The 144,179-nt window shown below is 46.0% G+C and overlaps 1 protein-coding gene across 3 annotated transcripts; it reads left to right on the top strand.

Moving 5' to 3' along the window:
• Positions 1 to 71,183: 71,183 nt before the first annotated feature.
• On the top strand, positions 71,184 to 142,399 carry ZDBF2 (zinc finger DBF-type containing 2). Of its 3 annotated transcripts, none has more exons than XM_077275746.1 (7): positions 71,184 to 71,378; positions 90,724 to 90,824; positions 92,117 to 92,168; positions 94,748 to 94,799; positions 124,763 to 124,868; positions 127,994 to 128,121; positions 139,374 to 142,399. In XM_077275746.1, exons 3-7 carry the CDS (start codon positions 92,117 to 92,119, stop codon positions 141,982 to 141,984), a joined length of 2,949 nt encoding a protein of 982 aa, XP_077131861.1. In that variant the 5' UTR covers positions 71,184 to 71,378; positions 90,724 to 90,824; the 3' UTR covers positions 141,985 to 142,399. The 3 variants fall into 3 exon arrangements, with proteins under 3 accessions (XP_077131861.1, XP_077131860.1, XP_077131862.1); XM_077275747.1 differs by having other exon boundaries at positions 71,297 to 71,343; XM_077275745.1 differs by lacking the exon at positions 90,724 to 90,824 and having other exon boundaries at positions 71,229 to 71,378.
• Positions 142,400 to 144,179: the final 1,780 nt, after the last annotated feature.

The following is a 144,179-nucleotide window of genomic DNA, read 5'->3' as shown; positions in this document are numbered from 1 at the left end:
CAACTTAGCTGGGAGTAGTCTAGTAGCAGGAACATGCACAGAAAGGCTTCTGATTACATTGTTGACCGGCATGAAACTGACAGAGGAGCAAGGTTATATAGCGACTCCCACATCCTGATAGGAGCAGGTGAACAGAGGGGATGATGCACACAAGTACAATTCCACAAGTGGCCACCGGGGGAGCCCAGAATCCAATTTCACAACAGTACCCCCCCCTCAAGGAGGGGGCACCGAACCCTCACCAGAACCACCAGGGCGATCAGGATGAGCCCTATGAAAGGCACGGACAAGATCGGAGGCATGAACATCAGAGGCAGTGACCCAAGAATTATCCTCCTGACCGTATCCCTTCCATTTGACCAGATACTGGAGTTTCCGTCTGGAAACACGAGAGTCCAAGATCTTTTCCACAACGTACTCCAACTCACCCTCAACCAACACCGGAGCAGGAGGCTCAACGGAAGGCACAGCCGGTACCTCATACCTGCGCAACAATGACCGATGAAAAACATTATGAATCGAAAAGGATGCAGGGAGGTCCAAACGGAAGGACACAGGGTTAAGAATCTCCAATATCTTGTACGGGCCGATGAACCGAGGCTTAAACTTAGGAGAAGAAACCCTCATAGGGACAAAACGAGAAGACAACCACACCAAGTCCCCAACACAAAGCCGAGGACCAACACGACGACGGCGGTTGGCAAAAAGCTGAGTCTTCTCCTGGGACAACTTCAAATTGTCCACCACCTGCCCCCAAATCTGATGCAACCTCTCCACCACAGCATCCACTCCAGGACAATCCGAAGATTCCACTTGACCGGAGGAAAATCGAGGATGAAACCCCGAATTACAGAAAAACGGGGACACCAAGGTGGCAGAGCTGGCCCGATTATTGAGGGCAAACTCCGCTAAAGGCAAAAAAGCAACCCAATCATCCTGATCCGCAGACACAAAACACCTCAAATATGTCTCCAAGGTCTGATTAGTCCGCTCGGTCTGGCCATTAGTCTGAGGATGGAAAGCAGACGAAAAAGACAAATCTATGCACATCCTAGCACAGAATGCCCGCCAAAATCTAGACACGAATTGGGTCCCTCTGTCAGAAACGATATTCTCCGGAATACCATGCAAACGAACAACATTTTGAAAAAACAGAGGAACCAACTCGGAAGAAGAAGGCAACTTAGGCAAGGGAACCAGATGGACCATCTTAGAGAAACGGTCACACACCACCCAGATGACAGACATCTTATGAGAAACAGGCAGATCCGAAATAAAATCCATCGAGATGTGCGTCCAAGGCCTCTTCGGGATAGGCAAGGGTAACAACAATCCACTAGCCCGAGAACAACAAGGCTTGGCCCGAGCACAAACGTCACAAGACTGCACAAAGCCTCGCACATCTCGTGACAGGGAAGGCCACCAGAAGGACCTTGCCACCAAATCCCTGGTACCAAAGATTCCAGGATGACCTGCCAACGCAGAAGAATGAACCTCAGAGATGACTCTACTGGTCCAATCATCAGGAACAAACAGTCTACCAGGTGGGCAACGATCAGGTCTATCCGCCTGAAACTCCTGCAAGGCCCGCCGCAGGTCTGGAGAAACGGCAGACAATATCACTCCATCTTTAAGGATACCTGTGGGCTCAGAATTACCAGGGGAGTCAGGCTCAAAACTCCTAGAAAGGGCATCCGCCTTAACATTCTTAGAACCCGGTAGGTAAGACACCACAAAATTAAACCGAGAGAAAAACAACGACCAGCGCGCCTGTCTAGGATTCAGGCGCCTGGCAGACTCAAGGTAAATTAAATTTTTGTGGTCAGTCAATACCACCACCTGATGTCTGGCCCCCTCAAGCCAGTGACGCCACTCCTCAAAAGCCCACTTCATGGCCAAAAGCTCCCGATTCCCAATATCATAATTCCGCTCGGCGGGCGAAAATTTACGGGAAAAAAAAGCACAAGGTCTCATCACGGAGCAGTCGGAACTTCTCTGCGACAACACCGCCCCAGCTCCGATTTCAGAAGCGTCGACCTCAACCTGAAAAGGAAGAGCAACATCAGGCTGACGCAACACTGGGGCGGAAGAAAAGCGGCGCTTGAGCTCCCGAAAGGCCTCCACAGCATCAGGGGACCAATCAGCAACATCAGCACCCTTCTTAGTCAAATCAGTCAATGGTTTTACAACATCAGAAAAACCAGCAATAAATCGACGATAAAAGTTAGCAAAGCCCAAAAATTTCTGAAGACTCTTAAGAGAAGAGGGTTGCGTCCAATCACCAATAGCCTGAACCTTGACAGGATCCATCTCGATGGAAGAGGGGGAAAAAATGTATCCCAAGAAGGAAATCTTTTGAACCCCAAAAACACACTTAGAACCCTTCACACACAAGGAATTAGACCGCAAAACCTGAAAAACCCTCCTGACCTGCTGGACATGAGAGTCCCAGTCATCCGAAAAAATCAGAATATCATCCAGATACACAATCATAAATTTGTCCAAATAATCGCGGAAAATGTCATGCATAAAGGACTGGAAGACTGAAGGGGCATTTGAAAGACCAAAAGGCATCACCAAATACTCAAAATGGCCCTCGGGCGTATTAAATGCGGTTTTCCACTCATCCCCCTGCTTGATTCGCACCAAATTATACGCCCCACGGAGATCAATCTTAGAGAACCACTTGGCCCCCTTTATACGAGCAAACAAATCAGTAAGCAGTGGTAACGGATATTGATATTTAACCGTGATTTTATTAAAAAGTCGATAATCAATACACGGCCTCAAAGAGCCGTCTTTCTTAGACACAAAGAAAAAACCGGCTCCTAAGGCAGATGACGAAGGACGAATATGTCCCTTTTCCAAGGACTCCTTTATATATTCTCGCATAGCCGCGTGTTCAGGCACAGACAGATTAAATAAACGACCCTTAGGGTATTTACTACCCGGGATCAAGTCTATGGCACAATCGCACTCCCGGTGCGGAGGTAGTGAACCAACCTTGGGTTCTTCAAAAACGTCACGAAAGTCAGACAAGAATTCAGGAATCTCAGAGGGAATAGATGATGAAATGGAAACCAAAGGTACGTCCCCATGAGTTCCTTTACATCCCCAGCTTAACACAGACATAGCTCTCCAGTCGAGGACTGGGTTATGAGATTGCAGCCATGGCAATCCCAGCACCAAAACATCATGTAGATTATACAGCACCAGAAAGCGAATAACCTCCTGGTGATCCGGATTAACACGCATAGTCACTTGTGTCCAGTATTGTGGTTTATTACTAGCCAATGGGGTGGAGTCAATCCCTTTCAGAGGTATCGGAGCCTCCAATGGCTCCAAATCATACCCACAGCGTTTGGCAAAGGACCAATCCATAAGACTCAAAGCAGCGCCAGAGTCGACATAGGCGTCCGCGGTAATAGATGACAAAGAACAAATCAGGGTCACAGATAGAATAAACTTAGACTGTAAAGTGCTAATTGAAACAGACTTGTCAGGCTTCTTAGTACGCTTAAAGCATGCTGATATAACATGAGTTGAATCACCACAATAGAAGCACAACCCATTTTTTCGTCTAAAATTCTGCCGCTCGCTTCTGGACAGAATTCTATCACATTGCATATTTTCTGGCGTTTTCTCAGTAGACACCGCCAAATGGTGCACAGGTTTGCGCTCCCGCAGACGCCTATCGATCTGAATAGCCATCGTCATGGACTCATTCAGACTCGCAGGCACAGGGAACCCCACCATAACATCCTTAATGGCATCAGAGAGACCTTCTCTGAAAATCGCCGCCAGGGCGCACTCATTCCACTGAGTAAGCACAGACCATTTGCGGAATTTTTGGCAGTATATTTCAGCTTCATCTTGCCCCTGAGACAAGGACATCAAGGCCTTTTCCGCCTGAAGCTCTAAATGAGGTTCCTCATAAAGCAACCCCAAGGCCAGAAAAAACGCATCCACATTGAGCAACGCAGGATCCCCTGGTGCCAATGCAAAAGCCCAGTCTTGAGGGTCGCCCCGGAGCAAGGAAATTACAATCCTGACCTGCTGTGCAGGGTCTCCGGCAGAGCGAGACTTCAGGGACAAAAACAATTTGCAATTATTTTTAAAATTTTGAAAGTGAGATCTATTCCCCGAGAAGAATTCAGGCAAAGGAATTCTAGGCTCAGACATAGGTGCATGAACAACAAAATCTTGCAAATTTTGTACCTTTGTGGCGAGATTATTCAAACCTGTAGCTACACTCTGAAGATCCATTTGAAACAGGTGAACACAGAGCCATTCAAGGATAAGAAGGAGAGAAAGAGAGGAAGGCTGCAGTATAGGCAGACTAGCAAGTGATTCAATTAAGAGCACACTCAGAACTAGAGGGGAAAAAAAAAAAAAAAAATTGTAGCAGACTTCTTTTTTCTCTCCTTTCTCAGCCAGTAATTTAACCCTTTTTTATGGCCGGTCAAACTGTCATGATTCTCAATGGCGAGAGAACATAGCCCAGCATATATGAGAACTAGTTCTTGGAAGATGGAAACTATACTGACCATGAACTAAACCTGCCGCACAACTAGAAGTGGCCGGGTAGCATGCCTACGTTCTTTTATCCCTAGATGCCCAGCGCCAGCCGGAGAACTACCTAATCCTAGCAGAGGAAAAGACAGTCCTGGCTCACCTCTAGAGAAATTTTCCCAAAAGGCAGACAGAGGCCCCCACATATATTGGCGGTGATTTTAGATGAAATGACAAACGTAGTATGAAAATAGGTTTAGCAAAAATCGAGGTCCGCTTACTAGATAGCAAGAAGACAGAAAGGGCACTTTCATGGTCAGCAGAAAACCCTATCAAAACACCATCCAGAAATTACTTTAAGACTCTAGCATTAACTCATAACACCAGAGTGGCAATTTCCGCTCACAAGAGCTTTCCAGACACAGTAACGAAACAGCAGCTGTGAACAGGAACAAAATGCAAAAACACACAAGGACAAAAGTCCAACTTAGCTGGGAGTAGTCTAGTAGCAGGAACATGCACAGAAAGGCTTCTGATTACATTGTTGACCGGCATGAAACTGACAGAGGAGCAAGGTTATATAGCGACTCCCACATCCTGATAGGAGCAGGTGAACAGAGGGGATGATGCACACAAGTACAATTCCACAAGTGGCCACCGGGGGAGCCCAGAATCCAATTTCACAACAGGCACCTGTTTAAACTTGTTATCAGTATAAAAAGACACCTGTGCACACCCTCAAACAGTCTGACTCCAAACTCCACTATGGTGAAGACCAAAGAGCTGTCAAAGGACACCAGAAACAAAATTGTAGCCCTGCACCAGGCTGGGAAGACTGAATCTGCAATAGCCAACCAGCTTGGAGTGAAGAAATCAACAGTGGGAGCAATAATTAGAAAATGGAAGACATTCAAGACCACTGATAATCTCCCTCGATCTGGGGCTCCACGCAAAATCCCACCCCGTGGGGTCAGAATGATCACAAGAACGGTGAGAAAAAATCCCAGAACCACGCGGGGGGACCTAGTGAATGAACTGCAGAGAGCTGGGACCAATGTAACAAGGCCTACCATAAGTAACACACTACGCCACCATGGACTCAGATCCTGCAGTGCCAGACGTGTCCCACTGCTTAAGCCAGTACATGTCCGGGACCGTCTGAAGTTTGCTAGAGAGCATTTGTATGATCCAGAGGAGTTTTGGGAGAATGTCCTATGGTCTGATGAAACCAAACTGGAACTGTTTGGTAGAAACACAACTTGTCGTGTTTGGAGGAAAAAGAATACTGAGTTGCATCCATCAAACACCATACCTACTGTAAAGCATGGTGGTGGAAACATCATGCTTTGGGGCTGTTTCTCTGCAAAGGGGCCAGGACGACTGATCCGGGTACATGAAAGAATGAATGGGGCCATGTATCGTGAGATTTTGAGTGCAAACCTCCTTCCATCAGCAAGGGCATTGAAGATGAAACGTGGCTGGGTCTTTCAACATGACAATGATCCAAAGCACACCGCCAGGGCAACGAAGGAGTGGCTTCGTAAGAAGCATTTCAAGGTCCTGGAGTGGCCTAGCCAGTCTCCAGATCTCAACCCTATAGAAAACCTTTGGAGGGAGTTGAAAGTCCGTGTTGCCAAGCGAAAAGCCAAAAACATCACTGCTCTAGAGGAGATCTGCATGGAGGAATGGGCCAACATACCAACAACAGTGTGTGGCAACCTTGTGAAGACTTACAGAAAATGTTTGACCTCTGTCATTGCCAACAAAGGATATATTACAAAGTATTGAGATGAAATTTTGTTTCTGACCAAATACTTATTTTCCACCATAATATGCAAATAAAATGATAAAAAAAACAGACAATGTGATTTTCTGGATTTTTTTTTCTCAGTTTGTCTCCCATAGTTGAGGTCTACCTATGATGTAAATTACAGACGCCTCTCATCTTTTTAAGTGGTGGAACTTGCACTATTGCTGACTGACTAAATACTTTTTTGCCCCACTGTATGTGCAGGTTTTTGTTTGGAAATTTCTTGTTTCGTTTGAAATGGCGTGAAAGAGATCTTAGGAGCACAGTGGCTTTTGAGGTTCCTGTGTGGTATGTGTGGGTTTACAAATTTTTAGTGAAGTATGAACTGTGTGATGTGGATGTGAGATTGTTAGAAAAGAAGAAAGCTGTATATAAGATGATTGAGTGTAGAGAGATGGAATGTGACATTATTGTAGGATGAGCCCATAGGCTGTCCTTGCCAGATTTTAAAATAGTAAGAGGGGATGATGTGCAAAAAGTATGGAAGAAGGTACGTGTGAATGGTATGACAAATAGGCAGAGTGAGATTGTATGGCAGTCATTGCATGGGGTATTGCCGGTGAGGGAGTTTCTCAAAAATCGGGGTTTAGTGAGGAGTGAGAGGTGTCCGAGGAGTGGATGTGGTGGGAGTGAGAGTGTGGTGCATTTGTTTTGGAGTTGTCAGTATGCTAGAAGTGTGATTGCAGGACTGGGTCGTTTGTGTAAGGAGCTGCGTGAGGTGAATCTGTTGTCTTTTGAGCTTTTTATGTTTGGATTGGGTATGTGTGGGGAAAAGGAGAGAATATTGTGGTTGATGATGGCATGTACACTCACTGGCCACTTTATTAGGTACACCTGTCCAACTTCTTGTTAACACTTAATTTCTAATCAGCCAATCACATGGCGGCAACTCAGTGCATTTAGGCATGTAGACATGGTCAAGACAATCTCCTGCAGTTCAAACCGAGCATTAGTATGGGGAAGAAAGGTGATTTGAGTGCCTTTGAACGTGGCATGGTTGTTGGTGCCAGAAGGGCTGGTCTGAGTATTTCAGAAACTGCTGATCTACTGGGATTTTCACGCACAACCATCTCTAGGGTTTACAGAGAATGGTCCGAAAAAGAAAAAAAATCCAGTGAGCGGCAGTTCTGTGGGCGGAAATGCCTTGTTGATGCCAGAGGTCAGAGGAGAATGGGCAGACTGGTTCGAGCTGATAGAAAGGCAACAGTGACTCAAATCGCCACCCGTTACAACCAAGGTAGGCCTAAGAGCATATCTGAACGCACAGTGCGTCGAACTTTGAGGCAGATGGGCTACAGCAGCAGAAGACCACACCGGGTACCACTCCTTTCAGCTAAGAACAGGAAACTGAGGCTACAATTTGTACAAGCTCATCGAAATTGGACAGTAGAAGATTGGAAAAACGTTGCTTGGTCTGATGAGTCTCGATTTCTGCTGCGACATTCGGATGGTAGGGTCAGAATTTGGCGTAAACAACATGAAAGCATGGATCCATCCTGCCTTGTATGGAGCATCTTTGGGATGTGCAGCCGACAAATCTGCGGCAACTGTGTGATGCCATCATGTCAATATGGACCAAAATCTCTGAGGAATGCTTCCAGCACCTTGTTGAATCTATGCCACGAAGAATTGAGGCAGTTCTGAAGGCAAAAGGGGGTCCAACCCGTTACTAGCATGGTGTACCTAATAAAGTGGCCGGTGAGTGTATAAAAGAGGTTTTGTGGGATGTGAGGAATGTGTATGTGTTTAAAAGGAAGGATATTGAGGTTAAAAACTGTATAAAAATTATTTTGGGAAAATTGTATTTTTGCTTTGTGTGTGATCAGAGGAGGAGAGGGGAGATGGATGCAGAGGGAATTTGGAAGACTAAAAAGTGGAAACATTTTGTTAATGTACCTTGAAGTGTTTTTTTGGTTGTTAATAAAAAAAATTTCTTGTGTTTTCCAAGGATGATGGGAATAGCGGTTGCACTGAGTATGTGGCACGCTGTTTTGGGAGATGAGTTCCTTATAGTTTCGGTTACCTGACTGTGGAACTTCCCATCTGAGGAAAAAAAAAAAAAAAGCTGTCTGTGGACGGATACCATGTTTTGGCATAGGTGGTTTTCCTTTATTGGATGCTGACCTTCCCGTGGTTGTTCCTTCCCGGTGAAAGACCTGGCTATTCATTGCTTGCGTTGAGAAACACGTGATGGTGTCTCCGCGGCTTTTTTACATGCATTTGCATATTTCCCTTTAGGGATGGGGGCAGTGTTCTGGATCACTGCGTTGAGAAACACGTGATGGTGTCTCCGCGGTGTTGGATGTTTTGATCTCCCCGAGGTCATTCACCCTTATGTTTATAGTCTTTTCACCAGGCACTGCTCCTAATAGTAATCATAATACCCTTGACCCTAGACCTCAAAGGGGAATGGGTCGCACTCCATTAAACGAGTATAACATACCAATCCTTTTACAGGATCAAGAAGTGCCACAGAAACAATTTAAATACAATAAAACAATTTCTTTATTAGAATCTACCACCAGGAGGAAGCAACAGCGAAACGTGCGTAGGGGTCCGGAGGTCTGGTTAAACACGTGGCAGTGGATTCAAGGGTGGGACTATAGCTTCAGGTAATATGAAGATGGTCTGACTGTGTATTTTTACATTTGATGCTTAGAGGGAATAAGGGTGTCTGTTTAATGAGAGATAATTTTAATCTCAGCATTTACTGCAAATTGGTGGCCGAATCTTGGCTTGTTTAGTTTCCTTTCCCTGCATTTAATATGGTGATTCACCAAGAGTCTGACCTTCAATACCTATGTCCTTGTAAACGTAATGATTGTTTAAGAAATTAAAAAGTATATTCCACTTTGCCCACCAACCTCCTGGTGTTTTGGTTTGAGGCACCAATTTTACTATATGTTTGTTATATGTCAATTTGTGGTAGATTCTAATAAAGAAATTGTTTTATTGTATTTAAATTGTTTCTGTGGCACTTCTTGATCCTGTAAAAGGATTGGTATGTTATACTGCTCCTAATAGCCAGTTTCCTACTCCACACTGATGAGGGGCAAATACCCCGAAACAGCTGTCTGTGGATGGATACCATGCTTTGGAATAGGTGGTTTTCGTTTATTGGATGCTGACCTTCCCGTGGTTGTTCCTTCCCGGTGAAAGACCTGGCTATTCATTGCTTGCGTTGAGAAACACGTGATGGTGTCTCAACAGCTTTTCTACATGCATATACACAAAATAGTTATGACGTAACATTTCCCACATGTCTACTTTATATCCGCACAATTTTGGAACCAAAATTTTTTTTCATTAGGAAGTTATAAGGGTTAAAATTTAACCAGTGATTTCTAATTTTTACAACAAAATTTACAAAACCATTTTTTTAGGGACCACCTCACATTTGAAGTTACTTTGAGGGGTCTATATGGCAGAAAATATCAAAAGTTACACCATTCTAAAAACTGCACCCCTCATGGTACGCAAAACCACATTCAAGAAGTTTATTAACCCTTCAGGTGTTTCACAGGAGCAGAAGCAACGTGGAAGGAAAAAACAAACATTTTACTTTTTAGTCACAAAAATTCTTTCAGCAACAATTTTTTTTATTTTCCCAAGGCTAAAAAGTGAATATGGAACTCAAAAGTTGTTGTCCAATTTGTCCTGAGTACGCTGATACCCCATATGTGGGGGGGACCACTGTTTGGGCGCACAGTAGGGCTCAGAAGGAAAGAAGTGCCGTTTGATATTTTGAAGCTAAAATTGGCTGGAATTGAGATCAGACGCCATGGCGCGTTTGGCGAGCCCCTGATGTGCCTAAACAGTGGAAGCCCCGCACAAGAGACCCTATTTTGGAATCTTGACCCCCTAAGGAACTTGTCTAGATGTGTGTTGAGCATTTTGATCCCCCAAGTGCTTCACAGATGTTTATAACGCCCGGGCGTGAAAATAAACAAATCATACTTTTTCAACAAACATGATAGTTTAGTCCCCAATTTTTTATTTTCCCAAGGGTAACAGGAGAAATTGGACCCCAAAATTTGTTGTGCAATTTGTCCTGAGTACGCTGATACCCCATATGTGGGAGAAAACTACTGTTTGGTCACACTTCGGGGCTCAGAAGGGAAGTAGTAATGTTTTGGAATGCAAACTTTGATGGAATGGTCTGCTGGTATTATGCTCCGTTTGCAGATCCCCTGATGTGCCTAAAGAGTAGAAACCCCTCACAAGTGACCCCATTTTGGAAACTTGACCCCCTAAGGAACTTATCTAGGTGTGTGGTGAGAATTGTGAACCCCAAAGTGCTTCACTAAAGTTTATAATCACCAGGCACGAAAATAAAAAATCCTATTTTTTCCCACAAAAATTATCTTTTAGTCCCCAATTTTTTATTTCCCAAGGGTAACAGGATAAATTGGACCCCAAAAAGTTGTTGTCCAAATTGTCGTGAGTACGCAGATACCCCATATGTAGGAAAAAACTGTTTGGGCACACGTCGGGACTTGGAAGGGAAGCAGTGACGTTTTGGAATGCAGACTTTGATGGAATGGTATGCAGGCGTCATGTTCCATTTGCAGAGCCTCTGATGTGCCTAAACAGTAAAAAAAAAACACAAGTGACATCATTTTGGAACCTAGACCCCCAAGGAACTTATCTAGATGTGCCCCCTCTTTGGAACTAATCTACTGTTTCCTGTAAAGTAACTTAGTAGTGCATGGAGGCGTGGTACAATTTGAAGCAATCCTTCATACACAGGCCAGGTTTGTCGGGGCAGGTGTCGCATTGATAAGTGGTGTCCTTGCACATTCCTCTTTTGTAACACACTCGGCACCTTTTTTGCAGCTTACCTTTTCTTCCAGTTGGCGGGACCACCCCTGGAAAATGCTGACCTGGTACGATACGAGCACCTTCAGTTCCGGAAGTACTGGGGTTTACTCCTTCCTGAGTGCCAAATATCAGGGCCTTAACCACTACCTCCTGGAGCTGAAGGTACAACATATCGGTATGGCGTGCACATGGTGACAGAAGGAAAGCGTTGAGCATTGCCATTTGTATGATGTACACGGACAGCTTTTTGTACCACACCTTGGCCTTTCTCAAAGCACTGTACATTTGGAGGAGTTGATCGGAGAGATCAACGCTCCCCATGTTTATGTTGTACCCCAGTACACAGTCCGGTTTGCGGACCTGTGTATACGTAGGTACCTCGTACAGTGCTCTTGGCACTGCCATCACCCGTGTATGGTGGTCAAGAGAACGACATCCCTCTTGTCCTTGTACTTGACCACCAGCAGGTGGTCACTACATTGGGCTCTGCTCTCAACTTTTCTGAGCATCTACCCAAGTAGCGTTTTCAGGAGACCTCTCTGATTTTTGCGGTACTTCGCGCAGAGAGGGATTTGAAGAGTGGGATGCTGGAATAAAACTTATCGGTGTAAAGGTGATAACGTTTATCCAGCAGTGAGTGCACCAAATCCCACACAATTTTCCCACTCACTCCCAGGACAGGGGGACTCTCAGGGGGTTCAATCCAGGTGTCCACTTCGTATACTGTAAACTGTAGGTGTACCCTGAGGTACTCTCACACAGCTTATAGAGTTTGATTCTGTACCTAACCCTCTTGCTGGGCAGGTACTGATGGAATCTGAACCTTCCCTTAAATTGAACCAAGGACTCATCCACACAGATGTCCCTTTGGGGCACGTACACTTCAGCAAACTTTTTGTTGAAGTGTTCGATGACCACCCGAACTTTGAACAGACGGTCAAAGTTGGGGTCATCTCGTGCGGGACACTGTGCATTATCGGAATAATGCAGGAATTTATGGATGGCCTGAAAACGCGTCCGAGCCATGATCATTTGGAACACTGGAGTGTTGTATAAAATATCAACACTCCAATATTGCCGAATTTCTGGCTTCTTCAAGATCCTCATATGAAGGACCAGGCCCCATTTCAACTGCGTCTACAGGAGACCAGTTAGAAAATGATGAACCGGGCTTTTGCGCCAAAAATTGCAGAGTGTACAAATTAGTTTGCTCCACCCTGAGGTTAATAAAGTCCTCAGAGAAAAAGACTTTGAAAAAGTTAATTCCTGTGAGGCCGGTTGTGTCAAACTTGATCCCTGATTCTTCCACAAAATCAGGAATCAGTGGCTCGTAATTTTCGGGGGGCGAGGTCCATACGGGGTCTGAAGAGGGGCGTGCTGGTTCATCTTCAGGAGTGGGCGCTGCCTCATCTTCTGTCCTGTGACGTCTGTGTGGCGGTTCCGCAGGACCCGAGGAGGTAGATGATGAGGAAGAGAATGAAGAATCCGAAAAGCAAAGAAATGTGGGATCCTCTCCCTCGCTATCAGTGTCGGAGGCAATGAAAGAATATGACTCCTCCAATGAATAGCGCGGTTGGGACGAACGTGACGGGCGGGATATTTTTTGTCTGAATATGGTGCTTGGGTGTACTGTATTTATAACTGTATGTGTGTGTGTAGGGGGGATAGTGATTGGTGCAAACTTGTCTGAAAAAGAAAAAGATTGAAAGAAAAAAAGCAAATAGGGAGAAAACAATGCCTGTGAAAAGAAAAGTCGAAAACAGGAGGCCCTAGCTCTGATAAGTGAATCGCGTCACTTATCAAAGTTCGGCGGCTGCTGGGTGCGCGCACGGGGATGTGAAAAAAAAAAGAAAACTGCAGGCACGAGAGCTCTGATAAGTGAACCGCGTCACTTATCAAAGTTCGGCGGTTGTTGGGTGTGCGCACGGGGATGTGAAAAAAACCCCGGCAGGTACGAGTTAGGCACGGCTGGTGGGTGTGCGCACGGGGATGTGAAAAAAAAGAAAGCAGCAGTCACGAGTAGGGTTGAGCGAAACGGGTCGGCAATTTTCAGAAGTCGCCGACTTTTGGCAAAGTCGGGTTTCATGAAACCCAACCCGACCCCTGTGTGGGGTCGGCCATGAAGTCGGCGATCTTCTGAATCTGGAATCGGAATTCCGATACCGATTCCCGATATGTTTAAGATATCGGGAATTGGTATCGGAATTCAGATTTAAGTGTAAAATAAAGAATTAAAATAAAAAATATCGCTATACTTACCATCTGACGGGCCCTGGTACTAACCGGGAACCTTCCTTCCTTAGAATCAGCCTTCCAGGACCTCGCGGTGATGTCGCGGTGACGTCGCGGCTTGTGATTGGTCGCGCGGCCGCCCATGTGACCGCTCGCACGACCAATCACAAGCCGCGACGTCACCGTGACGTCACCGAAGGTCCTGGAAGGGCTGATTCTTAGGAAGGAAGGCTGCCGGAACGAAGCCGAGGGTGAGTATATTCCTATTAGGTATATACTCACCCTCGGACACGCCCTGCTTCTTTCCGGCAGCCTTCCTTCCTAAGAATCAGCCCTTCCAGGACCTTCGGTGACGTCACGGTGACGTCGCGGCTTGTGATTGGTCGCGCGAGCGGTCACATGGGCGGCCGCGTGACCAATCACAAGCCGCGACGTCACCGCGACGTCACCGCGAGGTCCTGGAAGGCTGATTCTAAGGAAGGAAGGTTCCCGGTTAGTACCAGGGCCCGTCAGATGGTAAGTATAGCGATATTTTTTATTTTAATTCTTTATTTTACACTTAAATATGGATCCCAGGGCCTGAAGGAGAGTTTCCGCTCCTTCAGACCCTTGGAACCATTGGAAACCCAATGCACTGCATTGGGTTTCGTGTTTCGGCCGACCCCGACCCCGACTTTTTTATACGATCGGCCGATTTCACTCGACCCGACTTTTGAAAAAGTCGGGTTTCGTGAAACCCGACCCGATCCTATAAAAGTAAAGGCCGCTCAACCCTAGTCACGAGTTAGGCACGGCTGCTGGGTGTGCGCACAGGGATGTGAAAAAAAAGGAAACGGCAGGCACGAGTTAGGCGCGGCTGCTGGGTGTGCGCACGGGGGGTGAAAAAGAACTGAGCACGAGTGTTGATCGGTGGACTGCGTCACCAATCTACGCTTGGCGGCGCAAAGGGGGGTGAAAAAGAAAAGCGAGCATAAGTTTTGATCAGTTAACTGCGTCACCAATCAACGCTCGGCAGATGCTAAATGTGGACACGGAGGCGGCGCAAAGTGGGTGTGGAGGGGAAAAGGGAAGGGGGTAGGGGTGAAGAGAGATCAGGCCAGGATCGGGGATCAACACTTACAGTTGTAGTCTCTCTTCTTTGTCTTCTTTCTTTAACAAGAATTGTGGTGTCACAGGCTACTGTGGCACCACAAGTCCCAGCACAGGAGGGGATCTGGCAGCATGACCGCTCTGCAGGAATCCTCAACTAGTGTGAGGATTCCTGCAGAAGTCAGACAGGTCAGAGACAGGTGAGACAGGTCACAGAGTGGTCATACTGCTGCTGTGACCTGTCATTGGTGGGATCGATGTGATCATCAATCCCACCAATTAGAGGTGGCCCTGGTGATGACGCTGTTGCTCGGATCTCACAGCTCCAATCCTAGGCAGGTCACTAGCAGGTCACCATTGGGGCACAGCGCGGTCACACTGCTGCTGTGCCCTGTGCCCTGTGATCACATTGAACGCGCCAATCAGAAGCTGCAGGCCGTGCAGGGCCTGTCCTAGGCTCTGGCCTAGGATCAGAGCTATTACAGCACCGATCCAGGAAGGTACCGACGGCACAGCGCGGTAACACCGCTGCTGTGCACTGCGATTGGCGCGATCAATGTGATCGTCGATCGCACCAATCCGAAGGGTTTTGGCCGATGCCTGGCATTACCAGGCACCGGCCTAGGATCGAGTACAGTGAGCCTGGGACCTCACTGTTTCAGCCAGTCTGATTGGCTGAAACAATGAGAAAGGCTGCGATTGGCTGTTCAAAATTGAACAGCCAATCATAGCGATCGGGAGGCCGGGGACGTGGAGACAGGCCTTGGGATGCCGACACCATCTTCCTCCAGGTAAGATGGCGTCGGAATTTTAATGTGATCACTGCGACTTAAGTCGCAGTGTCACATTAAAGGGTATGACATACTATTCCGTCGATGGTCATACGGGCCTAGGTCACCTCGATGGGATAGTACATTGGATGTCAGAAAGGGGTTAATATTTTGTTGCACAACCTTTTGAAGCAATCATTGAAATCAAAAATTCCTGTAACTGTCAATGAGACTTCTGCACCTCTCAACAGGTATTTTGGCCAACTCCTCAAGAGCAAACTGCTCCAGTTGTCTCATGTTTGAAGGTTGCCTTTTCCAGACAGCATGTTTCAGCTCTTTCCAAAGATTCTCAATAGGATTTAGGTCAGGGCTCATGGAAGGCAACTTCAGAATAGTCCAATGTTTTCCTCTTAGCCATTCTTGGGTGTTTTTAGCTGTGTGTTTTGGGTCATTATGCTGTTGCAAGACCCATGACTTGTGACTGATATCAAGCTTTCTGACACTGGGCAGCACATTTCTCTCTAGAATCCCTTGATAGTCTTGACATTTCATTGTAGCCTGCACAGATTCTAGACACCATGTGCCAGATGCAGCAAAGCAGCCCCTGAACATAACAGAGCCATGTTTCACATTAGGGACAGTGTTCTTTTCTTGATATGCTTCATTTTTCCATCTGTGAACATAGAGCTGATGTGCCTTGCCAAAAAGTTCCATTTTTGTCTGATCTGTCCATAGCACATTCTTCCAGAAGCTTTGTGGCTTGTCAACATGTAGTTTGGAAAATTCCAGTCTGGCTTTTTTTATGATTTTTTTCAACAATGGTGTGCTCCTTGGTCGTCTCCCATGAAGTTCACTTTGGCTCATACAATGCCGGATGGTGCGATCTGATGTTCCTTGAGCTTGAAGTTCACCTTTAATCTGTTTAGAAGTTTTCTGGGCTCTTTTGTTACCATTTGCATTATCCATCTCTTTGATTTGTCATCAATTTTCCTCCTGTGGCCTAGTCTAGGGAGGTTGGCTTAAGTTCCATGGATCTTACATTTCTGAATAATATGTTTAACTGTAGTCACAGGAACACCAAGCTTCTTGGAGATGGTCTTATAACTTTTACCTTTTAACATGTTTGTCTACAATTTTCTTTCTAATCTCCTGAGACAACTCTTTCCTTCGCTTCTACTGGTCCATGTTGAGTGTGATACACATCATGTCAACAAACATCACAGTGAGTATCTGTAGCCCTATATACAGGCCCACTCACTGATTCCAAGATTGTAGACACCTGTGATGCTAGTTAGGGTACCGTCACACATTGAAATTTTCATCGCTGCGACGGCACGATTCGTGACGTCGCAGCGTCGTATAATCATCGCTCCAGCGTCGTAGACTGCGGTCACACGTTGCAATCACGGCGCTGGAGCGATGCCGAAGTCCCCGGGTAACCAGGGTAAACATCGGGTAACTAAGCGCAGGGCCGCGCTTAGTAACCCGATGTTTACCCTGGTTACCAGCGTAAACGTAAAAAAACAAACAGTACATACTCACCCGTCGGTGTCCTTCAGGTCCCTTGCCGTCTGCTTCCTGCTCTGAGTGCAGCCGTACAGTGAGAGCAGAGCGCAGCACCGCTGTGATCTGCTCTCACTTTCCGGCCGGCACTCAGAGCAGGAAGCAGACGGCAAGGGACCTGAAGGACACCGACGGGTGAGTATGTACGGTTTGTTTTTTTACGTTTACGCTTGTAACCAGGGTAAACATCGGGTTACTAAGCGCGGCCCTGCACTTAGTTACCCGATGTTTACCCTGGTTACAAGCGAAGACATCGCTGGATAGCTGTCACACACAACGATCCAGCGATGTCAGCGGGTGATCAAGCGACGAAAGAAAGTTCCAAACGATCTGCTACGACGTACGATTCTCAGCAGGGTGTCTGATCGCAGTAGCGTGTCAGACACAGCGATATCGTAACGATATCGCTAGAACGTCACGAATCGTAACGTCGTAGCGATGGAAATTTCAATGTGTGACGGTACCCTTAGGGGACACACCTTGAATTCACATGTCCCTTTTGTCACTTTATTTTCAGGAGTACCATCATTTCTGTCCAGGCCTATTTCATGAGTTTTATTGTTTTAAAATTCTGTGGAAGCATGGTTGAAAAGCAATGTCTGACTTCCAATTGTTCATTTTCATAGATCTTTTATTTATTATTACTTTTGTCAAATTCAAGTTATTTCTGTGACCATTGTGGGTTTTTCTGTCTTTAAATGAGGGGTACCAACAATTTTGACCACGTGTGTATATAACTTAAAATTGTAATGATATATTGTGGTTTTGCAATGTGTCATAAAAAAGTAGGCTGTCCGTTATTTCTCAAAATTCTTTTTATTAGGGGATTTTTACAGTATAGGAGATAATGGGTCAGGAAAGCAATGAAGGAAAGGAAGGCAAAGGAAAAGAGGAAAGGGGTTAGGGAGGAAGATGAGAGAAGGAAGATGAAGAGAAATGAAAATCATCTTAACATAGTTGCACCACAACAATTAACATACCAAGTGCAAAAACAACATAAAATAAAATTATAAATTAAAAGTATTCTTGCAAAGTAATAAGACTTCATATAAAGAGGCTTTTCTTGCATGGAGAAAAAATTGTGTTCCAAGAGGACAATTTGGAATTGTATTTAGGTAAAGAGTTATTCCTTAACATTAACGACATTTCAAAGGAGTTATGAGAGAACGTAATATCAATTATGTCAGAAAAAGAGGGAATATCCATTGATTTCCACTTTGATGCAATGCAAGTTTCTATGACAGAAAAAATATGTAAAAAAACTTGTCTAATTTTTTGAGGGAGGTCATCAGCTTCCAGAAAAAGGAGAGCCAATTGGGGAGAAATTTTTACGGGAGACTCATTTATATTATTCAGTAGTACAGACACATCTTCCCTAAGTATCGAAAGTTTGGGACATTCCCAGAATATGTGAAGAAGATTGCCTCTTTGACCACAATTCCTCCAGCATAAATCGGATTGATCCGGAAATGCGTTTTTAAGTCCAGCAGGAGTGAAGAACTGCGGCGCCCCAGGGTCCTGGTCGTCACAGTGGTATTGCTTTCCTCTCGGGGAGAGTGATGCTAAGTTTGGAGGCAAAGAAGGATAACTGCATCCATGCAACACATTTCACACTCCAGACCACCAGGGGGAGCTTTTGCTCCTATTTATTAGGTCACTCCCACACATATAGATAACTGGTAGTCGGTAGGGAAAGTCAGTTCAGTTCCTAGCAGAGCTCCAGACAGGAGTTCTGCAGAGAGTTCCAGACCAGAGCCTGAGGAGGACAGAGGGTCAAAGGAGCTGTGCATGCCCTCAGAGATGCAGCTCCCAGAAAGAGACATTGAAAGGCAGAACTTTATTGCAGCGAGCGTGAAGGAAGTCGAAGCAAAGCAGAGGATACCAGAAGGGGACCAGCCACGCTTAAGCTGTCTCCTTCTGAGGCGCAAAATCCCGGTAGCCGGAACACCGAGGGAGTAAGGCCCTCTACACCTTATTTCAGAGACCAGCAGGCCAGCTAATTGCAGGTTACCTGTCCGCACCTACACCCAGGAGGCACGGTGACACCTACAGAGCCGGGTTATCTAAGAGACCCTATAAACAGGCTCAAGTCACCAGTAATACAGGTATTGTCCTATCCTATATGGGGGACAGAGAGAACGAAAAACCACATCTGTGAGACCCTTATGTGAAGCAATAGGCAGTAAGGGACTACACCACCACAGCGCAAGGGAAGGCTACTGATTTCCACCTGGTCAAGTGAACTCTGTGCTTGCCTCCAAACCGGCCGGACTCTGCCTGCCCTCTGATCTGGTGCCCTGGACTGTGGATGCTGAAGTCTTCAGTAAAGGTAAAAAGACTGCAACCTTGTGTCCTCGTTCTTCACTGCGCCTCTCATCATACCACCATCTATACACCGGGAAGCCCTGGGGACATACTTCACCTGTGGGTAGGTATACCATCTAGCTGCCATAACATCACTCCAGCGGACCCCCTTAAAGCAGCGTCGGTCACCCTGACTGAATACCACAGGTGGCGTCATGAACATTAACTCTATCCCTTTAAAGACCTTTCCCTTTTACACGGACATCCCAGGGCCACGGACCTGGTCAGCCACCGCGACATCCCCCGTGAACTGCAGGACCCGGTACCGAGCACCCCCTTGCCCTGACGGGGCGATCCAGAACCACCTAGATAAAATTTTAAAATAATTTTCATGTAGGTTTCCGCTAATAGAAGATTTGCACCGTAGTCCCACCGCTTTTCCCATTTATGTAGGAGGAAATGATTATTTAGATCTTTTTCCCATTTCCACATATAATTCAGTTTTTCAAAAGAGACATCAAAGTTAAAAATTGAATATTGTTCATATTCCATACTGAGTTTTTGATAGGATTCTCTAAAAGAGTAACAATTTCTCTTGAAACGGTAAAAGGTAAAGAGAATTTATTTGTAATATACTACCTTTACTCTAGACAATGATAGAATTCTTCGTCAGGAAGATTGTATAAGGTTTTTAATGACTGAAAGTTTATAATCAAGTCTAATCTGTTTGTTATTTCTCTACAAGTTGTCCAGAAAAAAAATTAAAATCAAGTTGTCAACCTTGCTAATGTATGGCTAGTAATTTTCCATTAAACATATATATGAGAATATGAAATTATTATCGCATTGTGTGATCTGTGTACTGTATATTCAGCTGTGTACGTGAAGGGGCTAAGAGAGACTCCGAATCACTCAAGGGGTCCCTGTAGTGCGGCACGGGTGGGTGAGACTGTTCTTAGACTTCATCACCTGCATGGATTCTCAGCCATGTCATGTGGGAGGTAAAGCTAGCTAGTGGAAGTGTCAGGTGAAAGATGCTCTGAACTTTGAAGGCCTACCCACGGTACTTGGACCACCTTACCTGCATACGACACTAATGAAGTATTAAAATAAATTACTAAGCTAATGAGAGTATTTGTACAGAATCCCACATTTTCATGTCAAAAGTGGTGAATGTACATCTAATATATAATTGCCTAGAATACTACTTCCTGCAATTTGTGCCAACTTCCGTGGCTTTGTCCGGAGCTAATGTCCGGAGATAAGTGACGTCACCAGTGTCCTACACCCAGGCAGAGCACAGTGGCCCCAGGCAGAGCACAGGGGCCCCAGGCAGAGCACAGGGGCCCCAGGCAGAGCACAGGGGCCCCAGGCAGCATATGGGGCCCCAGGCAGAGCACAGGGGCCCCAGGCAGCATATGGGGCCCCAGGCAGAGCACAGTGGCCCCAGGCAGAGCACACACCAAATCGGAGGCCGAGAGGCCCCGCCAACCAAATCGGAGGCCGAGGAGCCCCGCCCACCAAATCGAAGGCCGAGCGGCCCCGCCCACCAAAGCGGAGGCCGAGGGGCCCGGCCCCGCCCACCAAAGCGGAGGCCGAGGGGCCCCGACCACCACATCGGAGGCCGAGGGGCCCCGCCCACCAAATCGGAGGCCGAGGGGCCCCGCCCACCAAATCGGAGGCCGAGTGTCCCCGCCCACCAAATCGGAGGCCGAGGGTCCCCGCCCAGAAAAATCGGAGGCCGAGGGGCCCCGCCCACCAAATCGGAGGCCGAGTGTCCCCGCCCACCAAATCGGAGGCCGAGGGTCCCCGCCCAGAAAAATCGGAGGCCGAGGGGCCCCGCCCACCAAATCGGAGGCCGAGGGTCCCCGCCCACCAAATCGGAGGCCGAGGGTCCCCGCCCTCCAAATCGGAGGCCGAGGGGCCCCGCCCACCAAATCGGAGGCCGAGGGGCCCCGCCCACCAAATCGGAGGCCGAGGGTCCCCGCCCACCAAATCGGAGGCCGAGGGTCCCCGCCCACCAAATCGGAGGCCAAGGGTCCCCGCCCACCAAATCGGAGGCCGAGGGTCCACACCATCCAAATCGGAGGCCAAGGGGCCCCGCCCACCAAATCGGAGGCCGAGGGGCCCCACCCACCAAATCGGAGGCCGAGGGTCCCCGCCCACCAAATCGGAGGCCGAGGGTCCCCGCCCACCAAATCGGAGGCCGAGGGTCCCCGCCCACCAAATCGGAGGCCGAGGGGCCCCACCCACCAAATCGGAGGCCGAGGGTCCCCGCCCACCAAATCGGAGGCCGAGGGTCCCCGCCCACCAAATCGGAGGCCGAGGGTCCCCGCCCACCAAATCGGAGGCCGAGGGTCCCCGCCCACCAAATTGGAGGCCGAGGGGCCCCACCAACCAAATCGAAGGTCGAGGGGCTCCGCCCCTGAAAGCGGAGGCCGAGGGTCCCCGCACACCAAATCGGAGGCAGAGGGACCCCGCCCACCAAATCGGAGGCCGAGGGGCCCCGCCCACCAAAGCGGAGGCCGAGGGTCCCCGACCACCAAATCGGAGGCCGAGGGTCCCTGCCCACCAAATCGGAGGCCGAGGGGCCCCGCCCACCAAATCGAAGGCCGAGGGGCCCCGCCCACCAAATCGAAGGCCGAGGGGCCCCGCCCACCAAAGCTGAGGCCGAGGGTCCCCGCCCACCAAATCGAAGGCCGAGGGGCCCGGCCCCGCCCACCACATCGGAGGCCGAGGGGCCCCGCCCACCACATCGGAGGCCGAGGGGCCCCGCCCACCAAATCGGAGGCCGAGGGGCCCCGCCCACCAAATCGGAGGCCGAGGGGCCCCGCCCACCAAATCGGAGGCCGAGGGGCCCCGCCCACCAAATCGGAGGCCGAGGGGCCCCGCCCACCAAATCGGAGGCCGAGGGGCCCCGCCCACCAAATCGGAGGCCGAGGGGCCCCGCCCACCAAATCGGAGGCCGAGGGGCCCCGCCCACCAAATCGGAGGCCGAGGGGCCCCGCCCACCAAATCGGAGGCCGAGGGTCCCCGCCCACCAAATCGGAGGCCGAGGGTCCCCGCCCACCAAATCGGAGGCCGAGGGTCCCCGCCCACCAAATCGGAGGCCGAGGGTCCCCGCCCACCAAATCGGAGGCCGAGGGTCCCCGCCCACCAAATCGGAGGCCGAGGGTCCCCGCCCACCAAATCGGAGGCCGAGGGTCCCCGCCCACCAAATCGGAGGCCGAGGGTCCCCGCCCACGAAATCGGAGGTCGAGGGTCCCCGCCCACCAAATCGGAGGCCGAGGGTCCCCGCCCACCAAATCGGAGGCCGGTCCCCGCCCACCAAATCGGAGGCCGAGGGTCCCCACCCACCAAATCGGAGGACGAGGGGCCCCACCAACCAAATCAGAGGCCGAGGAGCCCCGCCCACCAAAAGTAAGTGCGGCCCCAAAAGTAAGTGCGCCCCCGGGTGCAAAAGTAAGTGCGCCCCCGGGTGCAAAAGTAAGTGCGCCCCCGGGTGCAAAAGTGCGCCTCCGGGTGCAAAAGTAAGTGCGCCCCCGGGTGCAAAAGTAAGCGCGCCCCCGGCCCCGGGTGCAAAAGTAAAAGCGCCCCCCAGTCCCGTGTGTGTAAAGTGCTGCTGTAAAGCTGGTAGCGCTGTTCAAGCACCATGTATTTCCTTCAGGAAATGCCCATCTAATATATAATTGCCTAGAATACTACTTCCTGCAATTTGTGCCAACTTCCGTGGCGTTGTCCGGAGCTAATGTCCGGAGATAATGTCCGGAGCTAATGTCCGGAGATAAGTGAGGTCACCAGTGTCCTACACCCAGGCAGAGCACAGGGGCCCCAGGCAGCATATGGGGCCCCAGGCAGAGCACAGTGGCCCCAGGCAGAGCACAGGGGCCCCAGGCAGCATATGGGGCCCCAGGCAGAGCACAGTGGTCCCAGGCAGAGCACAGGGGCCCCAGGCAGCATATGGGGCCCCAGGCAGAGCACAGTGGCCCCAGGCAGAGCACAGGGGCCCCAGGCAGCATATGGGGCCCCAGGCAGAGCACAGGGGCCCCAGGCAGCATATGGGGCCCCAGGCAGAGCACAGGGGCCCCAGGCAGCATATGGGGCCCCAGGCAGAGCACAGTGGCCCCAGGCAGAGCACAGGGGCCCCAGGCAGCATATGGGGCCCCAGGCAGAGCACAGTGGTCCCAGGCAGAGCACAGGGGCCCCAGGCAGAGCACAGTGGCCCCAGGCAGAGCACAGGGGCCCCAGGCAGCATATGGGGCCCCAGGCAGAGCACAGGGGCCCCAGGCAGCATATGGGGCCCCAGGCAGAGCACAGTGGCCCCAGGCAGAGCACAGGGGCCCCAGGCAGAGCACAGTGGCCCCAGGCAGAGCACAGGGGCCCCAGGCAGAACATGGGGCCCCAGGCAGAGCACAGGGGCCCCAGGCAGAGCACAGGGGCCCCAGGCAGCATATGGGGCCCCAGGCAGAGCACAGGGGCCCCAGGCAGCATATGGGGCCGCAGGCAGAGCACAGGGGCCCCAGGCAGAACATGGGGCCCCAGGCAGAGCACAGGGGCCCCAGGCAGAACATGGGGCCCCAGGCAGAGCACAGGGGCCCCAGGCAGAGCACAGGGGCCCCAGGCAGCATATGGGGCCCCAGGCAGAGCACAGGGGCCCCAGGCAGCATATGGGGCCCCAGGCAGAGCACAGTGGTCCCAGGCAGAGCACAGGGGCCCCAGGCAGCTTATGGGGCCCCAGGCAGAGCACAGTGGCCCCAGGCAGAACATGGGGCCCCAGGCAGAGCACAGTGGCCCCAGGCAGAGCACAGGGGCCCCAGGCAGAACATGGGGCCCCAGGCAGAGCACGGGCCCCAGGCAGAGCACAGGGGCCCCAGGCAGCATATGGGGCCCCATGCAGAGCACAGGGGCCCCAGGCAGCATATGGGGCCCCAGGCAGAGCACAGTGGCCCCAGGCAGAGCACAGGGGCCCCAGGCAGCATATGGGGCCCCAGGCAGAGCACAGTGGTCCCAGGCAGAGCACAGGGGCCCCAGGCAGCCTATGGGGCCCCAGGCAGAGCACAGTGGCCCCAGGCAGAGCACAGGGGCCCCAGGCAGAACATGGGGCCCCAGGCAGAGCACAGGGGCCCCAGGCAGCATATGGGGCCCCAGGCAGAGCACAGGGGCCCCAGGCAGCATATGGGGCCCCAGGCAGAGCACAGTGGCCCCAGGCAGAGCACAGGGGCCCCAGGCAGCATATGGGGCCCCAGGCAGAGCACAGTGGTCCCAGGCAGAGCACAGGGGCCCCAGGCAGCCTATGGGGCCCCAGGCAGAGCACAGTGGCCCCAGGCAGAACATGGGGCCCCAGGCAGAGCACAGGGGCCCCAGGCAGAGCACAGGGGCCCCAGGCAGCATATGGGGCCCCAGGCAGAGCACAGTGGTCCCAGGTAGAGCACAGGGGCCCCAGGCAGCCTATGGGGCCCCAGGCAGAGCACAGGGGCCCCAGGCAGCCTATGGGGCCCCAGGCAGAGCACAGTGGCCCCAGGCAGAGCACAGGGGCCCCAGGCAGCATGGGGCCCCAGGCAGAGCACAGTGGTCCCAGGCAGAGCACAGGGGCCCCAGGCAGCTTATGGGGCCCCAGGCAGAGCACAGTGGCCCCAGGCAGAACATGGGGCCCCAGGCAGAGCACAGTGGCCCCAGGCAGAGCACAGGGGCCCCAGGCAGAACATGGGGCCCCAGGCAGAGCACAGGGGCCCCAGGCAGCATATGGGGCCCCAGGCAGAGCACAGTGGCCCCAGGCAGAGCACAGGGGCCCCAGGCAGCCTATGGGGCCCCAGGCAGAGCACAGTGGCCCCAGGCAGAGCACAGGGGCCCCAGGCAGAACATGGGGCCCCAGGCAGAGCACAGGGGCCCCAGGCAGAGCACAGGGGCCCCAGGCAGCATATGGGGCCCCAGGCAGAGCACAGTGGCCCCAGGCAGAGCACAGGGGCCCCAGGCAGCATATGGGGCCCCAGGCAGAGCACAGTGGTCCCAGGCAGAGCACAGGGGCCCCAGGCAGCCTATGGGGCCCCAGGCAGAGCACAGTGGCCCCAGGCAGCATATGGGGCCCCAGGCAGAGCACAGGGGCCCCAGGCAGAGCACAGGGGCCCCAGGCAGCATATGGGGCCCCAGGCAGAGCACAGGGGCCCCAGGCAGCATATGGGGCCCCAGGCAGAGCACAGTGGCCCCAGGCAGAGCACAGGGGCCCCAGGCAGCATATGGGGCCCCAGGCAGAGCACAGTGGTCCCAGGCAGAGCACAGGGGCCCCAGGCAGCCTATGGGGCCCCAGGCAGAGCACAGTGGCCCCAGGCAGAACATGGGGCCCCAGGCAGAGCACAGGGGCCCCAGGCAGAGCACAGGGGCCCCAGGCAGCATATGGGGCCCCAGGCAGAGCACAGGGGCCCCAGGCAGCATATGGGGCCCCAGGCAGAGCACAGTGGCCCCAGGCAGAGCACAGGGGCCCCAGGCAGCATATGGGGCCCCAGGCAGAGCACAGTGGTCCCAGGCAGAGCACAGGGGCCCCAGGCAGCCTATGGGGCCCCAGGCAGAGCACAGTGGCCCCAGGCAGAACATGGGGCCCCAGGCAGAGCACAGGGGCCCCAGGCAGAGCACAGGGGCCCCAGGCAGCATATGGGGCCCCAGGCAGAGCACAGGGGCCCCAGGCAGCATATGGGGCCCCAGGCAGAGCACAGTGGCCCCAGGCAGAGCACAGGGGCCCCAGGCAGCATATGGAGCCCCAGGCAGAGCACAGGCAGAGCACAGGGGGCCCAGGCAGCATATGGGGCCCCAGGCAGAGCACAGGGGCCCCAGGCAGCATATGGGGCCCCAGGCAGAGCACAGTGGCCCCAGGCAGAGCACAGGGGCCCCAGGCAGAACATGGGGCCCCAGGCAGAGCACAGGGCCCCAGGCAGAGCACAGGGGCCCCAGGCAGCATATGGGGCCCCAGGCAGAGCACAGTGGCCCCAGGCAGAGCACAGGGGCCCCAGGCAGCATATGGGGCCCCAGGCAGAGCACAGTGGTCCCAGGCAGAGCACAGGGGCCCCATGCAGCCTATGGGGCCCCAGGCAGAGCACAGTGGCCCCAGGCAGAACATGGGGCCCCAGGCAGAGCACAGGGGCCCCAGGCAGAGCACAGGGGCCCCAGGCAGCATATGGGGCCCCAGGCAGAGCACAGTGGTCCCAGGTAGAGCACAGGGGCCCCAGGCAGCCTATGGGGCCCCAGGCAGAGCACAGGGGCCCCAGGCAGCATATGGGGCTCCAGGCAGAGCACAGGGGCCCCAGGCAGCATATAGGTCCCCAGGCAGAGCACAGTGGCCCCAGGCAGAGCACAGGGGCCCCAGGCAGAACATGGGGCCCCAGGCAGAGCACAGGGGCCCCAGGCAGAGCACAGGGGCCCCAGGCAGCATATGGGGCCCCAGGCAGAGCACAGGGGCCCCAGGCAGCATATGGGGCCCCAGGCAGAGCACAGCGATATTTTGGACCACTGTGCGGTGTTTCAGACCCCCTGTGTGATGTCTGGGGCCCTGTTCTTAAGTATATTAAAGATTAAAGTAACGTATATTAAAGTATATTATAGATCAAATTTGACACGTTTATGAGCACCATTGAGTGACATACTCAAGAATGACATAATTTTTCAACATTTCTTGGTTTCAAACTGTAAACACTCAGAGTTTTTTTTACTTCAACCAGAAAACCTTAACGGTTCATAAAAAACTTGACTGTTCAGGATATGATAAAAGTCATAGTATTCTGAATCTTTAACTTATAAAGATACCTTTACATGGGGTGATTATTGGTTCCAGAGAGGCTTTCGGCCGATAATCGTACACATGGCTGGTGACAGGACAATACAATATAAACGTTCAAAGGTAAACACTGATAACATTAAAATCTAATATATAATTGCCTAGAATACTACTTCCGGCAATTTGTGCCAACTTCCGTGGCTTTGTCCGGAGATAATGTCCGGAGATAAGTGACGTCACCAGCGTCCTACACCCGCTCAGGGTGGACAAAGATATATGCCTTCGTGGTGCGCGGCACTTTTCTGATTGGTTGCCGCCTGCCGCGAGCGACCAATCAGAAATGTGCCGTACTGTCAAGAATTGTCAAGAGCTGGTGAGTGCAGCCATTTTTTGTTCTTTCTTACTATTATTTATTAATTGTATTATTCTTACATTTGAATAAATAAAGTATATATGGATTCTAGACTCCCGATTCTTTAGAATCGGGCTGCCATCTAGTAGATTATATAAAAAGATAAGCAATATGTATACAGTATATAGTGGGCCAATTTTAATGTTTTTTTTTTTAGTCCTTGGTGTACATGGTGTGCCATCAGTGTATTGGCTACGCCTGTGCTGGGAATGAATGACTCATTTTAACAAAATATAGGAACCCGCAGGACTTCCAGAATCACTGAGCAGCCTTTTACTGGATGTCAAGAAACTTCACATAGCTAACACATGAAAGCTGTTTATGTGGCAGTCGCCACTGACAGACAGACTATAACTTCCACAGTCTGCATCCTAAATTACAGGTTGTGACTCCACATTATGAGTTCAGCATTGTATAAACATTCTCGTTAATGTCTTTCTACCCCAAGCCCTAATAGCACATTACCACTCCTCTACACTACATCCTATTACAGCACATTGATAACCTGGACATAAGAGCTGTATCTGCGCCATCATTTGCTGCAATGGATGGGACAGAGATAATGCTGGTTACTAATATCTAAAAGGTTTTGCTTTTAATCTTTTTGCCCTCCACAGGTCCAGGGCTTCCTCTTTGCTACTGTACCCCCGCTACTACCTGTTTGGGCCAATCATCATGTGCGCTGTAGTTGGTACATTACCATTAGCAACAAAGAGCACTGGACCGGAGAATGATTTTATTATTTTCCCCAGTTTGTGCTAGTAGGCATAAAAAATTTGAAAGAAAATTCTTTTATCCACCTTAGATACCAAAGTTAACAGCAACTGGCAACTGCAACACTTAGGTAGTTTTAAAAATGGAGGTCACCTTAAAGGTAAGGTACCGCGTTTGTAGATCATTAATAAATCACTGTAATGTAGCATAACATGCTGCTATAACCAAGTTTTAAATGCATGTGAAACAGATTTCGTGTGTTATATGTGTTTAAAGAAGGAACTGGGGGCTGACATCTTGGTTTCACAGCAGTTCACAACACTAACAGTGTCATTTTATGGCACCCCATGGACATAGGAGATAATAGACCAGCGCTGACCCTATCTATAACATTGGAGAGGTGTTAGCAGTGAGCTGGGCACGCCTCTGTGGGCTGCACAACTCACTGCTGTAGGTGTGACTAGCAGCCATTTTATTATAGCCCAGTGCTCTCTGCCCAGCTCCACTTACTCTCTATCACAGGAGCTCCATTCACTCCATTAAGCTGCATTCACAGCCTGCAGAGAGAGGTGACACCTGACACCTGTCTCAGCCATACAATGTATCTCTCCCCTCCCTCCACAATGCCTGGCCATTCACTGCAGACCTGGAGCTCCTTCTTATCTTACTGAGGGATGAGTCACAGACAGCTCTGCACAGACAATGCTGCTCCATACACACCACATAAACTAACTGTGCTTCTGATGCAGTAACTGCTGGTGATAGCAGATCACAGGTCAGTCACACACAAAATGGCTGTGCCCTGTGATGCTGCTCTTCATTCTGCCCCAGGGATATTAGACTAACCAAAAGGGGAGGGAAATGCTGATGTCAGCAGTTACTGCCCCAATTTTCCAGCTAACAGTAAAGCTGGTAAGTCTTACTATAGCTGCTTGAGGTCTAAAACGGAAAATGCTCCCCCTAGTGGTCAATATATATATTTGTAAGAAAATATATAATATTTTTCATATAGAAATGTTTGCAAACAGTGCAAACATTGCCTTAGTACATTTTATTTACTATTTTAAGCTTAATTTCACAAAAAAACAAACTACAAGAAAACTGGTGGCACCTTCCCTTTAAGGGGAACCTGTCACCAACAAAAACACTATTAACCTGTAGATATTTGCAGGTTAATAGCATTAATAACCTGCCCAGTGCCTGCACATAGTTGAACGCTGCAGGGAGAAAATGAACTTTATTCTTCCCAGCAGCATTTGGTTTCATTTATGGGTGCGGCATCGGCTCAGTCACCGCTCTGAGACAACAGCAGTGGCGGCTGTAACCGCACCACCGGCTCTGACTGACACTGGCACTGCCTCACAGAGAGGTGACTGAACCTGAGCCAGAGCCACCCCCATGACTAAAGCCGAATGCTTCTGAGGAAAACATAATTAATTTTCTCCCTGCAGTGTTCGGTAAAATACAGGCATCGGGCAGGTTAGTCATTCTATTAACCTGCAGATTAAGTCCATAACTGCAGGTGAATAGCGGTTTTGCTGGTGACAGCAAACCCCTTCACGACATGTGCCATATATATACGGTGCTGTGGGAGCTGCGTTCCCGCAAAGCGATGCTATTTCCGATCATCACGGTAACCGAGTAAAGATGGCTGCTGTCTCTGACAGCAGGCCATCCATGATCGTCGCCCAGGGGGGCTGTACTGTCCCTCTCGCATCAGCATTCGCTGTGATTAGGTGGTCAGAATTGAATAGTCAATCACAGTGATGTCACAATAAAGTAAAAAACAAAAAAGACATGCTGTGACTGGTGCTGTCTGAGACAGCACCAATCACAGCAGTCGCAATGGATGGGGTGATCGCGATGTCATCTTGTCTGATTAACCCCTTTGGCGCTGATTGGCTGGACAATAGCCTCTGACCAAAGGGGTTAATCTAAAATAGTGATCACCACTCTGCACGCCATCTTTACCTTAGAGTTAGGCTGCCGTCACACTAGCAGTATTTGGTCAGTATTTTACATCGGTATTTGTAAGCCAAAACCAGGAGTGGGTGATAAATGCAGAAGTGGTGCATATGTTTCTATTATACTTTTCCTCTAATTGTTCCACTCCTGGTTTTGGCTTACAAATACTGATGTAAAATACTGACCAAATACTGCCTGTGTTACGGCAGCCTTAGAGTGCAGAGTGGTTGTTTACCCACTTGAGAGAGAAAGAGACTATCATTGGTGGCCAGTTTGATCATCCTGTGATCTGTCTCCTGTGCTGTACATACCTCCCAACCATTCCGGATCCAGCGGGACTGTCCCGATTTTGACAGTCAGCCCCGCGATCCCGGGCGGGACATTAGTTGTCCCGCACTGGTTGGGAGGTGTGTACATCACCCGGCAGATCCGTATCACGTGCCTAGGGCGGGGACAATGCAGGGGTCAGCACCTGAGCAAGGTTTGTTGTTTTTTTTTTTCTTTTTTATAAAAGCTGGGTCACCTCCAGACCAACCCCGGCCGCCCGCCCGGCCTCCTCCCACCCACCCTCCTTGAAGACGATACTCACCCTGCTCCAGCGATGCCTGGTCTCGGCTTCTGCAGTGCTCCTGAATGAGCGGTGACGTTGTACCGCTCATTAAGGTCATGAATATGCACATATTCATGACCGCTCACGCAGGAAGAAGGTGCTGCGCTGGGAGTTGGAACAGATCGAGAGGGATGTCGGCGCGGCTGCGTGGTGAGGAACAGGTAAGTATGAGGGACGGAGGGACGGGGGGACAGGGTAGGGGGGATGAAGGAGGACGGTAAGCCGCGCCATTCAAGATGGGAGCGGGGGGTGGGGTGATGAGCCATGCATACAGGGGGGGAAATATGAGTCATGCATACAGGGGGGGGAATATGAGCCATGCATACAGGGGGAGGGGGAATATGAGCCATGCATACAGGGGGGGAAATATGAGCCATGCATACAGGGGGAGGGGGAATATGAGCCATGCATACAGGAGGGGGGTGAATATGAGCCATGCATACAGGAGGGGGAAATATGAGCCATGCATACAGGGGGGGGGAATATGAGCCATGCATACGGGGGGGATATGACCCATGCATACAGGAGGGGGAAATATGAGCCATGCATACGGGGGGGGGAAATATGAGCCATGCATACAGGAGGGGGGAATATGAGCCATGCATACGGGGGGATATGACCCATGCATACAGGAGGGGGAAATATGAGCCATGCATACGAGGGGGGGAATATGAGCCATGCATACAGGGGGGGAAATATGAGTCATGCATACAGGGGGGGGGGGATATGAGCCATGCATACAGGGGGAGGGGGAATATGAGCCATGCATACAGGGGGGGGGAAATATGAGCCATGCATACAGGAGGGGGGTGAATATGAGCCATGCATACAGGAGGGGGAAATATGAGCCATGCATACAGGAGGGGGGGAATATGAGCCATGCATACGGGGGGGGATATGACCCATGCATACAGGAGGGGGAATATGAGCCATGCATACAGGAGGGGGAAATAAGAGCTATGCATACAGGGGGAGGGGGAATATGAGCCATGCATACAGGGGGGAATATGAGCCATGCATACAGGAGGGGGGTCATTATACAGTATTAAGCATCATGTGGGATCGTTATACAGTATGGAGAACTGTGTGGCCATTATACAGTATGGAGCATCATGTGTGGCCATTATACACTATGGAGCATCATGTGTGGCCATTATACAGTATTGAGCATCATGTGTGGCCATTATACAGTATGGAGAACTGTGTGTGGCCATTATACAGTATGGAGCATCATGTGGAGCCATTATACAGTAAGGAGCATCATGTGTGGCCATTATACAGTATGGAGCATCATGTGTGGCCATTATACAGTACGAAGCATCATGTGGGGCTATTATACAGTATGGAGCATAATGTGGCCAATGGCCATTATACAGTATGGAGCGTCATGTGTGGCCATTATACAGTATGGAGCATCATGTGGCCATTATACAGTATGGAGCATCATGTGTGGCCATTATACAGTATGCAGCATCATGTGGGCCCATTATACTGTATGGAGCATCACGTGGGGCCAGTACACTGTACTCAGCATCATTTGGGGCCATTATACAGTATGGAGCGTCATGTGTGGCCATTATACTGTATGGAGCGTCATGTGTGGCCATTATACAGTATGGAGCGTCATGTGTGGCCATTTTTTTTTTTGTTTATAATTATTGTTTACGAAACATTGTGATCAGAAATGCTAAATGGGTGTGGTTGGGGCGTGACTAGTTGTGAAATGGGTGTGGTCAGAGGTGTGGCCTAAAATTTGCCACGGCGCACGCAGCGTGCAGCTTACTTTGTCCCTCTTTCCCTTCCTCGAAAGTTGGGAGGTATGGCTGTATGCTGTAAGCTGTGATCACAAATGCAACAGCAGTTCCCAAATTCCTGTTCCAGTCCTCCCTTTCACCTCTCCCCCCACTCCCTTTTGTATTTTTGTGCACTTTTCTTGCATTTTTTTGTATGCGTGGCGTCCTGCGCTGAACATTCGTGCTCTGATTAGTATTGCTGCTGATCAGAGTCAGCGCTAAGACACTTTTCCTTTTTTTAGGCAGTTATAGTAGCCGATGTCGCAGTGTAAGTGACAATGATTATTTTATTTATTTATTTTTTTTAAATATTAGTAGCTATTACAGTGTAGCTTTAGAAGTAGAGTATTAGAGTAGCGGACGTTGCAGTGTTAGGGACGTCTGAATATTGTACAGATTAATTCTATAGGAAGGGAGGTAGCGTTTTTCTTTTGAAAATTTGTTCTACTGAATCCCCTGCTCTTTCTGCCCAGGAGGTGGCAACTGCTGTAGTTTAAGTGGGCTTTTAAGCCCACCGGAAGGGGTATTTTCTCCAAAGTGTAGGCTAGGGATATCCATCTTGCTATAGTGGGCTTAGAAGCTTTTTCCCCCTCTATTCCTGCCCCCGAACTGAATAAATAGATTGGTATCCTGTCTCCCATGTGGTCTCTAGGTAAAGAATGACAGCCTGCCTTACATCCAAAGAATTGAAGAGGTGCTCTTTTTGGTTGTTAGGGTGCTTATAAAAAGAGGGCAAGACTACTTCCTGATTCATGTTCTGGGTAGATACCACCTTGGGTAAGAATGCTGGATCAAACCTAAGGATTATTGTGTCCTCCAGGATCTGTAGGTACAGATCCTATACCGACAAGGCCTGTATCTTCCCGACTCTCTTGACGGAGGTAATGGCTACTAGAAATGCCGTTTTAAATGACATTCTGGAAATGCTTGTCACCTACGTGTTTGTAGGGGTGTTTGTGAGTCGCCCGTCAGGGCCGTGGGGTACTCGGTACCTGGTCCGGTACTTAAAGGGACGTGTCACAGCAGCGGTTACCCGGTCCGTGGCCCTGGGCGCCCATGTTAAAGGAAAGGTCTTTAAAGGGGTTTTTTAAATAAAGTTTGTGACGCCACCTGTGGTATTCAGTCAGGGGTGACCGACGCTGCTTAAAGGGGTCCTCTGGGGTGATGTTATGGCAGCCGGATGGTATAACTTCCCACAGGTGAAGTAGGTCCCCAGTTCTCACGGTGAATAGATGGAGGATGGTGAGTGCTGCAGTGAAGAATGAAGGACACAGTTGTACAGTCTTTTTACCTGGTTTACTGATGGTAGCAGGTAGCCACAGGCCAGGGCACCATATCACAGGGCAGGCAGGGTTTGGCCAGCTAGGAAGCGAGTTCAGAGTCCAGCTTTATCAGGTGGAGTTAAAAGCCTTCCTTCTAGCGCTTGTTGTAGTCCCTTACTACCTATGGTTTCTCAGCAAGGTCATCTCAGTTATCTCTGTCCTTTAGGGAAGTGGGACACAAACCTGTTGTGAATTCCGTTCTCGAACTCCCTCCTGTGGTCATGAATGGTACTTCGGCGAGTTCTGTCCGTGGACTCCCTCTGGTGGCTGTGAGTGGAACTGCTGGTTCTGAGGTTGCTCCCTCAGCTGCCCTCGTTTGCGGCTAGGCTGGCTTCTCTATTTAACTCCACTCAGATCTTTACTCCATGCCAGCTGTCAATGTATTAGTACTGGTTCAGATCTCTCTCGGATCTTTCTGATTACCTGTCTACTCCAGCAAAAGCTAAGTCCCTGCTAGTTCATTTGTTGTTCATTTTGTACTGAATATGTTTCTTAGTGCTTGCTAAGTTCTAGTCCAGCTTGCTAACATGATATTGCCTTGCTAGCTGGAAGCTCTGGGTTGCAGAGTGGCACCTCCGCACCGTGAGTCGGTGCGGGGGTCTTTTTGCACACTCTGCGTGGCTTTTTGTAGTTTTTTGTGCTGACCGCATAGATTCCTTCCCTATCCTCAGTCTATCTAGTAAGTCTGGCCTCCTTTGCTGAAACCTGTTTCATCCCTGTGTTTGTGACTTTCCTCTTAACTCACAGTTAATATATGGGGGGGGCTGCCTTTACCTTTGGGGAAATTTCTCTGAGGCAAGGTAAGGCTTATTTTCCTATCTTTAGGGGTAGTTAGCTCTTAGGCTGTGAAGAGGCATCTAGGGAGAGTTAGGTACGCTCCACAGCTATTTCTAGTGTGTGTGTTAGGATTAGGATTTGCGGTCAGCAGAGTTCCCACTTCCCAGAGCTTGTCCTGTCTTCTAGTTTAACCATCAGGTCATTCCAGGTGCACCTAACCACCAGGTCCATAACAGTACAGCTGGCCTACAAAGTGTTAATGCATCTCAATAGAGGGATAAGAGAAGTTCTGAGACCATTTTTTTTTCTCTGCAGTGTGTTTTGTCTTTCTTTTCCCCTTAACCTCTGGGTGGTTCAGGACTCAGGTGTAGATATGGACATTCAAGGTCTGTCCTCTTGTGTTGATCACCTCACTGCGAGGGTACAAAACATTCAAGATTATGTAGTTCAGAATCCTATGTTAGAGCCTAGAATTCCAATTCCTGATTTGTTTTTTGGAGATAGATCTAAATTTCTGAATTTCAAAAATAATTGTAAACTGTTTTTTGCTTTGAAACCCCGCTCCTCTGGTGACCCCATTCAGCAAGTAAAAATCATTATTTCTTTGTTACGTGGCGACCCACAAGACTGGGCATTCTCCCTTGCACCAGGAGATCCTGCATTGCTAAATGTAGATGCGTTTTTTCTGGCGCTTGGATTGCTTTATGACGAACCTAACTCTGTGGATCAGGCAGAGAAAATCCTGCTGGCTTTGTGTCAAGGTCAGGATGAAGCGGAGGTATATTGCCAGAAGTTTAGAAAGTGGTCTGTGCTTACTCAATGGAATGAGTGTGCCCTTGTAGCAATTTTCAGAAAAGGTCTTTCTGAAACCCTTAAGGATGTTATGGTGGGGTTTCCCACGCCTGCTGGTCTGAATGAGTCAATGTCCTTGGCCATTCAGATCGAGCGGCGCTTGCGTGAACGCAAGGTTGTGCGCCATTTGGCGGTGTCCTCTGAGCAGAGGCCTGAGCCTATGCAATGTGATAGGACTTTGACCAGAGCTGAACGGCAAGAACACAGACGTCAGAATGGGCTGTGTTTTTACTGTGGTGACTCCACTCATGCTATCTCTGATTGTCCTAAGCGCTCCAAGCGGTTCGCTAGGTCTGTCACCATTGGTACTGTACAGCCTAAATTTCTTTTGTCCGTTACTCTGATTTGTTCTTTGTCGTCCTACTCTGTTATGGCATTTGTGGACTCAGGCGCTGCCCTGAATTTGATGGACTTGGAGTTTGCAAGGCGCTGTGGTTTTTTCTTGGAGCCCTTGCAGTATCCTATTCCATTAAGGGGAATTGATGCTACTACGCCTTTGGCCAAGAATAAACCTCAGTACTGGACTCAGTTGACCATGTGCATGGCTCCTGCACATCAGGAAGATGTTCTCTTTTTGGTGTTGCATAATTTGCATGATGTGGTCGTGTTGGGTTTGCCATGGCTACAGGTCCATAATCCAGTATTGGATTGGAAATCAATGTCTGTGTCCAGTTGGGGTTGTCAAGGGGTACATGGTGACGTTCCGTTGTTGTCAATTTCTCCTTCTACTCCTTCTGAAGTCCCTGAGTTTTTGTCGGATTACCGAGATGTATTTGATGAGCCCAAATCCAGTGCCCTACCTCCTCATAGGGATTGTGATTGTGCTATTAATTTGATTCCTGGTAGTAAATTTCCTAAGGGACGGCTTTTCAATTTATCTGTGCCGGAACACGCCGCTATGCGGAGTTATATAAATGAGTCCTTGGAGAAAGGGCATATTCGCCCGTCGTCGTCACCATTGGGAGCAGGGTTCTTTTTTGTGGCCAAGAAGGATGGTTCTCTGAGACCTTGTGTAGATTACCGCCTTCTCAATAAAATCACGGTCAAATTTCAGTACCCTTTGCCTCTACTGACTGATTTGTTTGCTCGGATTAAGGGGGCTAGTTGGTTCACCAAGATAGATCTTCGAGGGGCGTATAATCTCGTGCGTATTAAACAAGGCGATGAATGGAAAACAGCATTTAATACGCCCGAGGGCCATTTTGAGTACCTGGTGATGCCATTCGGGCTTTCTAATGCTCCATCTGTGTTTCAGTCCTTTATGCATGACATCTTCCGAAAGTATTTGGATAGATTCATTATTGTATATTTGGATGATATTTTGGTCTTTTCGGATGATTGGGAGTCTCATGTGAAGCAGGTCAGAATGGTGTTCCAGGTTCTTCGTGCTAATTCTTTGTTTGTGAAGAGGTCTAAATGTCTCTTCGGAGTTCAGAAGGTTTCCTTTTTGGGCTTCATTTTTTCCCCTTCTACTATCGAGATGGATCCTGTTAAAGTTCAGGCCATTTATGATTGGACTCAGCCTACATCTGTGAAGAGCCTTCAGAAATTCCTGGGCTTTGCTAATTTTTACCTTTTACCGTCGCTTCATCGCTAATTTTTCTAGTGTTGTTAAACCATTGACTGATTTGACCAAGAAAGGTGCTGATGTGGTGAATTGGTCCTCTGCGGCCGTTGAGGCTTTTCGGGAGTTGAAACGTCGTTTCTCTTCGGCCCCTGTGTTGTGTCAGCCAGATGTTTCGCTCCCTTTTCAGGTCGAGGTTGATGCTTCTGAGATTGGAGCAGGGGCTGTTTTGTCTCAAAGATCTTCTGATGGCTCTGTGATGAAGCCATGTGCTTTCTTTTCTAGAAAGTTTTCGCCTGCTGAGCGTAATTATGATGTTGGCAATCGGGAGTTGTTGGCTATGAAGTGGGCGTTCGAGGAGTGGCGACATTGGCTCGAGGGAGCCAAGCATCGCGTAGTGGTCTTAACTGATCACAAGAATCTGACTTATCTCGAGTCTGCTAAGCGGTTGAATCCTAGACAGGCTCGATGGTCGCTGTTTTTCTCCCGTTTCAATTTTGTGGTTTCATACCTTCCGGGTTCTAAGAATGTGAAGGCCGATGCCCTTTCAAGGAGTTTTGTGCCTGATTCCCCGGGAGTTCCTGAGCCGGCTGGTATTCTCAAAGAGGGGGTAATTCTGTCTGCCATCTCACCTGACTTGCGGCGGGCGCTGCAGGAGTTTCAGGCTGATAGACCTGACCGTTGTCCAGCAGAGAAACTGTTTGTCCCTGATAGATGGACTAGTAGAGTTATCTCTGAGGTTCATTGTTCGGTGTTGGCTGGTCATCCTGGGATTTTTGGTACCAGAGATTTGGTGGCTAGGTCCTTTTGGTGGCCTTCCTTGTCACGGAATGTGCGTTCTTTTGTGCAGTCCTGTGGGACTTGTGCTTGGGCCAAGTCCTGCTGTTCTCGTGCCAGTGGGCTACTTTTGCCCTTGCCAGTCCCGAAAAGGCCTTGGACGCATGTTTCCATGGATTTTATTTCAGATCTCCCTGTCTCTCAAAGGATGTCGGTCATCTGGGTGGTTTGTGATCGCTTCTCTAAGATGGTCCATTTGGTACCTTTGCCTAAATTACCTTCCTCCTCTGATTTGGTTCCACTATTTTTCCAGCATGTGGTTCGTTTGCATGGCATTCCGGAGAACATCGTGTCGGACAGAGGTTCCCAGTTTGTTTCAAGGTTTTGGCGGTCCTCTTGTGCTAAGATGGGCATTGATTTGTCTTTCTCTTCGGCTTTCCATCCTCAGACAAATGGCCAAACCGAATGAACTAATTAGACTTTGGAGACCTATCTGAGATGCTTTGTTTCTGCTGATCAGGATGATTGGGTGACCTTCTTGCCATTGGCTGAGTTCGCCCTTAATAATCGGGCCAGTTCGGCTACTTTGGTTTCGCCTTTTTTTTGTAATTCTGGTTTTCATCCTCGTTTTTCTTCAGGATAGGTTGAGCCTTCGGACTGTCCTGGTGTGGATTCTGTGGTGGACAGGTTGCAGCAAATTTGGACTCATGTAGTGGACAATTTGACATTGTCCCAGGAGAAGGCTCAACGTTTCGCCAACCGCCGTCGCTGTGTTGGTCCCCGACTTCGCGTTGGGGATTTGGTTTGGTTGTCGTCTCGTCATGTCCCTATGAAGGTTTCTTCTCCTAAGTTTAAGCCTCGTTTCATTGGTCCTTATAAGATTTCTGAAATTCTCAATCCTGTGTCGTTTCGCTTGGCCCTTCCAGCTTCTTTTGCCATCCATAATGTGTTCCATAGGTCTTTGTTGCGGAGATATGTGGCGCCTATGGTTCCCTCCGTTGACCCTCCTGCTCCGGTGTTGGTCGAGGGGGAGTTGGAGTATGTGGTGGAGAAGATTTTAGATTCTCGTATTTCGAGACGGAAACTTCAGTACCTGGTCAAATGGAAGGGCTATGGTCAGGAGGATAATTCCTGGGTTTTTGCCTCCGATGTCCATGCGGCCGAGTTGGTTCGTGCCTTTCATTTGGCTCGTCCTGATCGGCCTGGGGGCTCTGGTGAGGGTTCGGTGACCCCTCCTCAAGGGGGGTACTGTTGTGAATTCCGTTCTCGAACTCCCTCCTGTGGTCATGAATGGTACTTCGGCGAGTTCTGTCCGTGGACTCCATCTGGTGGCTGTCAGTGGAACTGCTGGTTCTGAGGTTGCTCCCTCAGCTGCCCTCGTTTGCAGCTAGGCTGGCTTCTCTATTTAACTCCACTCAGATCTTTACTCCATGCCAGCTGTCAATGTATTAGTACTGGTTCAGATCTCTCTCGGATCTTTCTGATTACCTGTCTACTCCAGCAAAAGCTAAGTCCCTGCTAGTTCATTTGTTGTTCATTTTGTACTGAATATGTTTCTTAGTGCTTGCTAAGTTCTAGTCCAGCTTGCTAACATGATATTGCCTTGCTAGCTGGAAGCTCTTGGTTGCAGAGTGGCACCTCCGCACCGTGAGTCGGTGCGGGGGTCTTTTTGCACACTCTGCGTGGCTTTTTGTAGTTTTTTGTGCTGACCGCATAGATTCCTTCCCTATCCTCAGTCTATCTAGTAAGTCTGGCCTCCTTTGCTGAAACCTGTTTCATCCCTGTGTTTGTGACTTTCCTCTTAACTCACAGTTAATATATGGGGGGGGGCTGCCTTTACCTTTGGGGAAATTTCTCTGAGGCAAGGTAAGGTTTATTTTCCTATCTTTAGGGGTAGTTAGCTCTTAGGCTGTGAAGAGGCGTCTAGGGAGAGTTAGGTACGCTCCACAGCTATTTCTAGTGTGTGTGTTAGGATTAGGATTTGCAGTCAGCAGAGTTACCACTTCCCAGAGCTTGTCCTGTCTTCTAGTTTAACCATCAGGTCATTCCAGGTGCACCTAACCACCAGGTCCATAACACAAACCTGTATGACCGGTGACTCGAGCATTTTTACAGGGTCTCTATCACGACCCGGGCTCTATGTGTCACTGTGTCTCCTGGGCATTAGGGCGAACAGGTGATGTATAATCCAGCTGCCCTGCAAGTTTCTGCTATGTGTCTTAGAGTCCCACAAAAGCCTCAGTCTTCTGGTTACCGGTATCTGCGCTCAATCAGGTAGGTAGCCCTCTCGCAGCCATTCTCCCTTGTTGTCACTCTCCTGTCCTTCGCTCTCTGGCACTTTAGCTAAAGGCTGTTCTTCCTTCTGTATCTTGCTATCTAGGAGCTACAGCACCTCTGGTTGTGCGGCCCCTCACCCGTCCTTCTGCCTCAGTCTGCTTCAGTCTGCTGTCTGGCACCAACTGTCTAAATCTTCCTAACTGCCTAGCAACTGCCCAGCCACTAACTCCTCCTCCTGACCAAAAAGAGAGTGTTGAGGGAAGAACTGAAGTGACCCTTCACGGTTGACACAGTGATTTTCAAATTGATCCACAGTGCGTTGCCGGCAACTGAAAATGACCAGACGGAGACATGTGTCTGTTTGGGAGGATCGAGGAGATCTCTGGCCCCTGTTTATTGTGTATCACTTTTCATAATCATAGAAGTTATACTTCAACCAATCAGCATAAGAAGACGCTCACAGTTCTTAACCTACAAGAATGCCGGAACAGTCTGTACGTCAAAGTCTCGTAGACCAATACACCCTCAGTCTCATGTCCTGTCCAGGTTGAAACAATCAAGGTCTCATAACAGCTGTGAACTTTACCTAGTAACAAAATTTATCTCAAAAGAGCAAGATAGTCGAAAAGCACAAAATGTAGCCTGCTTTATTTTTGAGTTTAACCTTTCACATTGCCCCCTAGGTAAATTTTGTTAACTAATATGCAGCATCAGAGGTACTATCCCGAGCTATAAGCTCGAGGGGGAACGGTCTTCACATGACTGGTGCCATGTTACCAGCCATGGCTGTTGCGGCGCACCTGTCCCCTCGTATGCTACAATTTACGGATAACTATTTTTGATGACGGTGGAGGAGGTCTTTTGAAGGTAGCCATGCGCTTGGCTTCAACATCTTCATCAGGTAACTTTGTGAAATCGGTGTAGAAAAGAGCAGGGGCGGCAATGCTTTTGGTATCATCATTAGTTGTCCTAGTGCAGAATTTCCTAATACATACAGAATACACCAAAGAACAAGTTTTAGTATTACATACATGACAAGGATAAAGGCAACGATGTGTAACAAACTTTGCAAGATTCCAGCTATCCAGCCCCCAAATCCCTTAAACCAATTGGCTGGATTAAGAAAGGAGAAGGTGTTTGCCCACCAACTGTCCTTATTACGGTCATTGTCTTTATCATATTGATCTCTGAGTTTTTGAATGTCTTCTAACTTTAACTTCATAATGCTATTGGGATCTATATAATGACAGCAAGCAGGTCCAATAACCTGACAAATACCACCCTGTGCTGCTGTTAAGTAGTCCAGTACTACAGTATATTGATTAGTGACTATGATAAGTTGGTTTTGGACAGCAACAGTAGTATTAACCCAAATTTGATCATCTAGATAGTCTGTGGCCCTAACCAATTTATCCCACATTTGTGTAATCATAGGGTAAATGAAAATAAAACTGACAATTTTATTGGCTATACCCATCTGTACTACCAATATTTCATGATATTGTACAAACTTATTATTCAAGGATGTTGGGGAATTTAGGCTGTCCCATGCGATTACCAATGTTATTATATGGAAATACAAAAAAACAAAACATTATGTCCCCTTATTTGCTACTAGTCTGTTTGAACAGCTTGCGGTGCGATGCGTGGATCCACATCGGCCTTCCTTCCAGCTTTACTGACGTAGGAGTGATAAGGAGGACTTGGTATGGACCGTCATACAAGGGTTCTAGTCTGTGTTTTCTGACATGCCTTTTCACAACCACAAAATCACCAGGCTTCAAGTTGTGACAAGTGTCGGTTTCTGCTGAATCTGGAAGGGAAGAAAAAAACTAATACATGGGTGTTAGCAAGATTTTTACTAAGTTGAATATCATGTTGAACAGCACGGTCAGTTTCCTCTGATAACTGCTGAGGCTGGAAATTTGTAACTGGGGGCCTAGCACCAAACAATATCTCATATGGGGACAGGCCATGTTTTGCAATAGGGGTAGTACGAATGTGATACAGTACAATGGGTAGGAGCTCTGGCCATAGAGCCGTAGTCTCCTGCATCATTTTGGTCAATTGTCCCTTCAGTGTGCCGTTCAGCCTCTCAACTTTCCCACTAAATTGTGGATGGTATGGAGTATGGAGGGCTACAGTGGATCCAAGCATTGTCAGAACCTCCTGATACACATGAGAAGAAAAGGCCGGGCCTTGGTCACTTTCAACAACTTCTGTGACACCATATCTGCATATGACTTCCATCATCAGTTTCTTTGCTGTGGTTTTTGCAGTCATGTTGGTAACGGGGAATGCTTCTGGCCAACTGGAGAACATGTCGACAACCACCAGACAATATTCATACCTTCCAGACCTAGGCAATGTGATGTGGTCCACCTGGAGTCTTTGGAAAGGATAGTTGGGCTTAACAAGGTGCTTCAGGGGTACACGTTGAAGTTGACAGGGATTGCAGGTCTGACAGATATTACATGCACGGTTGAGAACTGTCAGGACTGTAGAAATACTTGGAGCCCAGTAGAATTTTTGTACCAGGGCTAGGGCCTGTTTTTTTTCCTCGATGTGTGGGCTCATGTGCCCACGTGGCAATAGCAGGGTACATCCGCTTAGGAAGACACACAAGTTGGTCCTTCTTCCAGAGACCATTGTCCATATGTGCTCCATCAGCCTTCCACTGCTTCACTTCTTCCTCTGCATCCTCACATTTTCTGCATCGTCATTCAGCGGTCTCACGGGGTTCGGCAGAAAACCTCAGTCTGGCGCAGATCATCAGGTTCCTGTAGAGTCAGTGTTTCTTGTAACTGTTTACGCTGACAGCGTGTGGTCTGCAAAGGCGTTACCAACAGTCTGTGGACTGTTCCTAGGACCGTGCGCCTTAACTTTGATAATGGCCACCAGAGTAAGTAATTTGATTGAGTCCATGAGGGTTTTAACAGCTTCAGCATTCTTCACTGGAGTCCCGGTAGTAGTAATAAACCCTCGATTGGCCCATAACGGTCGAGTATACTCCAGGATGCCCAAGGCAGGGGCGGAAGCAATAAGCCGCTTTAATTCAGAGAAGGCACGATAAAGGCTTTCCATACAAACAGGTGATCTTTCCTTATAGTTCATTATACCGTCTTTCAGGGCATTGTAGAGAGGTTGCATTATGCGGGATGCGTCCGGTATCCACTGACGACAATAGGTACATGGTGCAAGAAAACGCTGGAGTTCAGCATCATCTTTCGGAAAATGAAGGGAGCTGACAGCTATTTTTCTTTCTTCTGTGAGGTGTCTGACACCCTGAAGGAGACAGTGACCCAAAAATATCACTTGACCAAGGCAGAACTGAAGTTTCGAGGCCGAAACCCGACAGTTCAGATGTGTCAGATACTTGAGGCTAACAGTGGCAGCTATGGCTTCCTGCTCTGTTCGTGCTCACAACAAAAGATCATCCACATACTGAAGCAGCGTGACATGGGGGGTGATCTAACTGCCAGGGTAAAAGACACTCGCCCATATTTTTTTGCAAACTGATTGGGACTGTTTTGGGCCCCTTGTGGCATAACTGTCCACGTCAATTGTCGTCCCTGATAAGTGAATGCAAACAGAAACTGGCAATGTGGTTGTAATGGAATGCTGAAGAAGGCATTGTCAAAGTCAATAACTGTGAACCAAACAGCATCCTGAGGTATCTGGGACAAAAGAGTATGTGGATTAGGCACCACCGGAGTTTCCAGAACAGTAGCTGCATTAACTGCCCGTAGATCTTGTACCAGCCGGTACACAGGGGGTTGGCCAGGTGGGGTCTTTTTCTTAAAGGGAAACAAGGGCGTGTTACATGGGGAAACACAGGGTACTAGGGCACCATTATCGAGTAACGTTTGTATTTGCCCCTTGAGGCCCCGCTCCTGATCATGTTTCAAAGGGGTACTGATGGAGTTTGGGAAAAGGGTCATCAGGTTTGAGAAATAATAATAATAATTATTATTATTATTAGAAACACTTTAACTGGTTCTACAGGCATTTTCACTATATCAGCTGGCCCTTTTGACCAGAGTTTGGGTGGTATCTCTGAGAGATATGGGGTGAGTCACTGATCCTCAGGCATTATTGGGGGTGGATATGGGCCTTTCAGGGCCATCATAACTGTGGGAAGGGCGTGTAGGATACAGATCATTGTGTTCATCTGCATAGGGGTTATATAATGTAAGGACCATCTGACCATCATCTTGGAACTGTATTCTGGAGTGGAACTGTGATAATAAATCTGCCCCCAGTAAATTTACCGGACATGTGGGAGAGATTAGGAACTGGGCCGTAACCTCAGGGAAAGGTGCCACAGGGATGGCTTTTGTAAGAGTATATTTATTGGGTCTGCCATCTACTCCAATTAAAACAAGCTCTTGGTCTGAGAATTGATATGGCGGGGCTGGGGAGGGGTATTCCCAGACATAGGGTTAAAAGGGATATTGGGGTATGGGACTGGATTTGTGTATGGTGGGGAGGGCGGGAGCTAGAGTCTACTGCTGCCAGGCCACTGTCAGAGTATGTGCACACGTTGCAGATTTCCTGCAGAACTGCAGCTTTTTTTTCAGGGCAGAAACGCTGCAGATCTGCAAGTGATTTACAGTACAATGTAAATCAATGGCAAAAAAAAATGCTGTGCTGACAGCAGATTCAAAAAAGGACCATGTCACTTCTTTGTGCAGATCTGCTGCGTTTCTGCACACATTCCATAATAGAAATCTGCAGGGGTAAAAAAAGGAAGAAATCTGCACAAAAATCTGCAACGTGTGCACATAGCCATAAGGAACAAGCTGTGTCCTTGTAGCTGGGGTGGGGGTTGAGGTTGGAGCAGGAATCGCTGCGGCTACTGGTTTAACCTTTAATTTCCCTGCTGATGCAGAGCGGGCTAAGTTCTTCTGAAAACTTTTTTACTATTTTCAATGCATCATCTGGAGTGGAAGTCTCGATATCAGGTCTAACTGACATTATTGCCTCTTTCAATTCAGATTTTAGGCCGGACATTAAAGCTGCCACAAAAATGTGTGAATGGGCTTTATTTTACAATGAGAATCCCAGATCTTTAAATACTACCATAAGACGCCCATAAAACTTCTTGGCAGTCCAGGATATATTGGTGTCTTGGGGTTAAGGGGCATAGGGCTTACAGTCAGGAGATGAGGCTTAATTTCCTGGGGAGGAACTATATCATCTAACATGGAGCCCCCCTGTCCCAAATCATAATTTTTAACTGTTTGTCTCTCTGGCACATTACCCTCAAACACTTTCTCAATTCCTTCCAGCAAAACAAAACATCCAGCCACATTCTCAGTCTTTGTCATAGAAGTAGACAGCTTTCATTTTTCAACGTAACGATAACAGAAACAATCAGAGCTCACTTCCTCTGTTGATCCTCAATTTGCTATATATCAATCACTCAACTTGAAGCAGGTAAATCTTTTACCAATCTTTCAATCACACTGATAACCAAACAATCACTTACAAGTTTCTTTCTAAAACTAGGCACCATACTTCACTTTCAACTTCAACTTACAATATTTCTTTCTACTTCAATACAGTACTGTTGCTTTAAACAAAACACAGATCTTCCAGCGCGTGTTACACCAAGGACAGAATATACAGAGAATCTTGAGCGCAGCTATGTGCCCCCTCCCATCCAAGACTTGAGCGGAGATAAGAACTCACAGCATTCCTCAACACAGAAAGGAGAAAGCAATCGCGCAGCTGTTTGATTCACCCCTCCTATCAGGTATTTAGAAATTTCACACAGAAACAGAATGCAGCAGTTCTCAGACATAATTAACTTCTACAAAACCTTCATCACACAAATTCTTCTTTTTCTTCCACGGAAACTGATTCTCCTTTAGAGCTAAATATCCTTACTTTAGTTGTGCACAGTACTAGAGCGGCCGTATAGTCTGTTCCACCGGGTCTACCTGTCCCCCACTGGGACAACCCAAAAAACGCGGTACTGAGTGAAAGGAGGAGGGCGTCTCAGACTAACCCTCCGGACACCTCTGGACATATATGTATATATCTATATATTCCTAAGTTACGCATTCTACCCATCTTCGATCACTTCACCACGCCTGATTCTAACAGTGATCAGGATTTCAGGATATTTTGTGCTGTGAATTCTGTCTTGGGCTCCCTCCGGTGGTTATAAGTGGTAGCGCTGCTGTCTGTCCTTCACAACAGTTATCAGGTGTGTCCACTCTGGACTGGGCTATTTAGTCTGGCTTCACCCTTTAGTCAGTGCCAGTTGTCCATTGTTTCTGGAGGATTCACATCCCTTCATGGTTTCTCCTGCTTTCTGGTCTTTTCACCAAGATAAGTTCTGCCTGTTTTGCAGCCCACATTTTGCGGGCCTCATTGTTCAGTGCATTTCATGTTTTTTCTTGTCCAGCTTAATCTGTGTAAGGATTTATGCAGTCAAGCTGGAATCTCTGGAGAGGCAGATATACCCTCCATGTCTTTAGTCAGATGTGGAGTTTTTTGTATTTTCTGTGGTGGATATTTCCTAGTATTTTAATACTGACCGCATAGTTCTCTGTCCTATCTTTCCTATTTAGCTAGATTGGCCTCCTTTGCTAAATCCTGTTTTCAGCCTGTGTATGTTTTTTCCTCTCCTCTCACAGTCAATATTTGTGGGGGGCTGCCTATCCTTTGGGAATTTTCTCTGAGGCGAGATAGTTTTCCCTTTTCTATCTATAGGGTTAATTAGTCCTCCGGCTGTGTCGAGGTGTCTAGGATCAGTAGGTACATCCCACGGCTATTTCTAGTTGCGGTGTTAAGTTCAGGGTCCGCGGTCAGTACAGATACTGTTGTGATCCGCTTTTTGGCTCCCCTGGTGGTGGCTGGTGGTACTGGAGACTTGTGTGTGCTTTTCTGCCTCAGCTCACCTGCTTCCATCAGTTTTGGGAGTTCCCTATTTAGCCTTGCTCTCCAGTCACTTCCTTGCCGGTCATCATTGTAACCTGAGTCTTTCAGTTGCATGTTCCTGCTACTAGTCTGCTGATCAGCTAAGTGGACTCTTGTCCTTATTGTTTTGTTTTTCTTGTCCAGTTTACAGTTTTGTCATTTCCTGTTACTGGAAGCTCTTGTGGACTGAAATTGCCACTCCTGTGTCATGAGTTGACACAGGAGTCTTAAAGTAATTTCAGGATGGGTTTTTTGAAAGGGTTTTTCAGCTGACCGTGAAGTCCTCTTTTGTATCCTTCCTCTATCTAGTAAGTGGACCTCGCTTTGCTAAATCTACCTTCATACTGTGTATGTCTTTTCCTCTGAACTCACCGTTAATATACGTGGGGGCCACTATCATCTTTGGGGAATTTCTCTAGAGGTAAGCCAGGTCTGTTCCTTCCTCTTCCAGGCGTAGTTAGTTCTCCGGCTGGCGCATGGCATCTAGGCAGCCGTAGGAATGCTTCCTGGCTACTGTTAGTTGTGTGGTAGATTTAGGTCACGGTCAGCTTGAGTTTCCATCACCCGAGAGCTAGTCTGTTATTTTTGTGTTTCTGATGTTCCCATGCCATTGGGGAATCATGACAGTATGACCGGCCACTGTTAAAGTAATTGGCAGAAGAAAGGAGAGTAAAAGAAGTCTGTAGATTTTTTTTTTTTTTTTTCTCCTCTCATGTTTGCTACTTAGTTGGCTCAGTTGTATTTCTGCTCTATTTACAGCCTTGCCTTTCTCTCCTTCTAATCCTTGAATGGCTCTGATCTCTCCGGTTTAAGGATGGACCCTCAGAGTTTGGCTGCAGGTTTAAATAATCTTGCTACGAAGGTTCAGAATTTACAAGATTATGTTATACGTACTCCTATTTCTGAACCTAAGATTCCTACACCAGAGGTATTTTCCGGAGATAGATCTCGATTTCTGAATTTCAAATGTAATTGTAAATTATTCCTTTCTCTCAGACCTCACTCCTCTGGAGATCCTGTTCAGCAGGTTAAAATTGTGATTTCGTTACTGCGAGGTGACCCTCAAAATTGGGCATTTTCATTGACACCAGGGGATCCTGCGTTGCTCAATGTGGATGCGTTTTTTCTGGCTTTAGGGTTGCTGTATGAGGAACCTAATTTGGAGATTCAAGCTGAAAAAGCTTTAATAGCCCTGTCTCAAGGGCAAGATGAAGCTGAGATATACTGCCAAAAATTTCGTAAATGGTCTGTGCTTACTCAGTGGAATGAGTGTGCCCTAGCGGCAAATTTCAGAGAGGGCCTTTCTGATGCCGTTAAGGATGTCATGGTGGGGTTTCCTACGCCCACAGGTCTGAATGAGTCCATGACAATGGCGATTCAGATTGATCGGCGTTTGCGGGAGCGCAAACCCGTGCACCATTTGGCGGTATCTTCTGAAGGGACGCCAGAGAAAATGCAATGTGACAGAATTCTGTCAAGAAGCGAGCGGCAGAATTATAGGCGCAAAAATGGCTTGTGCTTCTACTGTGGTGATTCCGCGCATGTTATATCAGCATGCTCTAAACGTACTAGGAAGGTTGACAAGTCTGTTTCTATTGGCACTTTACAGTCTAAATTTCTTCTGTCTGTAACTCTGATTTGTTCATTATCAGTTATTACCGTGGATGCCTATGTGGACTCTGGCGCCGCTCTGAGTCTCATGGATTGGTCCTTCGCCAGGCGCTGTGGGTTTGATTTGGAGCCTCTGGAAGTTCCTATACCTCTGAAGGGTATTGATTCTACACCTCTGGCTTGTAATAGACCACAGTTCTGGACGCAAGTGACTATGCGTATGACTCCAGACCATCAGGAGATGATTCGCTTCCTCGTGTTGTATAATTTACATGATGTTTTAGTGCTTGGATTACCATGGTTACAATCTCATAACCCAGTACTGGACTGGAAAACTATGTCTGTGTTAAGCTGGGGATGTCGGGGGGCTCATGGGGACATACCTTTGGTTCCTATCTCGTCATCTATTCCCTCTGAGATTCCTGCATTTTTGTCGGATTTTGGGGATATTTTTGAAGAGCCTAAAATTGGTTCTCTCCCTCCCCACAGAGAGTGTGATTGCGCCATAGATCTGATTCCAGGCAGTAAATTTCCAAAGGTTCGTTTGTTTAACCTATCTGTACCTGAGCATGCTGCCATGCGAGAATATGTTAAGGAGTCCCTGGAAAAGGGACATATTCGTCCTTCTTCATCACCTTTAGGAGCTGGGTTTTTCTTTGTCTCTAAAAAGGATGGCTCGCTGAGGCCTTGTATTGATTATCGACTCCTGAATAAAATTACTGTCAAATATCAGTATCCGTTGCCGCTGCTTACTGATTTGTTTGCTCGCATAAGGGGGGCTAAGTGGTTCTCCAAGATTGATCTCCGTGGGGCGTATAATTTGGTGCGAATTAAGCAAGGGGATGAGTGGAAAACCGCATTTAATACGCCTGAGGGCCACTTTGAGTATTTAGTAATGCCTTTCATAGGGCTCATCCAGGTCGCCCTGGCGGTTCTTGTGAGGGTTCGGTGCCCCCTCCTTAAGGGGGGGGTACTGTTGTGATCCGCTTTTTGACTCCCCTGGTGGTGGCTGGTGGTACTGGAGACTTGTGTGTGCTTTTCTGCCTCAGCTCACCTGCTTCCATCAGTTTTGGGAGTTCCCTATTTAGCCTTGCTCTCCAGTCACTTCCTTGCCGGTCATCATTGTAACCTGAGTCTTTCAGTTGCATGTTCCTGCTACTAGTCTGCTGATCAGCTAAGTGGACTCTTGTCCTTATTGTTTTGTTTTTCTTGTCCAGTTTACAGTTTTGTCATTTCCTGTTACTGGAAGCTCTTGTGGACTGAAATTGCCACTCCTGTGTCATGAGTTGACACAGGAGTCTTAAAGTAATTTCAGGATGGGTTTTTTTGAAAGGGTTTTTCAGCTGACCGTGAAGTCCTCTTTTGTATCCTTCCTCTATCTAGTAAGTGGACCTCGCTTTGCTAAATCTACCTTCATACTGTGTATGTCTTTTCCTCTGAACTCACCGTTAATATACGTGGGGGCCACTATCATCTTTGGGGAATTTCTCTAGAGGTAAGCCAGGTCTGTTCCTTCCTCTTCCAGGCGTAGTTAGTTCTCCGGCTGGCGCATGGCATCTAGGCAGCCGTAGGAATGCTTCCTGGCTACTGTTAGTTGTGTGGTAGATTTAGGTCACGGTCAGCTTGAGTTTCCATCACCCGAGAGCTAGTCTGTTATTTTTGTGTTTCTGATGTTCCCATGCCATTGGGGAATCATGACAGTATGACCGGCCACTGTTAAAGTAATTGGCAGAAGAAAGGAGAGTAAAAGAAGTCTGTAGATTTTTTTTTTTTTTTTTTCTCCTCTCATGTTTGCTACTTAGTTGGCTCAGTTGTATTTCTGCTCTATTTACAGCCTTGCCTTTCTCTCCTTCTAATCCTTGAATGGCTCTGATCTCTCCGGTTTAAGGATGGACCCTCAGAGTTTGGCTGCAGGTTTAAATAATCTTGCTACGAAGGTTCAGAATTTACAAGATTATGTTATACGTACTCCTATTTCTGAACCTAAGATTCCTACACCAGAGGTATTTTCCGGAGATAGATCTCGATTTCTGAATTTCAAATGTAATTGTAAATTATTCCTTTCTCTCAGACCTCACTCCTCTGGAGATCCTGTTCAGCAGGTTAAAATTGTGATTTCGTTACTGCGAGGTGACCCTCAAAATTGGGCATTTTCATTGACACCAGGGGATCCTGCGTTGCTCAATGTGGATGCGTTTTTTCTGGCTTTAGGGTTGCTGTATGAGGAACCTAATTTGGAGATTCAAGCTGAAAAAGCTTTAATAGCCCTGTCTCAAGGGCAAGATGAAGCTGAGATATACTGCCAAAAATTTCGTAAATGGTCTGTGCTTACTCAGTGGAATGAGTGTGCCCTAGCGGCAAATTTCAGAGAGGGCCTTTCTGATGCCGTTAAGGATGTCATGGTGGGGTTTCCTACGCCCACAGGTCTGAATGAGTCCATGACAATGGCGATTCAGATTGATCGGCGTTTGCGGGAGCGCAAACCCGTGCACCATTTGGCGGTATCTTCTGAAGGGACGCCAGAGAAAATGCAATGTGACAGAATTCTGTCAAGAAGCGAGCGGCAGAATTATAGGCGCAAAAATGGCTTGTGCTTCTACTGTGGTGATTCCGCGCATGTTATATCAGCATGCTCTAAACGTACTAGGAAGGTTGACAAGTCTGTTTCTATTGGCACTTTACAGTCTAAATTTCTTCTGTCTGTAACTCTGATTTGTTCATTATCAGTTATTACCGTGGATGCCTATGTGGACTCTGGCGCCGCTCTGAGTCTCATGGATTGGTCCTTCGCCAGGCGCTGTGGGTTTGATTTGGAGCCTCTGGAAGTTCCTATACCTCTGAAGGGTATTGATTCTACACCTCTGGCTTGTAATAGACCACAGTTCTGGACGCAAGTGACTATGCGTATGACTCCAGACCATCAGGAGATGATTCGCTTCCTCGTGTTGTATAATTTACATGATGTTTTAGTGCTTGGATTACCATGGTTACAATCTCATAACCCAGTACTGGACTGGAAAACTATGTCTGTGTTAAGCTGGGGATGTCGGGGGGCTCATGGGGACATACCTTTGGTTCCTATCTCGTCATCTATTCCCTCTGAGATTCCTGCATTTTTGTCGGATTTTGGGGATATTTTTGAAGAGCCTAAAATTGGTTCTCTCCCTCCCCACAGAGAGTGTGATTGCGCCATAGATCTGATTCCAGGCAGTAAATTTCCAAAGGGTCGTTTGTTTAACCTATCTGTACCTGAGCATGCTGCCATGCGAGAATATGTTAAGGAGTCCCTGGAAAAGGGACATATTCGTCCTTCTTCATCACCTTTAGGAGCTGGGTTTTTCTTTGTCTCTAAAAAGGATGGCTCGCTGAGGCCTTGTATTGATTATCGACTCCTGAATAAAATTACTGTCAAATATCAGTATCCGTTGCCGCTGCTTACTGATTTGTTTGCTCGCATAAGGGGGGCTAAGTGGTTCTCCAAGATTGATCTCCGTGGGGCGTATAATTTGGTGCGAATTAAGCAAGGGGATGAGTGGAAAACCGCATTTAATACGCCTGAGGGCCACTTTGAGTATTTAGTAATGCCTTTCATAGGGCTCATCCAGGTCGCCCTGGCGGTTCTTGTGAGGGTTCGGTGCCCCCTCCTTAAGGGGGGGGTACTGTTGTGATCCGCTTTTTGGCTCCCCTGGTGGTGGCTGGTGGTACTGGAGACTTGTGTGTGCTTTTCTGCCTCAGCTCACCTGCTTCCATCAGTTTTGGGAGTTCCCTATTTAGCCTTGCTCTCCAGTCACTTCCTTGCCGGTCATCATTGTAACCTGAGTCTTTCAGTTGCATGTTCCTGCTACTAGTCTGCTGATCAGCTAAGTGGACTCTTGTCCTTATTGTTTTGTTTTTCTTGTCCAGTTTACAGTTTTGTCATTTCCTGTTACTGGAAGCTCTTGTGGACTGAAATTGCCACTCCTGTGTCATGAGTTGACACAGGAGTCTTAAAGTAATTTCAGGATGGGTTTTTTTGAAAGGGTTTTTCAGCTGACCGTGAAGTCCTCTTTTGTATCCTTCCTCTATCTAGTAAGTGGACCTCGCTTTGCTAAATCTACCTTCATACTGTGTATGTCTTTTCCTCTGAACTCACCGTTAATATACGTGGGGGCCACTATCATCTTTGGGGAATTTCTCTAGAGGTAAGCCAGGTCTGTTCCTTCCTCTTCCAGGCGTAGTTAGTTCTCCGGCTGGCGCATGGCATCTAGGCAGCCGTAGGAATGCTTCCTGGCTACTGTTAGTTGTGTGTAAAGATTTAGGTCACGGTCAGCTTGAGTTTCCATCACCCGAGAGCTAGTCTGTTATTTTTGTGTTTCTGATGTTCCCATGCCATTGGGGAATCATGACAGTATGACCGGCCACTGTTAAAGTAATTGGCAGAAGAAAGGAGAGTAAAAGAAGTCTGTAGATTTTTTATTTTTTTTTTTCTCCTCTCATGTTTGCTACTTAGTTGGCTCAGTTGTATTTCTGCTCTATTTACAGCCTTGCCTTTCTCTCCTTCTAATCCTTGAATGGCTCTGATCTCTCCGGTTTAAGGATGGACCCTCAGAGTTTGGCTGCAGGTTTAAATAATCTTGCTACGAAGGTTCAGAATTTACAAGATTATGTTATACGTACTCCTATTTCTGAACCTAAGATTCCTACACCAGAGGTATTTTCCGGAGATAGATCTCGATTTCTGAATTTCAAATGTAATTGTAAATTATTCCTTTCTCTCAGACCTCACTCCTCTGGAGATCCTGTTCAGCAGGTTAAAATTGTGATTTCGTTACTGCGAGGTGACCCTCAAAATTGGGCATTTTCATTGACACCAGGGGATCCTGCGTTGCTCAATGTGGATGCGTTTTTTCTGGCTTTAGGGTTGCTGTATGAGGAACCTAATTTGGAGATTCAAGCTGAAAAAGCTTTAATAGCCCTGTCTCAAGGGCAAGATGAAGCTGAGATATACTGCCAAAAATTTCGTAAATGGTCTGTGCTTACTCAGTGGAATGAGTGTGCCCTAGCGGCAAATTTCAGAGAGGGCCTTTCTGATGCCGTTAAGGATGTCATGGTGGGGTTTCCTACGCCCACAGGTCTGAATGAGTCCATGACAATGGCGATTCAGATTGATCGGCGTTTGCGGGAGCGCAAACCCGTGCACCATTTGGTGGTATCTTCTGAAGGGACGCCAGAGAAAATGCAATGTGACAGAATTCTGTCAAGAAGCGAGCGGCAGAATTATAGGCGCAAAAATGGCTTGTGCTTCTACTGTGGTGATTCCGCGCATGTTATATCAGCATGCTCTAAACGTACTAGGAAGGTTGACAAGTCTGTTTCTATTGGCACTTTACAGTCTAAATTTCTTCTGTCTGTAACTCTGATTTGTTCATTATCAGTTATTACCGTGGATGCCTATGTGGACTCTGGCGCCGCTCTGAGTCTCATGGATTGGTCCTTCGCCAGGCGCTGTGGGTTTGATTTGGAGCCTCTGGAAGTTCCTATACCTCTGAAGGGTATTGATTCTACACCTCTGGCTTGTAATAGACCACAGTTCTGGACGCAAGTGACTATGCGTATGACTCCAGACCATCAGGAGATGATTCGCTTCCTCGTGTTGTATAATTTACATGATGTTTTAGTGCTTGGATTACCATGGTTACAATCTCATAACCCAGTACTGGACTGGAAAACTATGTCTGTGTTAAGCTGGGGATGTCGGGGGGCTCATGGGGACATACCTTTGGTTCCTATCTCGTCATCTATTCCCTCTGAGATTCCTGCATTTTTGTCGGATTTTGGGGATATTTTTGAAGAGCCTAAAATTGGTTCTCTCCCTCCCCACAGAGAGTGTGATTGCGCCATAGATCTGATTCCAGGCAGTAAATTTCCAAAGGGTCGTTTGTTTAACCTATCTGTACCTGAGCATGCTGCCATGCGAGAATATGTTAAGGAGTCCCTGGAAAAGGGACATATTCGTCCTTCTTCATCACCTTTAGGAGCTGGGTTTTTCTTTGTCTCTAAAAAGGATGGCTCGCTGAGGCCTTGTATTGATTATCGACTCCTGAATAAAATTACTGTCAAATATCAGTATCCGTTGCCGCTGCTTACTGATTTGTTTGCTCGCATAAGGGGGGCTAAGTGGTTCTCCAAGATTGATCTCCGTGGGGCGTATAATTTGGTGCGAATTAAGCAAGGGGATGAGTGGAAAACCGCATTTAATACGCCTGAGGGCCACTTTGAGTATTTAGTAATGCCTTTCATAGGGCTCATCCAGGTCGCCCTGGCGGTTCTTGTGAGGGTTCGGTGCCCCCTCCTTAAGGGGGGGGTACTGTTGTGATCCGCTTTTTGGCTCCCCTGGTGGTGGCTGGTGGTACTGGAGACTTGTGTGTGCTTTTCTGCCTCAGCTCACCTGCTTCCATCAGTTTTGGGAGTTCCCTATTTAGCCTTGCTCTCCAGTCACTTCCTTGCCGGTCATCATTGTAACCTGAGTCTTTCAGTTGCATGTTCCTGCTACTAGTCTGCTGATCAGCTAAGTGGACTCTTGTCCTTATTGTTTTGTTTTTCTTGTCCAGTTTACAGTTTTGTCATTTCCTGTTACTGGAAGCTCTTGTGGACTGAAATTGCCACTCCTGTGTCATGAGTTGACACAGGAGTCTTAAAGTAATTTCAGGATGGGTTTTTTTGAAAGGGTTTTTCAGCTGACCGTGAAGTCCTCTTTTGTATCCTTCCTCTATCTAGTAAGTGGACCTCGCTTTGCTAAATCTACCTTCATACTGTGTATGTCTTTTCCTCTGAACTCACCGTTAATATACGTGGGGGCCACTATCATCTTTGGGGAATTTCTCTAGAGGTAAGCCAGGTCTGTTCCTTCCTCTTCCAGGCGTAGTTAGTTCTCCGGCTGGCGCATGGCATCTAGGCAGCCGTAGGAATGCTTCCTGGCTACTGTTAGTTGTGTGTAAAGATTTAGGTCACGGTCAGCTTGAGTTTCCATCACCCGAGAGCTAGTCTGTTATTTTTGTGTTTCTGATGTTCCCATGCCATTGGGGAATCATGACAGTATGACCGGCCACTGTTAAAGTAATTGGCAGAAGAAAGGAGAGTAAAAGAAGTCTGTAGAATTTTTTTTTTTTTTTCTCTCCTCTCATGTTTGCTACTTAGTTGGCTCAGTTGTATTTCTGCTCTATTTACAGCCTTGCCTTTCTCTCCTTCTAATCCTTGAATGGCTCTGATCTCTCCGGTTTAAGGATGGACCCTCAGAGTTTGGCTGCAGGTTTAAATAATCTTGCTACGAAGGTTCAGAATTTACAAGATTATGTTATACGTACTCCTATTTCTGAACCTAAGATTCCTACACCAGAGGTATTTTCCGGAGATAGATCTCGATTTCTGAATTTCAAATGTAATTGTAAATTATTCCTTTCTCTCAGACCTCACTCCTCTGGAGATCCTGTTCAGCAGGTTAAAATTGTGATTTCGTTACTGCGAGGTGACCCTCAAAATTGGGCATTTTCATTGACACCAGGGGATCCTGCGTTGCTCAATGTGGATGCGTTTTTTCTGGCTTTAGGGTTGCTGTATGAGGAACCTAATTTGGAGATTCAAGCTGAAAAAGCTTTAATAGCCCTGTCTCAAGGGCAAGATGAAGCTGAGATATACTGCCAAAAATTTCGTAAATGGTCTGTGCTTACTCAGTGGAATGAGTGTGCCCTAGCGGCAAATTTCAGAGAGGGCCTTTCTGATGCCGTTAAGGATGTCATGGTGGGGTTTCCTACGCCCACAGGTCTGAATGAGTCCATGACAATGGCGATTCAGATTGATCGGCGTTTGCGGGAGCGCAAACCCGTGCACCATTTGGCGGTATCTTCTGAAGGGACGCCAGAGAAAATGCAATGTGACAGAATTCTGTCAAGAAGCGAGCGGCAGAATTATAGGCGCAAAAATGGCTTGTGCTTCTACTGTGGTGATTCCGCGCATGTTATATCAGCATGCTCTAAACGTACTAGGAAGGTTGACAAGTCTGTTTCTATTGGCACTTTACAGTCTAAATTTCTTCTGTCTGTAACTCTGATTTGTTCATTATCAGTTATTACCGTGGATGCCTATGTGGACTCTGGCGCCGCTCTGAGTCTCATGGATTGGTCCTTCGCCAGGCGCTGTGGGTTTGATTTGGAGCCTCTGGAAGTTCCTATACCTCTGAAGGGTATTGATTCTACACCTCTGGCTTGTAATAGACCACAGTTCTGGACGCAAGTGACTATGCGTATGACTCCAGACCATCAGGAGATGATTCGCTTCCTCGTGTTGTATAATTTACATGATGTTTTAGTGCTTGGATTACCATGGTTACAATCTCATAACCCAGTACTGGACTGGAAAACTATGTCTGTGTTAAGCTGGGGATGTCGGGGGGCTCATGGGGACATACCTTTGGTTCCTATCTCGTCATCTATTCCCTCTGAGATTCCTGCATTTTTGTCGGATTTTGGGGATATTTTTGAAGAGCCTAAAATTGGTTCTCTCCCTCCCCACAGAGAGTGTGATTGCGCCATAGATCTGATTCCAGGCAGTAAATTTCCAAAGGGTCGTTTGTTTAACCTATCTGTACCTGAGCATGCTGCCATGCGAGAATATGTTAAGGAGTCCCTGGAAAAGGGACATATTCGTCCTTCTACATCACCTTTAGGAGCTGGGTTTTTCTTTGTCTCTAAAAAGGATGGCTCGCTGAGGCCTTGTATTGATTATCGACTCCTGAATAAAATTACTGTCAAATATCAGTATCCGTTGCCGCTGCTTACTGATTTGTTTGCTCGCATAAGGGGGGCTAAGTGGTTCTCCAAGATTGATCTCCGTGGGGCGTATAATTTGGTGCGAATTAAGCAAGGGGATGAGTGGAAAACCGCATTTAATACGCCTGAGGGCCACTTTGAGTATTTAGTAATGCCTTTCATAGGGCTCATCCAGGTCGCCCTGGTGGTTCTTGTGAGGGTTCGGTGCCCCCTCCTTAAGGGGGGGGTACTGTTGTGATCCGCTTTTTGGCTCCCCTGGTGGTGGCTGGTGGTACTGGAGACTTGTGTGTGCTTTTCTGCCTCAGCTCACCTGCTTCCATCAGTTTTGGGAGTTCCCTATTTAGCCTTGCTCTCCAGTCACTTCCTTGCCGGTCATCATTGTAACCTGAGTCTTTCAGTTGCATGTTCCTGCTACTAGTCTGCTGATCAGCTAAGTGGACTCTTGTCCTTATTGTTTTGTTTTTCTTGTCCAGTTTACAGTTTTGTCATTTCCTGTTACTGGAAGCTCTTGTGGACTGAAATTGCCACTCCTGTGTCATGAGTTGACACAGGAGTCTTAAAGTAATTTCAGGATGGGTTTTTTGAAAGGGTTTTTCAGCTGACCGTGAAGTCCTCTTTTGTATCCTTCCTCTATCTAGTAAGTGGACCTCGCTTTGCTAAATCTACCTTCATACTGTGTATGTCTTTTCCTCTGAACTCACCGTTAATATACGTGGGGGCCACTATCATCTTTGGGGAATTTCTCTAGAGGTAAGCCAGGTCTGTTCCTTCCTCTTCCAGGCGTAGTTAGTTCTCCGGCTGGCGCATGGCATCTAGGCAGCCGTAGGAATGCTTCCTGGCTACTGTTAGTTGTGTGGTAGATTTAGGTCACGGTCAGCTTGAGTTTCCATCACCCGAGAGCTAGTCTGTTATTTTTGTGTTTCTGATGTTCCCATGCCATTGGGGAATCATGACAAGATACCACCTTCTCCAGAGTACGTCCAATGCTACTCCTAGGCCACCAGATCATAACCGTACAACTGGCCAACAATGAGTTAACCGCATCTCAGAAGAAGGGAAAGAAAGTGCTGAGCCATTTTTTTTTCTGTACTCTGTTGTGTTTTTTTTCCCTCTTTACCTCTGGGTGGTTCAGGAGTTTGGCGCTGACATAGATGTTCAGGGACTTGCTTCTCGTGTGGATCAACTTGCTGCTAGAGTACAGGGTATTTCTGATTATATCGTTCAGACTCCAGTTTTAGAGCCTAGAATTCCAACTCCTGATCTGTTTTTTGGGGACAGGTCTAAATTTCTGAGCTTTAAAAATAACTGTAAACTGTTTTTTGCTCTGAAGCCCCGTTCCTCTGGTGATCCCATCCAGCAGGTTAAGATTGTCATATCTCTGTTGCGTGGCGACCCCCAGGATTGAGCATTTGCCCTGGAACCTGGGAATCCGGCGTTGCTTAATGTAGACACCTTTTTTCAGGCGCTTGGGTTATTGTATGATGAACCTAACTCTGTAGAGCATGCTGAGAAAACCTTGTTGGCCCTGTGTCAGGGTCAAGAAGCGGCAGAATCATATTGCCAGAAATTTAGAAAATGGTCTGTGTTGACTAAATGGAATGAGGATGCTTTGGCGGCAATCTTCAGAAAGGGTCTTTCTGAATCCGTTAAAGATGTTATGGTGGGGTTCCCCACGCCTGCTGGTCTGAGTGATTCTATGTCTCTGGCCATTCAAATTGATCGGCGCTTGCGTGAGCTCAGAGTTGTGCACACTATGGCGTTGTCTTCCGAGCGGAGTCCTGAGCCTATGCAATGTGATAGGATTGTGTCTAGAGCTGAACGACAAGGATTCAGACGTCAGAATGGGTTGTGTTTTTACTGCGGCGATTCTGCTCATGTTATTTCTGATTGCCCTAAGCGTGTCAAGAGAATCGCTAGTTCTGTTACCATCAGTACTGTACAACCTAAATTTCTGTTATCTGTGACCCTGATCTGCTCATTATCATCATTTTCTGTCATGGCATTTGTGGATTCAGGCGCCGCTTTAAATTTAATGGACTTAGAATTTGCCAGACGTTGTGGGTTTCCCTTACAGCCTTTGCAGAGTCCTATCCCTTTGAGGGGGATTGATGCTACACCATTGGCTAAAAAGAAACCTCAGTTTTGGACACAGTTAACCATGTGCATGGCGCCAGCCCATCAGGAAGATTGTCGTTTTCTGGTGTTGCATAATCTGCATGATGCTATTGTGCTGGGGTTTCCATGGTTACAGGTGCATAATCCGGTGTTGGATTGGAAATCTATGTCTGTGACTAGTTGGGGTTGTCAGGGGGTTCATGATGACGTTTCTTTGATGTCAATTTCCTCCTCCTCCTCTTCTGAAGTTCCTGAGTTTTTGTCAGATTTCCAGGATGTTTTTGATGAGCCCAAGTCCAGTTCCCTTCCATCGCATAGGGACTGTGATTGTGCTATTGACTTGATTCCAGGCTGTAAGTTCCCTAAGGGCCGACTTTTCAACCTGTCTGTGCCAGAACATGCCGCCAATACGGAGTTATGTTAAGGAGTCTTTGGAGAAGGGGCATATTCAGCCATCTTCTTCTCCATTGGGAGCAGGTTTCTTTTTTGTTGCCAAGAAGGATGGCTCCTTGAGACCCTGTATTGATTATCGCCTCTTGAATAAGATCACGGTCAAATTCCAATACCCTTTGCCTTTGCTCTCTGATTTGTTTGCCAGGATTAAGGGTGCTAGTTGGTTTACTAAGATTGACCTTCGAGGGGCATATAATCTTGTTCGTATTAAGCAGGGCGACGAATGGAAAACTGCGTTCAATACGCCCGAGGGCCATTTTGAATATCTTGTGATGCCATTCGGACTCTCTAATGCTCCATCTGTGTTTCAGTCCTTCATGCATGATATATTTCGGAATTATCTTGATAAATTCATGATTGTATATTTGGATGATATTTTGATTTTTTCGGATGATTGGGAGTCTCATGTGAAACAAGTCAGGATGGTATTTCAGATCCTTCATGATAATGCCTTGTTTGTGAAGGGGTCTAAGTGCCTCTTTGGAGTACAGAAGGTTTCTTTTTTGGGCTTCATTTTTTTCTCCCTCATCTATAGAAATGGATCCGGTTAAGGTTCAGGCCATTCATGATTGGATCCAGCCCACATCCGTGAAGAGCCTTCAGAAATTTTTGGGCTTTGCTAATTTTTATCGCCGTTTCATTGCCAACTTTTCCAGTGTGGTTAAACCCCTGACCGATTTGACGAAGAAAGGCGCTGATGTGACGAATTGGTCCTCTGCGGCCGTTTCTGCCTTTCAGGAGCTTAAACGCCGATTTACTTCTGCCCCTGTGTTGCGTCAGCCGGATGTTTCTCTTCCTTTTCAGGTTGAGGTTGACGCTTCTGAGATTGGGGCAGGGGCCGTTTTGTCTCAGAGGAATTCTGATGGTTCCTTGAAACCGTGTGCCTTCTTCTCTCGAAAGTTTTCGCCTGCGGAACGTAATTATGATGTCAGTAATCGTGAGTTGTTGGCTATGAAGTGGGCATTTGAGGAGTGGCGACATTGGCTTGAGGGGGCTAAGCACCGTATTGTGGTCTTGACCGATCATAAGAATCTGATTTACCTCGAGTCTGCCAAACGGCTGAATCCTAGACAGGCCCGATGGTCCCTGTTTTTCTCCCGTTTTGATTTTGTTGTCTCGTATCTTCCGGGTTCTAAGAATGTTAAGGCTGATGCCCTCTCTAGGAGTTTTTAGCCTGATTCCCCTGGGGTCCTTGAGCCGGTCGGCATTCTGAAGGAAGGGGTGATTCTTTCTGCCATCTCCCCTGATTTACGACGGGTTCTTTAGGAATTTCAGGCTGATAAACCTGACCGCTGTCCAGTGGGGAAACTGTTTGTTCCTGATAGATGGACTAGCAAAGTGATTTCTGAGGTTCACTGTTCTGTGTTGGCTGGCCATCCTGGGATTTTTGGTACCAGAGATTTGGTTAGTAGGTCATTTTGGTGGCCTTCTTTGTCACGGGATGTGCGTTCCTTTGTGCAGTCCTGTGGGACTTGTGCGCGGGCCAAACCTTGCTGCTCACGCGCCAGTGGGTTGCTTTTACCTTTGCCGGTCCCTGAGAGGCCTTGGACGCATATTTCTATGGATTTTATTTCGGATCTTCCGGTTTCCCAGAGGATGTCGGTTATCTGGGTGGTTTGTGACCGGTTTTCTTAGATGGCTCATTTGGTACCTTTGCCTAAATTACCTTCCTCTTCTGAGTTGGTTCCGTTGTTTTTTCAGCATGTGGTTCGTTTGCATGGCATTCCGGAGAATATTGTGTCCGATAGAGGTTCCCAGTTTGTTTCCAGGTTTTGGCGAGCCTTTTGTGCTAGGCTGGGCATTGATTTGTCTTTTTCTTCCGCATTTCATCCTCAGACAAATGGCCAAACCGAGCGAACTAACCAGACTTTGGAAACTTATTTGAGATGCTTTGTGTCTGCCGATCAGGATGATTGGGTGGCTTTCTTGCCATTGGCCGAGTTTGCCCTTAATAATCGGGCTAGTTCTGCTACCTTGGTTTCACCTTTTTTTTGTAATTCTGGGTTTCATCCTCGTTTTTCTTCGGGGCAGGTTGAGCCTTCTGATTGTCCTGGGGTGGACTCTGTGGTTGACAGGTTGCAGCAAATTTGGGCTCATGTTGTGGACAATTTGGTCTTGTCTCAGGAGGAGGCTCAGCGTTTTGCTAACCGTCGGCGGCGTGTGGGTTCCCGGCTTCGGGTTGGGGATTTGGTCTGGTTGTCTTCCCGTCATGTTCCTATGAAGGTTTCTTCCCCTAAGTTCAAGCCTCGGTTTATTGGTCCTTATAGGATTTCTGAGATTATCAATCCAGTGTCTTTTCGTTTGGCCCTTCCAGCCTCTTTTTCCATCCACAATGTTTTTCATAGATCTTTGTTGCGGAAATATGTGGTACCCGTCGTTCCCTCTGTTGATCCTCCTGCCACGGTGTTGATTGATGGGGAGTTGGAGTATGTTGTTGAAAAGATCTTGGATTCTCGTTTTTCAAGGCGGAGGCTTCAGTATCTTGTCAAGTGGAAGGGTTATGGCCAGGAGGATAATTCTTGGGTTGTTGCCTCTGATGTTCATGCTGACGATTTGGTTCGTGTCTTCCATTTGGCTCGTCCTGATCGGCCTGGTGAGGGTTCGGTGACCCCTCCTCAAGGAGGGGTACTGTTGTGAATTCAGTCTTGGGCTCCCTCCGGTGGTTATAAGTGGTAGCGCTGCTGTCTGTCCTTCACAACAGTTATCAGGTGTGTCCACTCTGGACTGGGCTATTTAGTCTGGCTTCACCCTTTAGTCAGTGCCAGTTGTCCATTGTTTCTGGAGGATTCACATCCCTTCATGGTTTCTCCTGCTTCCTGGTCTTTTCACCAAGATAAGTTCTGCTTGTTTTGCAGCCCACATTTTGTGGGCCTCATTGTTCAGTGCATTTCATGTTTTTTCTTGTCCAGCTTAATCTGTGTAAGGATTTATGCAGTCAAGCTGGAATCTCTGGAGAGGCAGATATACCCTCCATGTCTTTAGTCAGATGTGGAGTTTTTTGTATTTTCTGTGGTGGATATTTCCTAGTATTTTAATACTGACCGCATAGTTCTCTGTCCTATCTTTCCTATTTAGCTAGATTGGCCTCCTTTGCTAAATCCTGTTTTCAGCCTGTGTATGTTTTTTCCTCTCCTCTCACAGTCAATATTTGTGGGGGGCTGCCTATCCTTTGGGAATTTTCTCTGAGGCGAGATAGTTTTCCCTTTTCTATCTATAGGGTTAATTAGTCCTCCGGCTGTGTCGAGGTGTCTAGGATCAGTAGGTACATCCCACGGCTATTTCTAGTTGCGGTGTTAAGTTCAGGGTCCGCGGTCAGTACAGATACCACCTTCTCCAGAGTAGGTCCAATGCTACTCCTAGGCCACCAGATCATAACAATTTTGACTATAAAGAGAATTACAATCACTGGTCAATCCGGGGTGTCCGTCCCTTAAGAGGTACGGTTCGAGCACTGGGCCCCCAACGGAACTACACCTCTATATGATTCCACCCAAGAATCACTCCACCATCAGGGACAAACCTCAGATCCTCTTTGCAGCAAAAAACACTGGAAAACCACACCAAACGGTCAGTCTGAACAGTATAACTGCCAACTTACCGTGGTTGTTGTGGGGGATGATCAGTCCCAATTTTCCAGTGCCTGTATCTGGTCCGAGAGTCCTTTGTCTTGTTGTCCTCCGGGGGGGCAGAGGCGGTCCTGTTTGGGGCCCCACGTTTGGGCGCCAAGCTGTTGAGGGAGGATCTGAAGTGACCCTTCATGGTTGACACAGTGATTTTCAAATTGAACCACAGGAACTGAAAATGACCAGACGGAGACGTTTGTCTCTGTTTGGGAGGATCGAGCAGATCTCTGGCCCCCGTTTATTGTGTATCACTTTTCATAATCATAGAAGTTATACTTCAACCAATCAGCATAAGAACACGCTCACAGTTCTTAACCTATAAGAATGCAGGAACAGTCTGTACGTCAAAGTCTCGTAGAACAATACACCCTCAGTCTCATGTCCTGTCCAGGTTGAAACAATCAAGGTCTCATAACAGCTGTGAACTTTACCTAGTAACAAAATTTATCTCAAAAGAGCAAGATAGAGTCAAAAAGCACAAAATGAAGCCTGCTTTAATTTTGATCTTAGTTTAACCCTTCACAAGAGCAGCTCCCCTGAAGTCGGGTGTAGAGCTCCCCCTTCTGGCCTGAAGTCAGAATGGTGTTGTATGTGATTACTTGTTAAAAGGAATCATCCATCGCTTTCAAGCGTGACATCACTCTCCCCATGAGGAAAGCAATGCCACTGTGACAACCAGGACCCTGGGGCATCACACTTGCATAAGGCATTAAGGACTAAATTTATGTCCCACAAGGGCATATATTTACTCATAATGAGTCTTAGCCTTTGTACTTCTCTAGAAAATCTGGCCACCCATGGGTGAGAGGCTAGGGGAAGGTCAAAGAAAACACTCAAGGTTGATATTTGGACTTTTAACGTGCTTGGCCTTAGATCCTTATTAAAACCTGATTGTAGGAAATCTAATATTTTAGGGATATTCAAGTGGGAAGTATCTATGGAAGAACTGCCACATTCCAAGCTGAATATTTTCCAAACATTGTTGTAAATAGCCGATGTGACTGGTTTCCTGCTTGCCTGAATTGTGGTTATTACTAGTGATGAGCGAATATACTCATTACTCGAGATTTCTCGAGCATGCTCAGGGGTCCTCCGAGTACCGTATTTTTCGGACTACAAGACACACTTTTTTCCCAAAAAATGTTAGGGGAAAATGAGGGTGTGTCTAGTAGTCGCAATATACTTACAAATCATGCGGCAGCGGCGGCGGTCCCGATGCAGCCTCCCTTCCCATGCTGGTGCTGGTGCGGCTGTGCTGCGGGCAGGGGCTGTGCTGCGGGCAGTGGCTGTGCTGCGGGCAGTGGCTGTGCTGTGGGGCTGTGGCTGTGCTGTGGGGCTGTGGCAGCAGCTCTCTGGGCTCAGTGGGTGCTCCGATGGCATTTTGTCAAAGCCCGGAGGCCCCCCGCTCATAATGGCATGTTGCGGTGGCCTCCGAGAACATGGGCGCCGGGAAAATGGCCGCCGGGCCGGCGCACGCTCAGATTCAAATCTCGTCAACGAGATCTCGTCTCCCGAGATCTCGGCAACAAGATCTGAATCTGAGCGTGCGCCAGCCCGGCGGCCATGTTCTCGGAGGCCACCGCAACATGCCATTAACAGATGAGCGGGGGGCCTCCGGGCTTTGACGAAATGCTGTCGGAGCCCCCACTGAGCCCAGAGAGCTGCTGCCACAGCCCCACAGCACAGCCACTGCCCGCAGCACAGCCCCTGCCCCGTAGCACAGCCCCTGCCCCGTAGCACAGCCACTGCCCCGTAGCACAGCCACTGCCCGCAGCACAGCCACTGCCTGCAGCACAGCCACTGCCCCGCAGCACAGCCCCTGCCCCGCAGCACAGCCACTGCCCACAGCACAGCCCCGGAGCCCAGCCACTGCCCCGGAGCACAGAGCCTCCACCCCTGCCCAAGCACAGAGCACCAGCCTGGGATGGGATTTCCTGGAGGCCAACGCACCAGCCTGGACCACCGAAAGACCCTTGTGACCACTTCTCTACCTGTGCCGATCCCTTCACTGGTAAGCTGAATTCGGACTGTAAGATGTACCCCCATTTGAAACATTATTTTTTTTTCCTTATTTTTATTCTGAAAATGTGGGGTGCGTCTTATGGTCCGGTGCGTCTTATAGTCCGAAAAATACGGTATTTTTTAGTGCTCGGAGATTTAGTTTTTATTGCCGCAGCTGAATGATTTACATCTGTTAGCCAGCATAAGTACATGTGGGGGTTGCCTGGTTGCTAGGGAATCCCCACATGTAATCCCCCACTGTGGGAATACAGCAATAAAAAGAAAAAACAATGTCCTTTAAAAACTGTTGCATGCAAAAAAAGAGAAAAAAAAAATGTTATAAAAAGGAAAAACTGATGATAACAGTTATGATGCAAGAAGCGGCCCCGGCCGGTGGCAAAGCTTCACTAAAAATAAGGGTAATGAGGCGTACTGCAAACGGATTAAACCGGGTCGGAAATCCGATGCATGTACGCCGCTGGTTACCTTAAGCAGAACACTGCTAGTGGATAAACAAGAGGTGCTCCTTCCACGTTGCTCCTGCTGATATAGATGTCCGGCGTCCTGTGTTGTCTGGAGAGTCCCGGCTGCCCGTAAGTGGCTGGCTGGCTGCACGTGTTGATAACGATCTCCTCACAGTGTGCGATCACAGAGCAAGACCTGCCGTGACGTCACAAATCACGTGATGCGGTGAGAGAAGTTCCAATAGATTGAACATACAGATAGCAGAAAGGACCAATATTATCCAACGCGTTTCGGAAAGAAGCGCTTTCCTTCATCAGGGATGGTCCTTAATGCCCTAGTTAACCCTTATATAGGGGAAGGAGTCCAATCTGCTAAATTGCATAAAACCAAACAATTCAAAGTCACTGTTTAGTCCTTTTGGAATAAGAGTATCCAATACAAAGATCCAATTGCATTCTGCTCTGGACATCAAAGCGATATAATTCCTTTTTCTCCATGGTGTTTGTATTTTTTCTAGTCCAGTTATTTCCATTAAGTTAATATCACTATTGTGCTGTTCCACAAAATGTTTAGACAAAGGGTGTCCAGTGAAATTTCGTTTAACATTACTCATATGTTCGCTAATTCTTATCTTAAGTGGGCGCTTAGTCCTGCCCACATATAATTTATCGCACGGACACTTTATAGTGTATATGACTCCTTCTGTTGTGCAAGTGATATTTTGCTTAATGGCATGATCTTTTCCATTCCTGGCTAATGTGCGTCGTTTTTTAGCTTGTGTCTTTCTACACATTGCGCATTTGCGACATGGAAAAAAGCCCTCAAGAGTTTGATCAAAAAGATTTTTTGTACTGGGAATCTGCTGAGATTGCACTGTTGGTGCAATCAGATTTCCCAAATTACGGGCTTTTTTATAAATAAAACGTGGGTGAGTAGGGATATGGCTGCCTAGAATTTTGTCATCTTTCAAGATGCCCCAATGTATTTTTACTATATTCCTAAGAAGGAAGGAATTCGAATTGTACTGTGTAATAATGGGAACAAAGCCCATTTGGTCAATACTGACCTTCTGGGGTTTTTCTTTTAATAAGTCGGTACGAGGAAGAGTGGAAACTTAATTTTTTGAGGCTTCTAATGTTTGCGAATCGTAGCCTTTTTCCAAAAATTTTTTGGTTAATTCATTTGCTTCCTTCTCATAGTGTTGGATTTTTGAACAGTTGCGATGTAACCTCATATACTGGCTTTTGGGTACGTTAATCAGCCATGCAGGTAAATGGCAACTATTGATGTTAATAAAACTGTTAACATCAGTAGGCTTATTAAAAGTACGGGTATGTATACAGGAGTCCTCTATAAAAACCGTTAAATCCAAAAAGTTAATACTATACATACTAGTAGTAGCGTTAAAATTTAAATAAAAATCATTTTGATTAATCTCAGCTAAAAATACTTCAGGAGATTGAGGGCCACCCGACCAAATAAATATCACATCATCAATATATCGGCGCCATAGGACCAGGTCCGGGCCCAGAACGCCGTCAGGATGGATATAAAGATCCTCCCAAAGTCCCACGTATAAATTTGCGTAACTGGGCACGAACCTGGTCCCCATCGCCGTACCCCATTGCTGGGTGTAAAGGTTCTCCTGATATTTAAAATAATTATGGGTAAGTATAAAAAACATACAATCCCTAAGAAATTGGATCTGTTCCCTGGGGATTGATGAGGCTTTCTCCAAAAAATACACAGCAGCTTCACATCCTTTTTGGTTTTCAATAACCGTATATAGTGATGTAATATTTAATGTACCCATTATATAATGATCTTTCCATTCAATCTCCTTCAAAATATTTAGTATATGGGTACTGTCTTTAAGATGGGATGGAAGGAGGGGCACAATTCGCTGTAAATGTTGATCCAAAAAGTGCGACATATTAGCAGTTAAACATTGTATACCTGATACAATAGGGCGCCCCGGAGGATTTATGGCATTTTATGGATTTTTGGTAGATAATAGAAGGTGGCTAGCCTTGGAAAGGGATTATTTATAAATTCGAATTCTTGTTTACTCAAAAACCCTTTATTAAGCCCCATAGTTAAAATATGTTTCATATCTGTCATATACTTCTCAGTGGGGTCCGTTTTGAGTAATTTATACGTGCGCGAGTCATTAAGAAGGCGAAGGGCTTCTGTTTGGTAGTCATCTTGATTTAAGATCACTATGCCTCCGCCCTTATCTGCAGGGTGTATTACTATATTTTTATTATTTTGTAGACTGATAATCGCTTGTCTATCCTTTGCTGTAAGATTATAATTAAACTTAGAGCATCTAGTATCACTGATCTTCTTTATTTCATCGGTGACATTCTTTTGGAAGGTCTCCATGGGCTCTGTATATTCATTCCGAGGATGAAAATATGACTTCTTTTTTAAAGTTGTGTGAACATATGGGTCTGTAGAGATACTATTTTGGGCTGTACAGGTGGCTGTTTTCATAAAATGTCTTTTTATGGATAATTTCCTCATGAATAGTTTCATTCCAATGAATGCTTGAAATGTATCCATTTTAGTGGAGGGAGCATATTTCAAGCCTTTATTGAGCAAGGACAGTTCATTCTTATCAAGCACATGTTTACTTAGATTAAAGATACCCGAAATGTTATCAATGTTATGTTTTATAAGTTTAAGTCTCCAGACAACACAGGACGCCGAACATCTACATCAGCAGGAGCAACGTGGAAGGAGCACCTCTTGTTTATCCACTAGCAGTGTTCTGCTTAAGGTAACCAGCGGCGTACATGCATCGGATTTCCGACCCGGTTTAATCCGTTTGCAGAACGCCTCATTACCCTTCTTTTTCGTGAAGCTTTGCCACCGGCCGGGGCCGCTTCTTGCATCATGACTGTTATCAGTTTTTCCTTTTTATAACATTTTTTTTTTTTCTCTTTTTTTGCATGCAAAAGTTTTTAAAGGACATTGTTTTTTCTTTTTATTGCTGTATTCCCACAGTGGGGGATTAGCTTTTAGCTAAACAAAGTCCATAGAAATACTCCTTTTGTGCTATTATTCTTAAATAAGTGCGTGTTATTTAGCATCTTTGTCCTTTTTCTAGCTGTTACACATTGCTGCAGACAGATACAGTGTTAAGACAGTCCTTTTATATGCTAATAAGGGGCTGCTGGTGACATTGTAACATCAATTCGGTTGTAGTTACCGTGTTGTATAGTTACCATACAAACTGTTGAGCTTTTGCATAGGAGTCTTCATTATAGTTGAAACTTATTCCGGGAGTAGTGCAAGCTTATATCTGTAGATTGTTTGTGTGCAGGTTTACATATTTTCTATTAAATTTACATCCACTTTACCTTTGATCTCGTTGTGCGCGAATTTATATATATTTTTTACAAAAAATAAATAATATATATATATATATATATATATATATATATATATATATATACACACATACATATATATATATACATACATACATATACACACACATTATATATATTCAAATCACCCCCCTTTCGCCCCATTCAAAATAAAACAAAAAAAGAAAAATCAAATATACACATATTTGGTATCGCCGTGTTCATAATCACTCGATCAATAAAAAAAAAGTTAACCAGATCGTTAAACGGCGTAGTGAGAAAAAAAGTCAAAATGCCAGAATTCCGTTTTTTTTGGATGCTGTGACATTGCATTAAAAGAAGTAATGTGTGATCAAAAGAACGTATCTGCACCAAAATGGTATCATTAAAAGCATCAGCTCGGCACGCAAAAAATAAGCCCTCACCCAAACTGAGATAATGAAAAATGGAGACGCTATGGGTATTCGAAAATGGTGCCATTTTTTTTTTTTAACAAAGTTTGGATTTTTTTCCACCACTTAGATAAAAAAGAACCTAGACATGTTTGGTGTCTATGAACTCGTAATGACCTGGAGAATCATAATGGCAGGTCAGTTTTAGCATATAGTGAACCTAGCAAAAAAGCCAAACAAAAAACAACTGTGAGATTGCACTATTTTTGCAATTTCACTGCACTTGGAATTTTTTTACCATTTTCTAGTACGCGACATGGTAAAACCATTGGAGATGTTCAAAAGTACAACTCGTCCCGCAAAAAACAAGCCCTCACATGGGCCATATTGATGGAAAGATAAAAAAGTTATGGCTTTGGGAAGAAGGGGAGCGAAAACTGAAAATGCAAAACCAATACCTCTGGTCGTTAAGGGGTTAAAGCATGACAGAGGATCGCTACTTCCAACAGGTGGCAGTATAGAGTTCAAGTGCTCTTCCTCTCTGAAGAGGCAATTTGCATATGACCTTTCCCAGAGGAGCATTGCATGGTGTAACCTGCAGCGGAATCCGCACAAAGAATTGACATGCTGCAGAATAAACTACGCTACGTTTCCGTGCGTTTTTTTTCCTGCAGCATGTGCACTGCGGATTTTGTTTTCCATAGGTCTACATGGTACTGTAAACTCATGGAAAACCGCTGCGGATTCGCAGCAAAATCCGCAGCGTGTGCACATACCCTCAGCCTCCTTAGGGCTCATACTCACGACTGCGTGCGGCCGCATAGCAATACATGGAGCCGCCCGCTCCGCTCCTGAGTGCCCGGTATTGCCGTGCGAGACTCATCCCAGTGTCTCCCAAGTGAGTATGAGCCCTCACACCGGTATGTCACTCTCCACAAGGAGAAATGTCACCCCTTAGATCGTATTTAAAACATTTTTTCTAATGCAATTGACAAGGAAAATCTAATTTCCCCCCCTTCCCCCTCCAACAAGCAGAAATGCCTACTAAAAATGGCCCGTTGCTTTGTGAGAAAACACCACATTGAACAGCCCAGCAGTGTGCGCACTACAGGGAGGCTTCCCACTGCAGAGTATTCCGGCAGCTGGGAGAAAAACACACAAACTGTGGAAAAAAACAGCACCAGGGTCCGAACACACGGAGACGGTCACGTAGATTCATGAACAGCAAACACTGCATTATTATCAGCCATAGTGACAAAAATCTCTATTATCTCCAGTGAGAAAACTGGAAACCGGCAGAAGAAACGAGACAGATGTGAGAACTGTGGCCATAAAGCAGCAGTACAATGCAGCCGCAGCACACACAGTCCGACCCTGCTGGACAGCGGTGATCGCCAACCTGTCACACCAGCTGTGCTGAACTACTACTCCCAGCATTCCTTCACAGAAGCTGGGAGATAAGGAGTATTCCGCTACAGCTTACTGCAGCACGCATGCGCGCCCCCAGCGGCTGACCAGGCGCTCCCTGAGAGGCTCTTCTATCCAGCGTTGCTACTCGATGGTTCTCTCCCCTGCAGGAAGTAGAAATGTGCGACCCCGGAAAGAAATGGAAAGCTGGGAAAGTGATAGAAGAGAGGCCTGGACACTCGGTACGGCGGGAACGGCACAAGTTTCACTACTGAGGGTGAGAACTGGGCGGAGACTGAAGTGGAGTTGTCAGAAAGAGGTCCTCCTCCTCCTCCTCCTTCACTCACTGTCCTAGTCTATGCACTACAGAGCAGGCTATGAGGGAGTTATCAGAAGCAGGTCCTCCTCCTCCACTCACTGTCCTTGTCTGTCCACTACAGAGCAGGCTAGGGGGGAGTTATCAGAAGCAGGTCCTCCTCCTCCTTCACTCACTGTCCTAGTCTGTCCACTACAGAGCAGGCTAGAGGGGAGTTATCAGAAGCAGGTCCTCCTCCTCCACTCACTGTCCTTGTCTGTCCACTACAGAGCAGGCTAGGGGGGAGTTATCAGAAGCAGGTCCTCCTCCTCCTTCACTCACTGTCCTAGTCTGTCCACTACAGAGCAGGCTAGAGGGGAGTTATCAGAAGCAGGTCCTCCTCCTCCTCCACTTACTGTCCTAGTCTGTGCACTACAGAGCAGGCTAGGGGGGAGTTATCAGAAGCAGGTCCTCCTCCTCCACTCACTGTCCTAGTATATGCACTACAGAGCAGGCTAGAGGGGAGTTATCAGAAGCAGGTCCTCCTCCTCCACTCACTGTCCTAGTCTGTCCACTTCAGAGCAGGCTAGGGGGGAGTTATCAGAAGCAGGTCCTCCTCCTCCTTCACTTACTGTCCTAGTCTGTCCACTACAGAGCAGGCTAGGGGGGAGTTATCAGAAGCAGGTCCTCCTCCTCCACTCACTGTCCTAGTATATGTACTACAGAGCAGGCTAGAGGGGAGTTATCAGAAGCAGGTCCTCCTCCTCCACTCACTGTCCTTGTCTGTCCACTACAGAGCAGGCTATGAGGGAGTTATCAGAAGCAGGTCCTCCTTCACTCACTGTCCTAGTCTGTCCACTACAGAGCAGGCTAGAGGGGAGTTATCAGAAGCAGGTCCTCCTCCTCCTCCACTTACTGTCCTAGTCTGTGCACTACAGAGCAGGCTAGGGGGGAGTTATCAGAAGCAGGTCCTCCTCCTCCACTCACTGTCCTAGTATATGCACTACAGAGCAGGCTAGAGGGGAGTTATCAGAAGCAGGTCCTCCTGCACTCACTCTCCTAGTCTGTGCATTATAGGGCAGGCTCTGAGGGGAGTTGTCAGAAGCAGGTCCTCCTCCTCCTGCACTCACTGTCCTAGTCTGTGCACTACAGAGCAGGCTAGGGGGGAGTTATCAGAAGCAGGTCCTCCTCCTCCACTCACTGTCCTAGTATATGCACTACAGAGCAGGCTAGAGGGGAGTTATCAGAAGCAGGTCCTCCTCCTCCACTCACTGTCCTAGTCTGTCCACTTCAGAGCAGGCTAGGGGGGAGTTATCAGAAGCAGGTCCTCCTCCTCCTTCACTTACTGTCCTAGTCTGTCCACTACAGAGCAGGCTAGGGGGGAGTTATCAGAAGCAGGTCCTCCTCCTCCACTCACTGTCCTAGTATATGCACTACAGAGCAGGCTAGAGGGGAGTTATCAGAAGCAGGTCCTCCTCCTCCACTCACTGTCCTTGTCTGTCCACTACAGAGCAGGCTAGAGGGGAGTTATCAGAAGCAGGTCCTCCTCCTCCTTCACTCACTGTCCTAGTCTGTCCACTACAGAGCAGGCTAGAGGGGAGTTATCAGAAGCAGGTCCTCCTCCTCCTCCACTCACTGTCCTAGTCTGTCCACTACAGAGCAGGCTAGAGGGGAGTTATCAGAAGCAGGTCCTCCTCCTCCTCCTCCACTTACTGTCCTAGTCTGTCCACTTCAGAGCAGGCTAGGGGGGAGTTATCAGAAGCAGGTCCTCCTCCTCCACTCACTGTCCTAGTATATGCACTACAGAGCAGGCTAGGGGGGAGTTATCAGAAGCAGGTCCTCCTCCTCCTCCACTCACTGTCCTAGTCTGTCCACTACAGAGCAGGCTAGGGGGGAGTTATCAGAAGCAGGTTCTCCTCCTCCTTCACTTACGGTCCTAGTCTGTCCACTACAGAGCAGGCTAGGGGGGAGTTATCAGAAGCAGGTCCTCCTCCTCCACTCACTGTCCTAGTATATGCACTACAGAGCAGGCTAGAGGGGAGTTATCAGAAGCAGGTCCTCCTCCTCCTCCACTCACTGTCCTAGTCTGTCCACTACAGAGCAGGCTAGGGGGGAGTTATCAGAAGCAGGTCCTCCTCCTCCACTCACTGTCCTAGTATATGCACTACAGAGCAGGCTAGAGGGGAGTTATCAGAAGCAGGTCCTCCTCCTCCTCCACTCACTGTCCTAGTCTGTCCACTACAGAGCAGGCTAGGGGGGAGTTATCAGAAGCAGGTTCTCCTCCTCCTTCACTTACTGTCCTAGTCTGTCCACTACAGAGCAGGCTAGGGGGGAGTTATCAGAAGCAGGTCCTCCTCCTCCACTCACTGTCCTAGTATATGCACTACAGAGCAGGCTAGGGGGGAGTTATCAGAAGCAGGTCCTCCTCCTTCACTCACTGTCCTAGTCTGTCCACTTCAGAGCAGGCTAGAGGGGAGTTATCAGAAGCAGGTCCTCCTCCTCCTGCACTCACTGTCCTAGTCTGTGCACTACAGAGCAGGCTAGGGGGGAGTTATCAGAAGCAGGTCCTCCTGCACTCACTCTCCTAGTCTGTGCATTATAGGGCAGGCTCTGAGGGGAGTTGTCAGAAGCAGGTCCTCCTCCTCCTGCACTCACTGTCCTAGTCTGTGCACTACAGAGCAGGCTAGGGGGGAGTTATCAGAAGCAGGTGTGTGCACTCAGAGCAGGCTAGGTGGGAGGTGTCAGTCTATGATGTTGTCAGAAGCAGGTCCTCCTCTGTAGTCAGGATTGTAGATAGTCTGTACAGTTTAGAGAAGCCTTTTTCTGGTCACTCCATGCTAGTCTCCTCTGTACTGGTAGAGATTAGGATGTGATTGTCAGAGGCAAGTCCTCTGTAGTCAGTATTATTAGAATAGTATCAAAAAGTTAATTTATTTCAGTTCTTCAGTATAAAAAGTGGAACTACTATATAGAGTCATTACAAACAGAGTGATGTATTTCAAGTGTTTATTTCTGTTAATGTTGATGATTATGGCTTACAGCCAATGAAAACCCAAAATTCATTATCTCAGTAAATTAGAATAATTAACAAAAAACACCTGCAAAGGTTTCCTAAGCGTTTAAAAAGGTCCCTTAGTCTGTTTCAGTAGGCTCCACAATTATGGGGAAGACTGCTGACTTGACAGATGTCCAGGAGGCAGTCATTGACAGACTCCACAAGGTGGGTAAGCCACAAAAGGTCATTGCTAAATTAGCTGGCTGTTCACAGAGTGCTGTATCCAAGCTTATTAATGGAAAGTTGAGTGGAAGGAAGAAGTGCACAAGCAACTGGGATATCCGCAGCCTTGAAAGCATTGATAAGAAAAGGCCATTCAAAAATTTGGGGGAGATTCACAAGGAGTGGACTGCTGTGGGAGTCAGTGCTTCAAGAGCCACCACACACAGACGTATCCAGAACATCGGCTACAAGTGTCGCATTCCTTGTGTCAAGCCAGTCATGACCAATAGACATCGCAAGAAGCATCTTACCTGGGCCAAGGAGAAAAAGAACTGGACTGTTGCTCAATGGCCCAAGATATTGTTTTCAGACGAAAGTACATTTTGCATTTCATTTGGAAATCAAGGTCCCCAGAGTTTGGAGGAAGAGTGGAGAGGCCACAATCCAAGCTGCTGGAGGTCTAGTGTGAAGTTTCCACAATCAGTGATGGTTTGGGGAGCCATGTCATATGGTGTAGGTCCACTGTGTTTGATAAGACCAAAGTCAGTGCAGCCGTCTACCATGAAATTTTAGAGCACTTCATGCTTCCCTCTGCCGACAAGCTTTTTGGAGATGGAAATTTCATTCTCCAGCAGGACTTGGCACCTGTCTACACTGCCAAAAGTACCAATACCTGGTTTACAAACAACAGTACCACTGTGCTTGATTCGCCAGCAAACTCTCCTGACCTTAACCCCATAGATAATCTATGGGGTATTGTCAAGAGGAAGATGAGACACCAGACCCAACAATGCAGACGAGCTGAAGGCTGCTATCAAAGAAACCTGGATTTCCATAACACCTCAGCAGTGCCACAGGCTGATTTCCTCCATGCCGCGCCGCATTGATGCAGTAATTGATGCAAACGGAGCCCCGACCAAGTACTGAGTGCATTTTCTTTACATACATTTCAGTGGGCCAACATTTCGGATATTAAAAAAGCTGGTGTTATGAAGTGTTCTAATTTACAGAGATAATAAGTTTTGGGTTTTCATTGGCTGTAAGCCATAATCATCAACATTAACAGAAATAAACACATGAAATAGATCACTCTGTCTGTAATGACTCTATATAATGAGTTTCACTTTTTGTGTTGAAGAACTGAAAATAACTTTTTGATGATATTTTAATTTAGTGAGAAGCACTTGTAGATTGTAGTTTATGGAGGTTGTCCTCCTCCTCTCACTATTCTAGCCCGTACACTACAGCAGTCTACGGTGGAGTGGTTAGAATGAGTTGTGCCTGTTTTTGAGCTGATATATTAAATTAATGATATCACAATTTCTTAATAAAAATAGTGATTTGTATTAAACATTTAGAAAAATTAAATATTTTTGAAGTGTTCCAAGTTTTAATCCTGCACAGTGTTGTAGATTACTGGCGGCAGAGGGCAGACCTCCTAACATCTCTTGTCTAGTGGGCTTGGGTGCAAAGCAGACTAGAATGGGTGAGGGGTGAGGCAGAATGTGATATTTATATAATTATTAGCAATAAATAGTGATTTTAGAAGCTTGTCACCAGATATTTGCTTCTCCCACCTGAGAGCAGCGTTACACAGGGGCAGAGACCCTGATTTCAGCAATGTCACTTACTGGGTTGCTTTGTTTAGTTTTGATTTAGAAACTGTTTTCTCTTCTGCTGATCTAGCAGCTCTCTGAATGCTGAGCTCTGTATAACCCTGCCCACACCACTGATTGGCATCTTTCTGAGTACACTGTTCATAGGCAGAAAGCTGCCAATCAGTGGTGGGGGCAGGTTTGGACTACCTGGCAGCAGGTTTACTAGTCCTCTAGTGATATTCTTGGTTTCTACATCATGCTGCTTTTTGATTAGGAAGCAAGATCCTGATGACGGCTTCCCATTAAAGGTACCCTGTCACCATGACGGGTCACCATATTTTGGCTGCATGTTGGGTGTGTGAGCTCTAATGCAGGACATGCTATACTCGAATTTGAGTGCTTTTGGCAGATGCTGCAAGGCTCTCATTGGCAAGTAGCAATTACGCTACTTCTTTTTTATTTTTTTTTACCTGACCTTGGTGGCTGACAGTTTTGGGACACTAAAGCATGAGTCTGTGAGCCCATGTCCATAATTTACTGAATGTTCATATATGCAATCATGCTGCATTTTATGCTGTGATTTCTCCAAATTCACTTTAAAAAAACAAAAAAAAACCAACTAAACATTCTTTGACTTTTTTTTTTTTTTTTAAACTGTGGAAAAAATGGTAGAAAATCACAGCAAAAATAAAATGCAGTGAGACTGCATCATGGCAACATATCCTTAGTGTCCCTGTGGTGACCAACTATAGGCTCCTTGTGACAACTGGTGACTTATTTAGTACAGTGCTTGCTAGAACAGAGTGCGTAAAGGGAAGGATCAGCAGTATAATGTGCGTGTAAGAAGCAGGTCCTCACATCTTTGATGTGACTCAAGAAGTCTAAGATTTAATTATCTAGGGGAACTGTACATTTAGAAAAGCTATTTAAGGTGTTGAAAGCTTTAATGGAGCCTGCCTTTGGTACATGCAGTGTGATTTGTGTACAGCGCGGTATAGATTTAGGAGAAGCTGAGCAGAATGATATACAGGTTGTTGGAAAAGATTCAGTAAACCTTGGATGTTCATTGAAATCCGATGTGTTTCAATGCATAACAGTCCAGTGTGCGGTTCTACTAGGGATGGACAGGGATCTCTGCATACAGTCATAAAGGGAAGGCTGTCAATCACTGCATAGGACCGCCCACTGAACTCATGTATGCAAACTCCAGGGATTTCAATGAATAAAATACAAGTTTTGCTGCAAACTAAATCTTAGAATAATGTACATCAGTCTGGTCAGCTCCCCTGCTCTATACCATCCTGCCTGCAGACCAGATACTGTTTTCAAAATGACAGCTTCCTTTTACAGGTATTTTACTGCTGTTTTTTAAATTTTCAGATTATCAGCGCGTCTGAGCTAAAAATAATAAAACCACCTGTTACTCGCCCTCCCCAGGTCCTGTGCTCACTGCTCCAGTGATTGTTTTCAGGGTGCAGAGTGTCAAGGTGAATGGCTTGAGCGACTAAAGGTACCTTCACACTAAACAACTTTACAACGAGAACGACAACGATCCGTGACGTTGCAGCGTCCTGGTTAGCGATCTCGTTGTGTTTGACACGCAGCAGCAATCAGGATCCTGCTGTGATATCGCTGGTCGGAGCTAGAAGTCCAGAACTTTATTTGGTCGTCAGATCGGCGTGTATCGTCGTGTTTGACAGCAAAAGCAACAATGTCAGCAGTGTTAAACATGGAGCTAACGACCTGTGAGAACGATAAGTGAGTCACCGCTACGTCACACGATCGCTCCTGCATCGTTGTGGAGCTGCTGTGTTTGACATCTCTACAGCGACCTAAACAGCGATGCTGCAGCGATCGGCTCGTTGTCTATATCGCTGCAGCGTCGCTGAGTGTGACGGTACCTTAAGCCTAGTGACTGGCTGCAGTAGTCATGTGAGCCTATAAACAATCACTGGAGTCGTGATGGAGACACAGTGCTGGGCCTGGGGAAGGTGAGTGACAGCTGATTTTATTCATTTTAACATGGGCACGCTGATAAAGTGGAGAAAAATATAGGTGAAAACCCCCTTTTGATGTGATCTAATTATGTAAGAGACTTTACAGTGTGCAGTGTGACAAGGTTAGTGTACTGGTCACTTCTCCTAAGGCACTGTTGTACAAGTATGCTCTAAAAGCATCTATAGGGCTTCACCTGTCTCAGGCCAAGACTGTCCATTAGGACATTGATTGAGACTTACGAAGGACAAATCGTTATGGTTATAGCAGTAGTACTGGTATTGGCTAACCAGAAAAATAATTGAAAGTAATGTTCTCTAGTTGGCCTGAACTTATCATTGCTGCACTAATTTTGTCTTTTTTGAGAAAAAAAAACGATTTAAAGGAGTTTTTCCCTCTACGCAAACATCCACATTATGAAGTGAGTTGAGGGCAGGTTACATCATGTTTACCTATTCCTTCCGAAAGTGACGTGATCTCATCTGCACCTGCACAGAAGAAACAAGACGCCAATGCCCCTAGAAGGATGGAATACCGCAATTTCTGAGCGAAGGCGCGGGACAACCACTACACGTCATAGGGCTCTGTGTTGCTGATGGGAGGCCACAAGCACGTGAATGAAAAGACCGGAGGCCATGTTTCCTTCCACGCACCGCACGCCTCGGAGCCTGGAAGGCTGGATTAACATAATCGATTAAAAGAGGATTTCTGAAGACCAAGGGCGCAGATATGAGGCATACAGGCATGACTATTTTAAGTATTTTAGTACCTGTATGCCCATCTTAATAGCTTGAGTGCATCCGTGAACGATTTACCTTTAAGCTATTTTGTGACTTTATCGCAAAAAGACGCATGTTTTCATAAATGTCTCAAAAATTGTAATTCAAATAACTGTTGTACATATAATTGCTCTGGGGGTGGGGAGAGGGGAAATGTGCCAAGTTTTGTGACTTTTTAAAAAGTCGCAATTGGTGGTGAATACATCCTAAACTCCATCCACAAAGTTCTTAGCTTCACTGTGACTCTTTATAGCACTACTGACTTATTTTAGCTATTTAGTGGCAACTGTATGCCACCCAATTACATACAACTCAATGTATTGCTTTAAACTACAGCTATAGCTAAATAATAATAATTTTATTTATATAGCGCCAACATATTCTGCAGCGCTTTACAAATGTTAAATAGTTAAAATCCATCAGTAACACTACAAAAAGTTGCAGTGTAGTTTAGGCCTAACAAAGCAAAAGAGCACGCACAAATAACAGAGGCTTTAAAAATGGGAAAAATTAAAATAACAATTATTCACAAATGAAAAACACAAAAAAATTGATGAAAAAGCCACAAATTCAGTACCGAGAATTGGGCTCGTAGTTTTTTGGCTAACCTAGTACCAGAAACCTCGCTAGTAGGGACAGCAGGCCTAGAATGGGGTAAGGTGCAGCCATTTCTCACTGACTGCTGTTAGTAAATATATGGAACTTCGTTATTTTTATATCTCACACAATGGTTTTATTTGAAGTCTTGTGTTATTTAATTGTATGGTTGGTATATGCTCCTGTATCTCTAGTGTTTCTTTTCAGCAGTTTGTATCTTTATGCTAAAAAAACAAACCAAAATAAATTATTATACCAATTGTGTGGGTTTGTTTTTCTTGGGGAATAAAAAACAAATTATCCTTTCTTACATTGCTGTCTGCCAAGTAGGACAGCTGTATAATGTCTTGGCTCCTATGTCAGGAGATGTGCAATAAGACACTAGATCCAACAGGAGTAGTAACTGCTCATACAATGATGGCTTCCGATGTAGTGAACGGTTGGAGGAGAGGCGCATTCTGGGCAGATGTTTGGATTGCATGGTGGTACATACTTTTTACATCTGTATTGGAGCGGAGGCCAGCAGGGTTATTTTATTAAGGCGTTCTTGATAATAAAGGCTTTGTTTTGTAGGACTTTTCTTCCAGCTGTGATCTTCCCCGTTAGGGTATGTGTCCACGTTCAGGATTGCATCAGGATTTGGTCAGGATTTTTCATCAGTATTTGTAAGCCAAAACGAGGAGTGGGTGATAAATGCAAAAGTGGTGCATATGTTTCTATTATACTTTTCCTCTAATTGTTCCACTCCTGGTTTTGGCTTACGAAAACTGATGAAAAATCCTGACCAAATCCTGATGCAATCCTGAACGTGGACACATACCCTTACAGTCTTTGTGCAAGTTATCAAGGGATTATGAGTTGCTTAGTCATGTCATTCTATAGCAATCCAAACTCTGAACACATTTTTGGGATCCTTGTACACATAAAGGCTAAGTTCACAGTAGGCATTTTTCCTGCAGTTTTTTTTAATGCATTTTTAATTTTTTTTTTTTATGCTAATTTTCAGAATTATCATCAGTCAATAAGATTTCCGAAATCTCATGCGCACACTTTTTTTTTGTCATTGGTATTTAGTTCTTTGCATGTTTTTTTGGACATTGAGCATACCACTTCTTTCATCGGTTTTCATCCACTGACTTGAATGGGTGGTGAAAAAACACACCAAAATCGCAGGCATCATGTTTTGCTACTTTTTTTTTCTGCCAAAACGTGATTTCATGGAATAGGACATTTTTTTTTAACATTAAACTAAATCAGCATGCACAAGAGACAAATCTAGCATGCCAAGACCGCCACAAAAAAAATGAAAGGAAAACGTGCTTTCTTTTTTTTTTCTGCATCTTCTTTCCTTTTAAGAGATCAGGTTTTGCTGCAGAAAACTAAACCAAAAAACTAATTTATATTAACTTTATTTCAAATATAGGAATAACAAACCAACACAACCCCTAAAAAACCTTTTCTATATAAGAATAGGTTAAAATTGGTCTATTTGTTCATGGGCAAAAACAGAAGATTAGGGGGTACCCAACTATACTCTGATCACTACGCGTCCCTACGGTACTCCCTGCCTATCTGCGGAGGTTGGCACCCTCTTGGACGCAATGTGGCGCCCCCGCTCCTCGGCGGCTGTCCCTGGATGCCCTGCGGGTCCCTAGTAATTGGATATTAAGGACACATCACAGTTGCCCACACCTAGGGCAGACCTATTCATGAACAAATAAAATGCTGTGCACCTACAACCGGGCACAGCATATCTCCGATGTGATTGCATCACACGGCTCTTTTTCCCATATGCCTCCTGAGGAACCACATCATGGGGGGGAAACGCGTAGAGGCGAGACCTGAACACAGATAAGTGTATCAGGTTTTTTATTTGTATTTTTGATCTTTCACTATGTGTGCACTCTGCAAAAATCCATATCGGTGAAAATGAGTTGTATTAGTGTATAAGAAATGATCTCATTTATCTTTTATTTTTTTGTGTGCGTCCTTATAGCCACCAATGGAGCCATTGTATGATATATAGATACTGTGGCTGGTTCATCTGTGTAATTTCTGTTGAGGTCACTACATATTTATATTTCCATGGTAGCCCACTAGTATAGCTCCATAGGCATTTCCCTACAGAATCATCCTTTGGTGTAGGGGTTGGCCTAGGGCTACAAGGGACAGCCGCCGAGGAGCGGGGGCGCCATTTTGCGCTCAAGAGGGTGCCAACCTCCGCTGTCAGGCAGGGCAGTCCTGGTAGGGAGGTGTAAGGGCCTAATAGCCAGTGAAGGAGGCTTAGAGCACACGGGTAGGGGTGCCACAGGTTGCTTCATCAAGTCCTTTGAGGCACTTTGTTTAACTTCATTGTTGAGGCACCATAGTGGAAGATCATTTGGCATTTTTTATTTGTTCATGTATAGGTCTGCCCTAGGTGTGGGCAACTGTGATGTGTCCTTAATATCCAATTACTAGGGACCCGCAGGGCATCCAGGGACAGCCGCCGAGGAGCGGGGGCGCCACATTGCGTCCAAGAGGGTGCCAACCTCCGCAGATAGGCAGGGAGTACCGTAGGGACGCGTAGTGATCAGAGTATAGTTGGGTACCCCCTAACCTTCTGTTTTTGCCCATGAACAAATAGGCCAATTTTAACCTATTCTTATATAGAAAAGGTTTTTTAGGGGTTGTGTTGGTTTGTTATTCCTATATTTGAAATAAAGTTAATATAAATTAGTTTTTTGGTTTAGTTTTTTGTTTAATACTAATTTTGCATTATCATTCAAAAGTTTTTTTTGCTGCAGAAAACCCTCTTGAAAAAACGCCTAGTGTGAACCTACCCTAAAGGGAATCTGTCAGTAGGATGAAGCCTCCTAAGTAGAGATAGGCAGTCCCCTGGATGTTTGAGTCCGGTGGATTCTGCCAAACAGTTAAAAAAAAAGTTTGGGTTCGGGTCCCAGAACAGTACCAGAACCTAGACCCCATTCACTTGAATGGGGGTCCAAACATCTAGTGCTTGCCACGCTGTCATATGTGCATGACAGCGCTGCAAACATCTGATCGGCGGTAAAATCATTGCTGTCAGACAGCGGTTCTTATGCTGTTAAATGACAGCATGAGCCTGCAGCTGTGATAGGAGGTATAAAGTTTACCTCCGGTCATTGGTGTCGGCTGACTGGACTACTGCTCCCATCAGCCGACACCTTCTGCCGCTAATAACAGTGAGAACATGAGCGGCCGATGAGAATATTCATCAGCCGGCTCCTACACTGTAAATAAATGATTTATAAAAAAGAATGGTGTGGGTTCCCTTGTATTTTTGATAACCAGCCAGGCAAGACTCATAGCTGGTGGCTGCTACCCTCCTGTCCGCTTCAGCAAGGCTGGTTATCAAGAATAGAGGGGTCCCCATGCTGTATTTTTATATCAAATTATTAAAAGCAAAACTGCTTGGGGTCCCCCCGATTTTTTTTTGACAACTAGCTAAGCTAAAGCAGACAGCTGGGGGCTGGTATTCTCAGGCTGGTAAGGTGCCATGGATATTGCCCCTCCCAGCCATAAAATAGCAGCTTGCAGCTGCCCAGAAAAGGCGCATCTATTGGATGAGCCAATTCTGGAGCTTTGCCTGGCTCTTCCCACTTGCCCTGTAGCAGTGGCTAGTGGGGTTCATATTTGTGGGGTTGATGTCACCTTTGTATTGTATGGTGACATCAAGCCCATGGCTTAGTAATGAAGAGGCGTCTAATCCCATAGTTACATTGTAAATAAACACACAGCCAGAATAAAATCTTTTATTTGAAATAAAAACAAAACACACTATTCCTCTTTTTATATAAAAATAACAAACACAGTTAGGTGAGTATAATGTCCATTCCAGTGAATCCCTCTTCTGTAATAAAACAGAAACTAAAAAAAACAACAATATCCCTCACCTGTTCGACTTTCTGTCCCACACCGTAATCCATGTTTGGGAATTAAGTTTTCAACCTGGACGATGCCAAGATGTAACCGTCCAGCCTGAGAACCACTGATAAATGAGCTGCTGCGAGCGCAGCATCAGTGAGCAGCAGTGACGTCATCGAGGTTACCGCAGGTCACTGAGGCTGTGTTCCCAGTCGGGCCCCTGAATTGCGGTGACCTAAGCACCATGAGAAAATGTCTCGTGGTGCAGAGGCGAGTTCACCGGGAGAATTTCACTGTGGTGAACTCGCCTCTGCACCATGGGACTTTTTCTCACTGTGCTAGTGGTGATCTCACACGAGGGTGGGAGGTCACCGCAGTTCATTGGCCTGGCTGGGAAAGCAGCCTCAGTGAGCGGAGGTAACCTCAATGAGGTGACCGCTGCTCTCGCAGCAGCTCATTCACCAATGGTTCTTAGCCTGGACGGTCAAATCTTGGTACCATCCAGGTTGAAAACTATTTATCCCCAGACATGGATTACGGCGTGGGACAGAACGACAGACAGGTGAGGGATATTGTTGTTTTTTATATTTGTTCTATTACAGGAGACGAGAGATTCACTGGAATGGGTGTTAGGTGAGTATAACTGTTTGTTATTTTTAAATAATAAAAGGAAAACTGTTTTGTTTTCTATTTCAAATAAAAGACTTTATCCTCGCTGTGTGTTTATTTACAATATAACTATAGGATTAGTAATTGATAGATGTCTTATAGACGCCTCTCCATTAGTAATCCGTGGGCTTGATTTCACCGAACAATACAATGGTGACATCAACCACACAAATATTACCCCACTTGCCACCGCTACAGGGCAAGTGGGAAGAGCCGGGCAAAGCGCCAGAATTGGAGCATCTAATACATGTGCCTTTTCTGGGCGGCTGCGGGCTGCTATTTTAAGCTTTGGAAGGAGCAATATTAATGGCTTATTAACAGCCTGAGAATACCAGCCCACTTCTGTCTGCATTAGCAAGGCTGGTAACTGTGGGTACCCCTCTATTCTTGATAACCAACCATGCTAAAGCTGACAGATGAGGGTTGCAGCCCCCAGCTGTGAGTTTTGCCTGGCTGGTAATCAAAAATACAGGGGAACCCATGACTTAAAAAAAAAAAATTATTTATTTACAGTGCCGGCTGATGAATATTCCCATCAGCCGCTCCTGCTCTCACTGTTATTAGTGCCAGCAGGTGTCGGCTGATGGGAGCAGTAGTCCCATAAGCCGACACCAATGACCAGAGGTAAACTTTATACCTCCTATCGCAGTTGCTTGCTCTCACTGTCATTTGACAGCGTTGGAACCACGGCTGTCTGACCGTCAGTGTTTGCCGTGATGTCATGCACTGTACTGTTCGGGTTCGCCCATCTCTACTCCTAAGCCGTCTATATGGGCATGTAGGTAATAGGAAGCTGAATAACATGATACCTTTATAGCTCCAATCTGATGTGTTATTCCAGAGAAATCCACATTTTTCTTAAAGGTAAATTACCTGTTCCGTGCTCTGGGGAGAACGCTGCTGCGAAGATGACTCTTTGCCAGTGTACAGCAAGTAACTGCAGGAAGACCAATTTCATTTCTCCGTATTGTAACAATTTGTCTGCCTGTGAGCTGAAGCTGAGAGGAGTCTGCAGATGTGTCCGATATAATCACACACAGCTCTGCAGTGAGATCAGCAGAGGAGAGAGCGGCCATTACACATCACACTGGTAACTCCTCCTTCATGTAAAATAATCACTGGAGGCAGAGTTATCTCCGGGCAGCGCCCTCCCCAGAGTCTGTAAGAGGTCATTTATATACACTGATAAAAGATGATTTCTCAACAACAACAGATCTGATAAAGGGAATCTGTCAGGTGGTTTTTGTGTAGTATACTAATAGTATCCTAAAATAGGGCTTGGGCTGCCCTTTCAGGATATGTATCTTTTATTTCTGTACGTGATGTCGGTGTGTTCCTGTAAGCTTTGAAAAAAGTTAGTCGCGTGCCGGCAAGTCAAGCATATGTAAATTGCAAATGAATATTTCTCCCTTTCCCCCGCCCATAATCCCGCTCACTCCTCTGCACTTGGGGCACTGATTCAGTGTTATTTGCCTGAGGATCTGTCATGTCGGACGCTGTTCAGACCAGGTCGTCCGACAGACAGCGGTAATTCCGCTTTTGACCACTATTTACTCATTGGCGTCAGCTAGATTTTGTCTAGCTGTTCCGGGGTTAATTTACCTGATCCTCGGATTGGAAGCTGGGCCATTTCCTTGGCCTTTACCGTATTTTTCGGACTATAAGACGCACCGGACCATAAGGTGCACCCCAAATTTGGGGTGAAAATTGCAGAAAAAAAGATTTTTTATAAGATGGGGGTCCGTCTTATTGTCCGAATTTACAGTATCTTACCTGAGGGCTGGTGGTGGCAGAGCAGGGTCACAGGAGGCATGGTGGCGGCAGAGGTGGGGTGATGCGGTACGGCGTGCACCTGAGCAGGGTCCCTTCCTGCTTAGGTGGGTGATGCCACGGCCTGGTGTCCATGGGAGGGTGGCAGCAGTGGTTACCGACAGAGGTGCTGGGATGAGGAGGCGCAGTGAGAGGTATGGCGTGAGAGGGGTCCCTTTCCCCGGTGAGGTGATGGAAGGATCTCGTGGGCACATGGACTGGAGATGATGGAGGTAGTGGTGTACATTGTGAAGCGAGTATTCCACAGGAGCTCAGATGTCTGAGTCCTTGCCGCTTCCCGGCGCTCCTCAGCGCAATAATTATTTCAGAAGCCGGTAATAAGTGAGGAGCTCCGCCACGACCGGACACTGCGGGAAAAGCGCCTCTGTACTGCTGCGAGCCCTGCTGGAGGCGGAGAGCCGGCGATGCCATGCGGTGCTGAGGAGCGCCGGGAAGCGGCAAGGACTCAGACATCTGAGCTCCTGTGGAATACTCGCTTCACAATGTACACCACTACCTCCATCATCTCCAGTCCATGTGCCCCCGAGATCCTTCCTGAACCTTGCTGCACCCATCCTGGGAAGCAAAAGGATGGAGTATACAGAGTCCAAAGTCCCGGTGAGGTGATGCAGCAGCCCGGTAATGCAGCAGAGCCGGGTGAATCCTGTTGATATCGGTGGGCGCGGCCATCTTCCTGAGGCCGCGCGCGCAGATGGAGCTCTCTGCTGCCCGGGGCTTCAGGAAAATGGCCGCGGGATGCCGCGCGTGCGCAGATGGGGATCGCGGCGGCCATTTTCCTGAAGCCGAGTTCGCATCTCGGCTTCAGGAAAATGGCCGCCGCGATCCCCATCTGCGCACGCGCGGCATCCCGTGGCCATTTTCCTGAAGCCCCGGGCAGCAGAGCGCTCTATCTGCGCACGCGCGGCCTCAGGAAGATGGCCGCGCCCACCGATAACAACAGGATTCACCCGGCTCTGCTGTATTACCGGGCTGCTGCATCACCTCACCGGGAAAAGGGACCCCGCTCACTGCGCCTCCTCATCTCCGCACCTCTGCCGCCGCACCTCTGCCACCGCACCTCTGCCGCCACGGTAAGCCTGCATTGCGACTATTAGACGCACCCCCCATTTTCCCCCCTTTTTTGGGGGGGAAAAAGTGCGTCTTGTAGTCCGAAAAATACGGTAAATAGTTCTCCTGATCATTGGGCGTCGCCGATTATAGCTTCTGTCTTGCGTTGTTATCTCGGTCTGGAGTGGAGAGCTGGTGGTTGGAGATTCGTTGCTGGTGGTGTATATTCCTTTGTCTTATTTACTCCTTCCTATATTTGTGTTTATTTTGCCCTGCACATTTATAGTGTATTCCTGAGTGTCTGCGGCGTGGTGTATATTTTCCTTTATCCTTGTCTGTGCTAACTGTGGGTATTTAAGTATTACCCCTTCACTGGGTGGTGGGTGGAGGTTTCGGCCTAGGGCTGAGCTCAGGAGTTAGGGTGAGGTTCGAGGCCTGAACATGCACACCATCAGTGTAAACTTCAGGTAGAGGGTCAGTCAGGATTTCCCTAGTCTTAGGGAAATTGCAGGAGCCCGGGTTATTAGCTCTCGCTCACCAAGTCTCTCCCTGACAGGATCACATCACAATCTTCGGACTGGCCGTCTGCTCTCTTGCCCTGAGAGTGACAGCTGCATAGAAATACATGTTGTCACGCTCATGTCGGGAGAGCAGACGGCCAGTCCGAGGATCACATCGCATAACACAGCTATCTGACTACACCTAATCAGTGACAATGGCCTGGAGGAGTGGGTAGGATTATAGGCGGAGGAAGCGTGTGAATATTCATTTTGCATGTATGCTTGACTTGCTGGCTTGCATGTAAATGTGAAATTAATATTAATGTTCCCATTTTATAAAATGGGCAAAGACAGGTAAACCGTATTAAAATAAGGAAGTTTACAATTGAATCTTTTTCTTATTGCTCCATTCCCCTGCCATCTGATGTATTCAGTTGTATTGTTTACAGCTTGTTGCCAAAGAGAGCTTAGAGCGGTGGGGATGTCTACATTGAGGCTGGCCAGGATCTCGGGACTATTAGCCCATCACTCCGGCTTTCTCTCTTGCACTTTTATGTTTACAACGGTGCTGCTAGTCAGTAGACCAGATGGAGGTCTTCATGCAGTTCTTTGCCAACTTGCTTCCCAAGTCTGCTCCTGCTCCCATTGCCACCACCATCCAACTCTCTTCTGTGGGTCTGTTGAGCTCTCGTAAGGCTATGTTCACATGTCCAGTAATTACTTCCATGTTAGGATGAGAAAAACGGAAATAAATTGATTACAGGATCCATTCAATGGAATGGGGACGGAAATGTTCTAAAATATCTTGATTGTTGTCGTGATCCCAACACATCTGATGCTGCAGAGGCAGACAAGGCTATCTCATTTAGGAACTTCGGAGCATACACTATTACAGAGAATCTGTTACTGGGGTTAACAGTGGCCAAGTTTTGTTCTTATTTTATTCCTGCTGTACCACTGAGTATTGTAATAAAAAAAATTGCTATACGGTTCCAGAGTCCTTTTCATTTAGTGCTACTATTTATAGTAGGGATCTTCTATAAAGGCGCTAGCGAGTCACACTGACCTCCAGCTTGTGCTCTGATAAGGCTACGTTCACATTTGCGTTCGGCGCCGCAGCGTCGGGCGCTGCAGCGTCGCCGCATGCGTCATGCACCCCTATATTTAACATGGGGGCGCATGGACATGCGTTGCATTTGCGTTTTGTGACGCATGCGTCGCTGTGGTGCATGCGTCAGGGCGCAGAGAACGCAGCAAGTTGCAGTTTTTTCTGCGCCCAAAACCATGCAAAAGTGGACGCATGTGTCAAAAAACGCTGCGTTGTGCATGCGTTCACATTTGCGTTGTGCGTTGCGTCGCCGACGCTGCGGCGCACAACGCAAATGTGAACGTAGCCTAAGATGCTCTCCCCACTTTCTCCCTGCACAGCCATCGCTAGGAACCATGTGTACATAGCGATGACTATGCGGGGAGGGAGTGGGGAGAGCACCTTATCGGCACGCACACTGAAGGTCACTGGAGCGGAGGTTGCCGGCTCCTGCGCAGAAGATCCCTGAATTCAGTGCCCACAGATGGGAGGGTGAGTTATGTATTTCTGAGGGAGTGCAGGCGCAGGACACTGGGCCAAAACTTAAGCGCATGGGAGTATTGTAACTAGGAGAGGAGGCAGGGATTTCTTCCAGGCACGACACGCCCTGGAGCCTGGAAGAAATCATTAGCATTTCTCAACAACAAGACCATTAATATGCGTCATACAGGTAGGACTAATGTAACATTTCTATTACCTATATGCCCATATTAATAGGTCATATACATCCCGGGGGTGACAGATGCCCTTTAACTCAATTATATAGCACCATTAATTCCACAGCGCTTTACACACACTATCATCCCTGTCCCCATTGGGGAGTATAATCTAGATTGCCTATCATTATGGAGTGTGTTAGGAAACCTAGGCAAACACAGGGAGAACATACAGACTCCTTGCAGATGTTGTCCTTGGTGGGATTTGAACTCCGGACCCCAACGCTGCAAGGCTACAATTGTAATCACTGAGCCACCGTGCTGCTCAGGCTAGAGCTCTTCCTTAGTTTGTATACTGACAATGCCAATGTAAGAAGCAGGCTTGGATCTACCCAATAGTGAAGATTTCCAGAAACACAGTGTAGATGTTTAGGGACTGGAGTACAGTGCTCTCATAAATTATGCCACTTTTTTTTTTCTTTATAAAAGATGAACTTGACCAGACCCGATCTAGGATAAAATCGCCCACTTTCAAATAGTTGTGGAGCTGGTAAGGACTTGGGTAAAAACTTGAGAAGGATTTTAGTTGAAAACAAAAATTTTCCAATTACAAGTTGCACAAAAATGTGCAATTTCAAGCAGCTTTATGGAGTTCTGTGTGGCAGTCAGTATTATAATCATTCTACCCCTCAATATAAAAAGTGCCAAAACTGGTCATTATATACCGTAGTTTATTTTTCCAAATGACAATTGAATGTATAATCCCTTAGATGACTCCAGTGCATTAACCTTGATCGCAGTTACCACTAAATGATATATAGCCTCATATTATAGTAATGCTTCTTTATTTCATGTTTAAGGGCCCGTTCATATGAGTAAATGAAAAATGCAAGTATCTGAGGTAGTTCCCGTGAACGTTTTTACACACGGACTGATGGTTTCTGTGTAAAAAAAATTGCAACGCGCACTATGACCTATATTCTGGATCAGACTCCTCCTTTATAATTCAATGGGTGTGGACAAAAAGCATCACACACCGGTTACAATCTGTATGTCCTTCCTTTTTCATGGATCCATTACAGTTATTAACCTAAAGTAAGTAGCTGACCTTCTATTATGTCAATTTTTTTTCTGGATGAAAGATATGATGTTGCACACAGTTGTTGAAACTCGGCCTAAGACGGTTATTCCATTATTAACACAATAAGATTTTGAATCCTTAATTTTCTCCCTGTAATCGCTCTTTCAGTCAGCCTGCCCAGCATGAATAATGTACCTTACCTGCAGCTTTCCACTACATCTGCAAGTAAATGGTGTTTTTGGTGGTGAGAGGATCCCTTTAGGCAGCAGGGTTGGCATCACACGTGTTTGTCATACATTAAGGATTGTTAGAGAAATCCACTTTGGTTCAGATTTTGTCTTTTTGAACTATCTCAAGTATCACAACCTTTCCTTTCTGTGTTTCAGATCACTTTCAGAGATGATAGTGGCTAATGAGACTGATGTGCCTGGCATTCATGTCTGCTAGGAACTAAAAAAGTATAAAGTGGAGAAACAACCATTAAAAGGTTTGTGCTCAATGAGGAAGATGTGCTTTACTACTAAATGCACTCTTTAACATTGAAATTGAAACACCAAGAAGGAAAAGTCATGGAGTTATAGAAAACACAGACTGGATAGACATGTTAACGAAATACAAAGAAGGAAAAAATATAACCAAAAAGTTTCAAAACAAGATGCAAAAGGAGCTGCCAGCAGTGGAACTTGATGATTTGCCCAAGAGCATTCGGCGTGGCAGAATTAATATTCCTCAGACTAACCACTAATAACCTCAGTGATAGCAGCCAAGGGCTGAAAGTGAGCGTATTTCAGCGCATGGCGCTCATGCTCGATACTGATAAATTTAAATGTTTTGAAAATGTGGTTTCTATTTTTTCATCACTTGCATATTATTAACGAGTCTGTCCATCCTGTGATTTTCTTATGTGAATGACCTCTTCTTGGCATTGCAGTTTGTGTTGAGTGCATGTTTCTAGAATGGTATTGGAAGTATAACTATAAAGCAGAATCTGTAGCTAGTGTGTGTCTTTTAAAGCCTTAAACCTTGAAGTTTCCCTTCACATATGTGCATAGTGGGTGGCCTCTGCAGGGAGAACTAAGGGGTCACTATTCTACACTTGCCTTAGGTCTTGGTTTCAAGCCTCATGTACATCATTGGTATCATCCGTAAAGAAGTTGTCCACTACTTGTACAACTCCTTGTTATACCCCTCGCTTGGCCCCCATAAGATAATGAAGCTTATACTCACGCACTTGCGGTCCCGGGGCTCTGCGCTATTGTTGTGACACCTGGTGCCTGGCACCCAATCAGCGCTAGTGTTGCTGTTCCCACCGCCTGTCGAATTGAGCAAGAAGAGGAAGTCTGTCATCAGCTGCAGCCCTGGCTTCCTCTTCATGTTCCGTTTGTCTGAAGGCGGGACAGTGACGCCATCGCTGATTGGGCCCCGGTGTCACATGTCACCATACCGCATAGAAGCCTTGGGAGTCTGAGTGCTGACACTGCAGGATAAGCTTTATTATTTTATGGTGGCCAAACATTTTTATCAAAAAGGGTTTGGTCCTAGTAGTGGACAACCCCAAGTCCAAATTTATATAATCGTCTTCATCTACACAAAATAGTTATTGAAGCTAATATTATAAAAAGGCTTTGAGGTTTCCTTACACAGCTACTGTTATAAGAGATAAGGATTAGATTTTTGTAAATCTGTCCCCTTAGTTTATTCCATACGAGCAGTACATTTTGTGTGACAATTTTGTATACGGCTTACATGGTACTTTAATCTTTCATTATTATTATGCAGATGTATGATAGGAGACGGCGATCTGAAGAGGAAACATCTGCTCCATTACAAGGTACTATTTTTGTGAATGTCTTGATCACATACCACTGGCTGTTTTACAGATAAATACTGAACGAGTTCTTTGTAAAGTTCAATATTTCAGGAGAAAAATAATTGTTTAATGCTTCATTATAGCTGATCTGAGCTGTTGCTCTATTATTTGAAAAATTATAATATTGTGCGCATATTCTAATTACCAGACCTTGTCAATTCAAATAGTTTAATGACACTCATATTTTTTTTCCATATTTATCTCTTTCATTTTGTGATTTGTTTTGGGGTGCACGGCCTTTACTTAACCCCTTAGTGACAGAGCCAATTTGGTACTTAATGGCCAAGCCAATTTTTATAATTCTGACCACTGTCACTTTATGGGGTTATAGCTCTGGAACGCTTCAACGTATCCCACTGATTCTGAGATTGTTTTTTCGTGACATATTGTACTTCATGATAGTGGTAAAATTTCTTCGATATAACTTGTGTTTATTTATGAAAAAAATGGAAATTTGGCAAAAATGTTGTAATTTGAAAACTTTTTGTACACTTAAATCAGAGAGAAAATGGTTAATACATAACATTCCCCATATGTCTACGTTACATCAGCACAACTCTGGAAACATAATTTTTTTTTTTTTTTGTTAGAACGTTATAAGGGTTAAAAGTTGACCAGTGATTTCTAATTTTTCCAACAAAATTTACAAAACCATTTTTTTTAGGGACCATCTCATATTTGAAGTGAGTTTGGGGGTCAATATAACAGAAAATACCCAAAAGTGACACCATTCCAAAAACAGCACCCCTCAAGGTGCGCAAAACCACATTGAAGAAGTTTATTAACCCTTCACGAGAGCTAAAGCTATGTGGAAGGAAAAAATGAGCATTTTACTTTTTTCTCAAAAATATTACTTTGGAACCAATTTTTTTTTATTTTCTCAAGGGTATCAGGAGAAAATGGACCACAAAATTTGTTGTGCAAGTTCTCCTGAGTACGCCGATACCCCATATGTGGGAAGAATACCACTGTTTGGGCACATGTGTCATGTCGGACGCTGTTCAGACCAGGTCGTCCGACAGACAGCGGTAATTCCGCTTTTGTCCACTATGCGCTCACTGGCGTCAGCTAGGTTTTATCTAGCTGGTCCGGGGTTAATTTACCTGGTGCTCGGATTGGAAGCTGGGCCATGCCCACTGCCTTTAAATAGTTCTCCTGAACATTGGGCGTCGCCGATTATAGCTTCTGTCTTGTGCGTTGTTATCTTGGTCTGGAGTGGTGAGCTAGTAGTTGGAGTATCGTTGCTGGTGGAGTATTTCCCTTTGTCTTATTTACTCCTTCCTATATTTGTATTTATTTTGCCCTGTGCATTTATAGTGTATTCCTGAGTGACTGCGGCGTGGTGTATATTTTCCGTTATCCCTGTCTGTGCTAACTGTGGGTATTGCTGTATTATCTTTTCACTGGGTGGTGGGCGGTGGTTTCAGCCTAGGGTTGAAACAGGAGACAGGGCAAGGGTCGAGGCCTATACATGCACACCATCAGTGTAAACTCTAAGTAGAGGGTCAGTCAGGATTTCCCTAATCTGAGGGAAATTGCAGGGGCCTGGGTTATTAGCTCTTGCCCACCTAGTCTTCCCGTGACAACATGGCAGGGCTCAGAAGGGAAGGGAGCACCATTTGACTTTTTGAACGCAAAATTGGCTGGAATCAATGGTGGCGCCATGTCGCCTTTGGAGACCCCCTGATGTACCTAAACAGTGGAACTCCCCCAATTCTAACTCCAACCCTGACCCCAACACACCCCTAACCCTAATCCCAACCCTGTCCATAATCCCAACCATAACTACATCCCTAACCCTAGCTTTAGCCTAACCCTACCTTTAGCGCAACCCTAACTTTAGCCCAACTCTAACCCTAATGGAAAAATGTAAATAAATACATTACATCCCAACCCTAACCCTAATCCCAACCCTAACCCTAGTTTTAGCCCCAACTCTAACCCTAATGGGTAAATGGAAATAAATAAATTTTCTTTATTTTATTTTTATCTAAATAAGGGGGTAACGAAGGGGGGGTTTGATTTACTATTTTTTTTATTTTGATCACTGTGATATACTTTATCACAGTGATCAAAATGAACCAATAGGAAAAATTTCCTAATGTTGCTGGGGGCTGGCCGGCAGATCTCGGCGGGCGTAGTGCGCATGCGCCCGACGTTTTCTCCCGGAAGAAGACCCCGGCAGCCCCGGGGACTTCATGGGGGGATCGGGGACCCCATTTCTCTCTCCTCTGATGTGCGATCACATCAGTGGAGAGGGAAATATTCAATGGAAAAACAGACTTTTTTTTTTTTTTGTGGCCGCTGTTAATAACGGCGATCACAACACTGCGGTCGGTAAAAAACATCAAATGTATCTCGTCAGCATGTGCAAATAGCAAACATGCGCTTGCATGACCGCCTGATCACCCCTGATCGGACTCATGGCAGCGCACTGCACCTTGTCATGACATGGCAGTCTGCAGGCACATAGACTGACTGCAGACTTTCATCTCAACTCTGATGCACCTTACAATTCTCTGCACATGGTTCTTTTGCAGATGTCGATGGGAAAGGAGAAGCAGATTATATTAAGGTGGAGAGCAGCAGCAGGTAAGGGCCTAATCATTAAATTAGCTTTGCACATGCTTATGTGACCTTTAGTTATACCGTCTATACGTTGGCTATCTATAATTCATTTTTTATGTTTTTTACATTCTATGTACCTTATTAATGAATAGTTAACAGCACGATACAATTCTGTAATTTCACCATCGATGCTTAATCCTTACCTGCAGTCTGCATTTAGGCTGCTTCTTACACTGGTCATAGCAATACATTGAGTATCTTAACCCCTTAGTGACAGAGCCAATTTGGTACTTAATGACCGAGCCAATTTTACAATTCTGACCACTGTCACTTTGAGGTTATAACTCTGGAACGCTCTAACAGATCCTGCTGAGTCTGAGATTCTGTTTTTTCGTGACATATTGTACTTCATGTTAGTGGTAACATTTCTTCGATATTACTTGCGATTATTTATGAAAAAAACGGAAATATGGTGAAAATTTTTAAAATTTTGCAATTTTCAAACTTTGTATTTTTATGCCTTTAAATCAGAGAGATATGTCATAAAAATAGTTAATAAATAACATTTCCCACATGTCTACTTTACATCAGCACAATTTTAGAAACAAATTTTTTTTTTTGTTAGGGAGTTATAAGAGTTAAAAGTTGACCATCAATTTCTCATTTTTACAACACCATTTTTTTAGGGACCACATCACATTTGAAGTCATTTTGAGGGGTCTATATGATAGAAAATAACCAAGTGTGACACCATTCTAAAAACTGCACCCCTCAAGGTGCTCAAAACCATATTCAAGCAGTTTATTAACCCTTTACGTGCTTCACAGGAACTGCAACCATTTTACTTCAGAACCATTTTTTTTATTTTCACAAGTGTAAAAACAGAAATTTAACCATAAATTTTGTTGTGCATTTTCTCCTGAATACGCCGATACCCCATATGTGGGGGTAAGCCACTGTTTGGGTGCACCGCAGAGCTTGGAAGAGAAGGAGCGCCGTTTGACTTTTTCAATGCAGAATTGGCTGGAATTGAGATCGGATGCCATGTCACGTTTAGAGAGCCCCTGATGTGCCTAAACAGTGGAAACGCTCCACAAGTGACACCATTTTGGAAACTATATCCCTTAAGGAACTTATCTAGATGTGTGGTGAGCACTTTGAGCCCCAAGTGCTTCACAGAAGTTTATAAAGTAGAGCCGTGAAAATAAAAAATCGCATTTGCTTACACAAAAATGATCTTTTCATCCTCAAATTCTTATTTTCACAAGGGTAACAGGAGAAATTAGACCACAAAAGTTGTTGAGCAATTTCTCCTGAGTACGTCGATACCCCATATGTGGGGGTAAACCACTGTTTGGGCGAACCGCAGAGCTTGGAAGAGAAGGAGTGCCGTTTTACTTTTTCAATGTAGAATTGGCTGGAATTGAGATCGGACACCATGTCGCATTTCGAGAGCCCCTGATGTGCCTAAACAATAGAAACCCCCACAAGTGACCCCATTTTGGAAACTAGACCCCTTAAGGAACTTATCTAGATGTGTGGTGAGCACTTTAAACCCCCAAGTGCTTCACAGAAATTTATAACGTAGAGCCGTGAAAATAAAAAATCCTTTTTTTTCCCTCAAAAATGATTTTTTTAGCCTGCAATTTTTTATTTTCTCAAGTTTAACAGGAGACATTGGACCCCAAAATCTGTTGACCAGTTTGTCCTGAGTACGCTGATACCCCATATGTGGGGGGGGGGCAGTGTTTGGGCACCCATAGGGGCTCGGAAGAGAAGGAGCGACGCTTGGAATGCAGACTTTGATGGGATGGTCTGCGGGCGTCATGTTGCCTTTGCAGAGCTCCTGATGTACCTAAACAGTGGAAACCCCCCACAAGTGACCCCATTTTGGAAAGTAGACTCCCCAAAGAGCTTATCTAGATGTGTGGGTGAGCACTATGAACCCCCAACTGCTTCACAGAAGTGTATAATGAAGAGCCATGAAAATAAAAAAAAAATCATATTTTTTCCACAAAAATGATCTTTTCACCCCCAAATTTTTACTTTCACAAGGGTAACAGGAGAAATTGGACCCCGAAATTTATTGTGCAATTTATGCTGAGTAGGCTGATACCCCATATGTGGGGGGAAAACCACTGTTTGTGTGCATGGCAGAGCTCGGAAGGGAAGGAGCGCCTTTTTCGAATGCAGACTTTGATAGAATGGTCTGCGGGCATTATGTTGCGTTTGCAGAGCCCCTGATGTACCTAAGCAGTAGAAACCCCCCACAAGTGACCCCATTTTGCAAACTAGACCCCCCAAGGAACTTATCTAGATGGGTTGTGAGAACTTTGAATGCCCAAGTGCTTCACAGAAGTTTATAATGCAGAGTCGTGAAAATAAAAAAAATAAAAAAATTCCACAAAAAAAGATTTTTTAGCCCCCAAATTTTTATTTTCACAAGGGTAACAAGAGAAATTGGACCCCAAAAGTTGTTGTCCGATTTGTCCTGAGTACACTGATACCCCATGTGTGTAGGGGACCACTGTTTGGGCGCATGGCAGAGCTCGGAAGGGAAGGAGCGCCGTTTTGGTATGCAGTCTTTGATAGAATGGTCTGCGGGCGTTATGTTGCGTTTGCAGAGCCCCTGATGTACCTAAACAGTAGAAACCCCCCACAAGTGACCCCATTTTGGAAACTAGACCCCCCAAGGAACTTATCTAGATGTGTGGTGAGAACTTTGAATGCCCAAGTGCTTCACAGGAGTTTATAATGCAGAGTCGTGAAAATAAAAAATATTTTGTTTTTCCACAAAAAAGATATTTTAGCCCCCAAGTTTTTATTTTCACAAGGGTAACAGGAGAAATTGGACCCCAAAAGTTGTTGTCCAATTTATCCCCAGTACGCTGATGCCCCATATGTGGGGGTAAACCACTGTTTGGGCGCACGGCACAGCTCAGAAGGGAGGGAGCACCATTTGACTTTTGGGGCTCAAAATTGGCTGTGGCGTTTAGTGACCCCCTGATGTGCCTAAACAGTGGAACCCCCCCAATTCTAACTCCAGTCCTAACCCCAACACACCCCTAAGCCTAATCCCAACCCGATCCGTAATCTTAATCACAACCCTAACGATAATCACAACCCTAACCCCAAAACAACCATAACCCTAATGAGAACCCTAAATCCAACACACCCCTAATCCTAATCTCAACCCTAACCCTAATCCCAATACACCCTAACCCTAATCCCAACCCTAACCTTAACCCCAATCCCAAACCTAAGCCTAATCCCAAACGTAACCCTAATGCCAACCCTAATCCAAACCCTAACCCTAATCCCAACTCTAACCCTAACTTTAGCCCCAACCCTAGCCCTAACTTTAGCCCCAACCCTAACCCTAAATTTAGCCCCAACCCTAACCCTAAATTTAGCCCCAACCCTAACCCTAACTTTAGCCCCAACCCTAACCCTAACTTTAGCCCCAACCCTAGCCCTAAATTTAGCCCCAACCCTAACCCTAACTTTAGCCCCAACCCTAACCCTAAATTTAGCCCCAACTCCTCTAGCTGCCGACCAGCAGATCATGGCGGGCGCACTGCGCATGCGCCCGCCATTTTCTTACCGGAGGAAGAAGCAGGCGGCCAGGAGGGGACACAGGAGGACACAGGGACACCTGTAAGTATAACAGGGTCCCCGAATCCCCCTATTTCTCTGTCCTCTGATGTGCGATCACATCAGAGGACAGAGAATTACACATCGCTTTTCTTTTTTTTTTTGCGGTCGCCGGTAAACAGTTAATTACCGGCGATCGCAAAACAAGGGGTCAGTAAAAACCGACCCCGATCATGTTCTTTGGGGTCTCGGCTACCCCCAGCAGCCGAGACCCCAAAGATCTTCCGGGTGCCAGCGGGCGCACTGCGCATGCGCCCGCCATTTTTTGGCCGGAAGAAGATGGCGGCGCCCATCGGGAGCCACAAGGAGCACCGGGGGAGACAGGTGAGTATCGGGGGGCTATCGGGGACCCCATTTCTCTGTCCTCTGATGTGCGATCACATCGGAGGACAGAGAAATTAAATGGGAAATCGCGTTTTTTTTTTTGCTATCGCCGGTAAACGGTTAATTACCGGCGATTGCAACCCGGGGGTCGGTAAGAACCCCCCGAATCATGTTCTCTCGGGTCTCGGCTACCCCCGGTAACCGAGACCCCAGAGAAAATCCGACTCTGGGGGGGGGGGGCGCTATTCACTTTTTCCACAGCGGCGTTAATTAACGGCGCTGTGGTTTAAGTACCCATAACTGCCGCCGTTAAAAGGCGTATCGGCGGTCGTTAAGGGGTTAAAAATCCCTCCCCAGTTAAGTAATGTATTTTTCTAATCCCTGTATGTTTGTATTACTGAGCGTTTAAAAACCCCAGCTATTTCCATAGTTATATGAAAATCACTTTTTAAGGGTTTGTTCAAGTGAAACAGAAATGAACTGGATATAAGTTGTTATATATGCAATGTGTAGGAGCATGTTCACACTGGCCACTAACAAAATGAGCGGATATTCTGCTATAAGTACGGTAAGTAAAAGCAATAGTGCATATAAATAACATAGGGTACTCAGTAAGCACTGCTTTTGATCAAAAAAGCACGAAAGCCACCCCACCAACGCCAAGGTTTTGCTTTAGGTTTTTGCACTTAGTGCATGCAAGGGGATGGCATCCCTTTCTTTGAGCTGGGCATTATGTTTATATAGTGTCCAAGGAGAAAAGGTATCGTGCCCGCACTGCTGCCTTATGCGACCATCTTACGGTGTGCCTTGTAAAGCTGCTCCAGTATAACTACCCACTCATCCATGCAAGGACACTCCGGGTGCACAGCCAAAAAGTGCATAACAATCCAATAAAAAAAGAAAAGAAAAACGGCTTGCACTCACCAGGCTCAAAGAACAGTAATAGTCTTTATTAGAACACATGCAGTAAAATCAGGGAGAACATCCTACATGGACACATTCTCCCTGATTTTACTGCATATGTTCTAATAAAGACTATTACTATTCATCGGGCCTGGTGAGTGCAAGCCGTTTTTCTTTCCTTTTTTTATTGGAGTATGTTTATATAGCTTTGCTGGGGGTCCATAGTTGGGCCCCGATCCTGCTCGGCCCTTGTTCACATTGAGGACATTTTTGACATAAGGAAAGAGTTTAATACTGGCAGTTAGCATCATCCCGATTGGATACACCTTGGCGCTGGTGGGATGTCTTTTATGCTTTTTATTATCAAAAACAGTGTATGCTAAGTACTTTATGTTATATATATGCATTATTGCTTTTTGCTTATTTGCAGAAGAGAATATGTTCATTTTGTTTCTGTCTTAGATTTTATGCAGACAAATGTATTAAACGTCTATGAGCTGTCGATATGCAAAACTGCTGGCATACGGACAGCTCACTGACCAATGCGAGTAAATGTGGTAACTCACATGAACATTTTACACTCTGATGGCCTGGGTGTAAAAAAAATCACAGCCGACACTACTGTGAGCCATATTCTGGATCAGTCTTGCTCAGTATAAGTCAAAGGGTGTGCAAAGAACAGATCGCATAAGGGTTACCATCCATGTGTCATGCTTTTCACGGATCCCTTACAATTATAAACATAGAAAACTGAATTTTACTTTTATTTATTAAAGTGTTCAAAGAAAAAACAATGCAGTATACATGTACAAAACGGACACGTGGATGACTACGAAAAATATGAAAAGTTTTTTCTGGATGTAAACAAGACGATTTTGCTTACACTTGTTTGAACCCAGCGTAAGATTGTAATTACTCTGTAGAATAAAAGTCTTGGTGTAGCCTTGTCTGTCCACAAGCTTGTGTATTAAATTATGGCTGGAAATACACTGGCACTGAAATTGGGATCTCTCCAAAATGAGTAAAGCAATGTAGATATAAAGTTCATAATATTTAGCCCTCTAGAGTGACTGAAAAAAGAATAAAAATGAAAAAAAGTTGTTTTTCTAAGAAATTAAAAAGTAAAGAAAAAATTTCTATTTGGCAACATTGCATCCATAAAAGTCCTCTCTATCGAAGTAGAAAATTAGTTAACCCATACATAAACATAATTTTTTGTTACTGTGCTTCCCTCAAAAATCCATAAAAACTGTTCAAAAAGTCATATATAGCTAAAAATTGCACCAATAAAATGTAAAAAAAAAAGTTGTGGGTTTCAGAAAACGGCACACAAGCCAAAATTTAAAAATAATATATACCGTATATACTCGAGTATAAGCCGACCCGAGTATAAGCCGAGACCCCTAATTTTGCCACAAAAAATGGGAAAGCTTAAAGGGAAGGTGCCGTGATTTTAGTTTTTGTATTAATAATTATTGAGTATATAATCAATTATTTTTAATACAAAAGTAAATGTACTACTTTCATACTTTTTTATTTATTCACTTTTACTTTTACCACTGGAGGCCGCCATTTTCATTAGTGTGGGTGTAAGTGTCTGGGCACGACACTTGCACACCTCACTTACGGCAGCCATGGGCATAGGAGCCAACAGTCGGACTCCGACCGCATCTCTTTCATTGAGGCCGCTCCTCCTGCCTCTCAGCTGTGCCTTGGGCACGCCTACTGAGCTGCTACGTCACAGCTGTGAGAGGAGATCGCGGCCATTTTGTTGTTTATTTTCCTCTGCCATCGCACACACAGCTCAGTGCATGCAATGGCAGGAGCTGCTGGGGAGAAGCTGCTGCTGGGAAGCGAGGGTCCGAGGTAAGTATCTGCAGCGAGGAGCGGTGATTGCAGCCTGTACTTAGTATTACAGTACAGGCTGTAATCACTGCTCACTGTCGACCTGTTCAGAGCACAACCGGGAGATTGTCACACTGCTCTGCCCTGAACAGGATTCAGCACTTCCTGGGAGAGGACGGAAGGTAAGTACAGGGTTTTTATTTTCTTATGCATCTACCACTGCTACCTGCCCATATATATACCACCTGCCCCTATATACCACCTACCACTGCTACCTGCCTCTATATACCACTGCTACCTGCCTCTATATACCACCTACCACTGCTACCTGCCCCTATATACCTTCTACCTGCCTCTATATACCACCTACCACTGCTACCTGCCACTATATACCACCTACCACTGCTACCTGCCCCTATATACCACCTATCACTGCTACCTGCCTCTATATACCACTGCTACCTGCCCCTATATTCCACCTACCACTGCTACCTGCCCCTATATACCACTGCTGCCTGCCCTTATATACCACTGCTGCCTGCCCCTATATACCACCTACCACTGCTACCTGCCTCTATATACCACTGCTACCTGCCTATATATACCACTGCTACCTGCCTCTATATACCACCTACCACTGCTACCTGCCTCTATATACCACTGCTACCTTCCCTATATACCACTGGTGCCTGCCTCTATATACCACCTACCACTGCTACCTGCCCCTATATACCACCTACCACTGCTGCCTGCCCCTATATACCACTGCTGCCTGCCCCTATATACAACCTACCACTTCTACCTGCCTCTCTATACCACTGCTGCCTGCCCCTATATACCACCTACCACTGCTACCTGCCTCTATATACCACCTACCACTGCTACCTGCCTCTGTATACCACTGCTACCTGCCTCTGTATACCACCTACCACTGCTACCTACCTCTATATACCACTGCTGCCTGCCTCTATATACCACCTACCACTGCTACCTACCTCTATATACCACTGCTACATGCCTCTATATACCCCTGCTACCTGCCTCTATATACCACTGCTAGCTGCCTCTATATACCACATACCACTGCTAGCTGCCTCTATATACCACATACCACTGCTAGCTGCCTCTATATACCATTGTCCTCTGCCTCTATATACCACCTACCACTGCTACCTGCCTCTGTATACCACTGCTACCTGCCTCTGTATACCACTGCTACCTGCCTCTGTATACCACTGCTACCTGCCTCTGTATACCACTGCTACCTGCATCTGTATACCATTGCTACCTGCCTCTGTATACCACTGCTATCTGCCCCTGTATACCACTGCTACCTGCCTCTATATACCACTGCTGCCTGCCTCTATATACCACCTACCACTGCTACCTGCCTCTATATACCACCTACCACTGCTACCTGCCTCTATATACCACTGCTATCTGCCTCTATATACCACTGCTACCTGCCTCTATATACACCTACCACTGCTACCTCTGTCCTGTGTAGCTAATCTAGTCCTGTGTAGCTAATCTAGTCCTGTGTAGCTAATCTAGTCCTGTGTAGCTAATCCTGTGTACTGTGTCCTCAGCAGTCAGTATCACACAGGACAGGATTAGATACACGGCTCAGCAGTCGGTATCACACAGGACAGGATTAGATACACGGCTCAGCAGTCGGTATCACACAGGACAGGATTAGATACACGGCTCAGCAGTCGGTATCACACAGGACAGGATTAGATACACGGCTCAGCAGTCGGTATCACACAGGACAGGATTAAAGGATTAGATACACGGCTCAGCAGTTGGTATCACACAGGACAGGATTAGATACACGGCTCAGCAGTCGGTATCACACAGGACAGGATTAGATACACGGCTCAGCAGTCGGTATCACACAGGAAAGGATTAGATACACGGCTCAGCAGTCGGTATCACACAGGAAAGGATTAGATACACGGCTCAGCAGTCGGTTTCACACAGGAAAGGATTAGATACACGGCTCAGCAGTCGGTATCACACAGGACAGGATTAGATACACGGCTCAGCAGTCGGTATCACACAGGACAGGATTAGATACACGGCTCAGCAGTCGGTATCACACAGGACAGGATTAGATACACGGCTCAGCAGTCAGTATCACACAGGACAGGATTAGATACACATATCAAAAAATAGTAGTAGGGCCGCACCCTAAAGTAACAATGTCTCTATGGACAACAGGGCGCACGTCCTCACCAGGGGATCCATCCCAGTATACAAATCCAGATGCAAAATAAAGAGAGGGACAGCACCACAGCAAATGTGAAGAAACAGCTTACGTGTTTATTCTGCCTTCTGCAACGTTTCGGTCCGAAGACCTTTATCAAGCATAGTGAAAAAACAATCCAACCACCATTATATACCATTAGACCCAACCCATTAATTTACTAGCAACCAATGGGGTGGTTCTATTAGATTAGAAAAAATACATCATAGTACAACATACATATACACAAGTAAAAACAATCCCACATAACCAGCCCTCCGTATATACTGACCGCTAACATAGTTCAGCTATCTCTGATCGCTCCCCACTACTAAATTATACCCACAAATCCACAGAAAATCCCCGATGTCCACGTTGTAAACAACACCGATCGCACCAATCTAAATGCATCAGCAGTTGTCATGACATCATGGGCGCGTTCGCAGCGGGAGCAGTCCAATCCGTTCATAGAGCTCCCACATCATGTGATCGCCGTGTATCCAGCATGCAGCGCTCACCAGTACGCTAGTTCATAGGCTGATTCCCCGATACGTCAGTTCCAAACAGGCACACCCACTTCTGTCCAATGGTATCATTATACCGCGCATGTCCATGATGTCACCATCCTCCAGACCTACAAACTACTTTGAGCCGTCCGAGCCTGGGTAATTTCCCCTGTCTCGGATGTGCGTGCTGTAACAACCTAGTCAAAGGGGCGTTGTTCTATCATCCCCATACCGGGAAAGAGTATACGATACGGAAACGTTATACATGTAAAAGTAGTTTTGTGAACTATGTTAGCGGTCAGTATATACGGAGGGCTGGTTATGTGGGATTGTTTTTACTTGTGTATATGTATGTTGTACTATGATGTATTTTTTCTAATCTAATAGAACCACCCCATTGGTTGCTAGTAAATTAATGGGTTGGGTCTAATGGTATATAATGGTGGTTGGATTGTCTTTTCACTATGCTTGATAAAGGTCTTCGGACCAAAACATTGCAGAAGGCAGAATAAACACGTAAGCTGTTTCTTCACATTTGCTGTGGTGCTGTCCCTCTCTTTATTTTGCATCAGGATTAGATAATTTCCCACGGGATCAATAAAGTGTATCGTATCGTATACACGGCTCAGCAGTCAGTATCTAATCCTCTCCTATGCACTCCTCTCCCCCCTGCGTGTCTTTCCCCATTGTGGTTTATTATTTTTGTTGTGGGAGATGAGGGAGTCGGGGATTATGCATTCGATATGGTTTAAAAAAGATTAATAAAGGACTTTATTCTGGCCGAGTCTTTATTTACAATACAACTATAGGATTAGTAATGGATGGGTGCATTATAGACGCCTCTCCATTACTAAGCCGTGGGCTTGATGTCACCGGACAATATGAAGGTGACATTAACCCCACAAATATGAACACCACTTGCTACCGCTACAGGGCAAGTGGACATTGCCAGGCAAAGCGCCAGAAAAGGCGCATGTAAAAGGCGGCTGAGAGCTGATGTTTTTAGCCTGGGGGGACAATATCCATGGCCCCTTCCTAGGCTATTAATGTCAGCCCGCAGCTGTCTGCATAGTATTTGATGGTTATTAATTATAGGGGGCCCCACGTCTTTTTTTGGGGGGTGTCCCCCATTTTAATAGCCAGTAAAGGCTAAGTATACAGTTGGGAGCGTGTGAGTGTGAGCACACCCTCCCCCCCCCCCCCCATAGACCAGTACACTGCTCTCCTGAAATACTCTGTGCTCCTGTCACCGTGCTCCTTCCACCATACATCTGTGACCTCCCTAGAGCAGCACAATACCATATGGATCACGTATAATGCAGCTATATATATTTATAATAATAGTAATAATAATTTTATTTATATAGCGCCAACATATTCCGCAGCGCTTTACAACTTATAACTTATATTTATCACATAATACTCCCATAAAGACCACACATTATGCCGAGATATTATATATATAATATCACACATTATGCTGCCAAGTGTTGTGTGATCTATGTGACGGTATTATATGTGATCTATATGGCGGTATTATGTTTGATCAGTGTTGTGGAATGATGTATAAACTATATGACGGTGGTATATGAGAACTATATTGTGGGATTATGTGTGATCTATGTGGCAGTACTAGGTGAGAATTATATGGCGGTATTATGTGAGATCTATATGGTGGTATTAAGTGAGAACTGTATGACAGTATTGTGTGATCTATTTGATAGTATTGTGTGTGATCTATATGGCGGTATTATGTGAAAACACTATGGCAGTATATCTTCAGAAAGCGGACCCATTCTATGGTGGTTCTGGCTGAGCACCTGCACGCGGGTCTGGGGTAATAGAGGGGGCAGCATGGCTTCCAGTTAGGTGCAGTCAGGGCTGGTGAGGCAGCTGAAGAGAGGGGTCTCATGTTTATCGTTACTATATGGCTACATTTCCCCCCAGCGTCACCCCGTACTGCGCCTGTCATCTCACTTTCACACATCGCCAGGACAGGATGGAGAAGACAGGATCTGAGGAGGGGAATGGGGTCTTTGCATGCAATGTCTGGATCAGAACAGGTCATCAATCCGCAGAAATGTTTCCTGGATTTCTGTGGAGCAGACGGTCCATCCATGTGTATAAAAGACAGCGCTCTATGTACAATCCCTGGCTGCTCCGCGCACCAAACAGGGTGCCCCCCATAGAACAGCATACTGCTCTCCTGAAATACTCTGTGCTGCTGTCACCCTGCTCCCTCCACCACATATCTCCCAGAATCCTTGCTGCCTGCCATCCTCGGTGACTGTCTACTTGTCAGTATAAGGCTGCGGTCACACTAGCAGTATTTGGTCAGTATTTTACCTCAGAATTTGTAAGCCCAAACCAGGAGTGGGTGATAAATGCAGAAGTGGTACATATGTTTCTATTATACTTTTCCTCTATTTGTTCCACTCCTGGTTTTGGCTTACAAATACTGATGTAAAATACTGACCAAATACTGCTAGTGTGACGGCAGCCTTAGGCTACTTTCACACTAGCGTTAACTGCAATCCGTCACAATGCGTCGTTTTGCAGAAAAAAACGCATCCTGCAAAAGTGCTTGCAGGATGCGTTTTTTTCTCCATTGACTAACATTAGTGACGCATTGCGACGGACTGCCACACGTCGCAACCGTCGTGAGACGGTTGCGCCGTGTTGTGGCGGTCGGCCGGGAGCAAAAAACGTTACATGTAACGTTTTTTGCTCCCGACGGTCCGCTTTTTGCGACCGCGCATGCGCGGCCTGAACTCCGCCCCCACCTCCCCGCACCTCACAATGGGGCAGCGGATGCGCTGGAAAAATGCATCCGCTGCCCCCGTTGTGCGGCAGAGACAATGCTAGCGTCGGTGACCTCGGCCCGACGCACTGTGACGGGCTGAGCCCGACGCTAGTGTGAAAGTAGCCTTACTCTGCAGTCACTAACAAAGTGGCTGCTCACTGGGTTCCTGAATATCATCCTCTTATCCCTTAGCAAACACCCAGAAGGGGAGGAGAGGAGACATCACACACGTCAGTAGACTCCGCCCATAATTACTGCAGTGCAGTAATGTGAGCTATTTGTACACTAGGTTTTTCTGAAATTTCAGCAGCTGCTCCCCCTAGTGTTTAAAAGTGGAAATTCCAAAACTTTTCAAATTATTTTTCATATTTTACTAAATTATAAACAAATGATAATATTTTTAAAGAAAATTTAAACATTAATTCTTTACACTTTTACAATTGCTGTAAAAAAAAATTTTTTTGATGGCACCTTCCCTTTAATGACTCGAGTATAAGCCTAGGGTGGGAAAATGCAGCAGCTACTGCAGCCCCATATAATGCTCCATACAGTTTATGATGGGCCCCATAAGATGCTCCATATTAAAATATGCCCCATATAATGCTGCACAAATGTTGATTATGGCCCCATAAGATGCTCCATAGAGATATTTGCCCCATATAATGCTGCACATGGCCCCATACAGATATTTGCCCCATATAATGCTGCACATGGCCCCATAAGATGCTCCATACAGACATTTGCCCCATATGCTGTTGCTGCAATAAAAAAAAAATGACATACTCACCTCTCAGGTCGCCGGCACTTGCTATATTCACCGGTCCGCGTTCCACCGACGGCCGCCGCTGTGTCTTCCCTGTCCTCTGCACTGACGTTCAGGCAGAGGGCGGCGGGCGCACTAATCACTTCACTGCGCCCTCTGACTTGAGCATCACTGCAGAGGACGGGGAAGACGCAGCGGCGGCTGTCGGTGGAACGCGGAACAGGTGAATATCGCGCACTGCCCCCGTCATACTCACCTGCTCCTGGTGCTGTCCCTGGATGTCCCTCGTTCTCCGGCGCCGCAGCTTCTTCCTGTAGTGAGTGGTCACATGGTACTGCTCATTACAGTAATGAATATAGACCCGACTCCACTCGCATAGGGGTGGAGCCGCATATTCATTACTGTAATGAGCGGTACCATGTGACCGCTCAATACAGGAAGAAGCTGCCGGCATCCGGAGAACCAGGAGCAGGTGAGTATTATTAGACAGCTGCTGCTCCCCCTCCCCTGCCAACCCCTGGGTATGACTTGAGTATAAGCCGAGAGGGGCAATTTAAGCCTAAAAAATTGGGCTGAAATTCTCGGCTTATACTCGAGTATATACGGTATATTAGATTATTTTTTTTAAAACAGGTAAAATTAAAAACAAACTATAAATATTTGGTATCTGTGTAATTGTACCGACCTGAAGAGTCATGTTGCAAGGTCATACTTATTCAAAAGTAGACATAGAAAACCCCAAAATAATGTAAAAATTGCAGGCATTTTCTTCTTTTCTCCATATTTCCGTAAATTGTGTGATTATGTGAATGCTGGCATTCAAAACTACAACTTGTCCTACAAATAACAAGCCTTTATACAGTTGTGTAGACCAAGAAATATGAAAGGGCAAAAATTAAAAATGGCTCTCTCCTTAAAGGGAACCTGTCAGCAGGATTGTGCTCAGTAAGCTACAGACACTGTCATATTGTCACCGTTATACTGATTAAAATGATACCTTGGTTGATGAAATCCATCTTGTGGTTGTTGTTTCATCTTTATTTTCAGTTAATGAGCTTCTCATGCTCTGGGGCGGGGCGTTTTTTTCTGTCAAAATGGCGCTGGAACGCGACAGATACTACTGCGCAAGCGCTGGCGCTAGTTTGGCAAAGAAAAAAAAATTGGGCTCCCTGACAATGGCGCTGGTGGCCCTTGCCTGGATGCTACTGCGTAGGTGCCACTGGCGCCATCTTGATGAAGCCTACTTTTGCAATTTTGCTAACTGAGTGATTGCAGAAATTTCTCCTGACCCCAGAAAACCCATTTAAGAAGTTTAAAAGTAATTACAATTTTTATGATTTGTGCACACAGCGTTGTTGTCAGTCGGATTCTGCTTGGAAGCTGCCTAACAAGGCCCCACAAAACCGCTTAAATTATCAACATAATGCCCAGCAACGTAAAAATGAGATTGCTGTGCGCAATATGATGTCTTATGTCACGTCTTTTAACTGCTTTAAGGTTCAGAAACTGTGACATGGTTAATAAAAGTGACATGTTCATTCTTAGAGAGGCTTCAAAACTGCCCTCTCTATTGTTGAAAGTATTGGGAAAAGACTCCAGCAGCGAAACTGTCTCAAAAAAATGACAGCAAGACCATCAGCGAAGCTGCTTATGGAAAAAGACTTCTTGCTTTCTCCTGAAGTGGCTTCACCTAGGAAAACTTGGTGGGACTGCCAGCATCTTAAGGATGTTGTGTCCACATGCCCTTAAGAGACACTGTGGAGACAGTGTTTTTTGATAAGTTTTTTCTTCTCTTTCCCCCATGACTGCACCACGGAGAGAGGGATCCGCCCTCAGGGACAGGAAACCTACAGGTGAAAAAGGCGGTACCTCTCTTCCGCATCAGTTGGTTTCCTGTCCCTGATGGGGAACCTACAGCACATACATACCTTAGATCATCGTGGGATGCCGAGGGCCGACCAGTTCGAACCAGGCAGCGGGGCTCCCTGCCTCGGCTGGGGTGGTTGTTTCTTCTCCCCCGAAGCGCCACCGCCGGGGTCGGCGGTCACCTTGAGGGTGCGCGGTGAGAGGCAGTGAAGTAAGCGACCCGAGTCTGCCTCTCCCGGGAAAAAAATCTCCTGCCAGGCGGTTAAGTGACGGCGGTCACTTGGGGGGCCCCGCCGGACTCTTCTAACATGGCGGCGTGAGGGTGGCGGCTTCCACCTCAATTTTGCACGCCACGGCCCAGCCACTTAGAGCAGCGTCCACCTCGCTGCATATTCCCGGAACATGGGACCCGAGACGAACCCCCCTATGACGCGAGCAGCGCAATGCACTACTGGGAAAAACAGTAGTGTGCATGCACGAGGGGCTTTCCCAGTGACGGCGCAGTGCATCACTGGGAAATCAGTGATTCCACAGCACTGCGTCACCTGGGGGGTGGGAAAGGGCCTGGAAAATCTATTTAAACCCCTGAATGGCGGGGAAATAGTGCCTAGATCACCATGAGTGACCATGAGCAGCCAGAGGAGCAGGACATCTAGGTGCAGTCCCCCAAGCATGTTCAAAGGCAGAGGCAGCACCAGCAACGGCCAGCACCCACAGCGACAACAGCGTAAGGAAGACACTTCTTCCCAGCAGCGCAGCAGAAACTGTCGCTCAGGGTCTCAGCGCAGCAGAGCCTCCGGCAAAACGGCACGGCCAGAAGTGGATCCAGTTGTGGACATAATCCCTAGGCCAGAGACGGTATCTCTCTTACTACAGGAGGGTGAGTGATCTTCGTGAAAGTCCACCCTTTAATTAGGGTTTGTTTTGTTTTATTCGGACTCCCATGACAGCACCAGGAGAGAGGGGATCCGCCCATTAGGAACAAGAAACCTACAGATACAAAAGGGCAGCACCTCTCCCACGTATCAGTTGGTTTCCTGTTACTAAAGGGACAGGATCCTACAGAATTTTCAAGGATCCCAGGCCGGCCGGCCGACTCAGGTAGCGGGGGGGGGTCTCCTACCTCGGCCGGTGCGGAGATCCTGGAGACGTCACGGTGGTCGTGGCAGGGCTGCACAGCGGTGACATTCACAGCAGGGAGCAGTCGCCGGCGGTGTTCTGTCTCCAGGCCAGCATGAGGTAAGTATTTCCCCCTGGTTGTGGCTCCTCCCAGGGTGTGTGGCTGGTGCTGGTGCTGCACTGCTGGCTAGCCGGGCGTCCCACGCTGCTCCCAGCGCCGACAGGAAGCGCTGCGGGCCAGGGTGATGTCTGGGGGCGGAGCCAGCATCTGCTTCCGGGTCTCGGAGTTCCGCGCATGCGTGGTGTCTCCAATATGGTGGTGCCCACCGGGATTTGCACGCCGCTTACTCACAGGCCCTCTGGCCCATCTCCTACACCTGGAGGGGGGGCGGACAGTAATTAGGGGGGAGCGCCTGGCGAATCTGCTGACCGGAGGAGGGTATTTAAACGAGTTGCAGATCCGGTCCCTTGCTTCTGGCCTCAATTCCATGAGGTATGGAGAGTGATTGTGAGCAGCAGCCTCAGCTGGTGGATGAGGTATGTCAGAAGCCTAAAGGGAAGGAGCATGACAGGAGGAGTGATGAGTCTGGTCGCAAAAGCTCCTCCAGACAGGGGTCAGGAGCATCAGCCAGGAAGAATCCCCCTCATATTTCGGTATCTTTCTTTTTGGGCAACCACTGGTAAGTGATCTACGAGAATGTTCACTCAGTGACGTGATTCCCCTCATATTCTTTATTTTAGGGGAAGAAATGCATCGGTAAGGCTAAACATAAAGAGTGTGCCATCTGCGGAGTTCACTTACCCGATTCGTGCCCTAAAAAACTTGAGTGTTCCCTGTATCCAGCAGACAGTGAGGTCTCATGGAAGGGGAGAGGGTGGAGGGCATTAGATCTTCATAGACTAGATTGCCTTACTTGCCCCCTCAGGTAGCGGAGGAATCCTTTAGTGTGGCCGCAAGCCTGAAAGAGATGGTCAGGGCGGAAGTTAAAGGATAGATAAATTAGTTAAGGCGGGGTATCAGTAGGATGAGGAGGTTGTGCAGGTTGGCAATAGATGGTGATGGGGCTAGAATGTGAGAAGTGAAATGTGTCTTTGTTGTATTCTCTGCAGATGAGTTGTAGCTGGAAGAAGTTGTCATGTAACTGTACTGTGATCTCTTATATGTTCTGTAGGGCTGGTGTCTACCACTGACCATATGGCGGTAATATCCATGTTGGTCTCTATATAGAGACTAGATGGTAGCCCGATTCTAAAAGAAATCGGGTATTCTAGAATATGTATGTAGTTTATTTATGAAGATTTTAGAATAATACATTGAATACACAGGATTCGGCCGGCCGCGACCAATTAGCGAAGCGTGGTTCAAATCCTGCGCCAATTTGCGGCCGGACTGCGCCTGTCGCTGATTGTTCGAGGCCGGCCACGTAGTATATAGCACAGCCACATAGTATATAAGAGCCCATGTAGTAAATAGCACAGCCATGTAGTATATAGCACAGCCACGTAGTATATTGCACAGCCACGTAGTATATTGCACAGCCCACGTAGTATATTGCACAGCCCATGTAGTATATTGCACAGCCCACGTAGTATATAGCAATGTGGGCATCATATCCCTGTTAAAAAAAAAAAGAATTACAATAAAAAATAGTTATATACTCACCTTCCGTTGGCCCCGGATCCAAGCGAAGCGGTTACCGACGTTCCTCGCGCGCTCCGGTCTCAAGAGTGCATTGCGGTCTCGCGAGATGATGATGTAGCGGTCTCGCAAGACAGCTACGTCATCATCTCGCGAGATCGCAATGCATGGACCAGTCACCAGAGCGTCGCGAGGAGCGGGGAAGGCCTGTTCTGGATCTGGATCCGGGCCGACAGACGGTGAGTATATAACGATTTTTTATTTTTTTTATTATTTTTAACATTAGATCTTTTTACTATTGATGCTGCATAGGCAGCATCAATAGTAAAAAGTTGGTCACACAGGGTGCAGCGTTAACGGAGTGCGTTACCCGGCGGCATAACATGGTCCGTTAACGCTGCCATTAACCGTGTGTGAGCGCTGACTGGAGGGGATTATGGAGCGGGCACTGACTGCGGGGAGGAAGCAGTGGCCATTTTGCCGCTGGACTGTGCCCATCGCTGATTGGTCGTGGCTGTTTTGCCGCAACCAATCAGCGACTTGGATTTCCATGACAGGCAGAGGCGTGACCAATGAATATCCGTGACAGAAGGACAGACAGAAAGACCGGAAGTGACCCTTAGACAATTATAAAGTAGATTATCTTCAGTAATAGCTCGGTCATCTGCTGAGGTTCTCCTCCACTATTAGGGCGCGTCACCGAGTTGTAATCAAGATTACCCGGTTAGGGGCCCACTCAGAAGTTTCGCCCCCCTGAACCAAAACCCTAGCTACGCCTCTGGGAAGAGAGGTACCGCCTTTTTCACCTGTAGGTTTCCTGTCCCTGAGGGCAGATCCCTCTCTGTGGTGCCGTCATGGGATCAGAGAAATACCGTTATCAGTAAGTAACTACAATTTTTTTCTTTCTTTTTTTTGAGTTGGTCTTCTTAAAAAAATACTTGAAAAGTTGCTTCAAAAATTCTTGAATGGCTCTTCCTGTCTCAAAAGTGAAACCACTTTGCGGTTAATATGGTGTTTTAAGTGTTATTTCTACTTCAGGTTTTGAAAAATGCCTGGAGGCCAAAAAGTGTGTATGTCACTTTGGAAATTGCCTAGTTCCACTAGGAGATTCAATCAAAAGGATGCAAAAAAAAAAAAGAATTCAGAAACAAACTGCTTCAAAAACTCTCGAAAAACCACTACAGGAAGCAGAAAAAACTGTGTGCACATAGCCTTAGTAGACTTTTGACATTAGAATTAAAGAGCAGAATAGGAAGTATTTCTGCACATAACTTTTTTTATTTTTCGGTCAATATGACCATGTCAGGGCTTGTTTTTGCGGAACAAGTTGTACTTTTGAACGACACTGTTGGTTTTAACATATCTTGTACTGGAAAATGGGGGAAAAAAAATCCAAGTGCGGTGAAATTGCAAAAAAAAGTACAGTTTCTCGGGGGTTTTTTCCCTACCATGTTCACTAAATGCTAAAAGTGACCTGCCATTATGATTCTCCAGGTCATTATAAGTTCACAGACACCAAACAAGTATAGGAAAAAAGTGGTGGAAAAAAAATCCAAAATTTGTTAAAAAAAAAAAAAAAAATGGCGCCATTTTCCGAGACATGTAGTGTCTTAATTTTTCGTGATTTGGAGCTGGGTGCACCGAGCTGACATTTTTATTGATGCAATTTTGGTGTAGATACAATGTTTTGATCACCCACTATTGCATTTTATTGTAATGTAGCTGCGACCAAAAAATTTAATTCTAGCGTTTTGAATTTTTCTCTCATTACGCCGTTTAGCGATCGGGTTAATTCTTTTTTTATATTGATAGATCGGGTGATTCTCAAAGCGGCAATATCAAATATGTGTGTATTTATTTGTTTGTTTTATTTTGAATGGGGCTAAAAGGGGGTGAACTTTTATATACGGATTTTTTAAATATTTTTAAAAACTTTTTTTTTTTACTTATTGAATGCTTCTATAGTCTGTATAGGAGATTAGAAGCTGCAGTACTTTGGATCGCATCTCCTACACACAATCGATGATCAGATCGCCTGTGTGTGTAGCAGAAATGCTCACTTGCTATGAGCGCCGAACACTGGAAAGGCACACACCTGTCTATATAAGACCTCACAGTGCATGTCAGACCAAATGAGAATCATGAGGTCAAAGGAACTGGCCAAGGAGCTCAGAGACATAATTGTGGCAAGGCACAGATCTGGCCAAAGTTATAAAAAAAATTCTGCAGTACTAAGTTCCTAAGAGCACAGTGGCCTCCATAATACCTAAATGGAAGAAGTTTGGGACCACCAGAAGTCTTCCTAGACTTGGAGGTCCAGCCAAATTGAGCAATCGTGGGAGACGATCCTTGGTGAGAGAGATAAAGAAGAACCCCAAGATCACTGTGGCTGAGCTCCAGAAATGCAGTAGGGAGATGGGAGAAAGTTCCACAAAGTCAACTATCACTGCAGCCCTCCAGCAGTCAGGCCTTTATGGCAGATTGGCCCGATGGAAGCCTCTCCTTACTGCAAGACATATGAAAACCTGCATAGAGTTTGATAAAAAACTATGAGGACTATGAGAAATAAGGTTCTCTGGTCTAATGAGACAAAGATAGAGCTTTTTGGTGACAATTCTAAGCTGTATATGTGGAGAAAACCAGGCACTGATCATCACCTGCCCAATACAATTCCAACAGTGAAACAAGGTGGTGGTAGCATCATTTTATGGGGGTGTTTTTCAGCTGCAGGGACAGGATGACTGGTTGCCATTGAAGGAAACATGAATGTGGCCAAGCACAGAGATATCCTGGATGAAAACCTCTTCGAGTGCTCTGGACCTCAGACTTTTATGAAGGTTCACTTTCCAACAAGACAATGACCCTAAGCACACAGCTAAAATAACAAAGGCGTGACTTCAGAACAACTCTGTGACCATTCTTGACTGGTCCAGCCAGAGCCCTGACCTAAACCCAATTGAGCATACCTGAAAATGGCTGTCCACCAACGTTCACCATCCAACCTGACAGAACTGAAGAGAATCTGCAAAGAAGAATGGCAGAGAATCCCCAATTCCAGGTGTGAAAAACTTGTTGCATCATTCCCAAGAAGACTCATGGCTGTATTAGCTCAAAAGGGTGTTTCTACTCAATACTGAGCAAAGGGTCTGAATACTTATGACCATGTGATATTTCAGTTTTTCTTTTTAACCCCTTCATGACCTTGCCGTTTTTTGCAATTCTGACCAGTGTCCCTTTATGAGGTAATAACTCAGGAACGCTTCAACGGATCCTAGCGATTCTGAGATTGTTTTTTCGAGAGATATTGGGCTTCATGTTAGTGGTAAATTTAGGTCGATGATTTCTGAGTTTATTTGTGAAAAAAATGGAAATTTGGCAAAAATTTTGAAAATTTCGCAATTTTCACATTTTGAATTTTTATTCTGTTAAACTAGAGAGTTATGTGACACAAAATAGTTAATAAATAACATTTCCCACATGTCTACTTTACATCAGCACAATTTTGGAAACAAATTTTTTTTTTGCTAGGAAGTTATAAGGGTTAAAATTTGACCAGTGATTTCTCATTTTTACAACAAAATTTACAAAACCATTTTTTTTAGGGACCACCTCACATTTGAAGTCAGTTTGAGGGTTCTATATGGCTGAAAATACCCCAAAGTGACACCATTCTAAAAACTGCACCCCTCAAGGTGCTCAAAACCACATTCAAGAAGTTTATTAACCCTTCGGGTGTTTCACAGCAGCAGAAGCAACATGGAAGGAAAAAATGAACATTTAACTTTTTAGTCACAAAAATGATCTTTTAGCGAAATTTTTTTTATTTTCCCAAGGGTAAAAGGAGAAACTGGACCACGAATGTTGTTGTCCAATTTGTTCTGAGTACGCTGATACCTCATATGTGGGGGTAAACCACTGTTTGGGCACACGGCAGGGCTCGGAAGGGAAGGAGCGCCATTTGACTTTTTCAATGAAAAATTATCTCCATCGCTAGCAGACACCATGTCACGTTTGGAGAGCCCCTGTGTGCCTAAACATTGGAGCTCCCCCACAAGTGACCCCATTTTGGAAACTAGACCCCCCAAGGAACTTATCTAGAAGCATAGTGAGCACTTTAAACTCTCAGGTGCTTCACAAATTGATCCGTAAAAATGAAAAAGTACTTTTTTTTCACACAAAATTTCTTTTAGCCTCAATTTTTTCATTTTCACATGGGCAACAGGATAAAATGGATCCTAAAATTTGTTGGGCAATTTCTCCTGAGTACGCCGATACCTCATATGTGGGGGTAAACCACTGTTTGGGTGCACGGCAAGGCTCGGAAGGGGAGGCGTGCCATTTGACTTTTTGAATGGAAAATTAGCTCCAATCATTAGCGGACACCATGTCGCGTTTGGAGAGCCCCTGTGTGCCTAAACATTGGAGCTCCCCTACAAGTGACCCCATTTTGGAAGCTAGACCCCCCAAGGAACTTATCTAGATGCATAGTGAGCACTTATAACCCCCAGGTGCTTTACAGAAGTTTATAACGCAGAGCCGTGAAAATAAAAAATAATTTTTCTTTCCTCAAAAATGATTTTTAGCCCAGAATTTTTTATTTTCCCAAGGGTAATAGGAGAAATTGGACCCCAAATGTTGTTGTCCAGTTTGTCCTGAGTACGATGATACCCCATATGTGGGGGTAAACCACTGTTTGGGCGCACCGCAGGGCTCGGAAGGGAAGGCACGCCATTTGGCTTTTTGAATGGAAAATTAGCTCCAATCATTAGCGGACACCATGTCGCGTTTGGAGAGCCCCTGTGTGCCTAAACATTGGAGCTCCCGCACAAGTGACCCCATTTTGGAAACTAGACCTCCGAAGGAACTAATCTAGATGTGTGGTGAGCACTTTGAACCCCCAAGTGCTTCACAGAAGTTTATAACGCAGAGCCATGAAAATAAAAAATAATTTTTCTTTTCTCAAAAATGATTTTTTAGCCCACATTTTTTTATTTTCCCAAGGGTAACAGGAGAAATTGGACCCCAAAAGTTGTTGTCCAGTTTCTCCTGAGTACGCTGATACCCCATATGTGGGGGTAATCCACTGTTTTGGCACACGTCGGGGTTTGGAAGGGAAGTAGTGATGTTTTAAAATGCAGACTTTGATGGAATGCTCTGCGGGCGTCAGGTTGCGTTTGCAGAGACCCTGATGTGCTTAAACAGTAGGAACTCCCCACAAGTGACTCCATTTTGGAAACTAGACCCCCAAGGGAACTTATCTAGATGTGTGGTGAGCACTTTGAACCCCCAAGTGCTTCACAGAAGTTTATAACGCAGAGCCGTGAAATTAATAAATGTGTTTCCTTTCCTCAAAAATATTTTTTAGCCCAGAATTTTTTATTTTTGCAAGGGTAACAGGAGAAATTTGACCCCAAAAGTTGTTTTCCAGTTTCTCCTGAGTACGTTGATACCCCATATGTGGGGGTAAACCACTGTTTTGGCACATGCCGGGGCTCGGAAGGGAAGTAGTGACGTTTTGAAATGCAGACTTTGATGGAATGGTCTGCGGGCATCATGTTACGTTTGCAGAGCCCCTGATATGCCTAAACAGTAGAAACCCCCCACAAGTGACCCCATTTTGGAAACTAGACCCCCCAAGGAACTTATCTAGATGTGTGGTGAGCACGTTCAACCCCCAAGTGCTTCACAGACGTTTACAATGCAGAGCCGTGAAAATAAAAAATCATTTTTCTTTCCTCAGAAAAGATGTTTTAGCAAGCAATTTTTTATTTTCACAAGGGTAACAGGAGAAATTGGACCCCAATATTTGTTGCCCAGTTTGTTGTGAGTACGCTGATACCCCATATGTGGGGGTAAACCACTGTTTGGGCACGCGACAGGGCTCGGAAGGGAAATAGTGACATTTGAAATGCAGACACGTCGGGGCTTGGAAGGGAGGGAGCACCATTTGACTTTTTGAATGCAAGATTGGCTGGAATCAATGGTGGCGCCATGTTGTGTTTGGAGACCCCTGATGTGCCTAAACAGTGGAAACCCCTCAATTCTAACTTCAACACTAACCCCAACACACCCCTAATCCTAATCCCAACTGTAGCCATAACCCTAATCACAACCCTAACCCCAACACACCCCTAACCACAACCCTAACCCCAACACACCTGTAACCCTAATTCCAATCCTAATCCTAACCCTAATCCCAACCCTAACCCTAATCCCAACCCTAACCACAACTGTAACCCCAACACACCCCTAACCCTATCCGTAACCCTAACCACAAGCCTAATCTTAACCCTTTTTCTAACCCTAGCCCTAATTCCAACCCTAACTCTAATTCCAACCCTAACTCTAAGGCTATGTGCCCACGTTGCGGATTCGTGTGAGATTTTTCCGCACGATTTTTGAAAAATCTGCAGGTAAAAGGCACTGCGTTTTACCTGCGGATTTACAGCAGATTTCTAGTGTTTTTTTTGTGCGGATTTCACCTGCGGATTCCTATTGAGGAACAGGTGTAAAACGCTGCGGAATCTGCACAAAGAATTGACATGCTGCGGAAAATACAACGCAGCGTTTCTGCACGGAATTTTCCGCACCATGGGCACAGCGGATTTGGTTTTCCATAGGTGTACATGGTACTGTAAACCTGATGTAAAACTGCTACGAATTCGCAGCGGCCAATCCGCTGCGGATCCGCGGCCAATCCGCTGCGGATCCGCGGCCAATCCGCTGCGGATCCGCGGCCAATCCGCTGCGAATCCGCGGCCAATCCGCTGCGGATCCGCAGCCAAATCCGCACTGTGTGCACATGCCATAACCCTAACCCTACCCCTAAGCCTACCCCTAGTTCTAACCCTAGTTCTAACCCTAGTGGAAAAAGAAAAAAAAATATTTTCTTTATTTTATTATTGTCCCTACCTATGGGGGTGATAAAGGGGGGGGGTTTATTTATTATTTTTTTTATTTTGATCGCTGTGATAGAACCTACCACAGCGATCAAAATGTACTTTGTAATGAATCTGCCAGCCGGCAGATTCGGCGGGCGCACTGAGCATGTGTCCGCCATCTTGGAAGATGGCGGCGCCCAGGGAGAAGACGGACCGACTTCGGGAGGCTCGGTAAGTATGAGGGGGTGGTGGTGGGGTGGATCGGAGCACAGGGGGGGGGGGATCGGAGGACGGGGGGAGCGGACAGGAGCACGGGGGAGCGGACAGGAGCACGGGGGAGCGAACAGGGGGACGGAGGGGGGTACCGGACAGAACGGAGGACTGGGGAGGAGATCGGGGGCAGTGGGGGGGGGCAGAACATGATTTCCAGCCATGGCAGATGCTATTGCAGCATCGGCCATGGCTGGATTGCAATATTTCACCATTTTCATAGGTGAAATATTGCAAATTGCTCTGATTGGCTGTTGCACTTTCAACAGCCAATCAGAGCGATCGTAGCCACGTGGGGGCAAAGCCACCCCCCCTAGGCTGAAGTACAACTCCCCCTCTCCCTGCAGATCGGGTAAAATAGGAGTTAACCCTTTCACCCGATCTGCAGGGATGCGATCATTCCATGACGCCACATAGGCGTCATGGGTCGGGAAGGAGTTAAAAAAAATTTGCAAAAATTTCTACATTTCTGTTTTTTTTTCCAGTCAAGATGGAGTGCAGAGTGTACATTAATGAGAAAAAAATGAACTTTTTTGAATTTAGCAAATGGCTGCAATGAAACAAAAAATGAAAAATTTAAAGGGGTATAAATACTTTCCGTAGTGTATGCATTGATATGTGTGTGCTCTTTGTATATTCATTGGTATGTGTGTGCTCTGTGTATTGGTGTGTGTGTGCTATTTATAATACAGTGCTTAACATAAATCATTGCAATCCATTTTGAAAAGTAATATTTTAATCAATATCTTACTGAACACAACAACATCTTCTAAAATTTTTGACAAGACTGGGTTTCATATAACATTTTTTTTAACCATAACATAAAAGTAAAGTTTATAATATAACTTTATCACAAAATCTTCAGTCTTACTCAAATTAGTTGATTAGTTCAATTGGGTTCAGATCAGGAGACATTTGGCTAGTGAAACACTTTTACCTTCTTCTTCTTCAAAAGTGCAACCGATGTCTGTTTTAGATCATTGTGATATTGGAAAAGTGTATGTCTTCCAAGGGCACTGGGTGATGGCAGTATCATCTCTTTCACTATAGATCAGTAGATCTGTGATTTCATGATATCATCAATGAAATGTAGCTCCCCAACAGTAGCAGAACTCATGAAGCCCCACATGAGGTCAATGCCACCACCATGTTTCACTGTTGGAACCATGAATTTTTCTAAACTCCTGGTTCGTATAGTAAAATGTGGTGTCGTAATACTTAAGTAGAACTGCATAAGTGCTACTGGTGTTAGGTATCATGAATTCACAGATGTAGTGCTTTAAGTGCCCTTGGTAGACATGCACTTTTGCAACGTGACAATGATCCAAAACACACTTGATGCATTTATGGAGAAGAACAGGGTGAAAGAGATTGTGGCCAAAAATGTCTCTAGATCTGATCCCATCTGAAACACTTATGTCTGAATAGACATCGAGCAAGACAGATGTTGCAATATGTCGCCAATTTGTTCATTCCATGCCTAGAAGACTTGGTGAAGTCCTTAAAAATCATTGAAGTGACACAAAATACTAAGTGAAATCATTTTTCATGGGAGGTGTATTCATTTTTGCATCAACTAATTTGAGTAAAACTGAAGATTTGTAATGAAAATGATATTATTAGCCTTTCATGTTATGGGTTCTACTAAACATAGTCTTGTTTTGGAAATTGTTCTTGTGTTCGGTGAGATTTTGATTAAAATATTTTTTTTTTTTCAAAGGGGTGTACTAATTTCTGCTGAGCACTGTTTACGTATGTGTGTGTACTATGTTTATATACATATGTGTGTGCATGTGATGTTTGTTATACTGATGCAGATGTAAGCCTCCTATATGTAAGCAAGTCTTCAGTCTCCCAACAAACGAGCAGAATCATGCGGCTGATAACATGGTGTGTACAAGATATGGGGACCAAATTATCTTCTAGGTATTGTTCTGTCCCCATCATTCTTCATCAGCCTGTGTAAAGAGGCTGGGAAACAAGCGCCAAATTATGTGAATGTAGTCGACTGCACTCATTTAGGCTACTTTCACACTAGCGCCGTTTGGCCTCCGTCGCAATGTGTCGTTTTTGAGAAAAAACGCATCCTGCAAAAGTGCTTGCAGGATGCGTTTTTTCTCCATTGACTTGCATTAGCGACGCATTGCCACACGTCGCATCCGTCGTGCTTTGGCGGACCGTCGGCCCCAAAAAACGCTACATGTAACGTTTTTTTGTGCGACGTGTCCGCCATTTCCGACCGCGCATGAGCGGCCGGAACTCCGCCCCCTCCTCCCCGGACCTTACAATGGGGCAGCGGATGCGTTGAAAAACTGCATCCGCTGCCCCCGTTGTGCGGCGCTTTCAATGCTAGCGTCGTTGCGTCGGCACGTCACATTGCGACGTGCAGTGCACGACGCTAGTGTGAAAGTAGCCTTAACCTTCAGAAATTTTCTTGTGGAGATGTTCCATAAATGTTTTGTTTAATAATGCAAAAGGTTAGCAGTTGGGGCCCCACTTTATCTTTTTTTCCAGGGTCACACCTTATCTAAAATCAGTCCTGATGACATAGAGACAGTTTTGATCAGTGGGGGTTCTTGTGCTGTGTCCTCCTCTAATTTAGTTATAAAGTGGAGAAGCTCTCAGCTGCGCCATGTCCTCCAGAACTGAAGATGGACTCAACAGAAAATCTATAAGCACATCTTCAGTCTTTCATTTCAATGACCAGTAAAAGTGGAAATCTGGTATCGTCCGCCTGTTTACTTGTTTTTTGTAGTTTTATAAATCTTCCTTATTGTATTATCAGTATTTTGGCTGCTATATACAAACTATAAAAACTAATAATATATGAAGAAAATAATAATGTTATAAAATAAAATGAGCCTGAATAGATCTTGAACAGCGGTGTTTAATTTTGATATGTCTTTAGGATGGACTATCCTCCTTTACATTGGATATTAGTTTTCTTACCAGTGGACTATCTTCACAAGTTTGTTTCCAAATGTTTTGTTGGATCTTCTTTCCTCCTGAGATATTTGATCACTGCTCTCACATATTCACCATCTGCATCATGGATCCTTATTGATGACGAATTATGCTGAGAAACAGAAGAGATTGTACAGACCTGTCAAGTGACGTTAATTGCTTTTGCCTGGAAAATAACATTATTTCAAATTTTGGATGTATTGAAATTGAAGTATTCAGTGACGTAAAGAAGAAAGTTCTGAACATATTAAACCTGTCAGACCTTGAGTGATGTATACAGAGGGTGTGAATACTTTACTGTTGGTGTTAATTGCCAGACAGAGGTTTGTAAACCGAATCAAGAAGTGTCCAATTTTACTGGGTTTAGTTCATTTTATGATTATTTTGTTACTGAATGTCATTGGACTGAATGGATGGGATTGTTCCCTCATTGCTAAGTATGGTAATTATATTTAATCATAATTACAAAATATTATAGTATGTTCCTTACCATATTAGTATAACTTAGACTCTTCCACATCATGTTAGCATACATTGGAGAACATGCATCATAAGGTCCCATTGTAAAGAGGAAAAAGCTAATGTATAGCTACCAGTGTACTTTAGGACGTGTTGCTTTAGTTAATTAAACATACAGTACAATAAGTGTGCTGCCAATGCATCCCCCGGTCATAGCCTGCAGCACAAACTTTGATGTATTGGGGTAGTGACACTTTATCAGTATTTTCGGGCCTATGTAAAAGAACAACATCCCGGTGCATGCACTGAGTAACTGGCTACCTTCATAATGTACCTCCGGGTTCACAAGGAAATGATAACAGTACAGGCGTCTGCAATGTAATAGTTTTTCTCAATGACTGTGCTGGTGACCCGCAGTACAGCCCGACATAAGTCTGCGTACTACACGGAACTATTCAGCATCCTGCCTGTCACCATTAGCCAAGGTCATCAGTGCAGGAGTCAGCCTTGTAAAATCCTAAGACTTTCTTCCATTCTGAAGACGGTAGTCTAGCTGCAGGTAAAGGATGCTGTACAGCTAAGTGTAGCCCACAGCACTGACTTTGGGTGTCCAAGCTCCGCAACAGTAGGGATTTATATAAATTATTATGCAGCAGAGTCCTGCAATATAATCCTTTTCTTGTGAAAGTATTAGTGTGCTTTCAATGGGGTTGTCAGCTACTTACAAGTGTTATAAATATAGGTTCCTTGCGGTGCTAAAATAAAAAAAAAACAAAAACACATCCACCTTCTGGACGCTCACTACTTTTCTGTGCTGCTGCTGCGTTCCCTGCCTGTCTCCTGACTACTTCCTTAAGTAGAGGGCTTTAGGGAACAGTCTCAGCGAAAAGAAATAGCCAGGAGAGCAGAGAACAGAATGCAGAAGTGGCAGGGTGAATGTGTGTTTTGCTTTGTTTTTTTACGTTAGCACCACCTTTCACCCACTTTTAAGACAATTTTAAGTAGAGTACAACTTCTTTAAAGGTGTTGTCATAAGAACAATTGCAGTCTGTCTATGTGACTGCAGACAGCTGAGTTGTGATTAATGCGTTTCCCATGATACCACAGTTTTCTGTGCCCGCACATACGTGATTTGTGTACTTGAAGTTCTGCTTTCATATGGTGAGATGACACATTACCATGAAGAATTTACTTGAACCATGAAAATGTGCACATTGCACACTGTCATGATTTAGAAACCTACAGTTACTCAGTGACTGCAGACGTCTCCTATGAGACGGAATAACCCCATTAAAGGCCAAAAATGCCTTTTAATTTTTTCCCCAGCTAAAAATTAACTCAATAAATGCAGGGAGGAGGAAAGAGAATGCCTATTTATTTCTGAAGTTGCAGGCCCACAAGCACAATACATGCCTAATATAATTGTCTTATACCACACATTCAACAACATGGAGTAACTTCTTTTCTCCAGGTACACGGTTACATATGTCCAGATTTTTTAGTTTGAACCTTGTGACAAGCTCCATCAGACAAACAAACAGTTCCTCTAATAACAATGACAGATATTACAAATGTATTTACCGGTATTTATTTTACTCATTTATATAGCGCTTTACAGACATTACTGGCACTGTACCCGATGGGGCTCACAATCTAAATTCAAGTAATAATGTAGTAAATAATGATGTGAAACCTAATGTATTTCTTTTGTTTTATGTTACTTACACATTTTTGCTTTTCAAGTGAAAATGTTCAAATTGCGGAGCAGCCAGGAAACGGTATACCCCCAGGGCATTACAGACAAGGATACTGCAGTTGTTGCCAAGTACATTACATTAACCTAGAAAAGGTAAGCTTACAACAGAGGCGCTCTGTGAGGAATGAAGCTGTATTTGCACATATCCTAATAATGTGCAGCTTGTAGGAGGACATGGATTCGCCTATTGTTACATTATTTCTATTGCATGTTATGAGAAGTCAAAGTTGTAGCTAGTAATTGGATTTTGTGGAGTTTATGCATCTTCTAATTAAGATTTTCCTTTTAATCTTATTGAGCCCTGTTAATTTAACTCCTCCTTGTGGCTGTACGTTTTGACAGATCAGTAACTTAACAATATACTGCAAAACTAAAGATTGTATAGCCAAGTTCACTAAAGGGACTAAAAAAAATCATACAAAAAATCGTTAACAAAAAAAAATTCAAATCCCTCTCCCATCGTATTCAATATATTAAAATAACAAAAATATATATATTTGTTATCGCAGTGTCATTATCCATTAACATGGTAACTTAAGCAAGCCATAATATTTTGATGGAAAAAATCAGTCTCTTTTTGAAGGAGAGGAAAAAAATGAAAAGTGGCCAAAAAGGGGTGTGAAGAGCTGATTTTGTGGGTTGTAATAATCACCTTGGCAGGTTAACAATGTACGGTAAATATTTTTATTCCTTATGTCCACAGTCTTACAGCAATTCTGGGTAGATGGTCACAATGAAATGTCCCCAGTCCACAAGATCCCATCCTGGGGCAGATAATTCCACTGCCTCTGTTCCAGGAGATACCCACTGTCTGCCAACTTTTAGTTGGCCCACGGCTTCTGTTTCTCCCACCAGTATAGTTTGTAGTCACAGTCCATGCTCCTCCAGACGACGATATGACAACAGTAGCACCTGTATCCCACTCCAGCCAACAACAACAGTCCTTGAAATAGTTCCTCACATCCAGATGATGGATATCACAACTGTAGCACATGTACCCAGAACCATCCAACAACATCATATAGTATAGTCCCAACCAGGGTTCTTCAAACATCTTTATGAGTTCAGTGATTGGCAGAGGACCAGACCTGTATTCCACCAGATGGAGCCATGTCTCCTTGGGCTGTTCCTGAGGAGACCCTCTGCATAGGGAGCCAGAAACTTTTGTACCCATAGCTCCCATTCAGGACAATTCTCTACATGAGACCTGGGCAAAGTGCGGCCTGCGGGCCACATCTGGCTTTCTGGCTGTCTGTCTGGCACACGGACCGAGGCAGCCGTGGGGCTGAAAACCTGAGGGCCGCACCGTGCCCGCCCGCTCACTCGCTGTCTCCCGCAGTCAGCATTGGTGGAGGAGGGGCCTCCGGCCACTTCTTCCACCAATCAGCATGGAAACAGCTGACGCAATGACGTCATGTCATTGTGTCAGCTGTGTACCGCCGGAGGGTCAGCGCATTTGAGACAGAAGCAGGGTGCCTGGGAACAGGACCGAGGTGAGTATGTGGTGGTTTTTTTTTTTTTTTCTTCATGTGTATGAACATGGGGATTCTATGGGGGTGAATATGGGGATTCTATGGGTGTGAAATTGGGATTGTATGGGGTCAACATGGGGATGGTATGGGGTGAACATGGGGATTGTATGGGGTGAACATGGGGATTATATGGCGGTGAACATGGGGATTCTATGGGGGTGAACAGGGGGTTCTATAGGGGTGAACATGGGGATTCTTTGGGCGTGACATGCAGCACATGGGAATTCTATGGGCGTGACATGCAGCACATGGGGAGGCTATGGGGGTGTCATGCTGCACATGGGGAGGCTATGGGGGTGTCATGCTGCACACGGGGAGGCTATGGGGGTGTCATGCTGCACATGGTGAGGATATGGGAAGGCTGTATACTGTCATGCAATATATGGGGAGGCTGTGTGGGGCTCAATCAGTATATGGGGAGGCTGTGTGGGGCTAGTGCCGTATATAGGGAGGCTGTGTGGAGCTCATGCCGTATATAGTGAGGCTGTGTTGGGCTCATGCCATATATAGGGAGGCTGTGAGGGGCTCATGCCATTTATAGTGAGGCTGTGTGGGGCTCATGCCGTATATATATTGATTCTGTGTGGGGCTCATGCCGCATATGTAGTAGGTTGCGTCAGTCTCATGGTGTATATAAGGGGCTGTGGGGGGGGTTCAAAGATATATAGGGGGTGTCGGCATACTTAATTATGCTCAATATTAAGTGATACAATTAATAGTAATAAAGTAATATTGAGTAGAATTATCAAGCTATTAGTTCGGGCCTCCACAACAGTCATGGTCTCTCATGTGGCCCCTCGGGAAAATTAATTGCCCACCGCTGCTCTACATGATTGGGGGAAGACAGGGGAGATGGTCCTTCATTGTTCGATTGTACAATTGACCTGCATATCCATCCTAAATTGTGTAGGTTAGTAACCTGCAGTGGGCTGATGCCATTCATAATCAACAGGCATTCACAAATTAACATGCATACAATAAGGGTCTCATATGAAACAATGGCTCTGAGACACGAACAAAAGTATGATTATTTTACCTGATTACCAATCTGGTGTCTGGCCTTATGTATGCATAAGATCCAGCCTGAACGTCTTGCTCTGTTACTGTCACTGAATGGAAACATTGATTCCTGAGGCTGAACTGATGAGCAATCAAATCTCTAATAAAACACCACAGTAAGATCGACATAACTAGTGCCCCGTGCTGAAAAAAGTCTGCATCTCTTAGAGCTGTGGACTCCGCACTACGTGCACTGGTCCAATAGTCTTCAGAACAAGGCCAGCTTCTCACAGGAGGAAATGGTTAATACAGGTTATCCTAGTGTCTTGTACTATACTGTGTGCACCTATATCTAAGATTTTGGAGAATATTAAGGCAGGTAATACTTGTTTCTGAGTAAAGCTGTTGTAGACACTCCTTCAGACGCAAACTGCTTACTTTACAGGTTCTCTTATTAGAGGCACACTTACTATAGTCTTATTGTATTCTAAGATGTTGATTTCAGCTCTTCAGATGTTAGCAACAATTCATGAATGGAAGGAAGGCTAGTTTTATTTTTTTTAACTTTGCATTTGTAAAATAAACCTTGGAGAAGTTGAGCATAATTTTGCCTTTCCTACTGCATTGAAAGTGCACTGATGTTTTCTTAACAAGGTGTTTTCAGTTATTATTTTAATGTTTTCCTAGCATCTCGCAAGTGACAATCACAAACAGCTATCCACCTGCAACAGGAACCGTTTAGGAACCAGCATGTTGATGGAGCGTTTCCTGCAGGACGTACACCAATATCACCCCCAAAATTATCATGATATAAGGTAAAACTGGGAGATCACATATTCTTTTTCTGACAAATGTATGATCTAGTCTCATGTTTATGGAAAGGTTCTCAGCGGCCCTGCATCTCTCACCTGCCAGAGGGTTCTCAGCGGCCCTGCATCTCTCACCTGCCAGAGGGTTCTCAGCGGCTCTGCATCTCTCACCTGCCAGAGGGTTCTCAGCGGCCCTGCATCTCTCACCTGCCAGAGGGTTCTCAGCGGCTCTGCATCTCTCACCTGCCAGAGGGTTCTCAGCGGCTCTGCATCTCTCACCTGCCAGAGGGTTCTCAGCGGCCCTGCATCTCTCACCTGCCAGAGGGTTCTCAGCGGCCCTGCATCTCTCACCTGCCAGAGGGTTCTCAGCGGCTCTGCATCTCTCACCTGCCAGAGGGTTCTCAGCTGCCCTGCATCTCTCACCTGCAAAGTGTTCTCAGCCGCCCTGCATCTCTACGCTGCCCAGAGGGTTCTCCGCAGCCCTGCATCTCTCACCTGCAGAGGTTTCTAAGCTGCCCTGCATCTCTCACCTGCCAGAGGGTTCTCAGCTGCCCTGCATATCTCAGCTGCCAGAGGGTTCTCAGCTGCCCTGCATCCCTCACCTGCCAGAGGATTCTCAGCGGCCCTACATCTCTCACCTACCAGAGGGTTCTCAGCTGCCCTGCATCTCTCACCTGCCAGGGGGTTCTCAGCTGCCCTGCATATCTCATCTGCCAGAGGGTTCTCAGCTGCCCTGCATATCTCATCTGCCAGAGGGTTCTCAGCGGCCCTGCGTCTCTCACCTGCCAGAGGGTTCTCAGCGGCCCTGCATCTCTCACCTGCCAGAGGGTTCTCAGCGGCCCTGCAACTCTCACCTGCCAGAGGGTTCTCAGCGGCCCTGCATCTTTCACCTGCAGAGGGTCCTCAGCGGCCCTGCATCTCTCACCTGCCAGAGGGTTCTCAGCGGCTTTGCATCTCTCACCTGCCAGGGGGTTCTCAGCTGCCCTGCATCTCTCACCTGCAAAGTGTTCTCAGCCGCCCTGCATCTCTACGCTGCCCAGAGGGTTCTCCGCAGCCCTGCATCTCTCACCTGCCAGAGGGTTCTCAGCTGCCCTGCATATCTAATCTGCCAGGGGGTTCTCAGCTGCCCTGCATATCTCATCTGCCAGAGGGTTCTCAGCGGTCCTGCATCTCTCACCTGCCAGAGGGTTCTCAGCGGCCCTGCATATCTCAGCTGCCAGAGGGTTCTCAGCTGCCCTGCATCCCTCACCTGCCAGAGGATTCTCAGCGGCCCTACATCTCTCACCTACCAGAGGGTTCTCAGCTGCCCTGCATCTCTCACTTGCAGATGGTTCTCAGTGACCCTGCATTTCTCAGGTGCCAGAGGGTTCTCCGCAGCCTTGCATCTCTCACCTGCCAGAGGGTTCTCCGTGGCCCAGCTTATCTCACCTGCAGAGGGTTCTCAGCTGCCCTGCATCTCTAGGCTTCCAGGGGGTTCTCTGCGTCCCTGCTTGTCTCACGTGCCAGAGGGTTCTCAGCAGCCCTGCATCTCTCACCTGCAGATGGTTCTCAGCTGCAAGAGAGTTCTCAGCAGCCCTGCATCTCTCACCTGCCAGAGGGTTCTCAGCGGCCCTGCATCTCTCACCTGCAGAGGGTTCTCAGTGACCCTGCATTTCTCAGCTTCCAGAGGATTCTCAGCAGCCCTGCATCTCTCAGCTGCTAGAGGGTTCTCAGCGGCCCTGCATCTCTCAGCTGCCAGAGGGTTCTCAGCGGCCCTGCATCTCTCACTTGCCAGAGGGTTCTCAGTGGCCCTGCATCTCTCACCTACCAGAGGGTTCTCAGCTGCCCTGCATCTCTAGGCTGTGAGAGGCTTCTCAGCGGCCCTGCATCTCTAGGCTACGAGAGAGTTCTCTGCGGCCTTGCATCTCTGTTCCCCTGCATCTCTCAGCCTACCTCAGTTTCTTGGTGGCCAGTGGAGAGAGACACAGGTGGCTTTAGGCACGATTCATTTAAAACCGTGCTGTACAGTCCAGTCTTTAAAGGAACCTGTCAGCAGGATTGTGCACAGTAACCTACAGACAGTGTCAGGTCGGCGCTGTTGCACTGACTAAAATGATACCCGAGTGATGAAATCCATCTTGTGGTTGTTGTTTAATCTTTATATTCATCCCTGCATCTCTCACCTGCCAGAGAGTTCTCAGTGACCCGGCATCTCTCACTTGCAGATGGTTCTCAGTGGCTCTGCATCTCTCACCTGCAGAGGGTTCTCAGCTGCCCTGCTGCATCTCTAGGCTTCCAGGGGGTTCTCTGCTTCCCTGCTTCTCTCACGTGCCAGAGGGTTCTCAGCTGCCCTGCATCTCTCACCTACCAGAGGGTTCTCAGCTGCCCAGCATCTCTAGGCTGCCAGGGGGTTCTCTGCTTCCCTGCTTCTCTCACGTGCCAGAGGGTTCTCAGCAGCCCTTCATCTCTCACCTGCAGAGGGTTCTCAGCTGCCAGAGGGTTCTCAGCAGCCCTTCATCTCTCACCTGCAGAGGGTTCTCAGCTGCCAGAGGGTTCTCAGCTGCCCTGCATCTCTCACCTACCAGAGGGTTCTCAGCTGCCCAGCATCTCTAGGCTGCCAGGGGGTTCTCAGCGGCCCTGCATCTCTCACCTACCAGAGGGTTCTCAGCGGCCCTGCATCTCTCACCTACCAGAGGGTTCTCAGCTGCCCTGCATCTCTCACCTACCAGAGGGTTCTCAGCTGCCCTGCATCTCTCACCTACCAGAGGGTTCTCAGCTGCCCTGCATCTCTATGCTACGAGAGAGTTCTCTGCGGCTTTGCATCTCTGTTCCTCTGCATCTCTCAGCCTACCTCAGTTTCTTGGTGGCCAGTGGAGAGAGACACAGGTGGCTTTAGGCACGATTCATTTAAAACCGTGCTGTACAGTCCAGTCTTTAAAGTAACCTGTCAGCAGGATTGTGCACAGTAACCTACAGACAGTGTCAGGTTGGTGCTGTTACACTGACTAAAATGATACCTGAGTGATGAAATCCATCTTGTGGTTGTTGTTTAATCTTTATATTCAGTTTTCAGTTAATGAGGTGCTCGTGCTGCGGGGCGGCCTGTGGGGGGTCTTCATGTGGTGCCCTGCTTATGTATTCATCTGTATGGCTTCTTACAGGTCACTGATCCCTTACTGACCTGCCCCCTATTTTACATGCTGATTATTATATGTATTGAAAAAAAAAATCACCTTCAGCAGACAGGCATTGGCGGCGGCACCTGCACTGCAACATGATCACATGTATAATGTGCATTTAATAATTGAGCTACTGCTCAAGTGTCGTCGACACCATCTTGGTGGAGACAATTTTATTTTCCCTTTAGCATAATGGCGCCAGCACAGTAGTGCTACTACTACTACTACTAGTAGTACTATCTACTTCAGTGTTTCTCAAGTCCAGTCCTCAAAACCCACCAACAGGTCAAGTTTTCAGAATATCCTTAGTTTTGCACAGGTGATAACTTCATCACCTGCTCATGTATCTATTTCATCATCTATGCAATACTAAGGAAACACTGATCTATCAGATCACTGAAGAGACGCTACTGAGCCAACGCGTCTGGCGCCATTTTGAGAACAATTTTTTTTTTTCAGAATCCATGTATACGGCTAAATAAAACCATGCACATTATAGATGCGATCATGACAGACAGGAACCGCCGCCCTTCCTGTTGAATGTGTTTTTTTTTTCAATATACATAACATTCGTTATGTAAAATAGGGGGCAGGTCAGCGAGGGATCAGTGACCTGTCATAAGACATCAGTATGAATACCTAAACAGAGCGGGAGACGAGATCTGAATCTGAGCAGCGGCCATTTTCCCGGAGGCCACCGCATCACAGCAATGGGGCTGGCGGTGCCTTCGGGCCTGGAGGAGATGCCGGAGAAGCCCCGACGCTGCAAGAAGATGCGTCGCCGCCGCCCCACAGCACCCACGGCACGAAGATGCGCTGCCGCCCCACAGCACAGAGCACCCACGGCACGAAGAGGAGCTGCCGCTCCCAGCACAGAGACCCCCACGCTGCCGCAATGAGGTAATAGGGGGATATACTCCACTCACACTTTACTGTGAGACACCCCCTGTCTTAGTCATCGGGACCACTCCCCCCCACCCACCATATGCACATTTTATCTGTACCCGGCGTATAAGACGACCCCCGACTTTTAAGAAGATTTTGAGGGGTTAAAAAGTCGTCTTATACGCCGGAAAATACGGTAACTCAAAGCTGAAAATAAAGATTAAACAACAACCACAAGACGGATTTCATCACCAAGTATCATTTTAATCAGTATAATGGTGCCGACCTGACACTGTCTGTAGATTACTTTGCACAGTCCTGCTGACAGGTTCCCTCTAAAAGAAGCCTGTCAGCTCAAACTGACAGGATATACTTAAGCATATTGCATTGTAGGGGATAAAGCCTCTATAAAATGGCACCTTTAGAGTTCTAGTCGCTGCCTCTGTTCTTCAGAAACTAAAGTTGAATCAAACACGCTGATTGGGGTGTTTGGTGCACCCTTGGTGTGGCCAAGAAGCTCAGTACACAGTTGCACCCACTAGTTATGGATGTTCCTGCCGTCATCACTGGTAATTGACAGAGGCTCCCTGAGCTTTCTCTACAGTGTTTGCTCCAGACAAGGCAATCATCACTGAGAGATGCAATAGCAGTCAGCAGAATGGGGCATTGAGCCATGTGACCACACCAAGCGTGTTCCGAGCATAATAATTAGCATACTTAGGTGTCTGCAAAGCAGAGACAACAATTAGAACACCAAGTTTATATTCATACGTGGTGGTTTTTGCTGCATATTTTGCACAGCATATTTGGTGTGTATGATGAGGTTTTATGGTTATGTAATTCATCTGATTGGGAAGATTTTAAGCTCCCCAGCTGTGGTAAATCCAGTATGGTCCCCAGCTGTGGTAGATCCAGTATGGTCCCCAGCTGTGGTAGATCCAGTACGGTCCCCAGCTGTGGTAGATCCAGTAGGTTCACTTCCGCAGGCACACAAACTCTGACCATCGTTGTCTAACCTTACAGCAGTGTCATTAGCGGCATCTAGTGTCCAAAATTCAGTATTGCTCCTACATGCTTCAGAAGGCTTTAGCTTTTATTGTCAGATAGTCAACTTTAGATCTACCACTTCACTGGGCCAAAAAGCTTTCCCAGCCAAGAGAGCTATTGTACAACCATAAAACCTCATCCTAGATCATTTAATCTATTAGCACAGTCACTTTGTTCGAATTGCACAGATCTGCTTTATCATCTTTGTAGATTATGGAGATTAACAATTTTATATTGATATTTGTATTAGTTTCTAACAACTTGCATTATTTTTATATCAATATATGTATTTTACTATCAGTAGTTTATAATCAGTATCTCTTGAGCTACAATTTTGGAGCACATACAGTCCTACTGGTGGGTTGCCTTTTTTTAAGTATATTTTATAGATGGGTCCATCACTCGTCAGTCAATTGCATAATTGTCCTGACGATTGGAGGCAGCGAAGCTGACATCTGGTGAGAATTTCATGTTAACAGCACCTTTATAAATATGTATGATAAGTAATTTGGTGGCGTGTTCAACACGTGTTTCACCCGCTATATACAGTGTGTGTGTGTGTGTGTATATATATATATATGTATATATATATATATATATATATATATCACATACTAGATTGTGGCCCGATTCTGACACATCGGGTATTCTAGAATATGCATGTCCCCGTAGTATATGGACAATGATGATTCCAGAATTTGCGGCAGACTGTGCCCGTCGCTGATTGGTCCAGGCAACCTTTATGACATCATCGTCGCCATGGCAACCATTATGACATCTACGTCGATACTGTGCCCCTCGCTGATTGGTCGAGGCCGCCAGGCCTCGACCAATCAGAGACGCGGGATTTCCAGGACAGACAGAAAAACCCTTAGACAATTATATATATACAGGTCCTTCTCAAAAAATTAGCATATAGTGTTACATTTCATTATTTACCATAATGTAATGATTACAATTAAACTTTCATATACTATAGATTCATTATCCACCAACTGAAATTTGTCAGGTCTTTTATTGTTTTAATACTGATGATTTTGGCATACAACTCCTGATAACCCAAAAAACCTGTCTCAATAAATTAGCATATTTCACCCGACCAATCAAATAAAAGTGTTTTTTAATACCAAACAAAAAAACCATCAAATAATAATGTTCAGTTATGCACTCAATACTTGGTCGGGAATCCTTTGGCAGAAATGACTGCTTCAATGCGGCGTGGCATGGAGGCAATCAGCCTGTGACACTGCTGAGATGTTATGGAGGCCCAGGATGCTTCAATAGCGGCCTTAAGCTCATCCAGAGTGTTGGGTCTTGCGTCTCTCAACTTTCTCTTCACAATATCCCACAGATTCTCTATGGGGTTCAGGTCAGGAGAGTTGGCAGGCCAATTGAGCACAGTAATACCATGGTCAGTAAACCATTTACCAGTGGTTTTGGCACTGTGAGCAGGTGCCAGGTCGTGCTGAAAAATGAAATCTTCATCTCCATAAAGCATTTCAGCCAATGGAAGCATGAAGTGCTCCAAAATCTCCTGATAGCTAGCTGCATTGACCCTGCCCTTGATGAAACACAGTGGACCAACACCAGCAGCTGACATGGCACCCCACACCATCACTGACTGTGGGTACTTGACACTGGACTTCAGGCATTTTGGCATTTCCTTCTCCCCAGTCTTCCTCCAGACTCTGGCACCTTGATTTCCGAATGACATGCAAAATTTGCTTTCATCAGAAAAAAGTACGCTTCTGCCGCTGTTTATGGTTCAAAAGTGGCTTTACCTGGGGAATGCGGCACCTGTAGCCCATTTCCTGCACACGCCTGTGCACGGTGGCTCTGGATGTTTCCACACCAGACTCAGTCCACTGCTTCCTCAGGTTCCCCAAGGTCTGGAATCGGTCCTTCTCCACAATCTTCCTCAGGGTCCGGTCACCTCTTCTCGTTGTACAGCGTTTTCTGCCACATTGTTTCCTTCCAACAGACTTACCATTGAGGTGCCTTGATACAGCACTCTGGGAACAGCCTATTTGTTGAGAAATTTCTTTCTGGGTCTTACCCTCTTGCTTGAGGGTGTCAATGATGGCCTTCTTGACATCTGTCAGGTCGCTAGTCTTACCCGTGATGTGGGTTTTGAGTAATGAACCAGGCAGGGAGTTTTTAAAAGCCTCAGGTATCTTTTGCATGTGTTTAGAGTTAATTAGTTGATTCAGAAGATTAGGGTAATAGGTCATTTAGAGAACCTTTTCTTGATATGCTAATTTATTGAGACAGGTTTTTTGGGTTATCAGGAGTTGTATGCCAAAATCATCAGTATTAAAACAATAAAAGACCTGACAAATTTCAGTTGGTGGATAATGAATCTATAGTATATGAAAGTTTAATTGTAATCATTACATTATGGTAAATAATGAAATTTAACACTATATGCTAATTTTTTGAGAAGGACCTGTAGATAATAGAGAGTAACGTTGTGCTTACTGTGTGTCTTGGGGGACACTCGCTTGGTAGCGGATTAACGCACACAGGCACGATTTTCTTACAAAATACAGTCTCTTAGGTTTATTTACACATCAGCATAAACCGCAACCTCAGGAAATTGGTAATATGCAACAGCCTGAACACCGTCTGTACACATTCAGCTTTACAGTGGAACCACAGTCCCTCACTGACCCCGGTCAGCATAACACGGATTATAGTCATTACCTCTTGGCCACACAGGTTCCTGGATACCTCTTATCCTCAGAGGTATCCCATAGCGTAAACACAGTCTCTCTGACCCCGGTCAGTATAAAACAGATCCCCCTCCGTTACCTGTTGGTGCCGGCCACATAGGTTCCCGGATACCTCTTATCCTCAGAGGTATCCCATAGCGTAAACACAGTCTCTCTGACCCCGGTCAGTATAACACAGATCCCCTCTGTTACCTGTTGGTGCCGGCCACATAGGTTCCCGGATGTCTCTTATCATCAGAGGTATCCCATAGCGTAAACACAGTCTCTCTGACCCCGGTCAGTATAACACGGATCCCCTCCGTTACCTGTTGGTGCCGGCCACATAGGTTCCCGGATACCTCTTATCTTCATAGGTATCCCATAGTGTAAACACAGTCTCTCTGACCCCGGTCAGTATAACACAGATCCCCTCTGTTACCTGTTGGTGCCGGCCACATAGGTTCCCGGATGTCTGTCATCCTCAGAGGTATCCCATAGAGTAAACACAGTCTCTCACTGACCCCGGTCAGTATCACACACGGTTATCAGACCGTCCACTCCGGAGGCACCTCACAGGCCTCCTTGCTCTGGCTCAGACTAGCTAGCACTCGCTCCCATGTGCCAAACACACCTCCATTACATAGGTGTAACCACACCCAAGTACCTATCACATGGCTAGTCAGGTGATCTTGACATCACCGCAGGTCCTCAAACACACAATCACATACAGGCTTCATCTGGGTATTCAGACACATCCCTTTTGGTGGGTTTGTAGGTGACTGGACCCACCCAGCTCCAATCACCTGGAAGCCTTCCCAATGTAAAACAAATCCCTCAGCAGTAGATCTGCTGAGCAAAACATACCCAGGCTTCCATCACAGGGCCACCCACCTCTGCGATACATACTGCCCATTAATCACATGACCAGTCGCTTTGCCACATGATATATATATATATATATATATATATATATATATATATATGTCCCAGTTCAGGACAATTAGGATTACCATAATTATTAATATTTGCCAAATGCCAGAATATTGAGAGAGCGAATTTTTCAAGGCTTTATTATTACTGCAAAGTCAAAAGTTTACATACAATAAGATTACTATGCATTTGATCAATTCTGGACTGCCCGTATGATGATGTCATGTGTTTGGAAGCTTCTGATAGTTTGGGCTTTTTTGCAACATCTGAGTTAAATAGTGACACACCTGTGGATGTATTTTAATGCACACCTGAAGCACACTGCTTCTTTGCGTAGCATCATGGGAAAGTCTAAAGAAATCAGCCAAAATTTCAGGAAGAGAATTGTGGACTTGCACAAGTCTGGCTCATCCTTGCGTACAATTTCAAGATACCTGAAGGTGCCTCGTTCATCTGTACAAACAATTATACGCAAGTACAAATAAGATGGGAATTGTTGTGAACTCTGTTCTCGAACTCCCTCCTGTGGTCAGGAATGGTATTTCTGTGAGTTCTGTCCATGGGTTCCCTCTGGTGGCTGAAAGTGGAGCTGCTGGTCTGGAGGTGGCTTCCTCAGCTGCATCGTTTAAGACTGGGCTGGTTCCTCTATTTAACTCTGCTCAGATCGTTACCTGATGCCAGTTGTCAATGTATCTGTACTGGTTCAGATCTCACTTGGATCTCCTGATGACCTGTCTACTTCAGCAGAAGCTAAGTCCCTGTTAAGCTCATTTGTTGTTCATTTGTGTGCTGAATATATTTCTTAGTACCTGCTAAGTTTTGTCCAGCTGGCTATCATGATATTGTCTCGCTAGCTGGAAGCTCTGGGTTGCAGAGTGGCACCTACCGCGCCGTGAGTCGGCGTGGGGGGTTTCTTGCTCACTCTGCGTGGCTTTTTGTAGTTTTTTGTGCTGACCGCAAAGATCCCTTTATCTATCTTCTGTCTATTTAGTAAGTCGGGCCTCCTTTGCTGAAACCTGTCTCATTCCTATGTTTGTGCCTTCCTCTTAACTCACAGTCAATATATGTGGGGGGCTGCTCTCTTCCTTTGGGGAATTTCTCTGAGGCAAGGTGAGGCTATATTTCTCTTTAGGGGTAGTTACCTCTCAGGCTGTGAAGAGTCGTCTAGGCAGAGTCAGGTACGATCCAAGGCTAATTCTAGTGTGTGTGATAATAGATTAGGGCTGCGGTCAGCAGACTTTTTGACTATCAGGTCATTCCCGGTGCTCCTAACCACCAGGTCCAGCCATAACAGGGAATGTCCAGCCATAATACCGTTCAGGAAGAGATGAACGTGCTTTGGTCCGACATGTGTATATCAACCCAAGGAAAAAAGCAAAAGACCTTGTGAAGATGATGGCGGAAGCTGGTAAGATTGTGTCAATATCCACAGTGAAACGCGTACTGTATCAGCATGGGCTGAACGGCCACTGTGCCAGGAAGAAGCCATTACTCCAAAATAAACATAAAAAGCCAGATTAATGTTTGCAAATGCACACAGGAACAAAGATCTTAATTTTTGAAGACACGTCCTGTGGTCTGATGAGACTAAAATGTAACTTTTTGGGCATAATGGCCACAGAGGAAAAAGGGAGAATCTTGGAAGCCTAAGAACACCATCCCAACTGTGAAACACGGGGGTTGCAGCATCATGCTGTCTCAAGACATCAGCCATGAAGTTAAAGCTTGGGCGGAAATGGGTCTTCCAAATGGACAATGACCCGAAGCATACTGCCAAAATGGTAACAAAGTGGCTTAAGGATAACAAAACCAATGTTTTGGAGTGGCCATCGCAAAGCTCTAATCTCTGTTCTATTGAAAATTTATGGGCAAAGCTGAAAAGGCAGGTGCAAGCAAGGCGACCTACAAACCTGGATCAGTTACACCAGTTTTGTCAGGAGGAATGCGCCCAAATTCCAACCAACTATTGTGAGAAGATTGTGGAAGGATATCCCAAACGTTTGACCCAAGTCATTCAGTTTAAGGGCAAGGGTACCAAATGCGAATGAAATGTATAGAAACTTTTGACTTTGCAGTAAGTAATAAAAATGCCTTAAAACATTTTTTCTCTTATTATTCTGGCATTTGGCAAATATTAATAATTATGGTAATCCTAATTGACCTAAAACTGGAAAATTATTCTGATTTCATGTCAGATACTGAGAAAGACATGCATATGTGTCTTTTTATTAGGTGTATGTAAATTTCTAGCTTCAACTGTGTGTTTTTTTTATTTTATTCGTTAAATGTAAGTAGTACGTTGTGAAACTGAATTGTTTTTTTTTTTGTGGCTTGATAAATTCCTCTATTCTGCACGGATTTTGCTTTCCTCTTGGCCTTTTTAAAAATAAATACAGGTAGTATTTTATGGATTTCTTTTTCAGCCCACTAACTTGGTGTTTGATCATGACTCTGCACACTTTTGTATAGTATAAATATTATTTCTGTGTTTTCACCGCAATAAACTTTTTTCTTCTTTGTTTTTCAGACCAACTTATGATGATATACCTGAAGCAAATATGCTTTCTTCTACTAATGGAAACCAACTGTGTAATCTTGCACTGCAAACACAAAGACATGAGCCTCCTCCTCCTTCTATGTTACTAAGTCGGTGCTTGGACATTAACAATGTTTCTGCAGAAACTTCAAAGTGCAACTACAATAAAATGACATTTACACAGACTTGTGACACAAATCCTGCACAGGGACACAATTCCAAAAGTGGTGGAGCACATTCGAGTGTGCAAACTGGTTGCCAGGAATCTGAAAGTAAAGCAGAAAATATTATGACTTTCTCCTCTCCAATTAAGACATTACCCTTGAATTCCTCTTGCCAGCAGTTAGGGAAAAACAATAATTTTGAAACACCTCATTTTGTATTATCCGTAGAATCAAATGAAAATCTAGAGACAAATTTTGGAAGGGGAAAAAGGCATCTTGGGCTTAATGCAACCACATGTTCTTCATCTGGTTTACAAAACATACAACTTGGTCCCCAAGGCAGCTCTTATAACGTGACCTCAGGAACAGTATCTGGAATCAAAAAAGTGTTACAATCTCAGGAGCGGAAACACCATATTCTCAGGGATTGTCTGGAGGACAAAAAGCAAAGAGATGCTACTGGTGGTCATGATGGATTTAAAATGCTAAAAGACGCAGAGATAAAGTTATTAATAAGTAATAAAACAACTGTGGATGACATAATCGAAGAAGTCATATGGAAATACTGCCCTGAATCCTCAGCTTTGATACTGCAAGAAAAAGATAAAGAAAGTGTTTTCTCTTTAAACGTTAAATCAATTACTGGTTACACAAAGGCCTCAAGTCTAAGTTTTGACTGGAAAGTTCCTCTTCAGTTTGAAGACGATCATTCAAAGAGGATGCATTTAGATTTTCTGGAGTCCAGTGTAAATGTTGATGAAGACTACGAATCGAAGCTTAAATGTGTTCTGAGAACAAGCCCATTTAAAGAAATAAATATAAAGCCTGACCCTGAAGAACAAATCCTTACTGCTCTGCCTCATGTGCCTCCTTCTTTTGTTGGTAAAACCTGGTCACAAGTAATGTATGAAGACGACTTAAAAGTAGAAGCTCTCGTTAAGCAGTTTAGAAAAGGTAAGTTCCACTGCTATTTTGAGGATGGATCTTTAATAAATTGTAGCAGCAAGAAACATCATAAAATGAAAATAACAAAAGAGAATTGTGAAGCAAATACTGAAGACCAAAAAGAAACCGAAACCTTTAATATGCTACCGCTGTTAGATCACCATTCTGATACTGCTAGTATTAAATCTGAAAAAGTATTTCAATCCACACTTCCTAAACCCTGTAGAAGAACGTGGAGACAAGCTTCAAGATGCCAGGTGGTTAAAGTCAGCCATGGTACTCAAACAAGTTTGGTCAATTTTCCTGTGGTAAAAAAGAAAATAATGAAAAATGAACAACCACCAGTTTTTGATTTTGTGGATGAAAAGACACCAGATATGAAAACTCGGATGTGTGCGTTAAAACTTCCAGAATCGTATACCAAAATATTAACTCCTTTACAACCGAAAACTATGGTGTATGTTCTTTCTCACCCAGATTTAAAAGCAAATACTAGTAAAGCCGCTTCCATTTGTAGTAGAGGTCGTAATCAATACTCTACTGATAGTAGGGACTCGGTCTTTTATAAATACAAGCAATCCACTCCAAAATATTATGACCCTCTAACTAACCGCATACTTAAAACACCTCCACGAAACTCAATGCGAGGCATTAAGGCACCTTGTGTACGAAAGCTGTTCCGTACACTAAGTAGTGATGTGAATGTTGATAACCTAGATTTTGAGCAGAAGGAGTCCACAAATTCTAAGAAGTCTTTAAGCAGTTGTTCTGCTGGCTCTCTACATTTTGAATCTAGTACAGGAAAAGATCTAAATACAAGCGTTAAAGGATCTGAGTTATCGGTGAGCCCAGAATGTAATGGCACAGTGAAAACTTTGCACCCCGATAAACCATATGCAAATTTTTCACTTTTACCCTTTAAAAGCAGTTTTTCCCGAACCATGGAGGACATCCAGCAAAGTTCCATGATTACAAAATCTATTACGAAAGCATTAAAACCAAAGAAAATTATACGAAGAGATTCTTCTAAACCCTCAACAAGGATAACCAGGGCAAGAATGGAATCTAGAATTGTTACAAAATCCAAGGATAATCCCCAGAGAATGGTTAAGAATCTAACCCAAGGAAAAGCAACACGCAATAAGCAGCCAAGTAGAAAATCATCTTCTGAAGTTGCAAAATCAACCAGGGGAATAGGTCAGACTTTTCAACCCAGTAAGAAAGTTAGAGGCCAAAGAAGTCTGTTTTTTAGTAGAAATGGGAAAGCACCTGCAAAATCACAATTTGTTTCTGAAAAGCCTGCAAAAAGAAAGCCAAACATTTCAAAAAATAATACTCAAACGAACTACCAGGAGACAATTGTTAAAAGAATTCGTAGCGGAGTCTCTGAGGGTCCCATCTATAGCACTATCCACCAACTGAGGAGTAGGGTTAAAGCTTCAACTACAGATTCTAGTGCAAGGACTAACAGAACGACAAATAAAGTCAGATGAAACTACTGTTGGACTGTTTGACTTCTAAAACACTGTCTGCTGGAAAACGGGTTTTCTAATAAAATGTTTTTTATTTTTTTATGAATTTGAAATTTGAATTAAGCTTATTTCAAAATTTTTACACATTTCCATTTTTATAGATACTTATTGTAAAATTCTAGAGTTGTTTATTTTATAAAGCTATGTCAACTAAAGTATTACAACTGTTTGTGTGTCATTGAACTGTATTGTATATTTGATATCAAATCAACATCAAGAAAAATTGTACAGCTTATGAATATAAGGAAATAGCAGATTATAGGCTGTTGAGAGTTAAACTTGCATTCCCAGCAATATTTTTTTTTCTCTCATGCTTTTCAAAAGTATGTGTTGTAGTGTAAGTGTATTAAAATACTCTTACCCAGGTTTCAGTGCAGTTTTAAGCGCTCTCCAGTAGTTTTTTTTCACCTCTGGATTGGTGCTACTAATTTAAGTTCCATGTCCCTAGTTTTATACTTAGCAGCCACCATGTTCTTCTTTTATAGGCGCCACTCTGGTCCCATGGTGCCACCTTGTGACTGCAACTTCTGACTGTCAGGGAGTCAGAGGTTACAGTTACAAGCTCTCAATGTAAGTTTGAGAGCCTTATTTTGACTCTCATAGACTTACATTCAGTTGTGACTTCCGGATCCCTCCTGCAGGTCACAAACTGCCGGAGATCGATCAGAGTGATGCCAATAACAGAAAAAGACAGGTAAGTATGAGACCAAATGCAGTAAACTTATATTAGAAGTACTACACCAGTGCTGTAATAAAAAAAAAACGCTGGAGTGGTGCTACCAGTCCACTTCTGGAGCATGTGACCACTCTTCAGCTTTCCCTGCTTACACATCAACTACTACAATGATGCTTTCTTAATGTAAGTCTGAGACTCCGAAGCCCTATAGATGTACATTGAGAAAGTGTCTTTCGGCCTGTATATAAACCCACTATGTGAGCCGGTTTATCTGATTAGAGGTCACATGATCCAGAAGAGAACTGGGGAAGACTGCACTCTGTAAATATTTTTCATACTTATACCACGTTATGCAGTACTTGATCAAAAGTTTACACACACACGGGCATGCAATGTTTTTTCTCATTCCTATTCGAATATGCATGTTTTAGATTCAGACTAAAGGTAGCAAAACCACAAAGGTACACATTGAAACAAGGAGTAAAGAATTACAGTTGTGGCCAAAAGTATTGACACCCCTGCAATTCTGTCAGATAATACTCAGTTTCTTCCTGAAAATGATTGCAAACACAAATTTTTTGGTATTATTATCTTCATTTAATTTGTCTTAAATGAAAAAACACAAAAAGAATTGTCCTAAAGCCAAATTGGATATAATTCCACATCAAACATAAAAAAGGGGGTGGACAAAAGTATTGGCACTGTTCGAAAAATCATGTGATGCTTCTCTAATTTGTGTAATTAACAGCACCTATAACTTACCTGAGGCACCTAACAGGTGTTGGCAATAACTAAATCACACTTGCAGCCAGTTGACATGGATTAAAGTTGACTCGACCTCTGTCCTGTGTCCTTGTGTGTACCATATTGAGCACGGAGAAAAGAAAGAAGACCAAAGAACTGTCTGAGGACTTGAGAAACCAAATTGCGAGGAGAAGCATGAGCAATCTCAAGGCTACAAGTCCATCTCCAAAGACCTGAAAGTTCCTGTGTCTACCGTGCGCAGTGTCATCAAGAAGTTTAAAGCCCATGGCACTGTGGCTAACCTCCCTAGATGTGGACGGAAAATAAAAATTGTCAAGAAATTTCAACGCAAGATTGTGCGGATGTTGGATAAAGAACCTCAACTAACATCCAAACAAGTTCAAGCTGTCTCTGGTCAGATGAGACAAAAGTAGAGCCTTTTGGGCAAAGGCATCAACATAGAGTTTACAAGAGAAAAAAAGAGGTATTCAAAGAAAAGAACACGGTCCCTACAGTCAAACATGGTGGAGGTTCCCTGATGTTTTGGGGTTGCTTTGCTGCCTCTGGCACTGGACTGCTTGACCGTGTGCATGGCATTATGAAGTCTGAAGACTACCAACAAACTTTGCAGCATAATGTAGGGCCCAGTGTGAGAAAGCTGGGTCTCCCTCAGAGGTCATGGGTCTTCCAGCTGGACAATGACCCAAAACACACTTCAAAAAGCACTAGAAAATGG

Source organism: Ranitomeya variabilis, chromosome 7, assembly GCF_051348905.1.
Source record: "Ranitomeya variabilis isolate aRanVar5 chromosome 7, aRanVar5.hap1, whole genome shotgun sequence".
Classification (NCBI taxonomy): Eukaryota; Metazoa; Chordata; class Amphibia; order Anura; family Dendrobatidae; genus Ranitomeya; species Ranitomeya variabilis.
This window is presented reverse-complemented; position numbering and strand designations above follow the sequence as displayed.

What these genes read in the sequence shown, in the direction of transcription:
- ZDBF2 (XM_077275745.1), top strand. Translation starts at nt 71,253, where the DNA reads ATGGTTCTCTCCCCTGCAGGAAGTAGAAATGTGCGACCCCGGAAAGAA. An exon ending in CACAAGTTTCACTACTGAGG is followed by an intron (nt 71,379 to 92,116) that starts GTGAGAACTGGG and finishes ATTATTATGCAG; the next exon opens with ATGTATGATAGGAGACGGCG. An exon ending in CAAAATTATCATGATATAAG is followed by an intron (nt 128,122 to 139,373) that starts GTAAAACTGGGA and finishes TTTGTTTTTCAG; the next exon opens with ACCAACTTATGATGATATAC.